Genomic DNA, 121,896 nt, shown 5'->3' with positions numbered 1-121,896 from the left:
TTTTTTTTTTTTTTTTGCGGTACACGGGCCTCTCACTGTTGTGGCCTCTCCCATTGCGGAGCACAGGCTCCGGACGCGCAGGCTCCGCGGCCATGGCTCACGGGCCCAGCCACTCCACGGCATGTGGGATCTTCCCGGACCGGGGCATGAACCCATGTCCCCTGCATCAGCAGGTGGACTCTCAACCACTGCGCCACCAGGGAAGCCCAGGTCTGCATCTTTATTCCCGTCTTACCCCTAGGTTCTTCTGACCTTTTTTTTTTTTTTTTTTTTTTTTACATTCCATATGTATGTGTTAGCATATGGTATTTGTTTTACTGTTTTACTCTTTCTGACTTACTTCACTCTGTATGACAGACTCTAGGTCCATCCACCGCACTACAAATAACTCAATTTCGTTTCTTTTTATGGCTGAGTAATATTCCATTGTATATATGTGCCACATCTTCTTTATCCATTCATCCGATGATGGACACTTAGGTTGTTTCCATCTCCTGGCTATTGTAAATACAGCTGCAATGAACATTTTGGTACATGACTCTTTTTGAATTATGGTTTTCTCAGGGTATATGCCCAGTAGTGGGATTTCTGGGTCATATGGTAGTTCTATTTGTAGTTTTTCAAGGAACCTCCATACTGTTCTCCATAGTGTCTGTATCAATTCACATTCCCACCAGCAGTGCAAGAGGGTTCCCTTTTCTCCACACCCTCTCCAGCATTTATCATTTGTAGATTTTTTGATAATGGCCATTCTCACCAGTGTGAGGTGATACCTCATTGTAGTTTTGATTTGCATTTCTCTAATGATTAATGATGTTGAGCATTCTTTCATGTGTTTTTTGGCAATCTGTATATCTTCTTTGGAGAAATGTCTATTTAGATCTTCTGCCCATTTTTGGATTGGGTTGTTTGTTTTTTTATTATTGAGCTGCATGAGCTGCTTGTAAATTTTGGAGATTAATCCTTTGTCAGTTGCTTCGTTTGCAAATATTTTCTCCCATTCTGAGGGTTGCCTTTTCGTCTTGTTTATGGTTTCCTTTGCTGTGCAAAAGCTTTTAAGTTTCATTAGGTCCCATTTGTTTATTTTTATTTCCATTTCTCTCAGAGGTGGGGCAAAAAGGATCTTGCTGTGATTTATGTCATAGAGTGTTCTGCCTATGTTTTCCTCTAAGAGTTTGATAGTGTCTGGCCTTACATTTAGGTCTTTAATCCATTTTGAGCTTATTTTTGTGTATGGTGTTAGGGAGTGTTCTAATTTCATTTTTTTACATGTAGCTGTCCAGTTTTCCCAGCACCACTTATTGAAGAGGCTGTCCTTTCTCCACTGTACATTCCTGCCTCCTTTATCAAAGATAAGGTGACCATATGTGGGTGACCTTATCTCTGGGCTTTCTATCCTGTTCCATTGATCTATATTTCTGTTTTTGTGCCAGTACCATACTGTCTTGATTACTGTAGCTTTATAGTATATAGTCTGAAGTCAGGGAGCCTGATTCCTCCAGCTCCGTTTTTCTTTCTCAAGATTGCTTTGGCTGTTCATGGTCATTTGTGTTTCCATATAAATTGTGACATTTTTTGTTCTAGTCCTGTGAAAAAGGCCAGTGGTAGTTTGAAAAAATATGGAACGCTTCATGAATTTGCGTGTCATCCTTGTGCAGGGGCCATGCTAATCTTCTCTGTATTATTCCAATTTTAGTATATGTGCTGCCAAAGTGAACACCAGCTTACTTTTTTTTTTTTACAACTTTATTTATTTATTTATGGCTATGTTGGGTCTTCATTTCTGTGCGAGGGCTTTCTCTAGTTGTGGCAAGCAGGGGCCACTCTTCATTGCAGTGCATGGGCCTCTCACTATCACGGCCTCTCTTGTTGCGGAGCACAGGCTCCAGATGCACAGGCTCAGTAATTGGCTCACAGGCCCAGTTGCTCCGCGGCATGTGGGATCTTCCCAGACCAGGGCTCGAACCCGTGTCCCCTGCATTGGCAGGCAGATTCTCAACCACTGCACCACCAGCCCTCTAGCTTACTTTTTAAATTCAACTTTATAGACTTGAGATTTAACCACATAGTTCAAGTTCATTCATTTTCATTGATGTTTAGTATCATGGTTTTATATTTTCCATCTCTGTCAAGCTGTGCTATAGTCTATGTCTATATTCAGTTTCACTAACTTTCCAATTGACTGCATCTACTCTGCTGTCCAACCCATCCACTGAGGATTCAAGTTCAGTGTCTATATTTATGTGTAAAATTCTATTTAGTTCATTTTCATGTCTTTTTATAGAATATCATTTTTACTCAAGATTTTGATTTCTTCCTTTTATGCCTTTGTTGATGTTCAAACTTATCTTACATTCTCTTTTCTTATTAGCTCTATATCTTGGATCTTGCTTTTTGTCTCATCTGCTTAATCTCAATCAAAAAAATTTTTGTTTGTTTTGTTTTGTTGTTTTAATTTTGTGTGCTTATCTATAGTGGTGTTTGCTTTTTCCGGGGATCCTCTGCTACCTGAATTGTGAACTCTGGTGTTTTTTTTTGTGTCTAGCCAGGGAACAGTTTTATGTAATCAATGAAATTCTAACAAAATTCAGTGCTATATTTGCTGTGAGATTTGCTTAGATAAAAATATTGGCAAGGGCTTCCCTGGTGGCGCAGTGGTTGAGAGTCCGCCTGCAAATGCAGGGGACACGGGTTCGTGCCCCGGTCCAGGAAGATCCCACATGCCGCGGAGCGGCTAGGCCCATGAGCCATGGCCGCTGAGCCTGTGCATCCGGAGCCTGTGCTCCGCAATGGGAGAGGCCACAACAGTGAGAGGACTGCATACCGCTAAAAAAAAAAAAATTGGCAAATCCAGTTTTGGGTGTGGGTGTGGGGAAATGGGTGTTCTTGTGCTCTGTTGTGACCATAAATTGATGATGAACTTTCTGGGTGGCAGTTTGCTAGCAGTGTATGTAATAAAATTTTAAATATGCTACCCCTTAGACTCAGAAATTCCACATCTACTAGAAATTTACTCTCAGGTAATAATAAAATTGTATTCAGAAATATACTTATGAGAGTATTTCTTGTAGCTTTATATACAGTTTATATTAGTGATAAATTAGAAATGACCTAAATATCCATCAATAGGTGGATAGATAATCAATATCCATCAATAGGTGATTAGGTAAATTATTATAACTGCTGTGGAATACTGTACAGTCACTTAGAACAACATTGGGAATCACTGTTAATATGAAAAACACATGCCTATACCTTGTTGACTGACAAGTAAGTTATGGGTGAGCATACAGAGTATGATACCTGTTTTGGGCCAGACTCTAACAGAAGCAGAGCCTGAGATGGGGATTCTTGTGCAAGTGATTAATTGAGTGTGCTTAGGAGATACAGGACCAGGGGAAAAGCTAGGCAAAGATGTGGTCTTAGCTGGGAACTAATTTCATATTGATCCCATGGGAATTATGGAGCTTGAATACATCTACTACAGTATTTTCTATAAAATTGAATTTATGGTCATGTAATATGCATATGAGCTTATATGCATGGAAAGATTTCTACAAAGGTATTTACCAAAATATTGTTTTCTCCTGTTTTCTGTGGGATTTCCAATAATATTTACATTGCTTGGTATACTTTAAAAAGAATTATTCCATAGGTCTTTTATTTGTATCTAACTTATCAAATTTTTTTCAGTTTGTCTAACCACGTTTTTATAATGGTGCTGATATATATTTTTTATTTTTTTATTTTTTAAAATTTATTCATTTTTTATACAGCAGGTTCTTATTAGTTATCTATTTTATACATATTAGTGTGTATATGTCAATCCCAATCTCCCAATTCATCTAACCATCATTAACCCCCACCCCTGCTTTCCCCCTTTCATGTCCATATGTTTGTTTTGTACATGTGTCTCTGATTCTGCCTTGCAAACCAGTTCATCTGTACCATTTTTCTAGATTCCACATATATGCGTTAATGTACAATATTTGTTTTTCTCTTTCTGACTTACATCACTCTGTATGACAGTCTCTAGGTCCATCCACATCTCTACAGATGACCAGATTTTGTTCCTTTTTATGGCTGAGTAATATTCCATTGTGTATATGTACCACATCTTCTTTATCCATTCATCTGTTGATGGGCATTTAGGTTGCTTCCATGACCTGGCTATTGTAAATAGTGCTGCAATGAACATTGGGATGCATGTGTCTTTTTGAATTATGGTTTCCTCTGGGTATATGCCCAGCAGTGGGATTGCTAGGTCATATAGTAATTCTATTTTTAGTTTTTTAAGGAGCCTCCATACTGTTCTCCACAGTGGCTGTATCAATTTACATTCCCTGTTGTACTTTTTTATAGAATTTGAATTTTCTGTGTTTACATATTCTTTTATAAGGATGTTTGTAAACTTTTGCTTTTTATTGATTTTAAACTTACATACAGTAAAATTTACTCTTTTTTGGTTGTATAGGTCTATGAGCCTGGACAATTGCATAGTTATGTAATCACCACTACTGCAATCAAGATTCAGAACAGTTCTATCATCTCAATAAAACTCTCTGCTGCCCATTTGTAGTTAAATCCTCCCTTAACCCTTGACCTTGGAAATCACTGATATGGGAAACAATGTTATGGAATTAATGTGGGAAAGCTTCAGATACAATATAAATGACATCACTAGTGAAGCCACATAGGGGGAGAAATTGAAAACCATTAAGTTGTGGCTATTCCAAGTGTAAAGTGAAGGCTCTCCAGTATCCTAGTGTTATTTGGTCAACCTTCTCCTTTTTCTATTTTTTCTCCCCCTCAATATTCCTAAAGGACCACTAACTGGTAGCCAGGGCTCCCCTGCAGCTGAGACCCTGAGCCTCCAACAACAGGAATAGATGCCCTCAACCCCATCCATGGAAGCCAGGTACCACAGCCTCTCCATGGAAGATCTGTCCAGCCAGAAGCCCCCGGAAAAGACCTTCTGTCTGTATCCGGAGCAATAAATTGGGCTGAAGAATTCTGCCTAGAGTCTAAGTCCCCTTTGTATTTTTCCTACTAGTTGAATTTGAACTGAATTACAGAGCTTACAGTCCAGCCTCATCAGGGCCTGATAATTATCTGTCTAGGAAAAGTGTAACTGGAAGTGTTTGCAGAGCCCCAAGAGATGTTAAGGCCCTCAGTGACTGAGTTGAAGTAATGAGAACAGAGATAAAAGCCAGGGTCATACTGCAAAGGTGGCCAGAAAGCCGCCTAGGTTGCTGTGAGATCTCAGATATGTCTCCTTTTTCTAGGATTCCGTTTCCTCGTTGAAATAATGGAGTGATTTTTTTTTTCTTAAACAGGGCCAACTTTTGTGGGGTTTTTTGTTTTTTTTTAAATTTATTTTGCCGTGCTGGGTCTTAGTTGCAGTATGCAGGATCTAGTTCCCGGGCCCCCTGCTTTGGGAGTACGGAGTCTTAACTGCTGGACCACCAGGGAGGTCCTTGGAGTGATCTTTAGTTTATTTTTAAAATAAATTTATTTATTTATTTGTTTTTGATTGTGTTGGGTCTTCGTTGCTCTGTACAGGCTTTCTCTAGTTGCGGCGAGCAGAGGCTACTCTTGGTTGTGGTGCGCGGGCTTCTCATTGTGGTGGCTTCTCTTGTTGCCGAGCATGGGCTCTAGGCGCGCGAGCGTCAGTAGTTGTGGTTCATGGGCTCTAGAGCTCAAGCTCATTAGTTGTGGCGCAGGGGTTTAGTTGCTCTGTGGCATGCCGGATCTTCCCGGACTAGGGCTCGAACTGGTGTCCCCTGCGTTGGCAGGCGGATTCTTAACCACTGCGCGCCACCAGGGAAGTCACTGGAGTGATCTTTAAATGAAGAAGGCATATCGCTGAACATTTTGTTGTCAGCCAAGAGCACTGCGACAGAATAAACATTGTCGATTTTGAAGTAGTCTGGATGCTAATTATGTGTGATGGAAAATTAAGACTATCTAAAGATTAATTTCTAGAGCGGTACCATCCAGAAGGCTGAATAAATGTATAGGTGATTCATATAAATGAGCTTGTGTGTATCTACAGTTACAGCTGTTTCCCGTTACAAAGAGTTATAAACAGTACTGCCTTGATCCAGCTGTTCTTTATCGTGACTGGGCCTTTTTAATAGCCTCCTAACTGCTTTCCTGCCCAGCTTAAATCCATTCTTCATACTGCAGTTGCAACTTGATTGACCTACAGCGAAATCTGACCCGATCCAATGCGCACAGACAGCTTGACTGCAGTCAAATAAGAGAATCCCCAAATGCTAGCGCTCATCGAGGCTGGCCTTTGGCTTCCTCCGCCCCATAGAAAATGCTGAAAGGCAGTGCCACCGTAGGCCACCGGGAAAAAAAAGCAGCCTGCTCTTCGTAGGGGTTGGTCCGGGTGAACGGGAGAAAACTCCCCAGAGAAGCGCGGGCGTACTAGAGGAGCGGAAGCGCAGGCTCCGCAAAGCGCGCCAGCTGGTGAAGTACTTCCGGAGCGCCGCCGCCCACCGTCGGAGGTGAGTGCAGGGTGAACAGGCGTTCCTGCTTCGCATTCCGGGCGGGCAGCGCCACAGCTTCCCCCAGGCCACGGGGAGGCGGACCCGGGAGGGGGTCGGGCGGTGGCGCAGGGCCGCCTCGAGCGAGGAGGTCTGCGGGCAGTCCAGCCCTGCCCGGACTCCCTCAGCCCCCCGCCGCGGCCGCTTTGGGAGTGGAGCGGGGATGTGGACTGCCTTGGAAGGGGTGGCCGCGGTAACCGACACGCTACGGTTTAGAAAGTGACCTTATCGAGCGCCTACTGAGTGCAGTGTAGTTCCAGGTTCCGGGGACGCAACTGTGATTGAGACGGACGCGGGGACTTTTCAGCCTCACGGGAAAGTCGGTATTAATCAAGTCTGATCATAACCTCTGCTCCTGCTCGTAGTAACCCCATTGTTTGGGGGCAGAAGACGATGTTCTTAACGTTCACGGGCCCTGTGTGACCTGGCATCTTGCTTTTGTTTACGTGTATTTTTTTGCTGTATTGTTTCACGCAGGAGAGAGCATTACTTAGTGGTTATGAATACAGATCTGTGGCCTAAGATAATTAATTAAACTTTCTAAGGCTCATTTCTTTGTTTTGGTCAAATGAGGACAACAGTGTTACACATCTCCTAGTACGTAGTAAAGTGCCCGAGTTCTGAGGCTGGCACATTGCAGGCCCTCAGTAAATGCCAGCTGTCGTTATTCGCAGCTAATACAGGTTTGCAGGTTTAAAGGAAAGGTATTGGCTGAGTTGGGCTCACTCTTGTTTCTCTTTGCTGCTTCTCTCAGCCCCTGCCCTTCATTGAGAGGGAGCCCAGGTGATGGCTGTCATGCCCCTGAGAGCCTGGCACAAGGTGAGCTTTGGATCCCTCAGATGTTCCTTCAAGAGATCTGATTTGAAGGAAATGGGATGAGAGGGGTGATTCTGACAGTCTTAGAGCCAAAGCAGTAGGAAGACCCCTGTTCACACATCCCTCATCCAACCCCCCTCCTCCCCCGGTGAGACTGGATGATAGTGAGAGGCTAAGCAGCAGAGACCCCAGGACCCAGGAAGTGATGGCTGGAGATAGCTGGAGAGAATGTCCTGGGAAGCAGAAGTACAGCCTCCTGCATTCTGAGGATTTCTGCTCAGCCAGAGGATCTCCAAGTTCATTAGTTTCCCCCACAGAGGGATATGTGAGAATGAGGGACTCAGGCTAGTAGTGTGGGTCACAAGGGTCTTGGGAAGTGGGGGCAGGGGGACAGCAGGAGGAAGGCAAGAAAAGGGGGGCCTGTGCTGAAACCGCACAACTCAGATGGGACTTGAATCCAGCCAAAACCGAGACTGGGACTTGAACTCCCTGTTTTTTAATTGAGATCACACACCTGGTCTCAGGATTTAATGACACTCAGGTTCTTTATGTCTCCTCGAAGACAGAATTCAGTGAGAGACAAAGTGATAGGTAAGAAGTGGATTTATTTGGAGAGATACACATTCTATTAATGCAAGTTCCTGTGCCCAACGCACAGTGAGGCCAAACAAACTGAAACGTTGGAGTTTGGAGCAGAGGAAGGCCATGCAAGGAGACGATGCGGCTCATGCCCTAAAAGCCCCAAACTCCCCAAAGGGTTTCAGCAAAGCACGTTTAAAAGCCGGGTGAAGGGACTTCCCAGGTGGCGCAGTGGTTGAGAGTCTGCCTGCCAATGCAGGGGACATGGGTTCGTGCCCCGGTCCGGGAAGATCCCACATGCCGCGGAATGGCTGGGCCTGTGAGCCATGGCCGCTGAGCCTGCGCCTCCGGAGCCTGTGCTCTGCAATGGGAGAGGCCACTACAGTGAGAGGCCCGCGTACCGCCAAAAAAAAAAAAAAAAAAACAGAACAAAACCGGGTGAGGGAGGGGTTGCAAGGTGTGTGGTCAGCTTGTGCACAGTCCTCTGATTGGCTGATGGTGTAGCAGGGTGGGGTCACAGGGCTAACTTTATCAGTCCTTAGGCTCCAGGAGGCCTGGGGTGGTGGAGTGGTTACATCTGCAAAACAACTCAGGAAATGTGCATCAAATGCTACTCTCTAGGTACTTAGGAGCTAAAGCAGAGGATACGAGGGAAGGCCTGTCCCAGGAAGGCCCCATGGGGTCCTGCTGGGTTACAATTCCATAGACAGAAAGTGGTCCATCTCAAAGGGCGAGAGTGGCCCTAGGAGAAACACACTCCACAGAGACAGAGTGTGGGCCATCTCAGAAAGTGAGAGGCCCTAGGTTTCCCTGGTAGCACAGTGGTTAAGAATCTGCCTGCCAGTGCAGGGGACACAGGTTCGAGCCCTGGTCCGGGAAGATCCCACATGCCGCGGAGCGGCTAAGCCCATGTGCCACAACTACTGAGCCTGCGCTCCAGAGCCCGCGAACCACAACCACTGAGCCCACGCTCCTAGAGCCCATGCTCCACAACAAGAGAAGCCACCGCAATGAGAAGCCTGCACAAAACAAAGAGTAGCCCCTGCTCACCCCAACTAGAAGAAGCCCGCACGCAGCAATGAAGACCCAACGCAGCCAAAAATAAATAAATAAAATAAAAAGAATCCGCCTGCCAATGCAGGGGACACGGGTTCGATCCCTGGCCTGGGAAGAGCCCACATGCTGCGGAGCAACTAAGCCCCTGTGCCACAACTACCGAGCCTGCGCTCTAGAGCCCGTGAGCCACAGCTACTGAAACCCGTGCACCTAGAGCCTGTGCTCCACAACAAGAGAAGCCACCACAATGAGAAGCCCGTGCACTGCAAGGAAGAGTAGCCCCTGCTCGCCACAACTAGAGGAAGCCCGTGCACAGCAATGAAGACCCAACACAGCCAAAAATAAAAACAAATTAATTAATTAATTAATTAAAAAAAAAAAGAAAGTGTCTCTAATCTTCTGACATTTGTTGCCTGTGGAGCTTAGGGTCAGGATCTTGGGCTTAAGTTTGCTGTTGTGTGGTGATCCATTTAAGTGTTTTAACCCACAGAGTTGAGGTCAGGTTGTCATTTTCTATAGATCATTCTATGTGCTGGACAGAAGGTGGACTTGGAGGATGAGTCTGGAGTTAGGGACTGTTGCAGTGGTCCACAGGACAGTTGCTGAGGAACTGAAAAATGATATGGTAAGTAATGATGGAGAGTAGGAGTCAGATCCAAGAAATATTTAGGAGATAAAACTGGCAGGATTTGATTACTGATTGCGCGTCAGAACTGAGCAGTGAGTAGGGAAATGGTTAAGAGGGAGGGATTCTCGGGTTTCTAGCCTAGGAGACCAGGCTGAAAGTTACAGGCTGAAAGGCTACTAACTCACTGAGACAAGGGATCAAAATCAGAACCAACATCATGTTTGAGCATTTCGTTTCTCACCATTTGTCTCTCACGTACTGAGCAGTTGGTATGAATTTGGAGGAGCGAAGAAGCCAGTTTAGGAAGGGAGATGAGTTCCAAACTGGATTGTGGCTCATATGAATGAGGAACATAACTGGGGTGAAGGTTGTATCAGCTTAAAAGAAAAAAAAGCACAACGTAAGAGCTGTGAGTTGAGCTTATTCAGGGTTTTACTAAGGTCTGTAGCGCAGGAGACAGCCTCTCGGCTCTGAGGAACTGTTCTGAAGAGATAAGGGAGGAGCCAGGATGTATATGAATTTTTTGCCATGGGGGAGAAAAACCAAAAACATGTCAAACATCAAAAGATTACTCCTAAACACAAAGAACAGACATCTTGAGTTAATGATTTTAGTGCTTTGCATGGGAAGATTCAAGAATTTGGGGTCATTGAAAAATTTCCTTAGATGTGTATCTTAACTAACTAAGGGTTGTATCCAGAGCACAGAAGATTCCTGTTTTTCTCCATCCTGAATTCCTCTCAGACGCTTTGTGGGTGGACGACTGCAGTGGCTAATGGCTTGATCCTTGTAAAACTGGAATGGCAGGCAACAATATTTTTTTTCTTTAGTCATCAGGGCATCTGAGTTAGCCATGTGTGATGCCAGAACCTCATGAGACCTTGGAGTGAGGAGATGGGAGGATCATCACCACACAGGGAAGGCACCAAAGAGACCAGGGGATCAGATCATGGCACTGTATGGGAAGGGAGAGTTGGGCTGCTGGCAGGTTTGTTTGGCAGAGGACAGATTATGTGAGAGGCATAGAGACGGTCCAAGGAGCTACCTAGCAGCCATTAGAATCAGGAAGCACCTTCTCCAAGGAAGACCATCCGGAGTTGAGTAGGCTGTTCAGAGGGAAATCTGCTGGAGGGGCTCAAGCAGAGGCTTCACAGCCCCCTTTTGTTGGAGGTGGGAGAGTGGGTGGCACAACAGAGTTTTAAGCATCAGGTGTGCTGGAGACAGAGGCCCACTTGGACAAACCATGGCTGTTCTCGATAGGTGGGCGTGAGGATTGGGGTAGAGCTTGCAGGTGTGGAAACAAAGCGGGGCTCAGGGAGCAGGATGGGCTGGCCAGGCCCTTGATCAGTGGGGTCAGTAGATCCTGACGTGTCACCAGTGAGAAGGGCAGTCAGAGGGCGATCATCTGCTTGTGGAGAGTCTGAAACTGGGAGGGTACATGCAAAAAGGAAGTGGGTTTGCTTCAGGAAGGTGAATTCACGAAAGACTTCCTCTGTTCCCATTTTCCTGTAATGTGACATGGCCACTTGTAATAGTAAATCTTGTGTGCAAGTAGAAGCTGCTCTGGTAGTGAAGGGAGTTTCAGATTTTATGGTTATAGGTGTAGCCATTCGTTAGCACTCGTGTCCATGCTCTATCACCCTTTCTTCATTTCCCACCTGTTGTCACAGTTCCCTCCCTCAGGCCCTCATACTGTCCCCTGTGCCCCACCCTCTGGCTCTAGGGCAGCAGGAACCTCTTGTCTCAGAGGGTGGTGACCTTCGAGGCCATGGCTGTGTACTTCACCCAGACAGAGTGAGACAGTCCCTACTGCACAGAGGGCCCTGTCCAGGGAAGTGATGCTGACAAGTTACAGGACCTTGGTGTCCCTGGGTAAGGCCACTTTGCCTTTAGGAGTCAGACTCAGGACAGGGGTAGGGTTGGATCAAGGCATGAATCTCATAACTTGTGTATTTCCAGGGACAAAACCTCCTAATCCCTCAGCCCCAGAGGATGTCAGGCTGGGAAGGAGGAAGAAGGAAGAAGCCTGAGGCTAGTTTGGGTCTAAGGAAAGTGCAGCTATTATGGTGGGGAAACACTCCCCATCATAAGAGGCTCCATGCAGGTCACAGTGGAAAAGAAGTATTTACTGTTGAAGTTCTCAACTTCCTTCAGCTCATCCAGTGGTCTAAGGAAGCCTTCCACCATTGCTTCTCTGTGCTTGTGTGTGTCACAGAGGATCTTGTTACAATACTCAAAGTGGCCTTTTAGGAGGAGGTCACAAGTGTTCAGTTTCTTTTTGATCAGAATCTCCTTGGGCTTCCTCACCCTCCACCCCACCTGTGTGGGCCTTATCCTTACTGGGCTGCTTTGGAGTTTCCTTCTCTTGACAGCAGACACAAGGCTACGAGGTGCCTTAAGAACACTCAAGTGAGACCCCCCCCCAACAGCCCTGTTTTCTCCCCACTTTTCAGGATACCCAGTTTGGAAACTTGCTCTGATCTCACTTTTAGAAGGAGGGTATTTGCCTTGGGGCCTGCAGAGGGGACCAAAAACATCTGTAAAGGTAAGTGAAGCAGGTTTCAGACCAGCGGCCTGAATCCTTTGTCAGATACATGGTTTGCAAATTTTTGAGCACTTGCCATGTGCCAAAATGGCACTTCTTTAAGAAGCTCTGGAGGATAATAGTTAGAGACAGATGTAAAGAGCTAAAAAAGAGAGGATGTGTTAAGTGCTGTTGCTGGTGTATAGGCAGTGGGCTGTGGACAGCAGAAGGAAGGGTTAGAGTAATTCCCATTTAGAAGATCAAGTAACCTTCCTTTAGTGGCAGGACATTTCTTCTGAGTTCAACGGATAAGAATGGGTTGCACATGGGAAAAAAAAAAGGAAGGTAGTCTGGCTGGAGGAAGGGAATAGAAGATCCACTGCAATTTCTGGCATAATATCTGACAGAGACTAGTATCTGAAATATATAAACAACTTTCAAGACTCAATAGTAAGGGCTTCCCTGGTGGCGCAGTGGTTGAGAATCTGCCTGCCAATGCAGGAGACACGGGTTCGAGCTCTGGTCTGGGAAGATCCCACATGCCGCGGAGCAACTAAACCCGTGCGCCACAACTACTGAGCCTGCGCGTCTGGAGCCTGTGCTCCTCAACAAGAGAGGCTGCGATAGTGAGAGGCCCGTGCACCGCGATGAAGAGTGGCCCCCGCTCGCTGCAACTAGAGAAAGCCCTCGCACAGAAACGAAGACCCAACACAGCCAAAAATAAATTAATTCATTAATTAAAAAAAAAAAAGACTCAATAGTAAAAACAATTCAGTTAAAAAATGCACAAAAGGTATGAACAGACATTACACCAAAGAGGATATACAGATAGCAAATACGTATGTGAAAAGATGTTCGACATCAGGGGAATGCAATTTAAAACCACAGTGAGCTGTCATACACACCTGTCACATATATCACATATATAATTGTGAAGAGCTTCATGGTTTAAAGTACTGGAAAATCTATTTAAGAATGGATATATTGGACTTCCCTGGTGGCACAGTGGTTAAGAATCTGCCTGCCAATGCAGGGGACACGGGTTCGAGCCCTGGTCTGGGAAAATCCCACATGCCGCGGAGCAACTAAGTCCGTGCATACAACTACTGAGCCTGTGCTCTAGACCCCATGAGCCACAACTCCTGAGCCCGTGTGCCACAACTACTGAAGCCCACGTGCCCAGAGAAGCCACTGCAATGAGAAACCCATGTACCGCAACAAAGAGTAGCCCCTGCTCGCCACAACTAGAGAAAGCCCACGCACAGCAACGAAGACCCAACGCAGCCAAAAATTAAATAAATAAATACATTTATTTTTTGAAGAAAGGATATATTTTTAAAATAGACCTTTATTGGAGTATAATTGCTTCACAATACTGTGTTAGTTTCTGTTGTAAGAATGGATATTTTTGATAAACCCTGAGGCCGTGAGCCACGTGGCCAAGCAGTTCTCCTGGGTTCCCTTACCCAGCTGCTTTCTGCCCGGGCGCCCCCTTCCCGATAAAGTCTTTTGCTTTCTCAGCAAAAAAAAAGAAAGAATGGATATTTCTGGGTCTCTCCTTCAAGCATTCATTCTTCTGACTTTCTTAGTAAGCATTCAAAAGCATAGGGCTTAGGACTAAAAACCTAATAAGATTTTCTTTTCTCCACTTCTATGCTGTTATCATGGTAGTCACTAGCTACATGTGCTTATTAAATTAAACTCTTAAGCACTTGAAGTGGGGCTGATTCAGATTGAGAGATGCTGTAAGTACCAGAGTTTGAAGACCTAGTATAAAAAAATGTAATTGAGGGGACTTACCTTGCAGTTCAGTGGTTAAGACTCTGCGCTTCCACTGCAGGGGGCGTGGGTTCCATCCCTGGTCAGGGAACTAAGATCCTACATGCCACGCGGCACGGCCAAAAAAAAAAAAAAAAAAGGTAAAAAGTAAAAAAATGTAAATGACCTCATTAATAATCTTTATGTTGATTTCATGTTGAAATAAAATTTTGGATATATTGGGTTAAATAAAATATGTTATTTAAATATATTAAATATATTATGTAAAATTTATTATTAAAATTAATTTTGCCATTTTCTTTTTACTTTTTTAATGTGGCCACCAGAAAATTTAAATTACATATGTAACTTGCATTTATGGCTCACATTATATTTCTTTGGACATCCCTCTTCTACTGCAGAGCATATCCTTAAGCCCCCTTACTTAGCCATCCGTGCATAAATGTTGTTGGTGCATGTGGAAAGTCTAGAACACAGAGCTTATGGCTGACCTGAAGAGTTCTGTCCTAGGGAACTTACTGCATGGGAACAGAAAATGAGAGAGCAGTCGTGTTGTATGAAAGGAGAGAAGGTTAGCAGTCCCCTTGCCAAGGATGGAAGAGGCCCTCGGGCCTGACAACACGTATTCAGAAAATGAGAGAGCAGTCAAATGGGAGCGTGGAGCAGGAGCAGTGGCCCCACCGCGGTGCCTTTGCCATTGTGACAAAGTTCCGTAATGGGCTCTGTTTTAGAAATACTAACTCAAAATAGTATGTAATTTGATTGGACTGAGGAGAAAATGAAGGCATAAACCCCTGTTCCATTGTCATTATATTGCAATTAATAACTTTGGAGGCCTATACAAGTTTGGGGACAGGGTGATGTAGGGATGAAAAGGATTGTGAGAAATGTCCTGGTACCACTGACAGAGCTTAGTAAAAGTGTCAGTGAGTTGGGTAACGTAGGGGAGTCCTGATATAAAAACAGTTTTTATGGTAGATGACACTAGACTTAATGCCATGAAGTTTGAGTTTCTTTGGGACACCCACCTCCCTGGGTATAGCAGGCTGTTGAGAATGCAGCTCTGTAATCTTGAGGAGAGGTCAGGTCTGGAATTGTACAGTTATTTTTGAGCCAGAATAATTTTATTATTGCAGTGCATGAGTTGTATGCCTATTTATACAGAGTAACAAACAATTATTCAATCATTTATTTATCATACTTATTTAGTGTCTACTATGTGCCAGGTATTGTTCAGGACACCCAAGATAGCAGGAAAGAAAACAAAGTCTGTGCTCTCATGGAGCTTATGTTCTAGTGGTTTAAGATCAAGGTCAGCTAATTTGTAAAGAAAAGGAAAAATAAACCAGGTGTTCAGCACATAGTTTTATTTTGCAAAAGATATAATATTTTAGAATACAAATTAACAAAAGTGTACAAATTGATAAAGATCAACACTTGAATGTAAAATTTATTTTTTTAACAACTCAAAAATTTAGAAATATTGGTTAAATTTTGTGCTTCCCTGGTGGTGGTGGTGCAGTGGTAAAGAATCCACCCTACAATGCAGGGGACACGGGTTCGATCCCTGGTCAGGGAACTAAGATCCCACATGCCGCGGGGTAACTGAGCCCACTCGCCACAACTACTGAGCTCGCACGCCTCAGCTAGAGAGCCTGCGTGCCAGAAACTACAGAGCCCACACTCTGTGGAGCCTGCACGCCACAACTAAAGAGAAAACCCGCACACTGCAATGAAGAACCCGTGCGCCACTAGGAAAGATCCTGCATGCCTCAATGAGGTCCTGCGGGCCGCAACTAAGACCTGACACAGCCAAAAATGAATGTAATGAGTGCGGCAAAGCTTTTGCTGTTAAGTCAACGTTAAGTCAGCATCAGAGAATCCACAGTGGAGAAAAACCATGAGTGTAGCAAGTGTGGGAAAACCTTTAGGACTTCCTCCCAGCTACATCATCTTGGGTATGCCCACCCTAGAAAGAAGCCTGTCCTGGACCTTGGTTCTTTTGGCCTCCCAGCATTTTTTACCCCATTTTCATGGTAATTACTGCCCTACTTTTTGGGGAAATACCACTCTGCCCCAACACAACAGTTCATGTGGTTTGGGTGGGGCTCTATTCCCTACTGCAAAGGTGGAACATGTAGCCTAGTCTGGCCCATCTGTACTGTTCCTTCCACCCACCACAATGGTGGGTTCAGGTGACCCAAGTTCATCCAATCAGAATGGACCCTTTGACTGTGCAAAACCTACCACGAAGTGACATTCTTTTCTACTGGACATGGATGTTAGCCTTGACCCATGTGAAGGCTGAGAAGAAAGCCAGCCCTGCAAACAGAGATGCAGAGAACTAAACTTACCTCTGAATTTTTCAGTGATGTAAATCAAAAAATTAAATTCTTTGCTTAAATAGTTTTGAGTTGGGATTTCTTTGACTTGTAACAGCATCCTTACTGATATTGAGTCATTTCAATGTCTCATATGTTTCAAAACCTTCAGATTTAACATAAACTTGATTTAGCTTCACTGATTCCACACTATGAAGAAACCTTTCATGTGAGTGATGTATTGGAAAAGATGTAGCTATGATTCTGATGGTTCATACAGAGGCAGCCACTCAAGTGTTGTGAATGTGGGAAAGCCTTTAACCCTCGATTAAGCCAGGTCAACATTCAGGCATCCTAAATGGTTGGAAGTTACAGCAATTTAAGCACTTTAATGAAAATTTCAAGTTATTATAAAACAAAATATCGAATATTCTGTAGGGTAGATGAATGTATTAATTAGAAAAAAATTTTTTTAAGTATTTATTTCCTACTCAGTTTCTAATAGAAGTGGATGCTGAATTTTATCTTATTTTAGATTGTTAAAGATGATATTTCTTTTTTGACCTATTTATATAGTTAATTATATTAATGTTTTTCCTAATATTGAGTCATACTTATGTTCTCATAATCTTAGTGGGGTATAGTGTTGTTAAGTTTCTTTAACTGTTGCTGGATTATATTAATATGTTTAGGATATTAGCATCTATATTCATAAATGTGATTGGCCTGTAATTTTTTTCACTCTTCGTCAAGATTTGGGACCTGAATTATACCACATTGCTAAAAATAGTTAGGAGACTATTCTTTCTCTGTGCTTTGGAACAGTTTCAAAAGCCTAGCAATTATCTGTTCTTTGGAAATTTGAAAAACGTTCACCTATAAAGCTGCCTGGACCCATTGCTTTTGTTGGGGGTAGTGTAAGGCAGAGTAGAACTTTCACTCCTTTAGTAATTCCTTCCCTGGCATTGTCCATTACATTGTCTATTTCTTCTTGAATCAATGTTGGTAACTTATAATTTCCTACTGACATTTATAAATCATTAGCTTAGCATTGTACCCAAGTTACTTTTCTTACTTTAAAAAATATTTTCAAATATGCCCCTTGTCATTCCCGTTTGTTTGTCTATAAAACCTATAGGAAGATTTTTATTACTCATATTTGAGTAATAGCATGTTTGCCCTGCCCTTTTATCTAGTTAGGGGGCTTTTACACCCAAGGAAATGGCTTCGGTTCTCAGTCTGAAGCAAGATTTTACAAACGCAGCACTTTTGACATTTAGGACCTGATAATTTTTTGCTGGACACTGTCCTGTGAGTTGTAGGATGTTTAGCCTACCCACTGGCCTCTACCCACTAGATACTATTTGTGATGTTCTCCCCTACCCTCATTCATAACTATCAAAATTGTTTCCACTGGTCTAAAGAGATGCCGAGGATATGTTTTTGTAAAAATAAGGAGGAAGTTCTCTTCTTTGGATGCCTGTCAACCTGTGCCTTACTTCCCATGCCACCTTGTACTGACATCTACTGTCATGGCAGTTTTTCAATTCCAGATTTAACCTGTTGACTGAAATCTGGCCCTGAGAAAATGACTTCACCACGTCCTCTTTACATGACAGCCATCTACCCCTGCCCGGGGAGGGGAATCATTTTTAGTAGTGGACTTATAATTCTGCCGAAACCAAAGTGATTCAGGTAAAGAAATGGTTGAAGTCACTTGAGTTGAGGTTTGTTAGTTCCTGTTGTTGCTTCCCCAACAGAATACTAGTCTTTAATTTGCCATAGCTGTTCTTTAATAAATGCTAATAACCAGTAACATTTTGTGGCACTTATCTCTGCAAGGTGCTCCACAATGCATTAACTTACTAACTCCCAACAGCCTTTGAAGTACTGTTATCTTGTTTCAATTAGGAAAGTGAGGAACAGAGAGGTTAGGTAGGTTGCCCAAAGATACAGCTAGTAACTGGAAGAGCAGAGATTCAAACCCAGGCAGTCTGGCTTCAGAGCCCGTGCTCTAACTGTCACAGAGTGATGCCCTAAAGGCTGGAAGCAAGATCTGTAACAAATGTAATTCAGTGACAGAAAAGACACATTGGAGGTGACTTTGGTATGCTCTTTGTGAGTGGAAGACACTGGGGATCAGGTCAAGGCAAAGGGAGGCTGTATATTGGCTTTGGACAAAAGAGGGCGGTGAATGGGTTGAGATAAAACAGCGAGGCATATCTAGTACAGAGTGGCTCATTGTGTGTTTGACAGTCTCAAACTGCTGTTGTCAGGGAGGTAGCATGTGCAGAAGTTGAAAATACAGCTCTAGGAGGCAGAGGACCTCGTTCCTAGATTCCCCAGTAAGGCTTAGTGGCTGCATGGCACTGGCATTTTTGTTGCTACAACTATTTGAAAGTAGTACCTTCATAGTAAGTGCCTGAGCCAGAAAGCTGGACCCCCAAGGTGTCTCTTATCTCTAAGGTAACGGAGTAGCTCCATCTTCCTGAACTTGAGTATCTAGCAGATTATCCATGATATGTGACCTAGGTACCACTGCTGGAGTCCCCCTCGAACTGACTTACCGTCTTTGGATCAGGCTTGGTTAGGTTCAAGTGCACATAATTGAAAGTCCAAAATAATAGAGCTTAAAATAAGACTGGAGTTGATTTTTCCTTTTTTTAAAAAGAGATCTGGGCACTTCCCTGGTGTTGCAGTGGTTGGGAATCTGCCTGCCAATGCAGGGGACACGGATTCGAGCCCTGGTCTGGGAAGATCCCACATGCCGCGGAGCAACTAAGCCTGTGCACCACAACTACTGAGCCCACGTGCCGCAACTACTGAAGCCCACGCACCTAGAGCCTGTGCTCCGCAACAAGAGAAGCCACCACAATAAGAAGCCCGGGCACCGCAATGAAGAGTAGCCCCCGCTCGCCTCAACTAGAGAAAGCCGGCACGCAGCAACGAAGTCCCAAGGCAGCCATAAATAAATAAATAAACAAACAAACAAATAAGTAAATACATACATATATACATACATACATACATACATAAAAATAAAAGAGATCTGGAGATAGGCAGCTGCACACTGGCAGCGGGAATCCTGCCTCCTTCCAGTTCACTGCACTGCCATCCATCAGATGGGGCAATATCCTCATAGTCTAAAGCAACAGCTAGAGCTCCAGCCATTCCAGGATGCAGGATGGAGGAAAAGAAGAAGAGCATGTCACCTTCCTTTCAAGGAAATATCCTGTAAGTGCTGAGAACACTTCCACTTCCACTTCACTGTGCAGAACTTAGTCCTGGGAGAGCCACAGACTTACAAGGATGGCAAGAAATGTCCTTGGATGAGAGACAAGGTGCCAACCCCTGATGAACTTTTCTGTTACTAAATAAGAGGAACAAATAGATGTTTGTACAGGCAACTAGCAGCCTCTGACACTGCCAACATGTCTTAACTTTATATGTCCAAAGTAGTTTGCACGTACTGCCGTAACAAATACCACAGACTGTGAGGCTTAAACAACGGAAATTTATTTTCTCACAATTCTGGAGGCTGGAAGTTCAAAATCAAGGTGTTAGCAGGTTTGATTTCTCCTGAGGCCTTTCTCCTTGGCTTGCAGAAGGGCAGGAGGGGCAGTCATAGGAGACAACACAGGACATGAAGAGGTAATCAGTGCCACTGGGCATTATGGCAGGGTTGGTGGCAAGTGGGTACAAACGTACAGGGAGGCCACGCGAGATGCCTCTGAAGACACCACGTCCATCTGCCGGGGATGCTGGACTGTAGCTTGAGCAGCCCCATGTTGAGGTATCCATTACATGGTTCAGGCATCAGATGTGTGGGCAGACAGGATTAACACATCTGTAGAAATCATACTGCCCGTACTTTCTCATCAAAGATGTAGATTTGTTGCAATTAGATTTTTCGTCCACCTGGAATTTATTTTAGTGATGGTGTGAAGTAAGAATCTTATTTTTCTATTGGGATATCCAAATGTTCCAGCATAATTTATTGAAAAATCCCTCCTTTCTCCACTGCTTTTTTTCAGCTCTGTTAAATGATTGACATGCAATTTAATCAGCTGATTGATTTCTACAAAGGTCTTGCTGGGATTTTGATTGGCTTGCTTTGAATATATAGAGCAATTTGGGGGATAACTGAGATCTTAATAATATTGAGTTTTTCAATCAGTGAACACAGTATCTCAATTTATTAGGTATACATGCATCTCTTTTGTGATTATTTTATAGTTTCAGCATGCATATCTTGTACATATCTTGTTAGGCATTAAGTATTTCATGTTTTTTATGCTGTTGTAAATGGTACTATTTTTAAAAATTTATTAAGGTTGCAGGAAATTTTATTGCTGGAAAGTTTGGTTTCCAACAATTGATCTTTTTTGCACCTTAATACTTTAACTCTGTGACCGTGAAGCCACACAACTCAGTTTGGGACTTGACCCACTGTCTTTTAATAAAAATCACATACCTGGTCTCAGGACCTACTGAAGTTTAGGTTCTTTATGTCTCTGCGCAGAAGGAATTCAGCGAGAGGCGAAGTAGATTTATTGAGAGAAATACACACTCCACAGAGAGAGTATGGGCCATCTCCGCAGGCGAGAGGCCCTGAAATATGGGGTGGTTAGTTTTTATGGGCTGGGTAATTTCATAGGCTAATGACTGGGAGGATTATTTCAACTATCTTGGAGAAGGGGGTGGGGATTTCCAGGAGTTGGGCCACTGCCCACTTTTTGGCCTTTTAGGGTTAGCCTTGGAACTGTCATGGCACCTGCGGGTGTGTCATTAGCATATGGCAGTGTGTTATAATGAGCGTATAATGAGACTCAAGGTTTACGGGAAGTTGAATCTTCTGCTATCTTGGACCTAGTTGGAGTTTTTTTTTTTCTTCCTTCCCACTCTGTGAGGCATGCGGAATCTTAGCTCCCCCACCAGGGGCCGAACCCGTGCCCCCTACAATGGGGGCATAGAGTCTCAACCACTGGCCAGTCAGGGAAGTCCGGACCTAGTTGGTTCTAATCAGTTTATGTCGTATCCTCAACGGCTGTCATTCCTTTGAAGGTTGTGCCCTGCCCCCTTCCCTCCTGTTTCAACCTTGCTAAACTCACTTGTTAGTTCTAGAAGTTCTGTAGATTCTTTGGGATTTTTTCATGTCCTCTGCAAATAGTAACAGTTTTATTTCTTTATTTCCAATCTCTATGCCTTTTATTTCTTTTTCTGGCCTTCTTGCACTTGCTAGGACTCCCAGGAGGATGTTGAATAGTAGTGGGAAGAGCAGACATGCCTTGTTGCCAACTTTACAGGGAAGGCGTTCTCTCACCATTAAGTATCTTTTCAGCAGCAAGGAGATAATCACATCAAATATAGTCAGTATAGGTACTGCAACAAAACATTAGGTTAACTTTACTTTTTTTGTCAGCCAAGGCAAAAATCACCGTGCATGATACTTAAGTTCCACTATAACTTCATCAATTGCAATGTGATATGAAAACATCTATGATTTCTATTGCTGACAAAGTCGCAAGGCACTGCTGATACTACTGTGTTTTTTGCCAACATATAATTGAAGGAAATGCTAAGTTTCAGCTAGAGGTTAGCTTAAGGATAAGTTTTTTCTATTCTAGGTCCGTGGTTAAAAACGTGCGCCAGGGGAGGAAAGCCAGAGTCCACAGAGAGGTGCGTTCTGGCTTCCTAGAGAGGAAGCTCGTGAAGCTTGGGCGTCGCAGCCGACGTAGTGACGCACTTCCGGTTACGCCGTACATTGCGCCTTTCCTGAGGTGAGTGTCGGGGCTACGCTCTTCACTCCCCTGGAGGAGGCTATCCCCTTAGTCCCTGATGCCGAGGTGGAGGGAGTCGGGCGGCGCCACCGGATCCGGGGAGCGAGGGCGTCCGCCGGGCAGTCCAGCCCGCCCTGGCGCCTTTTCCCCAGCCCGCTGCGGCCGCCTTAGGAAATGGAGGCTGGGTATGGAAAGGAGACGCCCTTTGACCCGCCACAGCCGCAGCTTCCCCTGCTCCCTGGGTCAACAACTACTTACTGAGCAGCTAAATGCCAGCTGCTCTTGTAGGTTCCCAGGATGTAGCTGCGAATGAGACGGCCGTGGGCCCCTCCCCCCAGGGAACTTTCAGTTTAATGGAAAGCCCCCTGTTAATCCAGTGCGATCGTTTCACTCCACCTGCGCCGAACCTTGTAGTTGCCGTCTGTTGCTTTTAGGATGAAGACGAAGTCCTTGACGTGCAGAGGCCATGCGGGACTTGGCCTCTTGCAACTTCTTCACCTTGGTGTTCAGCACACTTCCCTTGGCTCTGCTACAGTCTTCTTGGACTTTCATTTCGGGAACATGTTTTTGCACATGCTGTTACTTTTCGGAAAGATTCTTCTTTCAACCTAGTTAATTCCTATTCTTAAGCCTCCCCATCTAGGTTAAATTCTCCCTGGCACTAATCACGATTGTGGTCTTAAAGCTAACTATGAGAATCTTTGATTTCTTTAGTCTAAGCTTCGTGATGGAAGAGATCAAACCTTTCTCTCTCCACTGTTATCTCCTGTGTCTCATGCTTGGCCTGGAATGAAATAGATATGTGATAAATGTTTGTGGGGTGAAGAAAACATACATCAGTGTATTATCTCAAACTGGGAGAGGTGGTATACAAGAAAGGGAATACAGTGCTAGTGGAGTGTGTAACCCAGGGCCCCCGACCTGATCTGTGGAGACAGGTGGTGATCTGAAGGGTGAGCAGGCAGTTACCTAGATGAAGAGAGGTCAGGCTGCTGGAGAGTATTGCACACAGAGACCGTCAGTTCCAAAGGTTCTAAGGTTGGAGAAGAGTGGTTCATGCAGAGGAACAGTAGGTACAAAGATCCTGAATTAGCATAGTAGAGAAACTGAAAGAAGACCAGTATGGCTAAACTAATAGAAAGCAGGAGGGTGGCACAAGATGAGGCTAGCAGGAAATCGCAGCGTGCAATGAGTTTCGGAAGATGCTGGCTTTTTGGTAGAATATGACTGGTTAACAAGAATACAAAGTGTCTGTAGGGGATGATATAATTAAAGTAATAACCCAGACCTTTTGGCATGTTGTGTGGCCTCTTCAGGGTCCTTTGCTAATTTGTTTCTGGTTATCACTGTGTGTAGAGTGGGCTGATGATCATAAAAGATGCCTGCCCCAAGGTCCAAGAAAAGGAAACCTTACTCTAAGATTCTTTGATTTTGGGGGGGCTACTTTTACCTATTTTTCCATATTAACCTTAGAATCACTTTATCAAGTTCTAAAAAAGAAATATCCTGTTGGGATTACTATTGGAAGCACTTGGATGTAGTTATTAAAAGCTTGGCCTCTGGAATCTGACTTATCTGGTTTGGGATTCAAGTTCATCCATCCACTGGGTGACTGACCTTGGTAGAGAAAATTATTGTCTTAGACTTGTTTTCTTATTTGGAAAAAAGAAAAGGTTCAAAGGATTATTGTGGAGATTGAATGAGAGAATATGTATTTTTCCTCCAAAAACATATTTCTGTTTTTTTTTTTACCTTTTATGTTTCTCAGTAAACTTTTATTTTTAAAAATGAAGGTCTGGATTTCCTCTTGTTAGGGTTTGCTTTGAGTTTTCTGGTGTCTTTTGCTTGTTTTGCTCTTTGTGTATTCATGTTCCCCTGTACTCATGTCTTAGGACAGGCAGCATTGCATGATGTTGATAAGTACAGCCTATGGTGCTGAGGGCAAGTTACTTACCTTTCAAATTCTCAGTTTCCTCAGAATTCAAACTTCATGGCATACTGTGGATTAAAAGAGGAAATATTCATACACCGCTTACCAAGTGGCATTTAGTAAATGATTGCTACTGTTACCGGCAAGTTTGTTGTTTTAAAGGAGAGCCTTTGTGTGGGTTGGGCTCACTCTTGTTTCTCTTTGCTTCTTCCCTCAGCCCCTGCCCTTCATTGAGAGGAAGCCCAGGTGATGGCTGTCATGCCCCTGAGAGCCTGGCACCAGGTGAGCTGTGATTCCCTCAGGTCAGCCTTGGAGAGATCTGATTTGAAGGAAATGGGGGATGAGAGAGATGATTCTGGCAAAAGTCTTAGAGCCAAAGCAGTAGGAAGACCCTTGTTGATTCTCTTCAGTAGGACTGGATGCCAGGGAAAGCTGATGATGAGGGATTGAACAGCCAGAAGCCCAGCAAGTGATGGCTGGAGAGAGTGTCCTGGGCAGCAGAAGCCTAGGCTCCTGCGCTCTGAGGATCTCTGTTGAGCTAGATGGTTCCCAGGTTCAGTGGTTCCTCCTACAGAGGGACCTGTGAGAATGAAGGACTCAGGCTGGTGCTGTAGGTATTGATTACACAGTGAGAGTCATCGAGATTAGCGAGGTCACAAGGTTCTTGGGAAGTAGGGGCAGAGCGATGGCAGGAAGAAGACAAGAACAAGTGGGCTTGTCCCATTTATTAAAGAAGTTGAGGGCTTCCCTGGTGGCGCAGTGGTTGAGAGTCCACCTGCCAATGCAGGGGACACGGGTTCCTGCCCCGGGCCGGGAAGATCCCACCTGCTGCGGAGTGGCTTGGCCCGTGAGCCGTGGCCGCTGAAAAAAAAAAAAGAAGAAGTTGGCTTCAGAATCAGGGAAAATATATTTTCCTTGAGGTCAGTGCTGTTGGCTAATCAAGGCAGGGGGCTATAATAGGAAAAATCTGCACTAGGACAGAACACCTGAAGTGAGGGATCCCATAAAGCCTCAGTGGCTTTGTGGCCTTCAGCCAGTCACTTAACCTCTTTGCACCTTAACGTCATCTGTGAGGTGAACGTTAAGTACCTTACATTTGTGGGACAGGGAAATTGATTTCTTGAGTTGATTTTACTTTTTGAGACTGATGAGTTGCTGGGCGTTCCTTAATCATTTCCTTCTTCCTGGGACTTATTTATCCAGTAACTTATCAGCTATGAACTGTATCCTAAGCCCCAGTCCTGGATTTCTGGTATCTGGCAGGTCCTCTGCCTACTATCTCACCAAGACATTATCTTTCTTGTTGCTCCCGTCCTCTTCTGATCTTCTGTAAGTTGTTAGTGAGTTACTGGTATCACCGTGTCGCAATCCTGACCACTCAGTTTCTAGGTTGCTGAGTAATTGTTGACTCCCTTCCCCCTTGATACCACTTTCAGAGAGTTACCAGTCTCATTGCTTCTGCCTACTATCTCTTCCACTTGTCCCATCTTTTATATTGCCCTCATTCAGGGTTTGTCATTCCTTTTCTGGGATTTTGTTTGCAGAGTTTCCCAGCTAGTTTCTCTGTGTACAGTCTTGTGCTTTCCCATCACCAACTGTTACCTGATAGAGCTTGGTTTCCTGAGCTCGGATTTTACCCTGTAGTCCAGGGTTCTCAGACTTTGGTGTGCATCAGAATCACCTGGAGGGCTTATGGAAGCACAAATTGCTTTCGGATGGGGCCTGTGAATTTGCCTTTGCAACAAGTTCCTAGGTGATCCTGCTGCTGCTCTGGGGAACCACACTGGGAGAACCACTGTGGTAGTTAGTGGTGACTCATTCAAGGAAGTCCTTCAGTTGACTGAGTCAGTTTGTCATTTTAAGTTGTTGATTGTATGGCTGGCTGAGGATGGATTCAGAACAGGACAGGCCTGGAATTGGAGTTAAGTATCCCCAGCCCGTACTACTGTACTGATTGTACCATAGTGAAGAGGAGTCAGATTCCAGAAACATATAGACAATAAAATTGGCAGGATTTGATTACTGACTATTTATCGGAAATGAGTAGTGACTAGGGCACGTTAGTCTAGTATGAATTTCAATTTTCTAACTTAGGAGACTGGGATGGAATTCGCACTGTTAAATGAGAAACAACACTGTCGCTCCCTGTGCCAGTTAGTTATGTGAATTGAAAATAGAGTCAGTTTGGCAGGGGGCAGGAAAGGGGGATGCGTTTGGTGTTAGATGGGTCAGGTGTGTTAGGTCCCCCAGGGAGTCTGAGGCAGTGCTGGGGAGATCTGCAGCATCGTTGAGGTGTTGGAAGGTGGCAGGACATTCACTGCGCATTCAGGTAACCCGGTTTGATACCAAAGTCTGGGGAATGAATAAGAGTTTTATAAACCAGATCCTGAGCTCTCTGGGAAGGTAGAGTTGGGACCATCAGGGAAGGGAAGGGGTGACTGTTAAAAAAGCATGAGCCTTAGTTGGCAGAAACAATTACAGATTGTCTTTGAGGTATAAAGAAAAGCAGTTAAAAGAACTACCCAGCAGCAATTTGATTCCAGAAGCATCTTCTCCCAGGAAAACGCATCAGGAAGCAGAATAGACTGCCCCCGGCAGCACTGAGCTCTCTCTACTGGACATGCTTGAGCACAGGCTGTACAACCCCTTCTTCAAGCAACAGATGAGGGTTGGATGAGACCAGTCATCAAGGCAAAATGTGACTCTGTTCCTGTCATGTGGACTTGAGGTTTAGGGTAGAATGAGCGTGTGTGGGGAACAGATGGATTGACTGGGCACTTGGGGCAGTGAAGGGGGAACAGGTCAGTCCCGAGATGCCACCTCTGAGTGGTGTCTGGAGAGACTGAAGCTAATTGTTTCCTTGTAGTTGCAACAATAAAAGACAGTTTTATAAAATCAAAGAGATTTTGCTCTAGGAATATTAATTAATGGGAGACTTTCCAGGGTTTTCAAAATGTGTCGTGTTTTATGACACTAAATTTTGTGTTCAAATGGAAACTCTTCTGGTAGTGAGAGAAGTTCCAGATTTTTGGTTGTAGCAATAGTCATTTAACACTCAGTTCTTTCACATTTTCTCATTACTCATCCTTAATAAGACCCTTCCCTCATACTGTCCCCGGTACCCCACACTCTGGCCCTGAGCCAGAGAACTGGCTCTGGGGCAGCAGGAACCTCTTGTTTTAGGAGGTGGTGACCTTTGAGGACGTGGCTGTATACTTCACCAAGACAGAATGGGCTGGACTTTCTCCTGCACAGAGGGCCCTGTACAGAAGTGTGATGCTGGAGATTTATGGGAACTTGACGTCTCTGGGTAAGGCCACTTTTCTCCTGGGACTCAGATCTATGCTTTCCCATTTCCTTCCTTTTTTCCTCCTTATCAGCCGGAGGTGTGGTGTGGAAAAGGAGGAGTCATCTCTTATATCCTTCACTGATGGTTCTGGGACAGACCAAATGACCCACTTGAGAGCTTGCTGGGTAGGGACAAGTCTTGGGTCAGTTTGGTCTCAATATAGGGAATTGCTGTCGCCTGGTAAGAGTATGATCTGTCCTCCCAGGGGCTCTGCACAGTAAGGAATAAGTAGCATCCGTTGCCAGATAAGTTCTCAGCTTGTTGCTGTCTCCCTGTAGTCTAGGGAAAGGTATGACCCCTTCCCTGTGTTTGCATATGTCCTGCAGAATCACTAACTTACGTACTCTTACGTGTTGTTTTAGGAAGAGGTCACAAATGCTGTTTCCACTTGAGCAAAAATCTTGGCTTTCCCCAGTCCTGAGCCCTATTCTGTGGATCTATTTTATTCTCACTGAGACTCCTGAGCTTTTCCTTCTTTTGACACAGCAGACACAAGACTGAAAGGTGCCATTTTCTACCCCTTTTCAGGATACCCAGTTTCCAAACGTGCATTGGTCTCACTTCTGGAGAGAGGGAATTTGCCTTGGGGCCTGGAGACACGGGATGGTCCCCCTGCACGGGGGACCAAAGACATCTGTAAAAGTAAGTGAGGCAGGTTTAGGAACAGCAGCTACAGAGCTTTACAGAGCAGTATATTTTAAAATGAACCATGCTGGGAAGGATTTAAATAAAACAGATGATTTCTCAAAATAGGTAAACTATGAAACCATTTCCACCAATCTTAATTCTTCCTAACATATTTCCATTAACACATCTCATAATTCTCGAATCTATTGCTCCTTTCTTCTTTTTTAGTTAAAAAAATGTTTTTTATTGAAGTGTAATTGACATAACAAATTAGTTTCAGGTATACAAATAATGATTTGATAGTTGTATACGTTGCGTTAATGATCACCACAAGAAGTCTAGTTAACGACTGTCCCCTTACATAATTACAGATTTTTTTTTCTTCCAGTGAGAACTTTTGATTTACTCTCAGCAACCTTCCAATATGCAGTACAGTATTGTTAACTCTAGTCACCATGCTGTACATTACACTCCCACGACTCATTTTATAACTGGAAGTTTGTACCTTCACCTGTGTCTCTCACTCCCTACCCCTGCCTCTAGCAACCACCAACCTGTTTTCTGTAACTGTGAGCTTGGTTTATTTGTTTTTGTGTGTGTGGTTTCTTTTTTTTAGATCTTAGATATAAGTGAGATTATACTGTATTTGTTTTTCTTTGTCTGACTTATTTCACTTAGCGTAATGCTCTCGAGGTCCATCGATGTTGTCACAAATCGCAAGATTTCCTTCTTTTTTTATGGCTGAATTAACATTCTTCTGTGTGTGTGTGTATGTATGTATCAATCACATTTTCTTTATCCATTCAGCCATCAGTGGACACTTAGCTTGCTTCAGTATCTTGGCTATTATAAATAATGCTGCAATGAACATAGAGGTGCATATATATCTTTTCTAGTTAGTGTTTTCATATTCTTTGGTTAAATACCAAGTGTTTTCATTCTCTTTGGAATTCCTGGATCACATGGTAGTTCTCTTTTTAATTTTTTTTTTTTTTTGAAAGCTTCTTTCTTTCTTTCTTTCTTTCTTTTTGGCTGTGTTGGGTCTTCGTTTCTGTGCTAGGGCTTTCTCCAGTTGCGGCCAGCGGGGGCCACTCTTCATCGTGGTGCACGGGCCCCTCACTGCCGCGGCCTCTCTTGTTGCAGAGCACAAGCTCCAGATGCGCAGGCTCAGTAGCTGTGGCTCACGGGCCTCGTTGCTCCGCGGCATGTGGGATCCTCCCAGACCAGGGCTCGAACCCTTGTCCCCTGCATTGGCAGGCAGATTCTCAACCACTGCGCCACCAGGGAAGCCCCTCTTTTTAATTTTTTGAGGAACCTCCATACTGTTTTCCATGGTGGGTGTACCAATTTACATGCCCATCAACATTGCACAGGGGTTCCCTTTTCTCCACATCCTTGCCAGCACCTTATTTCTTGTCTTTTTGATAATAGCCATTCTAATCAGTGTGAGGTGATATCTCATTGTGGTTTTGATTTGCATTTCCCTGATGATTAGTGATGTTGAGCATCTTTTCACATGCCTGTTGGCTGGCTGTCTTCTTTGGAAAAATGTCTGTTCAGATCTTCTTATTTTTGGTTTTTTTGGGGGGTTTTATTTTTGCGGTACGCGGGCCTCTCACTGTTGTGGCCTCTCCCGTTGTGGAGCACAGGCTCCGGACGCACAGGCTCAGCGGCCATGGCTCACGGGCCTAGCCGCTCTGCGGCATGTGGGATGTTCCTGGACCGGGGCACGAACCCGTGTCCCCTGCATCGGCAGGTGGACGCTCAACCACTGCGCCACCAGGGAAGCCTCTTCTTATTTTTTAATTGAATTGTTTGGGGGTTTTTTGCTGTTGAGTTTTATGACTTCTTTATATATTTTGGGTATTAACCCCTTATCAGATATATGGTTTGCAAATATTTTCTCCTGTTCATAGGTTGCCTTTTCAGTTTGTTGGTTTCCTTTGCTGTGCAGAAGCTTTTTAGTTAAATGTAGTCCCACTTGTTTATTTTTGCTTTTGTTGCTTTTGCTTTTTCTGTCAGGTTCAAAAAATCATCTCCTAGACCCATGTCAGGAGGTTACTGCCTATGTTTTCTTCTAGGAGTTTTATGGTTTCAGGTCTTACTTATGTTCAAGTTTTTAATCCATTTTGAGTTAATTTTTGTGTCCATTGCTCCTTTCTGAGTTTCATCATTGCCTGTCTCAGAGGCCCTCCTTCCTTGGATGGGATAGATTTATTCAGGAGCAGTTTTTGAGCACTTGCCATGTGCCAAGCTTTGTTTTAGAAGCTCTGGAGGATACAAGTTATGGAGACAGATGTTTAGAGCTGCAAAATGTGTGTCAAGTGCTGTTGTTGATATATAGGCAGTGGGCTGTGAAGCATAGCAGGAGGAGAGGTTAGAGTAATTTCAGTTTAGAAGCTCAGGTGATGCTCCTTCAGTGGCAGGGCCATTTGTTCTGAGTTCAACAGATAAGAATGGGTTGCAGATGGGAAAAAAAGGAAGGTAGTCTGGTGGAAGGGAATAGAAGATCCACTGCAATTTCTGGCATAATATCTGACAGAGACTAGTATCTGAAATATATAAACAACTTTCCATCTCAACTGTTCTCTGCTTTTGAATATTTGGCACTTTCATTTTATTAGTCTTGTCTCAATAGCAGGCTGATGCTGGGAGTTTTAGTAATCTCTAAAATCTCTATCCAGTACTCCCCCCTTATCTGTGGGGCATACATTCTAAGACCCCCAGTGGGTGCCTGAAACTGTGGATAATACTGAACCCTGTGTAGTTGTCCCTGGGTATCTGTCGGGGATTGGCTCCAGGACCCCTGTGGATACCCAAATCTGCAGATGCTCAAGTCTCATACATAAAATGGCATAATACAGTAGGCCTCCTGTAACTGCGGGTTCTTCATTCGTGGATACAGAGGACCAACTGTGTATATGCCATGTCTTTTTTCCATACATACCTATGATAAAGTTTAATTTATAAATTAGGCACAGCAAGAGAATATCTAAGTTGCCAGCATCAGTCCTCTTGCACTTTGGGGCCATTATGAAGTAAAATAGGGGTTACTTGAACACAAGCACTGCAATACCGCAATGGTCAAATCTGATAACTGAATCAGCTACTGAGTAATAGGCAGGTAGCATATACAGAGGGATGATTTACATCTGATCAGAGTGGGATGGCTCAAGTTTTCCTCATGCTACTTAGAACAGTGCACAATTTAAAACTCAAGAATCGTTATTTCTGGAATTTTCCATTTAATATTTTCAGACCGTGGTTGACAAGGAAACAGAAACTACAGAAAGGGAAACTGCAGATAAGGGGGGATGACAATAATTTTCAGTGTTCTTTTGTTTTCTAGTATAATCCTCAGGTGGCATTTTTGTTTTCTGTTTGTTGTCAGATGCCGGGATCAACACTGACAGTGAGTTAACACCAACATGGGGAGTTTCTGAAGAAAGAGATATGATGATGTTACATGGGCCACAGAAGAATGTTCTTAAGAGAAACAGCTTCCTAGAAACATGTGAACTGGAGAAGCACCAGGAAATCCCTACAGTGAAAAATATTAGAGGAAAGGTTCCAAGAATCCACTATGATAGGAAACCCTTCAGATGTGAGGAATGTGGAAAATGCTTCAGCTATTTTTCTTACTATGTTAGACACCAGAGAATCCACACTGGGGAGAAACCCTTTGAGTGTAATGAGTGTGGAAAAGCCTTTAATGGCAATTCTTCATTAATTCGACATCAGAGAATCCACACTGGAGAGAAACCCTATCAGTGTGAAGAGTGTGGGAGAGCCTTTAATGATAATGCAAATCTGATCAGGCATCAGAGAATCCACAGTGGGGACAGACCCTATCTCTGCAAGGAGTGTGGAAATGGTTTCACCAGTAGTTCTGAGTTTGTCATACACCAGAGAATTCACACTGGGGAGAAACCCTATGAGTGTAATGAGTGTGGAAAAGCTTTTGTTGGTAATTCACCACTGCTGCGACATCAGAAAATCCACACTGGAGAGAAACCTTATGAGTGTAATGAGTGTGGCAAAAGCTTCGGACGGACTTCTCATCTTAGTCAGCATCAGCGTATCCACACAGGGGAAAAGCCTTATTCTTGTAAAATATGTGGGCAAGCCTTCAATTTTCATACAAAACTAACTCGGCACCAGCGAGTCCACAGTGAGGTGAAACCCTTTGACTGTGTAGATTGTGGAAAAGCCTTTAGTGCTCAGGATCAATTAAAAAGGCATCTAAGAATCCACATTCAGGAGACTTCCTATGTGTGTGATGAGTGTGGAATAGTCTTTACTAGCAAAAGAAATCTGCTTCAGCATCAAAGAGTCCATACTAGAGAGAAATCCTGTGAATATGTCAAGTATGAAAAAACCTTTAGGACTTCTTCCCAGCTAGATCATATCCACCCTGGAGAGAAGCCAGTGCTGGATGTTGGATGTTTTGGCCTCCCAGAATTTTTTACCCCCTTTTACTGGTAATAGTACACTAAATTTCCTTTTGGATTCTGTCTTCCACTCAGGGGTAGAATTTGTGACACAGCCCCAGCTCAGCTGCAGATTCCTTCCCTCAAGCTATAGCTATTGGTTCAGATGTCAGGAGATAACCCAAGATAGTCCAGTTAGAATCCCAGACTTGGCAAGAGTTAATAACCTTGTAAATGGTGAGTGTGGCCCTGGCACAACAACCAGATGGCAGACTGTGGCCTGGCAATCCTTTCGCCTTCCAGTTGTTAACAAACTTTTGACACTCCTACTCATTAAGATCTTAATCACTCATGCTCGTTAAGCAGCTGGGCCTCCTAATGGACAGTTTCACGGTGGCTGAATGGTATTGGAGAGCCACGTGCACCCATGTGGACTTTGGAAAGCCTGCCAATTATGAATTCCGTGGTATTGAATAATCCTCGAACCTCCCAGTACTTCACTGAACAAGAATTTTCTACCACCCTTAGCATTTGGTGTCTGCTCTTTGTCGTGGAGAGAGGAGACTGGAAAAATGAGCAACGTTTGTTCTTTGGCAGTGGTTGATTAATGTGGCTGGGGGGCAGGCATGAATCCCCAGGAACAAGAGTGAGGTCTGTGTGCCTTCCTAGGGCACATGAGCTATTCTGGGCCAGTCTCTGAGATGCAAGGACCTTGCATCTTAGATGGCTGGCTGCAGCCCCTGACCCTAAGTGAATCCCTTTCTACCTTGTGCTCCAGATTCTGTGCTGTGCAGTGGGTGGTCAGTGACAGGGAATCTGCTGCTTTCACTGAGCCAGCATCTGTCCTCATGTCCAAGTGCAGCACCTCAGCTTTCCTTTGGGAGCTACATCTTACCTGCTTCCAGTCCAAATAGTTTCAGAGGGCTGACCCCACATTCCACCCACCTGGCCGATCCCCCCCGCTGACCCCACATTCCACCCACCTGGCCGATCCCACCTTCCATTCTCTGATTGCTGTGATCAGTGCAAGGATGAGAATGTTATCCAAGCCAGGCCAAAGGCATTCCAAGCCATGAGTTTTCAGGGAAGCCTACTGAAGGAGAAACCATTCCCAGTATGGACTTTGAGCTTGTGTCATCTTGGAGTTGCTGGATGCAATGAGAGAAACTGTGCCTGTGAATGGGACCACAAGGCACTCAGTAGGCTGATGGTCAGAGAGGGACCAGGTCACACTACAAGCATGTGAGCCCTTGGACCTCACACCTCTGAACCCAGTTTTCAACTTGTCTCGTAAGGATTAATTTCTGTCATTTAAAATATTTATTTTACTTGAGTAAGCGTGTCTAGTCCCTTGTAATCAAATAAGTCCTGACACATCAGGATCATTTTTTAAATTTTATTTATTTACTTTTGGCTGCATTGGGTCTTCATTGTTACATGTGGGCTTTCTTTAGTTGCGGTGAGTGAGGGCTGCTTTTCATTGCGGTGCATGAACTTACTGCAGTGGCTTCTCGTTGCGGAGCACAGGCTCTAGGCGTGTGGGCTTCAGTAGTTGTGGCACTCGGGCTTCAGTAGTTGTGGCTTGCAGGCTCTAGAGCGCAGGCTCAGTAGTTGTGGCACATGGGCTTAGTTGCTCCACAGCATGTGGGATCTTCCCGGACCAGGGCTCAAACCCATGTCTCCTGCATTGGCAGGCAGATTCATAACCACTGCGCCACCAGGGAAGCCCACATCAGGATCATTGATTCCTGAGACTCCCTCTGGCATGGTGTCCTCATTGGGCGGGGCATGTCTGGGGAAGATAAAGACACTGGGTGGAGTCAGATTTAAGGGGAGCTGCCAGACAACTCTGTCCCTGTTTTCTCTGTGTCCCAGGAGAGGGAAATCCCAGAACACAGAGAGGAGAACTAGCAAAGAGAAAGGGTCACAGGATGGTTAATTGGTCTGCTTGTATTTTCCATATTACATGGGGTGTTTTGCACCTGTTGAAATCATCCAGAACATCTGCCAGAAACTCCTGACAGTCTATATACTTACTGGACTCCTACACTAAAATAATCCATGAAAATCTATCAACGTATTTTACCTCTAACAACTGGCGATTCTCTAAGGACAAATATCTTCAGACTTCCAACAGAGTCAGTTGCATTTATTGCCAGGCAACTTTTATCAACCTCATTGCTTTTTTGTTTTTAAAAGCCCCTCTTTCTCTTCCCCAGAAATTCTTTTGTTAAAGCAGGAAGGTAGATAGATGTGAGCAGAGAAAGGGGGGCATGGGCCAGATGGCAGGAAACCATGCGTCTTGTAAAAGGTGGGGGTGGGGTCCTTGGAACCTCCAAACTGGCAGGAAACCATACATTTTGGGATAAGTGTCCTGGAGGCAAAGAAAGGTAGGAAAAGGCGGGAATCTGGTGTCCGAATGTAACCTTTTGCTCATTATGCTCTTATTACAATAAAATTAGCCTTGCAGATAAGAAGTACCCATCATGCACAGAAGCCGTGACACTTCTGATCAAGGCTAAATAAGGACAAAAATTCCTCCTCCTCCCGGGAAGGTGGAGCTGGGGTGAAAATCAGGGAATATGACCCCCAAATCCCTCCCTCCCCAATGAACATTACACCCCACGTAACCGGCTTGCTGAAAAAACTCAGGGCAGCTACTCACCTGAGCCTGCCCGCTCTCCCCAAGAGCGTACTGTAGCTTAAATAAATCCTCACTTTACTTTCTTGACCTCCCTGTCTCATCTCTGAATTCTGCCTGGGATGAGGCAAGAGCCTTTCACTTTCAGGGTTACCTGAATCTGTGTCTCCCAAACAGCAATTCTTAAGACCCCAAATAAATTCTTTTCCTGTTTGTTGTCTCCTGCATTATGTTATTTTTTTTTTGGTTGACACACTTAGCAATATATATGTAGAGTCATCTCTGTCTTTGCTTGGGCTTGTGGTTCGTTTCTTTCTATTGCTAAATTGTATTCCATTGCATATATAGGAGAGGAAAAATAATTTTTCCTCTACCCTTCTTTGTTCTTGGTTCAGATCCCACCCTGTAACGACCTCATAAAAATCAACTTCTAATGGGTTTATATTGTTCCATGTTGGCAGTTTTAAAAAAATTAATCAGCCAAAAATAATTCTTATATCAAACAGGCATATTTGGGGGTCCATATGCTCTTACCCTTGACATGTAGGTGCCCCAATAATCTTATGCATTCATCTACAGAAGAACATCCTAATATCTTTAAGCTTTTAGCCATTATGAATAGAACTTGTGTATAATTTTATGGTAGTTTTTGTTGGAACATAGTTTTTCAAAGCAGTTGTCTAAATACTAGAGGTCTGATTTTTCTATCCCATGCTAAGACTTTTTTAGTTTTGGAAAAAACTGCCAAACTGTCTTCCAGAGTGATTGTACCTGTACACCAGCAGAGAAGGAAAGTTCCTGTCGTTCTTCCCCCAGTTGATATTGTCATTTTTTGGAGTGAGCAGTCCAAATAGGTGTGCAGTGCTAGCTCATTGTTGTTTTCATTTGTATTTCCCTAATGGTATATGATGAGTATATTCTTGTATGCCTGTTTACACTCTGTATATCTTCTTTGGCCAGGAGTCTGTTCTGATCTTTGCCCATTTTTAATGAGGCTTTTTGTTCTAGGGTTCTTGGGAAAATTTGATTATAAATCCTTTATTAGCTATGTGCTTGGCAAATATTTTTCTCTCAATTTGTGGTTTTTCTAATTTTATAAAATCCACATTATTAACTTTTGTTGATAGGCTTTTGGTGGTGTGTGTTAAGTCATCTCCACACCCAAGGTCCTGTAGATTTTTTTTCCATTTTCTTCTAGAACTTTTATAGTTTTGTAATTTAAGTTTGTGGACAATTTTGGGTGAGTTTGGGTATAAGTTGTAAAGTTTGTGTCAATATTCATTTCATTCCATGTGTTTTCTAATTAATTACCTGGAGAGTAGTGTCCAGTTTTCCCAATACCATTTTTTCAGGGGACTGTCCTTTCCCTGTTGTATGTTCTTGGCCCTATTGTCATGAATTAACTAACCACACACATGTGGGTTTATTGCTGGGCTCTCTATTCTGTTCCTTTATTCCGTGTGTCTGTGTTTGTGACAGTTCCACACTGTTTTGGTTACCTTAGTTCTGTGATACAGTTTGAAGTCAGAGGGGGAGATGCCTCCAACTGTTTTCTTTTTTCTCAGAATCCCTTTGGCCATTCAGGGTCCTTTGTGGTTCCATACAAGTATTATTATTTCTAGTTTTATGAAAAACACCATTGGAAATTTAATCAAGATTGCATTGAATCTGTAGATGGCTTTGGGTAGAATGGACATTTTAGTAATAGTAATTCTTCCAATCCATGAGCACAGAATATTTTTCTATTTATTTGTGTCTTCTTCCATTTTTAAAATCAGTGCTTTATAGTTTTCTGAGTACAGGTCTCTCATGTCCTTGGTTAATTTATTCCTAGGTATTTTGTTCTTTCTGATGAAGTTATAAATGGGATTTTCTTAATGTCTCTTTCTAGTGGTTCATTATTTTTTTTTTTAAAGGTTAGACTTTATTTCATTACCTAGATACTATTTTTATTCCCTGGGAATTGTTAATGGGCTTTGCCAGTGACAGTTACATCTTTAGGGTACTTTACAGTTTACTCTTACATTTATTTTTTTTATTTTTTATTCTTTTTTGCGGTACGCAGGCCTCTCACTGTTGTGGCCTCTCCCGTTGCGGAGCACAGGCTCCGGACCCGCAGGCTCAGCGGCCATGGCTCACGGGCCCAGCCTCTCCGCGGCATGTGGGATCCTCCCGGACCGGGGCACGAGCCCGCGTCCCCTGCATCGGCAGGCGGACCCTCAACCACTGCGCCACCAGGGAGGCCCCTAGTGGTTCATTATTAGTGCATAGATACTTAACTGATTTTTGTATATTGATTTTATAGTCTGCAACTTCACTAAATTTTATTCCAACAGGGTTTTTTTTTGTGTGGAGTGATGTGGAAAGTTGTAATTCTAAAATCCCACTGTTGTCTACTGTATCCCAGGTCATCCATAACACCCAAGACATGGTGGCTCCTAGTGTAATCTTCTTACGGTGTCTCTTAATATCATGTGGACTCCTACAAGGCCAATCAACATCACAACTTTTGTTGAACTGAATCTGGGTAAGTCTTGGCATTTATAATGAAGTTCGATGTGTTCTGTTTTTCTGGCATGGTATTGACATGGTTGTTTTGAAAAGTACTTTACTTTCTAGTAATTTCACACATACAGAAAATTTTCCACAAAGGTAAAAAGTATTCACATTTGCCACTTCACACAAAATACTCCAGTGTGTTTTACCCAAAACAGGGATACTCTCCCTGAAAACCAGCACATAACCTCCAAATCAAGATATTATATGGTACCCACATTATAATTTAATCCACAAGCCCACTTTAACTTTCACCAGCTGTCCAAATGTTTGAAAGTATCTTTTTCCATTCTGATCCAGTTTTCTTTTTTTTGGAATGATTACTTAGATTTTCCCTTATTTTTATAAACTTAATGGGTTTAAGGCACACAAGACAAGTATGTGATCAGGGTGGCCTTTTCTGTATGGATTTTTTCAGTACGGATTTTTTCAGTACGGATGTTTTCAGTGTTCATCCATGTTATAACACTTATCAGTACTTAATTCATTTTTCCCCACTGTTATTAAAAATACATGACATGACATTTACCATTTAAATATTTTAAGTGTACAGTTCTGTGGCATTAGCTACCTTCATACTGTTGTACAAATATCCTCACCATCCATGTCCAGAACTTTAAAATTTTTCTCAAGTGAAACTCTGTATCCATTCACTCACAGCCCTCCACCCCTGGAAACCACATTCTTTTTGTCTCTGAATTTGACTTCTCTGGACTGACTTATTTCACTCAGCATGGTGACTTCAAGGTTCATCCATGTTGTGGCATGAATGAGAATTACTTTAGCTTTAAAGGCTGAATCATGTCCTATTGTATTTATTCGTTCATACCATATTTCGTTTACTCATTCATCTGTTCATGGGTACTTGGGTTTCTGCCACCTTTTGGCTACTATGAATAATGCTGCTATGAATATGGTTGTACAAATATCTGTTTCAGTTTCTGCTTTCAAATATTTTGAGTATATATACTGAAGTAGAATTGACAGATCATATATTAATTGTCTGTTTAAGTTTTTGAGGATCTACCATATTGTTTTCCACAGTGGCACCACCATTTTACTTTATTCCTTTATATGGTATAGGTTAGTGTATGGATTTACCCATTTTATTTATCCATTCACCCTTTGAAGGACATTTTGCTTGTTTCTACCTTTTGGCTATTGTGAACTGCACTGCTATGAATATTTGTGTACAAGTTTTTGTTTGCACACCTGTTTTTATTTTTTAATTTATTTTTTATTGAAGTATAGTTGATTTACAATGTGTTAATTTCTGCTATACAGCAGTGATTCAGTTATACATATATATTTTTAAAAAAATATTCTTTTCCATTATTGTTTATCATAGGATACTGAATAGTTCTCTGTGCTATACAGTAGAACCTTGTTTATCCATTCGATATATAATAGCTTACATCTGCTCACCCCAACCTCCCACTCCATCCTTCCCCCACCCCCCTCCCCCTTGGCAACCACAAGTCTGTTCCTCATGTCTTGTGAGTCTGTTTCATAGATAGGTTCATTTGGGTCATATTTTAGATTCCACATATAAGTGATATCATATGGTATTTGTCTTTCTGACTTACCTCACTTAGTATGATAATCTCTAGTTGCATCTGTGTTGCCGTAAATGGCATTATTTCATTCTTTTTTATGGCCGAGTAGTGTTCCATTGTGTATGTGTATCCCATCTTCTTTATCCATTCATCTGTCGATGGACATTAAGGTTGTTTCCATGTCTTGGCTGTTGTGAATAGTGCTGCTGTGAACATAGGGGTGCATGTATCTTTTTGGATTAGAGTTTTGTCTGGATATATGCCCAGGAATGGGCTTGCTGGATCATATGCTAGTTCTATTTTTAGTTTTCTAAGCAACCTCCATACTGTTCTCCATAGTGGCGCACCAACTTACATTCCCACCAACAGTGTAGGAAGGTTCCCTTTTCTCCACATCCTCTCCAACATTTTGAATACCTGTTTTCAAGTTTTTGGGGTCTATAGGAGTGGAGTTGTTGTACCATATGATAATTGTATTTTTATCTTTTATTGGAAATGCCAAACTATTGTACACATAAGCTGCACCATTTTCCATTTCCACAAGCAATGTTGGGTTTCAATTTCTCTACAGTGTTAACATTTGTTAATTTCTGTTTTTTGATTATAATCATTTTAGTACGTGTGAAGGAGTACTGAATTATGGTATTACTTTGCATTTCCATCACAACAACTGATGTTTTACACCTTTTCACGTGCTTGTTGATTATTTGCTTTTCTTGTCTGGAGACAGGTCTATTCAAGTCATTTTCCATTTTAAAATTTGTGTTGTCTTTTTATTGATGTTTTGTAAACATTCTTGATATATTCTGAAGAACAGATTCTTGTCTGATACAATACAATGTGCAAATATTTTCTTCCTTTCTGCTGGCTGTGTTTTCACTTTTTGAATATCATCTTTTGATGCACAAAAGTTTTTTAAATTGAGGAAATATAATCTATCCATTATTGCATGGTTTTGTAACCTTCTGCCTTTGCTTATCTGTAACTTCCGATTCCAAATGTAAGATGCCAGCCTACCACCTCTGTCCTACATTGAATTCACTGCTTGCTGCCTTTAGATTACAGATATAGTAGTTTTACTATTGTTAGCTATTACCACCATGGGAAAGAACTTACAGAGTCCAGTATTTATGTATGGCACATTTTGCCTTTGCTCTACAGGGTCCATTTATTTCCATAGTTACTTAAGTCAGTACCTTTTAGCCTACCAACAGTGAGGTTTTTTCGTACATTTCTAAATCAGTTAGATTCTTTGTCACATCTGTATTTCATCCTGTGACACTCCCATATCCTAAATAAATTGGATTATGACTTACTTGTTGGGTTGTAAAAACCCATGGATTTAGATTAATGCATAGTGGCAAGTATCCATCACCAAAGTACCATATAGAACATTTCAACCCCCACACCATAACTTGTTTACCGTCTTTTTTTTAAAAATAAATTTATTTATTTTATTTTTGGGTCTTCGTTGCTGTGCGCAGGCTTTCTTTAGTTGCAGTGAGCAGGGGCTACTCTTCATTGCAGTGCACGGGTTTCTCATTGCAGTGGCTTCTCTTGTTGCAGAGCACAGACTCTAGGCGCACAGGCTTCAGTAGTTGTGGCTCGCGGGCTCTAGAGCGCAGGCTCAGTAGTTGTGGCACACAGGCTTAGTTGCTCTGTGGCATGTGGGATTTTCCTGGACCAGGGCTCGAACCCGTGACCTCTGCATTGGCAGGCAGATTCTTAACCACTGCACCACCAGTGGGAAGCCCTACCATCTTTGTTTTGCCTATTCCCAAATGTCATATAAGTGGGGTCATACAGTGTGTACCTCCTCAGACTGGATTCTTTCACTTAGCAATACTGTATACGTGTAAGATTAATCCATGTTTTTTGCAAGGGTTGATGGTTTATTCCTTTCTATGTCTGAATAGTATTCCGTTGCATGTGTATGAGAGGAAAAATAATTTTCCCTCTACCCTCCTAGGTTCTTGGTTGAGAAGTGCCCCCCATAACAAAAGATTACCATCAGAAAAACAAAGAGAAGTTTAATAACATTTGTACTTCCTATATGCATGGGCGATGCCCAGGAAAAGTTAGTCCCTGAAATGGCCTAAGTCATCACCTTAAATACCATCTTCACCTAAAAACAAAAGAAGGGCTTCCCTGGTGGCGCAGTGGTTAAGAATCCGCCTGCCAATGCAGGGGACACGGGTTTGAGCCCTGGTCCGGTTAAATCCCACATGCTGCAGAACAGCTAAGCCCGTGAACCACAACTACTGAAGTCCGTGAGCCTAGAGCCCGTGCTCTGCAACAAGAGAAGCCACCACAATGAGAAGCCCGTGCACCACGACGAAGAGTAGCCCCTGCTGGCTGCAACTAGAGAAAGCCCACGCACAGCAATGAAGACCCAATGCAGCCAAAAATAAATAAATTAAAATAAATTAAAATTTAAAAATAATAAAAATTAAAAAAGAAAACAAGGATATGGTTGATACGCAGATTTAAGTCCCGGCCTTCTCCACTGATAAGTGTTTCATGAGATTTAGTCATCTGTCTATTCCTGGTACAGAGAGGGAGACAACTTTTTAACTGGAGATTTCCCTTATAAATGTAAATTTCCTTCACAAAAGTGTAATCTTTTTTTTTGCGGTACGCAAAAAAGTGGCCTTTTTTTGAGGCCACTGCTGTGGCCTCTCCAATTGCGAGGCACAGGCTCCGGACGCGCAGGCTCAGTGGCCATGGCTCACGGGCCCAGCTGCTCTGCGGCATGTGGGATCTTCCCATACCGGGGCACGAACCCGTGTCCCGTGCAGCGGCAGGCGGACTCTCAACCACTGCGCCACCAGGGAAGCCCCAAAAGTGTAATCTTGACTTGGTTTTCAGAAATCATCTTTTTTAAAAACAATCAATCAAGCCAAAATAATCCTTACACCAAACAGGCATATTTTGGGGTAGCATATTGTTCCCCCAACATGGATGTACCCCAGTTTTCTTATGTGTTCATCTGTTGAAGGGCACACTGATTTAAGTTTTTAGCCGTTCTGAATAGAGATGCTATGCTTAACTGCATCCTCGTTTTTGTGTGGACCTAGTTCTGCAGAGCAGTTGTCTAAATACTGGAGGCAGGATGTTGGCTCTTTAGGTGAGATTTGCTTAACTTTGGAAAAATCTTCCAAAAATGCCTTGCAGAGTAGCTGTATATTCATCTTACTGGCAGTGAAGTATTGCTCCCATTGTTCCTCACACTCCATCAATTGGTAGTGTCTTTTTTTTTTTTTTTGGAGTTCAGCAGTTTTAATAGTTGTGCAGTGCTATCTCATTGCCTTAATTTGTAAGTCCCTAATGATATATGATGTTGAGTATATTTTTGTATGCTTACTATCTACTTTGGCCAGGTCTCCATTCAGATTTTACCCATTTCTAATGGGGTTGTTTGTTCTATAGTTCTTGATATAATTTGAGTACAAATCCTTTATCAGATAAGTGTTTTGCAAATCTTTTTCTTTCCATTTGTGGCTTGTCATGGGATTTGGGGCTCCATTTGAGTTTGAATTTTCAAATTTAGTGGATTCATGAGACCTGCCAGCTGAGAGCAGGGCCTCCAGTGGAAGGTAAGTGGCTGAGGCTTGCACTTCCCAAATGGCCACCAGGTGGAGCCAAGTCCGCCTCTCTGACTTTCAAGGCTAGTGCGTGTTCAGCTGGAGGACTTGATTCCATGCAGCTGACCAGGGCTTTGGCTTCCGGACGATGACTGGCTGAGTCAACACAGACAGAAGTTTGGTCTCCTCCGGACATACTAGTCCGTGCAGACAGGAGCCAGTGTCTTCAGGACCTGCTGGGAGGCACCGCCGCAGGAGTAAAAGGTAAAGAAAAAGTGGGGAGAAGCTTCCTGTATGTGGCTGACTGCTGAAAGGGGGTCTGTTTTCAGAGAAGCCAGCAGACAATGGGCTTGATGTGGAAAACTGTGGATTTCAGGTCATTTTGGGTGTAGTGTAGACAGTTTCCAGTGTCTTTCTTTGGTGTGTGGTATCTAGTTTTTTTGGCATCAGTTTATTGAGGGGACTTTACCCCAGTGTATGTCCTTGGCAGCTTTGTCATAAATTAAGTGACCACATACATGTGGGTGTGTTTCTGGGTTCTCTGTTCTGTTCCTCTGGTACGTGTGCCTGTTTTTATGCCAATTCCACAGTTTTGGTTCCTGTAGCTTCACAGTGTAGTTAGAAGTCAGGGAGCGAGTTGACTCCAGCTGTGCTCTCTTCCTTAGGATTGCTTTGGCTATTTGGGGTCCTTTTTGGTTCCACACAGGATAGATAGGATTGTTTGTTCTGTTTCTGTGAAAAATGCCACTTTAATTATGTTAGAGATTGAATTGAATGTGTACGCTGCTTTGGAGGGATGAACGTTTTAAGAATATTCTTCCAGTGCCTGATCACAGAATATTTTTATCTGTGTCTCCTTCGGTTTCTTTATTAGTGTCTTACAGTTTTCATTGTGCAAGTCTTTCACATCATTGGTTAAATCTATACCTAGGTATTTTGTTCTTTTTGATGCAGCTGTAAATGGGGTTGTTTTCTTAATTTTTCTTTCTGATACTTACTAGTGTATAGAAACTCAACTGATTTTTGTGTATTGGTTTTGTATCATGCAACTTTACTAAATTCATGTATTACTTGTAACTTTTGGCAGTTTTTTTTTTTTTTTTTTTTCAGAATGGATTTTAAGTTTATTTTTCTTGGCTTTCATTATCCCAAAAACATTTTCCATTTTTCTGGAGTCTTTATTATCTCTTGGGTTTTCTTTTGCAATTTTCTGAATACAACTTCTTGTTTACACACTAAACAGTCTGAAACTTGTGCAATAGAACTAACCACTCAGTCCCGGGAAGCACCCTCTTCAGTATGTTATCTGGTGTCAGAACCTCGCTTGGCGTGGGAACAGCCTCAGCTGATGGAGACCAGTGGCTGCACCTTCAGTATTCACTCAGCTGGGAAGATGAACGAATCCAAGGGGCTTCGTCTCACTCTTCACTTGGGGGAATGGACCATGTGGGTGGGGAGAGGACCAATTTATATCAAGCCATTTATCTAAAGAGTCATCCATGGGAACCTGCACTAACCAAGGCCCCATTTGTGACTGGCTCCAGTAAGGCCTGAGCACATGGGGGGCCTGGGGCCCAGAAAAGGTGCCTGGTATCTCACACCAGGTACCTTAATTCCTTTTTTTTTTTTTTTTTTTTTCCTCTGGTGATTCTTTTTTTTTTTTTTTTTTTTTAATTTTATTTTCTTTTTTTGCTTTATAACAAATTTAATCAGTTATACATATACATATGTTTCCATATCCCCTCCCTTTTGCGTCTCCCTCCCACCCTCCCTATCCCACCCCTCCAGGCGGTCACAAAGTACCGAGCTGATCTCCCTGTGCTATGCGGCTGCTTCCCACTAGCTATCTACCTCACGTTTGGTAGTGTATATATGTCCATGCCGCTCTTTCACTTTGTCACAGCTTACCCTTCCCCCTCCCCATATCCTCAAGTCCATTCTCTAGTAGGTCTGTGTCTTTATTCCAGTCTTACCCCTATGTTCTTCATGACATTTTTTTTTCTTAAATTCCATATATATGTGTTAGCATACAGTATTTGTCTTTCTCTTTCTGACTTACTTCACTCTGTATGACAGACTCTAGGTCTATCCACCTCATTACAAATAGCTCAATTTCATTTCTTTTTATGGCTGAGTAATATTCCATTGTATATATGTGCCACATCTTCTTTATCCATTCATCCGATGATGGACACTTAGGTTGTTTCCATCTCCGGGCTATTGTAAATAGGGCTGCTATGAACATTTTGGTACATGTCTCTTTTTGAATTATGGTTTTCTCAGGGTATATGCCCAGTAGTGGGATTGCTGGGTCATATGGTAGTTCTATTTGTAGTTTTTTAAGGAACCTCCATACCGTTCTCCATAGCGGCTGTACCAATTCACATTCCCACCAGCAGTGCAAGAGTGTTCCCTTTTTTCCACACCCTCTCCAGCATTTATTGTTTCTAGATTTTTTGATGATGGCCATTCTGACTGGTGTGAGATGATATCTCATTGTAGTTTTGATTTGCATTTCTCTAATGAGTAAAGATGTTGAGCATCCTTTCATGTGTTTGTTGGCAGTCTGTATATCTTCTGTGGAGAAATGTCTATTTAGGTCTTCTGCCCATTTTTGGATTGGGTTGTTTGTTTTTTTGTTATTGAGCTGCATGAGCTGCTTATAAATTTTGGAGATTAATCCTTTGTCAGTTGCTTCATTTGCAAATACTTTCTCCCATTCTGAGGGTTGTCTTTTGGTCTTGTTTATGGTTTCCTTTGCTGTGCAAAAGCTTTGAAGTTTCATTAGGTCCCATGTGTTTATTTTTGTCTTTATTTCCATTTCTCTAGGAGGTGGGTCAAAAAGGATCTTGCTGTGATTTATGTCATAGAGTGTTCTGCCTATGTTTTCCTCTAAGAGTTTGATAGTGTCTGGCCTTACATTTAGGTCTTTAATCCATTTTGAGCTTATTTTTGTGTATGGTGTTAGGGAGTGATCTAATCTCTTGGCAGTTTGATGTGGAAAATTGTAATTCAAAAATCCCTTTGTTTCTACCACATCCCAGGTCATCCACAACCCCCAAGACACAGTGACTGCTAATAATATAATCTTCCCACAGCACCTCTTAATAATACATGATTCCTACAAGAGCAATTAGCTTAACCATTTTGGGTGAAATGTATCTGGGTAGGGCTTCGCCTCATCATGAAGTTTGATGTCTTATCTGTTCTTCTGGCATGGTGTTGACATGTTTTGAAAAGTTATTTACTTTCTACTAACTTCCAACATACAGAAAACTTGCAGTGGCAGTACAATGTACTCTTTATCTGTAAGTTCAGATTCCCCAGTCATCACTGTTTTACCACATATGCCAATTTCAATGACTGCTTCCATTGTGTTCCACCCCAAAAAGGGACACTGTCCCAGGGAACACCCCTATAACCCCCATATGAGAAATCATTACGGTTTTCACCTTCTAATCCAATCCACTGGCTCCACTTTCACTTCCATCACCTGCCCCAAAGCATGAAAATGTCTTTTTCCATTCTGACCCAGTTTTCTTTTTCTGGAAGCAATCTTGAGACTTCCCCTTGTTTTCACAGCCTTGATGGATTTAAATCACACAAGATGAGTATGATCTGGGTGGCCTTTTCTGCATAGCTTCTTTCTCTTAGGATGTTTTCAATGTTCATACATGTTGTAACTTGTATCAGTACTTCATTCACATTTTCCATTGTGATTAAATATTGAACATAACATTTACCACTTAAACCATTTAAAATATATAGTTCTATGACATTCACATTTATATTATTGTACAAATATCCTCACCATCCATCTCCTGTACTTGTTTTTTTCCAAGTGAAACTGCATCCATTAACTAACTCCCTTCAATCCTTGTCAACCACATTCTACTTTCTGTCTCTGAATTTCACTTCTCTGGATACCTCATAGAAGTGGGATCATATAATATTCGTCCTTTTGTGACTGGGTAATTTCACTTAGCATAATGACTTTAAGGCTTATACATGTTGTAGCATGTGTCTGAATTTCCTTAGTTTTTAAGGCTGAATAATGTACCTTTGTGTATATTATCACATTTTGCTTATCAATTCATCTATCAGTGGACACTTGGGTTGCTTGCACCTTTTGGCCAGTGTAATGCTGCTGTGAATATGGGTGTACAAATATCTGTTTAACTCCCTCCTTTCAAACCTTTTGGGTATATACCCTGAAGTGGAAGTGATGAATCATACTTTGTTTTTGACGAACTGCCATACTGTTTTTCCACAGCAGATGGCACCATTTTGCTATATTTCTGTGTATGGCAGAATAATATGGAACTTTATAGATCTACCCTCTTTTGCTTATCCATTCATCCACTGATGGATATGTGAATTGTTTCTACCATTGGGCCAATGTAAGCAATGCTGCTATGAATATTCATGTACAAGTTTTTGTTTGAATTCCTGTTTTCAGTTCTTTGTGGCATATATCTAGGCACTGAGTTCTTGAACCAGACTCTAATTGTATTTTACCTTTTGGGAGGAAATGCCAAACTAATCATTTCCACAAGCAATGTGTAAGGGTTCCAATTTCTCTACACTGTTGCCAGCATTTTTGTTTGTTCTTGATTATAACCATTTATTATATGTGAATGGATGTCACTTTGTGGTTTTAATTTGCATGTCCATCATAACATTAAAGAAATATACCTAAGAGGGTTTTCTTAGATGCTCAAACCTCAGGATACTGCTTAGTAGACATAGCTCTTGTATAACCAGAAACTATTCACATTCTCTTTAAACAAATTTTAAAAACCATTAAGCACAAAAACGATCCACCAAAATTCATTACAATATCACAACCACTCAATTAACCCAGTTAACCCAAGCCCGCCATAAATCTGTGAAGGTTTTGAAGACCCACAAAACTACCAAAATATTACTTAAAACAAATACAGTGTGTGTCATCATTATTCTTAAATGCAATGTAATCATGGCCAATGACTTGAAAAATCATCATTGTATTCCAGCTATAGGAACACTAATGACCAACATTTTAAAATCCCACCCATTATTCAGAATTGTTAATAATGCATATAATGATCTACCAGCCCCATCAAACAGCTCATCATGATGAAAATTTCATCCTTGCTTTATATGTAATTTTACAAATCTTGACAGGGTTATTTTTTTTATTTTTATTTTTTGGCTGCCTTGGGTCTTCATTGCTGTGCGTGGGCTTTCTCTAGTTGTGGTGAGCAGGGGCTACTCTTTGTTGTGGTGCTCAGGCTTCTCTTGTTGCAGAGCACAGGCTCTAGGGCGCACGGGCTCAGTAGTTGTGGCTCGCAGGCTCTAGAGCGCAGGCTCAGTAGTTGTGGCGCACAGACTTAGTTGCTCCCCATGTGGGATCTTCCCAGACCAGGGCTTGAACCCGTGTCCCCTGCATTGGCAGGCGGATTCTTAACCACTGCGCCACCAGGGAAGCCCAACAGGGTTATTCTTAACAATACATTATAAACATCAGGTACAGTAACTGCCTTCTCATCTCTAACTCATATCACCGAAACATAAACTATGGATGAATTATCTGATATGTATATGCAAACAGACCTTTCCTATTCTTATTCTTTGCTTATTTATCCATGTAGGGCGAGGCCTGTATTATGGATCTTACACCTTCCTAGAAATATGAAACAATGGAATCATCCTACTATTCAAGGTAATAGTCCAGCATCCTTTTGAAGAACATCAGTCATTACAAGTCTCCCTTCAGTAATTCCTTACATTGGCATTAACCTAGTCAAATGACTCTTAGAAGGATTCTCAGTTGATAAAGCCACTCTTCCCCTATTCTTCACGTTCCACTTTATCCTCCTGTTCATTATTGCAGCTTTAGCAGTTCTTCACCTATTATTCCTTCATGAAACAGGCTCTAGTAATCCAACAGGGATCTCATCCTATATGGAAAAAATCCCACTTTATCCATACTACAAAATTAAGGATATCTTGGGTGCCTTGTTCCTATTTGTAATCTTACTAATACTAGTACTAGTCTCACCTGACCTTCTAGGTAGAGACAGTTATACTCCACCTAACCTCCTCAGCACTCTCCCTCACATCAAACGAGAATGATACTTCTTATTTTGATACACAATTCTATGATCTATTCACAACAAATAGGAAGTGTACTAGTATTAACCATCTCATTCCTAATTTGATTGATTGTCCCAGTACTTCATACAGTGAAACAATGAAGTATGACATTATGACCTCTTAGCCAGCGTTTATTCTGAGTACTTGTAGGGGACCTATTAACAGTAACATGAATTGGAAGATTACCTCCTAAAATGAAGAGTCTTTGTAGTATATTTATTACTTTGTTCTTCTAAACCAGAAAAGGAAAACAACATTTTTCCCTAAGACTCGAGGAAGAAGCTCCAGCCCCACCATAAACACCCAAAGCTGAAATTCCACTTCAACGATTCCCTGAACGACTTGCTTATGGGACATTAACACTGTCTTTAAGTACTGTGTAAGTATTTAAAAATGACATCTTGAAAACTAACAAACATTACTATGTACTTTGTGCATTTTGTGCCCTTCCACATATGTAAGTATATACACCTTCTTATGCATAATACATGATATGTAATCATAAATTAATTATCCCATGTATATAAGCAAGTACATCAGCCTATTGATATTACATACACATTAAACAGTTCAACTCACATTAGATTCCAGGGGTAATTGAAGTGATTGATATTATACAGGACATATGTTTATTAATCACACATATCACATAAAGTCAAATCATTTCCAGTCATCATGCTTATCACAACCGATAACCAGAGCTTATTCATCAAGCCACAATCAACCCATCCACAAACATGCCTCTCTCCTCGTTCTAGGCCAATGAACCATGAGGATTTCTATAAATGAACTATATCTGGCATCTGGTTCTTACTACTACAGGACCATCTCACCTAAAATTGCCTACTCTTTCCTCTTCAATAATATACCTCGATGGACTAATGACTAATCAGCCATGTTCACACATAACTGGTTTTATGCTTTTGGTATTTTTAAATTGGGGGGCATGCTGTGACTCAGCTTTGGCCATCAGAGGTCTTAACACAGCTGAGAAACTTGTAGCTGAGCTTGCATTGAGTATTATTTTCCAACATCGTCTACCATAATATGTTATTGCGTCAATGGTCACAGGATATAGAGCAATTACACACATACCACACAGGCACACTCATATCTGGTAAACAGCTTGCTTAATCAAACCCATACCCCACTAATTCTCATACTTTATATACCATTATCACCCTGCCAAACCCCCAAAACAAGTCAAAGCATATAAGATTCAACCAACTCACCTAACAAACATACTGCCCTCACTTCACTGGTGGGGGGATGGGGGGGATTTGATTATATTGCGAGTACACCCCTCCTACCATCTCATTGTGGTGTATTCTTTATGCCTTTAGATGTAGAAGATATTTTTCGGTAGGTTCCAGTCTTGTTTTTAATCAGTGGTTGTTCCAGCAGTCAGTTTTGATATTGGTGTGTTCATGAGAAGGAGGTAAGCTCAAGGTCCTTCCACTCTGCCGTCTTGAAAGCCTCCAACATAGCTTTTTTTTTTTTTTTTTTTTTTTTTTTTTTGCGGTACGCAGGCCTCTCACTGTTGTGGCCTCCCCCAGGCTCCGGACGCGCAGGCTCAGCGGCCACGGCTTATGGGCCCAGCCGCTCTGTGGCATGTGGGATCATCCCAGACCAGGGCACGAACCCATGTCCCCTGCATCGGCAGGCGGACTCTCAACCACTGCGCCACCAGGGAAGCCCCAACATAGCTTTTAATGGATTAACAATTTTGGTTGGGGTAACCTTGGAGAATAAAACATCGGAGTGATTAAAATTTAGACCAGCTAGTCAGAATGCTTTATCACTATTGATCCAAAATACTGATAAGTGGAATAAGTTACCCTAGGGGTAGCAGCACAATTGTCGAGTTCATACTGATGATAAGGTTTATGACCTTGATGCTGGATCAGTACATCCCAATAGTATAACTGCTATTAACGGTCTGTTCAGTGATTAGTAAAGTCCTGTTTGATCTGAGTTCAGACTGGAGTAATCCCAGTCGGTTTCTATTCTATATTTCTTGCAGTATGAAAGAACAAGAGAAATAAGGCCTACTTTACAAAATGTCTTCAAACTAATTGATGATATAATCTCAATTCAATTAATTTATACATACCCCACTATAGAACAGGGTTTGTTAGGGTGGTAGGGCCCGGTAATTGTGTAAAACTGAAACCTTTATCCGCAGAGGTTCACGTCCTTTTCCTACGGAAATATTTATAATCTGCATTCTTTCACTAATTCTACTTTTACTAGCTGTAGCATTCCTCACATTAATGGAACGGAAATTCCTAGGCTATATACAAATCCAGAAAGGGCCACACATCGTCAGCCCTCATGGATTATTATAACCCATTGCTGATACAGTCAGATTATTTATTAAAGAAACACTATGACCATCAATCTCATCAATTTCTGTATTTATTATCGCACCAAGTCTAGTCTCAAGCCTGGCTCTCACAAGATGAATTCCTCTCCCCCTACCCTTTCCACTAGTTAATATAAACCTAGGTGTACTATTTATACTAGCTATATCAAGCCTAGCCATTTTTTACATCCTCTGATCTGGATGCACTTTGGATTCAAAATACACAGTCATCGGAGGTCTCCATGCAGTAGCACAGACAATCTCATATGATGTAACAGTAGCAATTATTCTCTTATCAGTTCTAGTGATAAATGATCATTTACACTTTCAGCAGTCATTATTACACAAGAATACCTATGACTAATTTTCCCATCCTGACCCCTAGCCAGAATGTGATTTATCTCTACTCTAGCAGAAACCAACAGAGTCCCATTTGATTTAACCTATATTCGGCTTCAATGTCGAAAATGTAGCAGGCCTATTCACCCTGTTCTTCCTAGCAGAATATGTCAACATCATTATAATAAATATTTTCACAACAATCCTATTTTTAGGAGCATTTAACAACCCCTACATGCTAGAATTCTATACAGCCAATGTCATCATTAAGACACTTCTCCTAACAATCTCCTTTCTATGAATTCAAGTATCCTGCGCACAATTTTGATAAGATCAGCTTATATATCTCTTATGAAAAAATTTTTACCACTAACATTAGCTCTATGTGTATGAGACGTTTCACTACCTGTCATCACATCAGGAATCCCACCACAAACATAAGAAATATGCCTGACAAAGAGTTATTTTGATAGAGTTAATAATAGAGGTTTAAACCCTCTTATTTCTAGAATCATAGAAATTGAACCTACCCTTAAGAATTTTAAAGTCTTCATGGTAAAGTCAGCTAACTAGCTATTGGGCCCATACCCCAAAAATATTGGTTTATATCCTTCCAGTACTAATAAACCCTCGTGTGTTTACTATCATTCTACTAACCATTATCTCAGGAATTTTAATTGAAATAACAAGCTCACACAGGTCACTATTACCCCCATTCTAATTAAAAGAAAGATTTAACCCCTAAGTGTGAATACTAGCACAAACACCAGCAGACAGCCTACGGCCCCAGTTATCCAAGGGACGTGGGGACATCTGTCGTGCCGCAGTGCAGCCTCTTTGGCTGCCTGACCAGTAGTGGCTGATAAACTTCCGATCATCTCTTTGTTTACATACCCTCCCGCATTAGGAACCAAGATTCCCAAAAGATGTGCCACTGGTATCTTGGTATTTTGCTAACACAGATCGCTTGACTCTTTAATGAAGAGAGAAAGGAGATTCATTTATTTCCTGATGTATAGACAATGGGATAACATAATATTCTAATGAATATATACCTTCTATTTGTCAGCTATTAAGACATTTTTCAATTAAGTAAGGGACAGAGGGAGGGGGTCCTGGGGTAAGTACTGCTCAGTCTCTAGGGACTGAAGATAGTATCAGACAAGGAATGGCCATATTCATACGTTGAAGAATTTAAACCTGAAAGATTAGGTCAGAGAGAGGTTGGTCTGGGTGAGTGGTAACATTAGCAACATCTGAAAAGTCAGTGGCAGGTATTATGAGGGGCCTATCCCAGTAGCTATGCTTTGTGACAACTTTACTAAAGAATTTTCTTTCCATCCTCAATATTGGGGCAAAAGTATAGCTAGAAGTAAAAGAGTAACTTTCAGTTTTGATAGGGAGACAAACATTTGAATAACAGTTCAATTGAACTAGTAGGATGGGTCTTACAGGCTTGGTCTGGATTCTTGGGTCAGCTGTCCACCACTGTTGTCATCGTCTTCTCGTCCTGGCTTGATGGTTGTTTTAAGGTGAGTTTGAGGTCAGCAGTCCCCTCTACAGACCAGTCTGATGCAGAGGCCCTTTTTAAGTGAGAAATAAAAATTGAAGAGTTAATTCCCTTCAGTTTTACTGTGCATGAGCCAGTTAAGAGTACCTGATAAGGATCCTTCCTTTTAGGTTTAAGATAGTCCTCTAAATGATATCTTTTCCAGTGTGCCCAATCTCCTAGGTGCAGGTCATGGAGCATCTGATCTTCACCTAAAGATAGAACACTGTGACCGGCTTCAGAAGCAAGCTTGGAATATCCTTTTAATAACTCAATTAAACTTTACAATAATATGACATAACAAAGTGGCATCTCGGATGTAGGCAGTAAGCACAACACCTCAGTACATATAAAACCTCAATATCCACGAAGGTATATCATTGAAACTTAATTTTTCTATATAAATTATCTTCATTTTGACCAAACATAGTCAAATTAAGACTAATTTGTTTGCAGAATAAATCTGGTTTCTATACACTTACCCTGATTATTTATGTAAGTGTAATTGATCATATAGGCCCTTTTAAATTTGGCTTTATTGCAACTTTTCATAAGAGATCTCAAATTGAACTTTTTTTTTTTTTTTTTTTTTTCCTGTACGTGGACCTCTCACTGTTGTGGCCTCTCCCGTTGCGGAGCACAGGCTCCGGATGCGCAGGCTCAGCTGCCATGGCTCACGGGCCCAGCCGCTCTGCGGCATGTGGGATCTTCCTGGACCGGGGCACGAACCCGTGTCCCCTGCATCATCGGCAGGCAGACTCTCAACCACTGCGCCACCAGGGAAGCCCTCAAATTGAACTTTTATAAGGCCTCTCAAAGCCAGGAAAGCCATGCCATTAGATTCTACCTGCAATACCTACAGATTTAGGTGGATTCCTCTCTAACTATGTTCCAAAATATCTTGAGGTTCTTATTTCTGCCAGGAAGTGGACTTCCTTTTTCACCTGGAAAGGCTGTGAGGAACCTAAGAGATTCTACATTCAGGAGGAATCGGGTAGAGAGAAAAGATAAATGCTTCAGTTCTGCTTACAAAGGAATAATTTACCAAATTGCTGTAAGTCATACTTTGCTTAAGGGGAAAGGTTTCCTTATATCTGGAAAACAAAGATGAAAAGCCAGTAATACTTCAGACAAAAAATCATAAAAATTATAATCATATTTACAAGCTCATTCAATCCCATATAATTAATTTTTGCTCTGCTTGAGTCCAGTTTTCCCATTAGTTTTGGTGACCTTGCCTGATGATTGAGGATATTAAAGTTTTTGAGGTTTTTGTTAAGGCTTATATGATTTGTCACGTGAAGTGGGTGCCCTGCTCACTGGAGATTGTGGAAAGTATACCCCAAGTGGAAAACACATTTCCAGCAGTTTCTTTGTCATTGTGAGGGCACCAGCCTTGCAGCCAGGGAAGGCCTTAACCCATCAAATAGAAATGGGGTTTGCCAGGAAGCCAGGAAAAGCCAAGCAGCCGTCTTGGTTTCCCATATCCCAGACTGTTGAATTCACAGCTATTGTTTACCCATCTTAATTTCTCTGATTTAGGAGCAGACTGTTGCCGTGTTATACGGACAGCAGGATGGCAAACGTCTGACAATGAGGTGTTAATTTTCTGTGGACACCGAATGGACTTCACCTACAAGTGCCGTCAGCCCTGTTGTTGCCTTTGCATGAAAGAACAGAGCAACTACCTAATACTTGGGGGCTCAGTCCCTTTAGTGTGAGCCTCGACTTTGATGACAAACATTCTATGTCAGGACATATAAGATTTTCAGGAATTTCATAGAAGTTCTGGAACATTTACACTATATACTTACAGACATGAAGAAGGCTTCATGTTGACAGTGCTTCCCATGTAATGTAATAGACCAAATAAGCATAATTAGTTGAATATCTCTCTCTTTGAGACACTTCAGGACAGTATCACTTCATTTTCCATTAACTAAATCCATTTTCTTTCTTCAATCCTCCTTTTACTGAAAACACACATCTTTTTTTCCCTTGAATACTCAAATGTTTACCTTATTATTTCTACTAACTTTAATTACATATATAATATTTAACCCTTGAAAACCTTAATCCCTAACAAAAACCAAGAAACAGTACATTGTGAACTGTTATACCAGCGTTTCCTGATTGGCAAGCTTATCAACATATTTCAACAACCTTTAGAAACATACATTTTCTCATAGCATGATTTCTTTTCTCAATGTGGTACAAGACGTGTGTCCAATAAACCCAAACATCTTTAGTTTTTCTCTGATAAGACAAAGTAGGTAAATTTAGACATGCTGAGCAATTAATGTTTTAGTATTTTTATCTTAATTGGAAATGATCTGGATAGTTAGTGAATTCCCATCATTTAATTTAATTTAGCACAACTCCAAAGTTTCAGGTTACCCAAAATCTGGAGAAATTCTTTTTAGGTATACATACCATAAAGCATAATCATTTTTTTAAAAACGTAATCATTTTTAAAGAGTTCACCTAAAAGCTTTTATCCCATTTATCTCAATTTTATTACTTACGAAAACACCACCATACTAAGTTAATTTTCCTGTTGACAAATTTTTAACAGAGGTAGCATGAGCTTATTGACTTTTAGGAAACCTAGGTACCAAATAAAAGTATTATACTTCATACTGATGACCCTAAAGGCATGTTTGTATTAATCAAACCAACAACTTAAACTTATTTTCATGTACTGAAGATTAATCCTAGATCGCATGCTCCTCTAAAAATTTGGGTTACTTTTTGTTACAATTAGAAATATCTGATTTGTAAATGCGTATTTTTAAGTCAATTAAATAGAGCTCTTTTATGAATTTTTTTTTTTTTTTTTTTTTTTTTGCGGTACGCGGGCCTCTCCCTGTTGTGGCCTCTCCCGTTGCGGAGCGCCGGCTCCAGACGCGCAGGCTCAGCGGCCATGGCTCACGGGCCTAGCCGCTCCGCGGCATGTGGGATCTCCCCAGACTGGGGCACAAACCCGTGTCCCCTGCATCGGCAGGCGGACTCTCAACCACTGCGCCACCAGGGAAGCCCTATGAATTCATTTTGATGATATCATCTGGAAGTAGAAACATACTTGTAAGGTACATACAGACATAAACACATCCAGATAGACACAGATATCTAATAGTTTTCCTGCCTGAGGTTTAAAAAGCCTTTTTATTCCCTTCAGTTTTACATTCTACTAACTGAGCCAAGGTTGTAGTCTCAAACAATGTGGGCTGCGTTTGCATTTCAAGGACATGATAAGAGTCATAATTACAAGTTTTCTCCTAGGAGTACAGGGTCAGAATTTTGAAAAGATGTTGTATCAAGCCACCTTTCTTTAATTGTGCACACAAAAAGCAGTTTTGAATGTCAAAAAAGTTCCATCCTGGCCATTTTTGGATTAGGTAAGTACTTGTAAGTATTAGCTCCATACCAATTGTCGAAGCCAGCTAGAGTGTCAGTGGGTGGATGCTTGCCCGGGAGCTGGTAGGTTTTACAAGTGCAGTTTCCCACTTTCTTCTAGTTTCATTCTATTATAAAGTACACATCTAAAATTAAATTTAAATGTCCAATTTTAAGCCATTTTTTAAAAAAGTCAGCCAACACAGTTCACTCCAAAATTTCTTCCAGGCCTTCCTGCTTAGAAATTCCCTCAGGTCCTCTGTCTAGGAATCCCCCCTAGGTCCTCTCCCTGGAAACTTACCCCTAGGACCTCTTCACCTAGGAAATATACCAGTATCCCCTTAAGACTCCAAGTCTTAAGATAACAGCTCAAATAAAAGTCAAACTGTCGGGGCTTCCCTGGTGGCGCAGTGGTTGGGAGTCCGCCTGCTGATGCAAGGGACACGGGTTCGTGCCCCGGTCCGGGAGGATCCCACATGCCGCGGAGCGGCTGGGCCCGTGGGCCATGGCCGCTGGGTCTGCGCGTTCGGAGCCTGTGCTCCGCAGCGGGAGAGGCCACGGCAGTGAGAGGCCTGCATACCACACACACGCACAAACAAGTCAACTGTCACGTAGCACAAGGAGATCCAGATATGAGGAAGAACTCACCAGAGCACCTGAAGGGTGCTTTGAAGCCAGAGGGGCTCAAAGGGCCCAGGCTTGGTCTCCCGAGCACCGGTCCAAAGTATATCCAGGTGACCTCAGGCGGGTTTTTCTGATATCCTGCCGACTATGCCAAGTAATTTCAGTGAAAATAATCAATAAACAACCTAGAATAGGAATAGAAAGAGTTTTGTTTTATAAAAGAGCCAAACTGAGGACTATAACCCAGAAGACAACCTCTCAGATAACTCTGAGGAACTGCTTCAGAGAAGCATGGTTTTCAGTACAGTTTTATATCTTGTCAGAACAAAGAACATTAAAGTCAGGGATACATTCCTTTAAGGTTTCAAAAATAAATAAAAAAGAAAAAGAAAACTACACACGTACACAACAAGTCAGTATGGCCTTGACACCTGGGAAGGAGTCTTATCGTTGAAGGGTCTTACCAGAATTGGCATCCCAGGAAGGGAAGCATTTAATCTTTATTTTTAACATGGACATTCTTCACTTGTGGTCAGTGTGCCCTTTTCTTTAGCAGTTAAAGCAGGTGAACAATGTATGTCTGATAGCCCACAAACTGGCTATTTTTAAGTAAGCATAAAATTTGAGTTAAATCATGTATAAGCCAGAATGACTTCCCCGTACCTCAATATGTGAAAATTGCTTTTATCAGTGCAGAATAACACTATCTTCTTACTATTTATGCCCAGCTCATGTACCGCCACACTGTCATTATCACACACATTAAACAAAACACCTTTCAACACAATCCTTATCATTACCATCATATTATCACTGGGAGGTCTCCCACCCCATCAGGGTTTTTACCCAAATGAGTAATTATCCAAGAGAAGACAAAGAACAATCACATCATTCTGCCAACACTAACAGCCATCAGCACTACTCAACAGGTATTTCTACTTTCGGGTAACATACCCCATGTTACTAACTACATTCCCTTCAATAAATAACGTAAAATGACAATTCAAACATACAAAACAACCTTCCTATCAGTACTGATCCTCAATACCCACACTATTACCACCCTTAATACCCATTCTGTCAGCGCTGGACTAGGGATTTAGGTCAGTATAGACCAAGAGCTTTCAAAACCCTAAGCAAGGACAATTTACTTCCTGAAAATAAGGATTGCAAGACTCTATCTGCATCAATTGAATGCAAATCAAACACTTCAAGCTAAATCCTTACTAGATTGCTGAGCTTCCACCCCACAAAATTTTAGTTAACAGGTAAATTCTCTAGTCAACTGGCTTGAATCTACTTCTCCCATCAAGAAAAAAAGAGGTGGAAGAAGATCCAGCAGAACTGAAGCTGCTGCTTTTTTTTTAAATTAAAATAAAATTTTTTATACATCTTTATTGGAGTATAATTGCTTTACAATGGTGTTCGTTTCTGCTGTATAACAAAGTGAATCAGCTATACGTATACATATATCCCCCTATCTCCTCCCTCTTGAGCCTCCCTCCCACCCCTCTAGGTGGTCACAAGGCACCCAGCTGATCTCCCTGTGCTATGTGGCTGCTTCCCACTAGCTCTCTATTTCATATTTGGTAGTGTATATATGTCCATGCCACTCTCTCACTACATGCCAGCCTCCCCTTCCCCACCCAACCCGTGTCCTCAAGTCCGTTCTCAACGTCTGCATCTTTGAATCTGCAGTTCAACTTGTTGACTCACCCCAGGGCTTGACAAAAAGAGGGCATAACCTCTGTCTTTAGATTTACAGTCTGACACTTGCTCAGCCTTTTTTACCTATGTTCACAAACCGCTGATTATTTTAAACAAATCACAAAGATATCAGGACTTTATTATTTGGTGCTTGAACTGAAATCGTAGGCACCACTTTAAGTCCATTAATCCGTGCTGATCTAGGCCAACAGAGTGCTGCTTGGAGCTGACCAAATCCATAATGTAGTCGGAACATGCATTTGTCATAATTTTCTTTATAGGTATACCTATTATGATTGGAAGGTTCAGAAACTGGCTTCTCTCCGTAATAACTGGGGCACTGAATTTAGCATTTCCCCGAATAAATAATATAAACTTTTGACTACTTCCCCCATCAGTCTTATTCCTACTCATATCATCAACAGTAGAAGCTGGTTCTGGTACCGGTGGAACCATATATTCAGGCCTAGCCGGCAGTCTGGCCCATGCAGGAGCCTCTGTCCACCTCACCATTTTCTCCTTACATTTAGTAGATGTTTCCTCAATTCCTGGTGCTGTTACTTTTATTACTGCCATCTTTAATATAAACCACCAGCCATTATCCCAATATTAAACACCATTATTTGATCTGCCCTAGTTATAGCCATATTACTATATCACTCTCAGTTCTAGCAGCCGGAATTACCATACTGTTAACAGATTAAAATCTAAACACTGCTTGCTTTTACCCTACAGGAGGAGACCGAATCCTACACCAACAGCTATTTTGATTCTGTGGTCACCCTGAAGTCTATATTCTTATCCTACCAGAATAATCTCACATATCATGACATACTATTTGGGACAAAAAGAGCCTTTCAGATATATGGGAATAGTATGAGCCATGTCCACTGGCTTTTTAGGATTTATCTTGTGGGCCCATCATATGTTTACCGTAAGAACAGATGTTAACCCACGAGCATACTTTACATCAGCTACCGTAACTATTGCTATTCCTTTAGCAGTAAAAGTGGCTGATTAACAACTCTTCATAGAGATTTTGGTATAGTATAGCATAATGAGACTTATGCTTTATTTTTCTTTTTACAGTAGGTGGTTTAACAGGAATCATCTTAGCCAATTCATCCCAGGACACTGTCTTCCACAATACAGACTATGCAGTAGCACATTCCAGTATGTAATGTCAATGGGAGCAGTCTTCACTAATATAGGAGGCTTTGTACACTGATTTCCAATAACCTCAGGTTATACACTTAACATGAGCAAAAATTCACAATTTTATTTGTAGTAGAAAATATGATTTTTTTTTCCCCTGCAGCACTTTCTTGGCTTTTCAGGGATGCCACGACTTTACTCCAGCTACCCTCATGCACACACAACAAGAAATATTTCACTCATTCATCTCATTAACAGCAGGAATGCTAATAATCTTCAAATTTTGAGATGTATTTGCATCTAAATGAGAAGTTTCAGAGGAGGAACTAACTACTACTAACCCAGAATGGTTACATGGATGCCCTCTACCATATTCTATACTTGAAGATCATACCTATGTAAACTTAAAATAAGAAAGGAAGGAACTGAATCCTCAGCCAGTTTCAAGCCAACACCATAACTATTATGTCTTTCTTAGTCAGTGAGATAATAGCAAAAAGTTATGTAACTTTGTCAAAGTTGAATCATAGACAAAAATACTGTATAACACGATGACCAATCCATTTCAGCTAGACTTTCTAGATGCAACATCACCTATTATGGAAAAACTTTCACATTTTCATGATCATACATTAAAATAAGTTCTTTTAAAATACGTTCTCTAGCGCTCTGTATTATCTCACTAATACTGACAACTAAACTTACTCATGTACACACAACAGATGCACAAGTAGAGACAATGTGGACCGTGTGCCGGCCATCATTCGAATCTTAACTGCCCGGCCCTCAGTATGAATCTTTTACGATCCATGAAGTCAGTAACCCTTCCCTAAACGTAAAAACTGGGGGTCATCAATGACACTGAAGCTGTGAATACACAGATTATGAAGATTTAAATGTTTACTCCTCTATAATCCCCACATCAGATCTAAAACCAGGAGAATGATGACTAATTCAACAACGAAGTAGCATAGTCATTGAATATTAGTTTCATCTGAAAATGTTTTATACTCATGAGCTCTTTCTTCTTTAGGCATAAAAACAGATGGTATTCCAGGACACCTAAATTAAAGAACCATAGTATCGACAGGACCACACCTGTACTGTAGACACTAATCAGGAGAAATAATTTTCCTTCATTCAAAGACAGGACAGAGGGAGATGGCGTGAGCCACGGGGTGAATCCAGAGCCCACAGAGGATGTGCTCTCTGAGCTCCAGGACAGGAAGGGGGTCTCTGGGGTCCCGGGCCACCCACCACTCCCTCCTGAGCGGGGTCTTGGGAATATTCTGTCAGTGATGTGGCAGCCTGAGCATTTGTCACGGCCCTCACGCTGTGGTCCGCCCCCCAAGCTCCAGGGATCCCATTCCACACTCTGTGGGTCCGCCCTGCAGGGTCCTTCCTGCTGCAGGAGCAGAGACCACCCAGCTAGCAGCCCTCTCCCCAACCAGCAGGAAGAGCAGGTGGAAGGCGGGGCACCAGAGGAATCTCACTCACTCAGACATCAGTGTCCCAGGGCTGCCAGCGTGGACAGCAATGATGCAGATGAGGAACAGCCCAAGAAACGGGAGCAGAGAGCCCCAGAGGCGGCTGGTCTGGTCCTGGCTCATCTGTGCCCTGCACACTGTCCCTCACACAGCCTCTTCCTCATATGCCCTCTCCCTAAATATACGGTATTCAGATGCAAACAAGCAGAGCTTCAGACTGAAAGCTCTTCCAAAGTGACCCATGGGCAAACACTGCAGGATTCCACTCAAATAGGGGCCCAAGAGTGGACAACTCATGGACCTAAGTGGTCGTTGGTAGCAGGGCTTCGGGAGGGGATGGAAGTGAGACTTTCATGGTCATGGAATTTTCTAGAGATGGTGATAATGGCTCCACAACAAGGTGAACGTACCTGATGCCTCAGAAACATGCACTTAAAATGATGATGATGGCAAATGGTATGTGATGTGTGTTTTATTTCATTTAAAAATTTAAAATGTCTGGTTAACTGAGACTCCAATCTGACCCCTTTGTTACAAATGTGCAAGGTCAAAGCACTGTCCCCCACCTCGGGCACATGGCATGTGGAGGACCATTCTTAGGGGGTGCCAGTCTGTGTTACCTGAGCTCTGTCCACAGGAACCCAGACAGCAGCAACCCCACAGATGCGACATATGATCTGCTATGATGTTAACATGATACCACCAAGGGTTGTCACTCAGCAGGAGGACCACCCTGCTCAAAGGTGCCTGTCCTCATATGAACATGACAAGGTTAAGAGAAGAAAAGGGATCACAGGTTAATCAGGGCAACACCCTCAATTCAGATGTTGGAAATCTCAGAGGGGATAAGACACACTGCAGGCAAAGAGCAGATATGGGGTCTGCACTTGAGCCTGACCCACACGGATGGGGTGAGCCCCACACAATCCCCAGACACTGCAACTAGGGTCACACATCCCCCTGGTCAGGATACCATGGCTGTGCTGCGTGAGCTCCCAACATGGGAACAAGCTGGGTCCCTGGGACCAGACAAAGGAGTGTAGGGTCTGTCTCCTCTCCTAACACTTGCCCCAGAGAAGTCAGTCCCCTCCTGTTTTCACTTCGGTACGCGGGCCTCTCACTGTTGTGGCCTCTCCCGTTGCGGAGCACAGGCTTTGGACGCGCAGGCTCAGCGGCCATGGCTCACGGGCCTAGCCGCTCTGTGGCATGTGGGATCCTCCCGGACCGGGGCACAAACCTGCGTCCCCTGCATCAGCAGGCAGACTCAACCACTGCGCCACCAGGGAAGCCCTTCACTTTTGTTTTTAACTTTTTTGTGCTGAAGTTGAACACACTACCTTGGTTCTGGCAGGCTCGATCCTCTCCTGATTTGCTGGGGTGTTGAGAAAACTCACAGGACAGCAGGGCTGAAAGAGGAGGGGCAGGTCCGGACTCTGCTGAGCAGAGATGGTTGACCAGAAGGAGATTACAGAGGCACATCTCACCTGCTGCCGACTGGCCTTACACCTAGATCCACGTGCCCGGCAATCAATTCACCAGGTACACCTGCCTCCCTCCTCGCTCTGCGTGTGCTGGTGAACTGGAATAATCATGAGGTAGCCCACCTGAGGAGTCTCCACCAGCCGCAGGGAAGGTGATCCTTGCAGGGGTAAGGACTAAGGCCCCTACCATGGCTCCTTTGGGAGGGCCACGTAACCACACTCAGAGCAGAGCGCTGTCACCCAGACAAGCCCACCTCAGCTCCAGACCCCAGATGTCTGAGAACTGACATTCGGACAGAGGCATGGAGCTTCTCAGTACTGAGGCCAGGCCAGGTCTCCACGTCCCCTGAAGCTCCCAGGACAGAGGCCAGGCCAGGTCCCCATGTCCTAGCGCACACAGAACACGGTCAGGTCTAAATATTCTCATCGTAGACAGCACACGGTCACGTCTAAACATACTCAGTGTACACAGGACATGGAGCTGTCTAACCCTACCGTGTAGACAGAACTTGATCAGGTTTAAACTAGCTTAGGGCTGCTCTCCCACGAGGCACAGGTCACACATGTGGGGTCTCTCATCTCTGGACAGGGGTTCACCCTCGTGCGGGAACCAGGATGTACATTCTGGGAGAAGAAATCAACATTGGGCTCGCACACTTTACCCATGTCAGGGAACTAAACAAAATCTTTCTGACATTAAACATTTCAACGTGCAAAACAAAAACGTTAACAATTTCTCTGGTCATGTGACGGTCAGGATCCCGGGCTAACCCTGAAACTTCTTGCAGTGCAGCCCAGTCCAAGAAGTGGCCTGATTCCAGCATCCCAGGCCCCCAACAGGAGGCGGCCTCACTGGAAGCCCAGGAAGGACAGTGCATCCTGCGGGCCAAATCGGGGGAGCACGCTCAGGGCAGCTGAGAGCACGGCACACAGGTCCTGCTTCCTGGCAGCACGTGCCGGGGGGTGAGGGCCCCTACCGCACCCAGCCAGGCTGCTTCGTGCACCAGGGCTGATTTGAGGGGCGAACACAGGGAGAGGCTAGAGCACAGAAGCCATCTGAGCACAGAACTAATCCACTTTCTGTCTCTATGGGTTTGCCTGTTCTGGATGTCTCATGTAAGTGGAATTAATAAATTGTCCTTTTGTGTCTGGCTTCTTTCTCTGAGCATCGTGTTTTCAAGGTTCATCCATGTTGCAGCCGACGTCAGAGCTTCACTCCTTTTCATGGCTGAGTTAACACTCCCTGCCCCCACCCCCTTACTGTTAACTCTATAATTTATTGTGACTCCCTGCCCACACTGTATAGGGCTGATGAGAAATTCACCTCCTGTCATTCTTGGGCCATAACCTGCATTTTTTTTTTTTTTTTTTTTTTTTTTTTTTGCTGTACGTGGGCCTCTCACTGTTGTGGCCTCTTCCATTGCGGAGCACAGGCTCCAGACGCGCAGGCTCAGCGGCCATGGCTCACGGGCCTAGCCGCTCCACGGCATGTGGGATCTCCCCAGACTGGGGCACAAACCCGTGTCCCCTGCATCGGCAGGCGGACTCTCAACCACTGCGCCACCAGGGAAGCCCAAAGCTGCATTGTTAACCGACACCCAGGGGTCCTGTGCAGGAGCTGAAAGCCCAGCCCCACACGGTGCACAGTCATCCTGTGTGACCGGAGCCCAGGAGGAAGGGTGAGACAGGCCTGCAGGTTCAGAGGACCAGCCCTGCAGTGTCACGTGAAACCACCTTGCTGGTCAGTGTCCTGTGAGAGCTGTCCTCAGGGCACCTTGTGGGGAACACAGAATGGTCGAGGGCCACAGCACTGCCTTCAGTTCAGGCCCACCCATTGCAACTGTCTACTTGCCAAGTGCTGAGGCCGCAGGGGAGGGTCCTTCCTGCCTCTTCCAGCTCCTGGGGGCTCCAGGCATCCCTAGACCTGTGGCTGCATCCCTCCCATCTCTGCCTTCATCTTCACGTGGCTCCTCCCCTGTGTCTGTTATCTCCCCTCATCTTATAAGGACGCAGTCACACAGGATGAGGGCCACCCTAATGCCCTTGTCTTAACTACTTACAGCCCCAGGCCCTACTTCCAAATAAGGTCATGTCCTGAGGCCCTGGGGTCAGGATGTGGCTGTCTCTTTCCATGGGTGGCGGTGGGGTGGGCAGACACAACCCCCCTTCACTCTAAGGTAACAGATCCCATATGACACGTGTCCTTGTAGGAAGAGGAGATCAGGACACAGAGACACCAGGCGCGTGCCCAGGACCACCCGAGGTGACCAAGACTCTCCTGAACCATATCTCACCCAGACCCTGTCCTTGGCCCCATCCTTGGCCCCATCCTTGCGGGGCCTGCACAGCCTGGTCTCAGCAAGAATCCTGCTCAGTCAGTGCACAAAGGAGGGCACCAGAACACACCACTCCAGAATGTGCCTCTTTGGCATGTCGATTACATTGAGCTAAAGGCCACCAAGAACCAGCAGATGCAGGGAAAGCTCTAGAACACGCCAAAGAGGGAGACAGCAGGAGAAACCAACCCTGCCAACACCTTGAACACGGAGCTTCAGCCTCCAGAGCCTGGGAGACAATAAATGTCTGTTGTTTAACCACCTGGTCTGTGGTGTTTGTTAGGGCAGCCCCAGGAAACACGGACACCATCCGCTGTGGAGGGCAGAGAAGAGCTGGGTTTGCACCTGAGCTCCACCACCAACGAGCCACCCTTGGACCAGTTACCCCACCATCCGGGCCTCGGTTTCTCACCTGTAAAATGGGATTGGTTATAGTGCCCCATCTCACAGGGTCACAGGGTGGATTCTGTGAGCTAACGCATGTGAGGCACTCAGAACTGAGGCGCACAATAACCATGCAGCACGTTGGCCATCACCCTGACATTCTGGGCCCTCTCTTCTGGTAGGGAAGTCTTCCCTCTAGTCTAGAGGAGGCCCATCCACCAGTACCACATCCAGCTGTTATAAACTCTTTGTATACAGCTGAGGGGGGTTAGAATTTGCCACCCCTAATATGTCACTTTGGCATAAGGGTTATTTGGAGTTGAGGTGACTGAGAAGCTGCAAAAAGAAAACCTCTGCCCTCCTCCATCTGCCTGGTCCCTTTGTGAGGATGTCCCCCTCCCTCTCCTGTTCCAGGAAGGGAAGAAACAATCTTATCATCTGAGATGGTACTGACTTCAGTCTGCGTAACAAACCTCACTAAGTCAGCTCTGTCCTCTCTTATTTTCCCCCACTTACTCACCTTCCCACAACTTCCTGTCCCTAGAAACTGAAACCTGTTTTCCTTTGTCTTGTCACTTCTCCAGAAACTTACCACCCTGTGTTAACATGGCACATAAGTCCTTAAGTCTAACTGTCTCTTTGCATCTCTACTTCTTTTCTGTGCAGGGCTCTGTACACAGACATAATAAACCTTTTGCTCCTGTTAATCTGTTGTCAGTTTAATTTGCAGGTCCCTGGGACAGAACCTAAGAGAGTAGAGCAAAAATTTTTCATCCCCTATACCACGTCAAATACACCAACAGCCAACCCCCACTTTGTTCTTGTTCTGCTTCAGCGGCAACAGACACCAAACCTCTCCCCACCTGAGATACTCAACTAGCACCCCTGTCTCCATCTTCTCTCGCAGACTGCCCCGTAGCTCCTTCAGTCACACCCTGTCTCATAAATGTCCCCCGAGGCGAGAACCCGGGACCCCAGGCCACCTGGGGGGGCTGACATTCCAGCACCAAGTGTCCAGGTGGCTGGAGCTGGACTCTGCCATGCAGCACACCCGGGGGTGATTCCATCCCAGTGTTCTCCAGCTACTATGGCTCGCACATCGCCCATGCAGGTTTCTGAAATGCTGGAGGATCAGGGCCAGGGCTCAGACCCCAAAACCCCACACTCAGGGCTCTGTAGTGTGGGATGGCTGCATCATAGGGACCCCAGTTAGGAGTGTGGTCACCTTCCATGTAGGGAGACACACCTCTGAGGTCCTTAGGAGAACAGGGGTGGGTCTGCGCCCCTCCCAACCACGCACCCCAGTGGGCCCCCTACACAGCCAGCTGGAGTACTGACTGGAATCCAAGCCCTCCTGGATCCTATCCAAGTTGGGCCAGGTCGCAATGATCCCAGACCGAGGGGCTCAGGTGACTCCTGGGACTTCCTCATTTTGCCTTTAAGGGAAAACCACTGAGTTTCAAATGAAAGCAACCAGGACTCACCAACCCAAATGTGCATGTTTGGCGTAAGGATTATTCTGAACAGAAGGCCACTGAGAACCAGCAGACTCAGGAAACGCTCTGAGAACAGGGCACAAGCATTCCTTCCATAAAGGAAATTCACACGTATAAAGGAAATGCCCACTTGTAGGGACCTCTTCCTCTCCCACACCTGAAAGAGGAGGCTGCATAACAACTCTCACCAGTAAGAAAGGCACCGACTTGAATCTGCATCACAAGCCCCACTGACACTCTTGTTCACCGGGCTTTCCGGACCGACGTCCCAGGGCTTATTCCCCCCACCCCCAGCCCCTTCCCTAAGTCCAGCCCATGACGGTATTTCAGCCCCCAACTGTCACTGCCTCCTTGACGAATACTGCTTTATAAACTCCCACACATTCCATCTTTTTTTCCCCTCTTGTTAGGCTGCCTGTTCTCAGTTTAACATCTGGGGTCCAGGCACTGAACCTGGAAGGGGAGAGGGCGCTGGAGCGGGCTGCCATCCATCGTGAAAGCCATCTTGGGATCTTCAGAAATGGCGTGAGCCATTGTTAACCGCAGCTAGCGTTAGCAGTTAACTTACAGCCTTACACTGAATAAACTATATTCAGAATAAAGGCAGCGAATTCTCAAAACTCACTAGCATTACTGTAGACCTCACTGGTTATCGTACTGCATTTACCACCATCTCTGCTCACTCTTACCCTCTCCCATACATAGTGTGTGTGGTGGAAGCTCTCTCTGGGGTTCTTCCCGGCTCCGTGTTCACGAACATCACATCGGAAACTCGAAACTGGCCACCGTGGGAATATCTACACCACAGGAACGGCAGGTGCCGCCATCCAGCCTTGGGTGATTGTTTTGTTGATGGTCCAGACTTAGAAAGTGATGGGAGAAGTGTGACTCATGCAGACCGGATGTGCAGGTGTGTGTCTGTGGTGTTGCATTGTAAAGACCGAGAGAACACTCTTCTGCATCCGAAACCCAGGACGCGATTCAGCAGAGGCTGCTGACGTCATGGAGGAAGGAGTGCGGTTCTACACACGTGGAGTTCGTAGTCTTACTCCTTCAAAACTAGAAAATTCCAAGCAACACCAGAACTGCCCTCGTGTGTCGACTAGGGGGCCACGGGTGGTGGGGGAACAGGAGCCAGGCAAAAATCCACAAAAGCATCCCGTGAAGCCCTGGTCTCTCTGGAATTTACACCAAAGTCCTGTCCACTAGTATTTTTTGTTAATTGTTTGCTACAGCCTGGGTATCAATTTAGCTAATAAACGTATGTGCCCATATATGCACCTTTTGGGGGAGCCCTTGAGAATCAGGATTGTGTGTTATCTGTTACCACGTGATACCAGCACAGCTTCATCTTTGTTATCCGTGTACCACTGTCCTTCACGTCATCTTATATCATAAACTGTGCAGGCATGCTGGCTCTTCTTTCCCTAGAGAGCAGGGTCCTGACCATTGGCCAGTACGTCCTTGCCCATGACCCTGTCACCACCCCCTGGCAGAACTCAGACCCTGAACCATCGGCTGGACTCACACTCAAAACCTAGGTGGTCCAGGGGTATGGATTTTCCAGATTTTCACCTCAACTCCACAACTTGCCAAACTGGATAAACACGGCCACTTTGCACATTCAGATGTCAGCAAGGGCAGTGGGCAGAGCTCCTACGAGACGGAAGAGGAGGAAAACATTGTGTCCGACCAGCAGGTCCATGATTATGGCCGTAGTGAAGCCGGACACCCTCACTTGAGAACCAGACAAGGATGCTGTTGCTTCAGGACATCTGCGTCCGGGCACTGTCACCACAGGAGAAAGGGTCACCCCGGTAGACCTCAGCCTCACTCATGCCTGAGTGAAGACAAGAATGAAGGAGGGAAGGAACTGGTGGGAACCCAGCAGGGCGTCCACAGGGACCCCAGCCCCGCCCCAAGGGAAATTCCAGAGTCACTCCCCACAGGGAGCTCACCCCACACCTGCATTGCAGGCCCTCACACACGCTCCTTGACCCCAAACATGAATATGTTGAGTAAATGAACAAATGTCACTGCCAGATACAGTCACAAGAGCCCCTACCTTTTAAGATTACCCCTGTACCATAGAAGCACATAGACATTCCTATTTATAGGAGCCAGTGTTGCTCCAGGAAAATCCATCAAAAACGTGGACTTGAAAACGGAACGATCACCCCTTCCCTGTACCTACCTCGTACCTCCCCTGGGCCCGCCCACCAGCTCTGCATCCTCAGGTACACACACCTGATGATGTGCCTGTGACTAACATTAGTGGCAGCTGTTCCAGAAGTAGGGCTGCTGGTGGTAATGGATCCACTACAGTACTCGTACACTGCTTTGTACTTTTCATCCTCAACCGAGTGAAATAATTCCTGGGGCCTCATCTACATTGAGACACAACAAAAAACATCCACCCAGGGGCTTCTCTGGGGGCGCGGGGGTTGAGAGTCCGCCTGCCGATGCAGGGGACACGGGTTCGTGCCCTGGTCTAGGAAGATCCCACATGCCGCGGAGCAGCTGGGCCCGTGAGCCATGGCCGCTGAGCCTGCGCGTCCGGAGCCTGTGCTCCGCAACGGGAGAGGCCACAACAGTGAGAGGCCCGCGTACCGCAAAAAAAAAAAAAAAAAAAAAAAAAAAAAAAAAATCTGATCCCTCAAGTTGGAATGTAACGTCTGACATAAATGATGTATTTTAATCCCCATAAACTATGCACTAAACATTATGTAAAATTTTGAATTTGTCTTATAATTGGGGTATTCATATATCCCAATTCATATGTCACGTGCCCGGGTTTGCCGCAGGAGCCCAGTTTGGTCAGGTGCCAGGCATTACCTCACCTGTGATTTACGGCACTTCGCCGAGGCTTCTTTTACGTCAATTACCCAACCTTTATGGCCGGTGACCCTGCTTTACGGCACAGCCCCCAGGCTTTGTTTACATCAATTTCCCGGGTTTTGCGTCATCCGCCCCTGGTTTCCATCACCTGGCGCTGCTTTACGGCACCTGACCGTGCTTTACGGCACAATCACAGACTGTTTATATCAATTTCCCAGGCTTTATGTCACTGTCACCTAACCCTGATTTATGCCACGCCTGCCCCTCAATCCTACAAAAGCTGGAGGAGTTCAAAAACGGGAACTTCCTGTTGATTCCAGGGCCTAACATAGCTTTTGGCATAGAGGCTATCAGTGATTGCTCAACAGAGGGATAAGTGAGAACCTTCTGCTGAGGGGAGGGGTGTGGGGATGTAGGGCCCTATGGGGCCTTTCTGAGACAGACCTTCCCCCGTATCCTCTGCTTTAGCTTCTCTCTGAAGTCCTTAGATGATAGTATTTGATGCACATTTCCTGAGTTGTTTTGCAGATCTGAACCCCCCCGGCCCCGCCCACCACCACCAGGTGGAAGAACTACTTGAAGACCATGAGCACAAGGCAATGTGCTCCCAGGCCTCCGGGAGCCTAAGGCTTGATAATGTTAACCCCTGTGACACCACCCTGCTACCTCACCATCAGCCAGAGGACTGTGCACAAGCTGATCACATACCATTTGATCCACCCCTCCCTCACCTGGCTTTTAAAAATGCTTTGCTGAAACTCTTCGGGGACCTCGGGGTTTTGGGGGGCATGAGCCACGTCTCCTTGCACAGCCCTGCAATACACCCTTCTCTGCTCCAAACTCCGTTTCGGTTTGTTTGGCCTCACTGTGCATCAGGCACACGAACTTGTGCTAACAGGAACAGGAGAAAGAGGCTCAGACGGAAAGGGGAGAAGGAAGTTTGCGGAGAACTCTCAAGAGAAAGGGCGCGGGGATGAGCACAGCCTGCGCACCAAAATACCACGGTTTTTACATGCTCCGTATTCACGACCACCAGCACCATTTTCCAGATGCCAAGAGCCACGCAGGCCTGCAGCTTGAAAACTGCAAGCCCAAGAGTCAAGCCAGGTATTTCTGGGTCTAGAGTTCTGCCTCTAGAGAAACAAAGGGCAGTCAGACCGCAGAGAGTCTGTTAGGCTGTCCGGCCAGTGGGCCACCTGGCCAGGCTAGAAGTGCCGAATCAGGTGCTGAAGGCAGACCTATGTGCCCTCTACGAGGCGAGGCAATTAGGGCCAGAGAGTCAGAGGAGCGCGGTAATGAACCCCTCCTCTCTGCACGTCCTTGGGGTTCCGCCAACCCCATAGATCCGCAGAAAACTCTAATTTGAAAATATACATGTACCCCAAAGTTCACAGCAGCACTAGTTACAACAGCCAAGTCATGCAAGCAACCTGAATGTCCATCAACAGAGGAACGGATAAAGATGTGGTGCATATCTACAATGGAATATTACTCGGCCATAAAAAAGAATGAAATAATGCCATTTGCGGCAACATGGATGGACCTAGAGATTATCATACTAAGTGAAGTAAGTTATAAAGAGAAAAACAAATACCATACGATATCACTTATATGTGGAATTTAAAATATGGCACAAGGAACTTACTTACAAAAAAGAAACAGACTCACAGAGAACAAACTTACAGTCGCCAAAGGGGAAAGGGAGGGGAAGGATAAATTAGGAGTTGGGGAGTAGCAGATACAAACTACTAAATATAAAATAAACAAGTCCTAATGTAGGGGGAAAAAATCAGGAGAAAGAGCACCCCCCCCAGCGTGTGTGTGCACACGCTCACACACACTACTCTCACACACACACTTAAACCAGCCCAGAGAAAGAGCCCAGGCACTGACTTTGATGTCACAATGATCAGGATCTAAAAAGCAATTACATTCCCAGGCATTGTGCTAATACAACTATTGAAATCGCTAGTCGAAAACACTTAATTGAATAACTAAGACAGACTGATCTAAAAGCTGATTTAAAATTAACCTGGCAGGTGCATACCATCTAAATAATTACTCTCTCCTATGACCTAGTCTCTCATTAAAATCAAATTTCATGAGGAGAAATTATACATTTTGTACCATGATTGGGAAGAAGAAGCCACATTCACTCACCTGCCGATGAAAGTGGAGGGTTATCAGCGGAGCTAAAGAGGAAATGAGTGTCCCGCCTTCCCAGGTGCAGTGAGATCCGTCTCTGCAACAAACCACCCTCCCTCCCATTTTTCCCTCAGGAAATGATGGAAACCTATTAAAATTGCATCAACTGAGAACCCCAAACCAATAGGTGCCTGAGTGGGAAGGAGAGGCCGTGGGGCGGGGGGGGGGGTCTCGCAGGAGCACCTCAAACTCAGAGGAAACTCAATAGGCCGGCATCTAACGCATTTCTCCACAGGTAAGAAAACCCAGGCCAAGGGGGAAAGGGGCTTGTTGGGAGACCAAACACCAAGTCGGCGGCAGGGGTGGAAGCAGCAGTTATTTTCAGCGGAAAGCTCCCCGCACCCCAAACACCTCTCCTTTCAACTCACAGTGTCCTGCCACACGCCGGATCGGAGGAGCTCCCGGCGCAGCGCGTCGCTCCGCAGAGAAGCTGCAGGGTTGGACCAGGCTCTTTAAGCCACGCCCAGGGGTGGTCCCAGGCTGCTGAGCCGTTTTCTCTCTTTCGCAAATGTAGCCAGCTGCCTGCCATTGGCCAATCTGGGCCCGCGTGAAGAGGCCCACGTGTGGGAGGAGGGTCATGACTGCCCCGCCGTCCGATGGGCCTGAGGATCCAGGCGGGAAGCTCTCAGCCAGTTTCTGAGCATCGGGCGCTGTATCCTGGTTTTTTGAAAACCTCTGCAGTGACCTTGATAATATTTTATAAATGGATCTCCCACTCCGCATATTTATGAGATAAAGAATTTCCCCCCTTAAAATTCAAGAGGGACATGCTCTTAGAACGAACAGGAAGACACAGGCTGCTCCCAAATGATCTACTACTTGGAGGATTTTAAAATTCTAGCGAGAAAATATAACGCAGCAGGACGCTATGGGGCTTTCCCGGGACAGGCCTCTCGCCGTATCCTCTGCTTTAGCTCCTCTCTGAAGTCCTTAGATAATAGTATTTGATGCACATTTCCTGAGTTGTTTTACAGATGTGAAACCCGCCCCACCCCCACCCCAACAGGTGGAAGGACTACTTGATGACCATGAGCACGTAGCCTCAGGCCTCCTGGAGCCTAAGGACTGATATTTAGCCCTGTGACTCCGCCCTGCTACACCATCAGCCAATTAGAGAACCGTGCACAAGCTGACCACGCACCCTGCAACCCGACCCCACCCCACCCCACCCCACCCCACCCCTGGCCTTTAAAAATGCTTTGCCAAACCCTCCCCAGAGCTCGAGGCTTTGGGGGACATGAGCCGCCTGTCTCCTTGCACGGCCTTGCAATAAACCTTTGTCTGCTCCAAACTCCAATGTTTCAGTTTGTGTGTCGGGCACAATAACTTGCGTTAACAAAACACTCATTCTCTTCACCCTCTTGGGCATCAGCACCAGGTGGGAAATGGCTGCACTCCTTATTTAACCCTCCGATTTCTCCAGAACCTTTCCTTCAAGGAGATATCTCTGGGCTCTGCAGGGACTGTGAGTGGTGATAGGTAACTCTGAGACTGAAAATCTGGAGGAAAAGAGACAAGGTCTGGAAGCATCTGGAGAGTTGGGGCAAAGGCGGTTTCTCCGTGGAGAGGAGTAAATAAACACAAGTATAAAGGCCCAGGCGAGGGGTTGGCACGAAAGGTGGCCTGACGGCACATGGATCAAGGGCCCCGACTCAGGAGGCCCTGACACATCATTATCAACCAAAATCCATACTTTACATTAGAGTCTGCTCTGGGTGTTGTACGTTCTATGGGTTTGGACAAATGTATAACGACATGTATCCACCATGACAGTATCACAGCCAGCATTTTCACTGCCCTAATAAACCTCTGTAATATTATACTTTTAACTATAGAGATCATACACATTGTACAATTATATGCTTTTTTCAGTTGACTATCTTGGTCTCTACAGATCAATAAATTTTATCTCACCTAATACATGAAACATGATATAAAATTTCCAAAATTCCAATTATGTTTTTTATAGCTGGTTGTCCAAATTAGTATCTAATCCAGAACCACACAAGTGCTTGTGTTTCAATAGTTTTTTATTTGTGTTTTGAACAGCTCTATTTTAGTCTAATAAGTACTTATCTCTGTTTCATTGAGGTTTAGTTCTGAGGTTTTATCTTGTTCTTTTGTTTGGAACATATTCTTTTGTTTCTTCGTTTTGCTTGACTCTCTGTTGGTTTCTATGCATTAGATAAAGCAGCCAGACTTAAAGCAGTGGCCTCCTGCAGGAGATGAGCCTGACCGTTCAATCCTGCCTCACTCTTGTTGTCTCTCAAACCTCAGTGATTGTCCAAGCAGCCTATTTTATTTTTAATGGCTCCTAGTAGATGAGGGTGTGCTAAGACCAGTCGGTGTTCCAAAGCAGGGGAATCTCAGTCAGCACCTAGATTCAGGCTGATTGGAAGCCAGACCCTCAGGCAGAAGATTTTAAAACTTGCAAATATAAACAGTGCTGTGGGGCTGAAAGCATAGGCCAGAGCCAGGTGATATAGAGGTGTCCCCTGGAGGCAGCCTCAGTTTTATAGACCCATATTTTTATTTCCCTGGTAACAAGCTAGTCATGATTTATTTTTATTTGGTAGTGTCTTATTTTTTTCAGTTAAGTTCTCTGAAATTATTATTATTTATTTTATTTTATTTTATTTTATTTTTTTGCGGTACGCGGGCCTCTCACTGTTGTGGCCTCTCCCGTTGCGGAGCACAGGCTCCGGACGTGCAGGCTCAGAGGCCATGGCTCACGGGCCCAGCCGCTCAGCGGCATGTGGCATCTTCCCAGGCGGGGGTACAAACCCATGTCCCCTGCATCGGCAGGCGGACTCTCAACCACTGCGCCACCAGGGAAGCCCTCTGAAATTATTTTTAATGCTATGAGTAAGCAAGCTCCAAGTACCATAACTAAGTGAGGTTTGATGTTTGCTTCAATATAAAACTGACACATGACTGCAGACTATTAGGAGATTCTCAAAGTCAATCCAGGGATTTGAGATCAAGTGGTTAGCAAGTTAAACCCTAAAGTTCACTATGGTCAATTTTCAGGATGCTGAGCCATTTTAAGTAATACAGACGAGATTTATGCAAAACCAGAGCACCAAACCGCAGTCTGAAAATATTAAACGGAAAATTCCAGAAATAAACAATTCATAAATTTCAAATTGTGAGCCTCTCTGAGCAGCGTGATGAAATCTCACGCCCTCCTGCTCTGTCCCACCCGTTATTCACCTAGCAGCCGTCGTAGTTATCAAATCGCCTGTCACTGTGTTACTGAACCACACTTGGGTCCACTTGCCCACCGACAGTAAAACCAATCTACTTGACACCGGGTTATGGTGAAGGAAGGTGTAGTGTTTATTGTAAGGCATCAGACAAGGAGTCCAGGACAGCTAATGTTCAAAAACACCTGAACTCCTCAGTGGGTTTCAGGGAGGCATTTTAAAAGGCAAGTTAAAAAAAAAAAAAAAAAAAAAAGGCAAGTTGAGGAAGGGGAGTCCCAGGGTAGGTGATCAGCTCAGATGCAATTCTCTGATTGGTTGATGTGAGATAAGAGGCCGGTGTCACAGGGGTTAACATTATCAATACTGGGGGCTACGTGCTCATCACGGTCATCAAGTAGTTAACTTCTTCCATTTAGTGGTGGTTTTAGCATCTGTAAAACAACTCGGGAAATGTGCATCAGATACTGTTACCTAGGTACTTCACAGAGGACCCAAAGCAGAGGACTCGGGAGGAGGGGTCTTTCCCGGGTAGGCCCTGTAGGTCCTCCTTGGTTACTACAGCATCACAGTGCTTGTGTTCAAGGAAGCCTTATTTTACTTAATAATGGCCCCAAAGTGCAAGAGTAGAGATGCTGGCAGTTTGGATATGTCAAAGAGAAGCTATAAAGTTCTTCCTTTAAGTGAAAAGGTGAAAGCTCTTGACTTAGTAAAGGAAAAAAAAAATCCTATGCTGAGGTTGCTAAGATCTAGTAAGAACAAATGTTCTGTCTATGAAATTGTGAAGAAAGAAAAAGAAATTTGTGCTAGTTTTGCTGAACCTCAAGCTGCAAAAGATACGGCCACAGTGTGTAAGTGCTTAGTTAAAAGATGGAAAAGGCATTAAAATTGTATAATAAAATATTTAGAGAGAGAGGGCACTTTCACATAACTTTTATTACAGTATATTGTTATAATTGTTCTATTTTACTATCAGTTGTTAATCTCTTACTGTGACTAATTTATAAGCTAAACTTTATCATAGGTATGTATGTATAGGAAAAACTTTATACATAGTGTCCAGTACTATCCCTGATTTCAGGCATCCACTGGGGGGGTCTTAAAACATATCCTCCACAGATAAGGGGGATATACTTATATGCTTAGGTATTTAATATTTTTTCATGCTCTTATAATGGAATTCATTTTAAAATTCATTTGTAAATTCTTTTGTTGTAAGTACATGGAAATACAATTCTTGTTTATTGATCTATCCAGGGACCTACCTAGTTAAAATAATTTACTAATTCTATTGGCTCGTATGTAGATTCTTTTGACTATTTTTTTCATCTATATATTCTGGTAAACCACAAATAATAATAGTTTTATTAAAAAAAAACACACAAAAAAACAACCAGGGCATGTGACATAAAGCTGGGGCACCTGATGTAAAGCCAGGGGACCAGACATAAAACCGGGCATGTGACTATATTTCTCCACATAGTAAGTTGAATGATCTGCTAATTCAATTCACAATATCAATAAATAAAGGAAGATTTTATAATATTGAAACATCCTTGAACTCTTGGAATGAACCCCAACCAGGCTCTTATTTCTTTCCCACAATTTTCAAGAGGAGACACAGCAGAACCATCTTTACTCTGCCATCTTAAAACTGGAAACACCAAAAGAGATTTTTTTAATGTGAGAAGGCCGTCAGTTTCCCCTAGCAGGCAGGGAGGAAGGGCTCTGGGGAAGCCCTGGGATTTCGAGGACAGAGGGTCCAGGAGAATAAGCCTTAGATCTGAGTGTGAATAAAAGTGGCTACAGGCCCAGCATAGAGATGGACTTGCAGAACACTGAACTATTGTGTGATTCTTTTCACCACTCCTTATTTCTAGGGGTATTAGCTAGGATTTGGGCTGCTAGGGCTGATATAGCAGCTCCATGACTCTTCCTTCTGGCTGCTCTGTCATCTTCAGGGGCCACATCCTCATTCATAGTCCAAGATGCTCACACCCCTGCCAGCATTCCCTGGCTGAGGGGCAAGGGAGAGCATGCCTCTACTCTTTAAGACCAAAGCATTGCTTTTTCTTAGAGCCCATTTGCCAGAAGTTACTCACATGTCCACACTTTGCTATAAAGGGGGCTGGGAAGTGTGTTATTTTTTCTGGACTGTCTTTGCCTTGCTAGAGATTCTGTTACATATAAGAAGGGAAGAACAGAGGTTGGCAGACAAGGAGTGGTCTCTGCCTCTGCAGGCCTTCTGTGGAGCCTTAGAAACTTGGCATGCACCTGTCCTAGCACTCTTAGTAGAAGATTCATGATTATTTAGGAGGACTTATTTTTTTGTGTGTAAAATTAGGCAACTGGTTTATGATCCAACACTTGGGGCCATCATTTCTGTGACACTGTGATCTAATTCCTTATTTCTTTAGACGAGTCCTCATTCCTAACTAAAGGTCTGCTTTGTGAGTCTAGGAAGAAGTGGAAACAGCAATTCTTGCCAAGAGCAACGTAATCCCAAGCTATCACTGTGCCCAGTCATGAGACCACTTTCCTATCTGAAGGAGATGAGCCATGTAAAGTGCTCACTTTGGGCAACAGTGATGATCAGAGTCAGGGCAAAGCAGAGAAGAGTTCCTGGTCAGTGTCATGATCCCAGGCATAAGACATATCCTACCTCTAGTGGCACAGAAATAAAGAAAGCTTCTACCCAGGAGTTGGGGCTGAAGCCTTTGGATCACGTCAGCAACCAATGTTTATTGCACACCTCCTTTGTGCCAGGCCTTGTGCTCTAGCTGAGAACGATAGTGTTGAACAAGATAGATATAGTTCCTGCTCCCTGGAGGGATCAGAGAAAATAGAGATTTAAATAAACTGTCACCATTGAATAATTACACATGTGCCACGTACTGAAAAGTACAGGGTGATGTTGCCATGTGACTGGGCACCTGCCTTATTCTGGGTGGTCAGGGAAGACTAGCTTCCCACGGTAAATGGGATATGAGCTGAGACTTCAAGTAACAGTCAAGACAGAGGGTGAGAATGGGAAGGGCATTCTAGGTTTAGAGAACAGCATGTTCAGCAAGTGGGGCTGAAGTTGAGAGGAGGATGGGAGTGCTGAGAGGCTGGAAGACAGTGAGGGCTGGCCACCTTCCAGGGCAGCAGCACTGAGGGATCAGAGCTGAAAGAAGAAAGGCCAGCTCTGTCACGGTTGGGAGGGAACTTAAGGGTGGTTAATCCAGTGGCTTTTGGAGCTGTCCCCCTCCCCCAGGCCTCATTTTGGAATTTTACGGGGCCATTTTTGTCACAAGATTTGGGGGTGTTGGATGGGAGCCAGGAGTACCACAAATCCTGCAATGCACAAGTCAGACCTGTCTATTGAAAAAGTTTTCACAGACTTTCATATGTCTTGCTGAACATTCACATAGGTAAAAACTGTTTATAAATTACCTGAATCTAGAGCTTTTAAAAAAAAAAGTCAAGAGGAACACAGTGTATTTTTGCACAGTTTTAACATAACTGAGTCTCCAGAAATATAACTACTGTATAATCAAGAGAAGATTCTGTGATCACCATTTTTTTTTTTTTTCTATTGCTGCCCGTCTTGCAGGATCTTAGCTCCTGGACCAGGGATCAAACCCGTGCCGTGCCCCCCGCAGCTTGGATGCGCTGAGTTCTAACCACTGGACTGCCAGGGAAGTCCCTGTGCTCACCATTTTGGATAACAACTTGTGATTTTTGAAATACCAATATGAGATACAGCACTGTGGCATTCAGGCACGTTCTATGCGTAGAGGCAAATTATCTGACCACCTATTAGGTCTCCTATACCAGTCACGACCAAACATTTACATTCTGAAATATATATTTTAAATTATAATTTTCCTTTTATTTCTCCTTTATTACATAAATGTTAGCACATAACATTACTTTTTATAATGCAGGTTGTTTATACTGCCTATGATTCTCTAAAACATTACCTATGAGTTTCATGACAGGAGAGTCTGCTGGTCATTAGGAAATATTTGTTCCAGAAAGGGGGCCTTGGGTTTGACAGCATGCGATCCAGGCGTCCAGTCCGGAAACTCCCAAATCTGGTTGTACGGCAGCTTTACTAAGATACAAATCCCCGGCGCCACCCCTGGTTTGGGCCCAGCGCTCGCCGCATTCTTGTCTTCCCTAGCTCACCGCGAGGAGCACCTGTTTTCTCGTTGAGACGGGAAGCGGGGAGAAGGGTGCCAGGCTTCGGAGTACCAGGGGTTCGGCTGCTGGGGGCGGGGCCAGACCGCCGCCGAGAAGGAGCGAAGCTGCTCCTAGAGAGGCTCGGCCGGGGCCTGGTGACGCACTTCCGGCCGCGCCGCCGAGCAGCTCGCTGCGGAGGTGAGTATGGGCTGCGGGAGGCGGGGGCGGTGCCTGGCTCCGAGGCTCTGGGTGCGGTTGGGACGCTCCTTCCCCCAGCGTTGACGGTGGGTTTCCTGTGGGGGAGGCCTCTTCCCCCCCTCCTCGACTCCCGCTTTGGACTTGGTGGCCGATGACGTTCCGTCTCGTGGAAGGCGAAGCCCGGGTTACTGCCACAGCCACGAAGCCCCGAGCATTTAGCACTTTGGGGAAGATGCTACTCGCCTTTTGGGAACTTGTGTTGGAGCAGCCAGGGGGTGGAATATTTGCAGGGGTGAAGCGGCCTGACGTGATATCATGAGTCTTTTGACATGCTGAGGTCGTGCAGGGGCTTTTACCTGCATGTTTTATGCATTTCAAGTATGGACTGTATGCGCCCCGCCCTCCTAACACAAGGTGTGAATCGAGGCCAGTGGGGGAGCAGAAAAAGCAGAGCCCCTCAGGCTACAGAAGAAGCCCGGCTTTTGAGGGCACTGTCTTCAGGAGCCGTGTCAGTTCCAAAAGGTAACCCGGCCCAACTTCTCTTGGGCGGTGGGATAACAGTGACCTGAGAATGATTTCTACAATGTAGAATATACTGATTTGCTTAGTCCTAGAATACACAAAAAGTTCCAGAATGACTCATTCATACCCTCATGAAAGCAAGTTTACAAAAAAATATACTATAAAACAGTAATGAAAACATGAAATGTGGCTAGTAGTGTATTCAGAGGAAATTTTGTGGCATTATAGGTTTTAATTGCCAAATAGGAAAGAATGAAAATAGATTTTAAAAATCATGCAACCTCAAGAAGTCTTTGGCTGCAGGTCTTTTTAGCCTTACAGAATTTAGTTAAAATACTGTTTTGCAGAGTTACTTAGTTCTTTTCTTTCCCACCACTTCACTGTGGTTATGCTGTGGTATAGTTAGGCTTATTTACCGTTGTTTGTATTTTTTGGATGTCGTCACCCCCCCCATCCCATTCTGGTTGGTTGATTTTTATACATATGTATAGATAGATAGATACAGGTAAAGATATGTGAAACATTACTGTGGTTATGGGAGTCAGAACAAAAAGGCACAGGGAAGTATCATTTCCTCCTCATCCCTTCTGCTCTGTTTCCTTCTATCCTGTTTCCGTTCCCAGGTTCCTTTCACCTACTTCCCATCCACACCTGAGGCCCCCCTATTCTCCTTAGTTTCTTGTTTTTCCTTCTGTTTCTTTTTGCACAAATCACCAGATACACATGTATTTTCTTATACTCCCTTTTTTCTTACACAGAAGATAGCACACTACCTTTTACACACTGAAAATCATTTCATATCATAGGGATAAGTATGTATATTTTAAATGTTATGCATCTAGCATGGCATTTATGGAGCATAGTAGTAATGTGAGCACCCATTAAACACACCACACCATTAAGAAGAGCACTGCCGGGCTTCCCTGGTGGCGCGGTGGTTGAGAGTCCGCCTGCCGATGCACGGACGCGGGTTCGTTCCCCGGTCCGGGAGGATCCCACGTGCCGCGGAGCAGCTGGGCCCGTGAGCCATGGCCGCTGAGCCTGCATGGCCGGAGCCTGCGCGTCCGGAGCCTGTGCTCCGCAACGGGAGAGGCCACAACAGTGAGAGGCCCGCGTACCGCAAAAAAAAAAAAAAAAAAGAAAGAAAAGAAAAGCACTGCCCATACGGCTCCATCTGTCTGTCTGCTCCTCCCCAACCCAGTTCCCACGTTCTCACCCCTAGAGGTAACAGCTCTCTTGAATTTTGTGTTAATCATATTTTTGATTTTTGATAAGATCATATTTGTGTTAATCATATTTTTAAAAATTTTATCATATATACATGTGTGTAAATAATGTGATTAATTTTGGTTTTGAGCTTTATGAAGATGGCATCATGGTGTCTGTAGTCTTCTGGGGCTTGCATAACTCAATATTAATGTTCCTAAATTCATCCATATTTTGTGTGTAGCTGTGAGTCATCCATTTTTGCTACTGGGTAATGTTCCATTGTAAAAATGGTATGACAGCTTATTTGTGTATTCTCAGTGGACATGTGAGTTTCCAATTTTTTGCTATTAAAATACTGCTGATAATAATTTTGTATGTATATCACCTACATATGAGAGTTTCCCTAGGGTATAAGTTTTAAAATTTAGGCATGAATATTGAATTTATCCAACACCTTTGACATCCACTGAGATGGAGAGTATGTTTTTCTTTGATTTATTAATGTGGAAAAGTACAGTCTGTGCTAATATTGAACGTTACTTGCATTCATAGGATGATCCCTCTTAGTCATGATATGTCACATTAAGGAACTACCGGAGTCTAGTCCTCAATATTTAGGATTTTTGCATCAGTATTCGTAAATGAGACTAGTTTATGGTTTTTGTATCCATATTTTGCTGGCATCATAAAAAGGGCTGGGAAACTTATTTTGCTGTTCTCTGCTACAGTTTAAATAGTATTAGAGAATTATTCATTTCTTAAAGATTTGAAAGGCTTTTCCCATGATACATAAGGGCTCAGTGTTTTGTGAGAGTTCACTCTTTACTAGCTCTCTAAACAATTCGGTAAAAGTAATCATGGGTTATGGAGAAAAATCTATATAATAAAATTGGTAGAGTTGATTTATTAGATTCAGATAGATTATATGTTCTTCCATCACAGGATAAGTTTTCTTTTTTTCTTTTTTTTTAATTTTTATTATTATTATTTTTTTTCGGCACGCGGGCCTCTCACTTTTGTGGCCTCTCCCGTTGCGGAGCACAGGCTCCGGACGCACAGGCCCAGCGGCCATGGCTCACGGGCCCAGCCGCTCCGCGGCACGTGGGATCCTCCCAGATCGGGGCACGAACCCACGTCCCCTGCTTCGGCAGGCGGACTCTCAACCACTGTGCCACCAGGGAAGCCCAGTTTTCTTTTTTTAAATTTATTTTATTGGAGTATAGTTGATTTACAATGTTGTGTTAATTTCTACTGTACACAAAAGTAATTCATTTATGTATATGCATATATATATATACACATTCTTTTTCATTATGGTTTATCACAGAATATTGAATATAGGTCCCTGTGCTATAAAGTAGGACCTTGTTGTTTATCCATTCTACATATAATAGTTTGCATCTCCTGGTCCCAAACTCCCAGTCCATCCCTCCCCCACCGCCCTCCCCCTTGGCAACCACAAATCTGTTTTCTATGTCTGTGTTTCTCTTTCACAGATAAGTTCATTTGTATCATATTTTAGATTCCACATATAAGTGATATAATATGGTATTTGTCTTTCTCTTTCTGACTTACGTCACTTAGTATGATACTCTCTAGGTCCATCCATGTTGGAATAAGTTTTCTTTTTAAGCATCCATGGAATATTTTTAAAATGGACACTGCAGCCACAAAAAAAAAAAAAAAACCTTTAAAAATCTGTAAAGCAGAAGTAAATAGATCAGGTTACTTAAACACCATGCAGTAAAGCCAGAGAATAAATTAACAACAACAAATTATCCTAAACAGTTCTTTGTCCAGAGACAAAACACAGTTGCTGACGAGTTATAAAATAGTAATTAAAACATGAAATATGGGGCTTCCCTGGTGGCACAGTGGTTGAGAGTCCACCTGCCGATGCAGGGGACACGGGTTCGTGCCCTGGTCCGGGAGGATCCCACATGCCATGGAGCGGCTGGGCCCGTGAGCCATGGCCGCTGAGCCTGCGCGTCCGGAGCCTGTGCTCCGCAATGGGAGAGGCCACAACAGTGAGAAGCCCGCATACGACAAAAAAACACACAAAAAAACAAAAAAAAAAACAAAAAAAACATGAAATATGAAAAGCCTCTGGAATGTAGGGAATAATGTATTCAGAGGAACATTTATAGGTTTAGATTGCTACACAGCAAGAATGAAAATGAATGAATCATGTAGCCTCAAGAAGGTAGAAAAAAGCTTTTTGTAGTCTAGCTTCCCCCGAAAGCAGAACATAGGACAGAGATTTGTGTGTGGGCAGTTTATTTGGGAATGTAGTCCCAGGGGCAGAGTGAAAGACAAGGAGAGTGCAACGGAGAAGGAGGGACAGCCAATACAAGGATGTGCTGTCAGGCTGGCCCCTCCACAGGCGACTGGTGCTCTGACTTGCTGGATCTTTTTTTTTTTTTTTTCGCGGTACATGGGCCTCTCACTGTTGTGGCCTCTCCCGTTGCGGAGCACAGGCTCCGGACGCGCAGGCTCAGCAGCCATGGCTCACGGGCCCAGCCGCTCCCCGGCATGTGAGATCTTCCCGGACCGGGGCACGAACCCGTGTCCCCTGCATCAGCAGGCGGCCTCTCAACCACTGCGCCACCAGGGAAGCCCGACTTGCCGGATCTTTGAGGAGCCTTGGAATCTCATGGCTGCCCACATGGGGGACTAAAGGGGGAAACGTTTATCCAGTGACCTCTGTCTCCTGTTGGTCATTGGTAGCATCACAGGCATTAACTCCCCTGTCCTTCAGGACCCAGCAGGTGTCCGCAGATGTCCCACACAGGACAGAGAAGCCCCAGGGCAGGATCCAGGCATGTGTGGTGTAGACCCTTGAGGAGGCATTTGTAGGTTGTACTTGTGCAGAGCTGGTCAAAGCCTCTGGAACTGGACTAAGAGTGGACAAGAGGATTTGGTGAAGTACATAAGGTGTCTCTTACAGAGCTAAAGAAACAAATTTTAAAAAGCAGAGCTTAATTTAAAACAAGTAGCGGGGTCTTCCCTGGTGGCACAGTGGTTGGGAATCCGCCTGCCAATGCAGGGGACACAGGTTCGAGCCCTGGTCTGGGAAGATCCCACATGCCGCGGAGCAACTAAGCCCATGCGCCACAACTACTGAGTCTGCACTCTAGAGCCCATGCTCCGCAACAAGAGAAGCCATCACAATGAGAAGCCCGCACGCTGCAACAAAGAGTAGCCCCCACTCTCCACAGCCAGTGCGCAGCAACAAAGACCCAATGCAGCCAAAAAAAAAAAAAAACAGGCACCAAGAAAACAAGCAGAGGGACTTCCCTGCTGGTGCAGTGGTTAAGAATCCACCTGCCAATGCAGGGGACACAGGTTCGAGCCCTGGTCTGGGAAGATCCCACATGCCGTGGAGCAACTAAGCATGTGCGCCACAACTACTGAGCCTGTGTGCCACAACTACTGAAACCTGTGTGCCTGGGGCCCGTGCTCCACAAGAGAAGCCACCACAAGGAGAAGCCCACGCACCGCAACGAAGAGTAGCCCCCGCTCACCACAACTAGAGAAAACTTGAGCACAACAACGAAGACCCAACGCAGCCAAAAATAAATAAATAAGTTAATTAATTTAAAAAAACCAAACAGGTAGAAAAGGGAGTGGTGTTCTAAATAGAAAAGCTAGTTTTTTGAAAATAAAACAACCTTAAACTAGATAAACCATGGTTCAGCCTAATGATATTAGTCTGCTTGGGCTGCCATAACAAAATATCATACACTGTCTGGCTTAAACAACAGAAATTTATTTCTCACAGTTCTGGAGGCTGGAAGTCCAAGATCAAGGTACCAGACGATCTGGTTCTTGGTGAGGCTGCAGGTGGCTGCCTTCACTGTGTCCTCACAGCAGAGACAGTTCTGGAGACTCTTCCTCTTCTTATTAGGGTACCCGCCCTATCAGATTATTACCTTGTTTAACCTTATTACCTCCTCATGGGTCCTGTCTCCAAATACAGCCACATTGGAAATTAGGGCTCCAGCATACGAATTTTGGGGGGACACATTCAGTCCATAACATTAACTAAGGCTAAAAGGTCTAGAGAGCATATATATTCAAAGAAGAAGTAAGAAAAGCAAGGTATACCTCAAGGTATGGAGGAAATGAAAAAAATCATGAGCCACTGTTTCCCATAATTCTACACTCAAGTTTAAATTCTGGAAGATATAGACAATATTTTAGGAAAATATAAAATTTCAAGACTGACTTTGGGAGCATTAAAAATCAGAAAATAACCGGTCCATGTGGTCTTGAATACAATGAACAAGGAGTGCTGGGTTATGGGACCAGGGATGGGATGCTATAGTGACCCCCTCTCTCAGGCAGCTGAGGCCTTGGCTTCTTTGCCATCAGAAGGCTGGAAGGTATGAGGAGCCATCCCGGTACCTCACTTGTGACCTAGCTTCCTCAGGGTAAGCCTGGGCCGGGCAGGAGCCTAACCTCCCAAGATCTCTACAGAGGTATCAGGACTCTTGAGGGCAGTCAGCTGTGTGAGGGGACGGGCATATGGGAGGGAGCAGCTGTCCCTTTCTCCAGGAGGTGCCGCCCTGGGGCCTGACTCTGAGGCCTATGTGCTGGGGCTGCAGCCCATCCAGCCTGGCTTCTCTTGCAGTATAATAGAGAGGGATGCTCGTTTAGAGCACCGTGTTGCTACACAAGTCTTTGTTTTATTATTCTTTAGACTCTACCTGCATTTTATGCACACTCGTGTGTGTGTATGATATGTGTCCAGAATTGTAAAAATCCTAGGGTCCCTGGCAGTGAGCGTCAATGTCATGGCCAGGAAGAGCCCTGGGCGCAGAGCCAGTGAACAGATCACTCCTTTCTTCCCATGGCAGCTCCTGCTCTCACTTCTGTCTGGATGCTGGCTGCCTGCGTCTCAGATCTTCTGTGAGGGGCTGTATTGTTTGTGGTGGGGCTGGCTTGTCTCACACCTGTCCCCCTGTTTTCCCTCAGCTCCAGTCCTTCTCTGAGAGGGAGACCAGGTGATGGCAGCCATGCTCCTGACAGCCTGGCCCCAGGTGAGCTGTGGGTCCTTCAGCTCTTCCTCTGAGCAGTTTCACATTGAAGAAAACTGAGAAGGGAATCTGGTGAGCCTTGCTATGAAAGCTGGAGGGGCCCTCCATGCTTCTGCCTGCCGGACTGGAGCTTTTGGGAAGAGCAGTGATATGGAGGGATAGGGGCCAGAGACCAGGACAGGGAAGACAGAAGTGTCTGGAAGGCAGAAAATATAGTCTTCTGCACACCAGTTTGCTTTGCTCCTCCAGCAGAGGGCTTTGGTGAATGAGAGACATGGAAGCTGCCCATGAATGGAAGAAGATAGGAGAGGACTAGGATTCCAGGGAGGGGGGTGTAGGTAAAGAGGAATAGCAGGACCAGATCCACATAAAGAATGGCTGTGCCTCTAATTCCAGGGGAAGGGGACATAAGGAGAGTGGGATCAAGGGAGGGAAAAAAGACAGGAAGTCCTGTGTCTCATTGTGTCCTGGAGAGGCTTTCAGGGCTTGGGGTGCAGTGGCCAAGCTTTAGGTCTCTGATAAGAGCTCTGGATCCTCTCCCCAGAATAACATGCAAATGAAAATTTCCATACGATTTCAGGGATTTCATGGACCCCCTGATGCTCATCCACGGACCTCTATGGGCTACAGTTTGGGAATAATCATAGTCACAGTAACTCCAGTTACACCATTTGAGGCTTACTATGCTGCAGGCACCATACTAAGCACTTTACATGGATCACTCAGTCCTGACAGCCGCCCTGGGAGTTAGGCGCTGTGTTGTGTTCACTCTACCACAAAAGAAACAAAGGCAAAGGGGAGTGAAGTGACTTGTCATTGCGTGACTTAACTGTTTAGCCCTATGACACGTGTGGAGCCAGTGAAGTTAACATGGTCAGATTTCTGATGGCTGTGTGGGGAATAATTTTGAGGGGAGATTTAAAAGCAAGGTGACCACTTCAGAAAGAGTCCTATTGGTCTAGGTAACATAGGCTTCATTAAGGCAAGTATTTGCTAAAGAGGGAGATCCAATTCAAGTAATGCTTAACATAAAAATCTCTAGGAGGAAGAGTCAAAAGATTGGGGTGGGGTAAGGGCGAGGGAGGAGTGAGGAACGAATCCCCAGGTTTCTTTCCTGCACGGATGGTGGTGGGTGACACCAGCTGAGGTTTGAATTAAGGAGGAGGCACCAGTCGTGGGCTAGAAGGGGATGGTGGGCGACAGCGAAGGCATTTAATTTTGTACAGAGAATTTCTTGTCTTATCCAAGTCACACGATCAATGACTCACAGAAGTGCCCGCAAGTTGGACTAGAATTGTTGCGAGTGGAGCCCCGTAGAATCAAGCAAGACAGGTCCTGGCAGAGAGCAGTTGAGAGGCAAATCGCTGCCAGTGTGTCCCCAAGGTTGTTACAGAAGGCCGAGGTGGGTAGAGCGAGAGCAGGCAGAAGTGGTAGCTGCCCAGAGGGGAGGAGGTGGGCCTGGGAGCGGCTCAGCCGTCAGCCCAGCCGGTGGAGCCTGTGCCGAGTGCCGAGTGATGCCAGGGAGCAGCTGAAAAGATGACTGACCTCCCTTCTTTCCCAAACCTCCTTGGAGAGGCAATGAAGTCTTGGGTGAAGTTGGACAGGATGAGGCTTGACTGGGAGAGGGTAACAGAAAATGGGTTTTCGGCGAGAGCCATTTGGAAGCAGGATGGGCTGCCTGCTCTCACCCCTTCCTCCACCTCCACGGTGCCCAGCCGATCTGGGCAGCACCGAGCTTCCTCTGCTGAAGGCGCTGGAGCAGAGGCTATGCAGCCTTTTGTAGGGGGTCCATGATAGAAATCAGGTGGGGCTGGGTGAGATGGAAGCCATGGCTGTTCTTTGGGCGCGGCTTGAGGTTTGAGGGTGAGGGCGAGGGCGAGGAAGTGGGAAAGCCTGTGGGTGGGTCCAGAGCTGCTTTCGCCAGGGAAGGCATGGCCTGACTGAAAGAAAGCAGTTGTGTTAGGGAACTTGGTCATGGGAGGTTTTTTTCTTTCATCTCAACTTATGTCATCCTTTGTAAGTGTGAAATATGGCATGAGGTTTCTCTGCTGTGAGCGAAGTCACATATTCCATGCTTTACCTTCCAAGTGTTTTTCTCAAATCTTTCCCCCTGTTATTAATTTTGTGCTCTTCACAAGCCCCTCCTCAAGCCCTCATACTGCCCTCTGCCCCTCACCTAGGGCATGAGCCATGGAATTGGCCCCTAGGGCAGCAGGAACCTGTTGTTTCAGAAGTCGGTGACCTTTGAGGACGTGGCTGTGTACTTCACCCAGACGGAGTGGGATGGCCTGTCCCCTGCACAGAGGGCTCTGTACAGGGATGTGATGCTGGAGAATTATGGGAATGTGGCCTCCCTGGGTAAGGCCTTTCTCCCCCGGGGACTCAGACTCTGCTGATTAGGGTTTCCTGGCTTCCTTTCCCCTTACTGGTTGCAGGTGGGGCCTCTGGTAATCCTTTACTGAGTGGGAACCCCAGAGGCTGATTCCTAATCTCCTAGACCCGGGGTTTCTGGGAAGGGTGAACTTCAAGCCCATTTTGGGCCAATATAGGACTTCACTGGGACTGTTGTGCACTTTTTTTTTCTTTTTTTTTTTTTGCGGTACGCGGGCCTCTCACTGTTGTGGCCTCTCCCGTTGTGGAGCACAGGCTCCGGACGCGCAGGCTCAGCGGCCATGACTCACGGGCCCAGCCGCTCTGTGGCATGTGGGATCTTCCCAGACCGGGGCACGAACCCGCGTCCCCTGCATCGGCAGGCGGACTCAACCACTGCGCCACCAGGGAAGCCCTGTTGTGCACTCTTGATCCACCCAATAGAGGCTGTGTTTTGGACACAGCGTGGAAAAAAAGTAACTTCCTGTTCTACAGCATTAACTTCAGGTTCCCCCTCACCCTACCTGGATATCTTGAGTGTTTCCAAGGATCTCGGTGTACTTGTAATATTTTAGGCCCTGGTCAAAAAAATGGTACCTATCCCTTTAGGCAGAATCTCCCTGTTTGCCCTGCATGAGGTCTCACAGTCTGGGCCCTCCCCAATTCCTCCCGCATCTTCTCAAGCCTCTTCCTCCCACCACTCCCCACCCCACCCCCAGCCACTTTCCCATAGTTCTTAGGCACGGGACCCTCTGGGGCTTTTTCCTTCCCTCCCCATTGCTGACACAATCTGAGAAGACGTTTAGGAAATCAGCTGTGGGAGATTATTCACCTATCTTTCCTATTTCCTTTCCCCAAAACAGGATTTCCCCTTCTCAAACCTACTGTGATCTCACAGCTGGAGGGAGGAGGTGAGCTGGAAGGCCAATCTCCACTGGCCTCTGGAACAGGCACAGGCCCCCAGGGCCTCTGGACTGGTAAGGAGGCACACATTGCCCATTATGCTGGAAAGTTAAACCGTTTAGGAAGAAAGTCAGCTTTAGCAGCATATAAGCGTGTCACATTTATTGGCTAACCGTACAGAGTAACATTTAAATTTTTTAAAAATTAATTAATTAATTAATTAATTTTTGGCTACGTTGAGCCCTCGTTGCTGCGCGCAGGCTTTCTTTGTTTTAGTCGCAGAGAGTGGAGGCCACTCTTGTCTTCGGTGCTCAGGCGTCTCACTAAGGTGGCTTCATTTGTTGCGGAGCACAGGCTCTAGGCACATGGGCTTCAGTAATTTTGGCACATGGGTTCAGTAGTTGTGGCTCGCGGGCTCCAGAGCTCAAGCTCAGTAGTTGTGGCGCACGGGCCTAGTTGCTCCTCAGCATGTGGGATCCTCCTGGACCAGGGCTCAAACCTGTATCACCTACATTGGCAGGTGGATTCTTAACCACTGCGCCACCAGGGAAGCCCCATTTAAATAATTTTTGATGATTTCTAGAGATAGGAACAGTTGAGACCTTTCTATTTTCATAGTTTGCTATTTCTTTCTAATTGCAAGAAGAGATCTTTTTTCAAATGCTTTATTGTAATTATTTTCAATCCTAATTTTGGAATTCTACCTTTCTCAGACAAAATGAATGGATTCAGTACTTTTTTGGGGTCCTTGCTACTTTCTAAGCACTGTCCACTTAATGTGAAGGGTACAGAATTAAAAATCTTTTTACTTAGACTTTGGAGTAGACTTTCTGAGTTCCAATCCCAACTGTGCTACTTCCTAGTTGTGTGACTTTGAGCAGGTCAGTTATCTGCATTCTCTAAGAGTTAGTGTTCTCACCCTTGAAAATGGAATAATAATTATAAAATGAGGTAATGGTGCTATGTTTGATGATAAAATGAGATAACATGTACCAAGTGCCTAGCTTATAGTGTGTGCTCAGTTAAATTCTGTTTTTATTATTATTATTTTGGGGGTGAGAAAGCTATATATAATAAGCTGTAGGAAATAAGGTGGGAAGAAGTAATGCTATCAATTTGGTGCTTCTCAAAATATGAACAAATGCATCACCTGGGCGTCTTGCAGATGTGCAGATTGTCATTCAGTTAGTTTGGGGCAGGGCCAAGATTTTGCATTTCTGTTAAGTTCCCAGGTAATGCCAGTGCTTCTGGTTCCCAGACCACTCTTGAAATAGTGAGGTTCTCATTGGCTCACGCAGAGTAGTTGCCAGGTGATTTCCCATCTCCCAGGAGGCCCAGCTTTACTTCCTGCCTTTGGGGTCCGTAAGATACTCTTGCATCCTTTTGATGAATCCTCTTTTTTTAAAAGATGGTTTCAGTGGCTTTTTGTTCCTCGTAATCATTCAACCAGATGTTCACTGACCAAGGAAGACATGTTTTGGAAATGGAGAGCTTAAAGTGTTTGACATATAGAGGGGGATGAAAGTGATATTGTGGAGATTCTTAGTCAAAGAAGTCTGGATTTCATTCTATAGGCAACAGACAGTCCTGAAGTCTTTGAACAACCCATCATGACGTCAGGTGAGGATAGAAACATTCATCTAGTCAGTGTATGTAGGTTAACTGGGATCAGGAATCAAATGGGTTCTAGGCAGGCAGAAGGGGAAATCACAGGGCACAAGACCCATGTCAGCAGAGTTGATTTTTTAAAAAAATTTTCCAGGTAATCTGAATTTTTTTCTTTGTAAGTTTCTGATACTACAGATGAATATTATTTCTATAATCAGGAAAAGACCAATATTATTTTGAAAATGGTTGCTAGGGAAATCCAGGTCATTTGGGTCTGAGGGCAATTATAATGAAATACTGGGGTAGGGGGCATATTACATGTGGTTGAGGAGAGATGAGAGATGAAAAAACAAAGGAAGCATTTTGGGGCCAATTTTGAGAAATTGAGAATAATGTAGAGATCATTGGTTCTACTAGGACTATGGGATTATAGAAAGACTATAAGATGACAGAAAGAATTTTAGGGAGTGAGCAATTTTAGGACTGAGGGACAAGGTAGAAGGCAAGGCAAGGAGAACGCAGCAGTGGGTGGAGTAGGAGGGGTGGGAAGGGATGGGATCAAAGGGATCAAATGGGCCTGAACAGAGCCTTTCTGAAGTAGAGAAAGAAGAAGTTAAAGGAGACGTTTTGGAAAGCCTAGAGTTTAAGTGCTAAGAAAAGAAACAAGATTTGTTCCCATTTGCTTCCTAGTGCTAAGACCTGCCATCCCTTGTTGCCACATGTTGTTGGATTCTGTGCCTTCTCCTTCTTAAGCAGTTTCCATTTTTATTAATAGAAACTGAAGAGTGTAGTAAAGTATGGTGTGATGGAAAGAATGCTGATCTGGTAGATAAGACCTAGAATTTGTTCCACTGCTGTCACTGTTAACCTTCTTGTTACTGGTTCTTGGTTTAGAGACCGGTGCTCTTTTAAAATCATTACTTTAAAATTTGTAATGTTGGTACATGCTCAAAACAGTATAAAAAGTGCATAAGGTGGGAGCAGTGGGGAAGTCTCCCAAACTTCCTGTGCCAGTTTGCTCAGTTTCTTTTGTATTCTTGCAGTAGTTTTCTAGGCATATTCAAATATATGTGTTTATGTCAGCCCTTTTTACTCTCCTTTACACAAATGGAAGATACTCTACATATCATTTCTCAACTTGTTTTTCCACGTAACAGTGTATCTTTGACATATTTTCATGTCAGTACATATAGATTTATTTCATTTTATAACAGCTGCATGTTATTCCACCTTATGGATGAACCTTAGATTCTTTGACCTAGTCTGGTGATTTTAAAGAGCCACCCCCCTTGATTACCCTGATCCTTTTTTTTTCTAACATGGTTCTTACATGATATTTTATGTTTTCTGTTTTTTATAGTAAATATTGATATCCAGACTGACAATAATTTGACAGAGGAAATGTATGAAGAAAAACATAATACATCATTTGAACTTCAAAGGAACTCTTCCCAGGAAACAGACTTTTCAGAAACTTATATTCTAGAGAAACAGCAGGAAGTCCACTCGGTAGGAAGTATGGAGAAAGAAAACAGGAGTGTCATTGATGGGACAGTGAAAGGCAATATAAGCCCCATGGAGGAGTGTTTCTTTAGGCAAAGTCCAAACTTGAATCAGTGTCATACCATCTCCACTGGAGAGCAGGCCCCTGAGTGTACAGGATTGGAGAAAGCCTTCAGCTTTGACACAAAACTTATTCAACATGAAATAATTAATTCCGGGGAAAGACCTTTCAAATGTGAAGAATTAGTGGAAAGCTTTAGGTGTAACTCTCAACTTAATCAGGATCAAGATAGCTACACTGGGGAGAAGCCCCATCAGCGTAAGGAGTGTGGCAAAGCCTTTAGCGTTAACGCAAAATTAATTTGGCATCAAAGACGTCACAGTGGGGAGAAGCCCTTCCAATGTGTAGAGTGTGGAAAAAGCTTCAGTTACAGTTCCCATTATATCACGCATCAGACTATCCACAGTGGGGAGAAGCCCCATCAGTGTAAGGTGTGTGGGAAAGCCTTCAGCGTTAACGGGAGTCTGAGTAGGCATCAGAGAATCCATACAGGAGAGAGGCCCTATCAGTGCAAGGAGTGTGGGAATGGCTTTAGCTGCAGTTCTGCATATATCACACATCAGAGAGTCCACACTGGAGAGAAACCTTATGCGTGTAATGACTGTGGGAAGGCTTTCAATGTTAATGCAAAATTAATTCAACATCAGAGGATCCACACTGGAGAGAAACCTTATGAATGTAATGAGTGTGGGAAAAGCTTCAGGTGCAGCTCCCAGCTTAGGCAGCATCAGAGCATCCACACTGGAGAGAGACCCTATCAGTGTAAGGAGTGTGGAAAAGCCTTTAGTAATAATGCAAAACTCATTCAGCATCAAAGAATTCACACAGGGCAGAAACCCTATGAGTGTACTGAATGTGGAAAAGCCTTTGGCGTCAAAGGGAAGTTAATCCAGCACCAGAGAATCCACACGGGTGAGAAACCCTATGAGTGTAAAGAATGTGGGAAAGCCTTCAGGTGTAACTCCCAGCTTCGGCAGCATCTGAGAATCCACACCGGGGAGAAGCCCTATGAGTGTAATGAGTGTGGAAAGGCCTTCAACGTTAATGCAAAACTAATGCAGCACCAGAGGATTCACACTGGGGAGAAGCCCTTTGAATGTAATGAGTGTGGGAAATGCTTTACTTCTAAAAGAAACCTACTTGATCATCACCGAATCCACACTGGAGAAAAGCCTTATCAGTGTAAGGAATGTGGGAAAGCCTTCAGCATCAATGCCAAACTAACTAGGCATCAGAGAATACACACTGGGGAGAAACCATTCAAATGTATGGAATGTGAGAAAGCATTTAGCTGTAGTTCTGACTATATTGTACATCAGAGAATCCATACTGGAGAGAAACCCTTTCAATGTAAGGAGTGTGGAAAAGCCTTCCATGTTAATGCCCATTTAATTCGGCATCAGAGAAGCCACACTGGGGAGAAACCCTTCAGATGTGTGGAGTGTGGCAAAGGCTTCAGCTATAGTTCTGACTGTATTATACATCAGACTGTCCATACTTGGAAGAAACCCTATGTGTGTAATGTGTGTGGGAAAGCCTTCAGGTTTAGCTTCCAACTTAGTCAGCATCAGAGTGTCCATAGTGAAGGAAAATCCTAATGAGAAGGATGTAGAAAACTGTCAAGGTTAATGCTGAACTAGATCAAGTATCCTCAGATTCACCCTGGTGGAAAACCTTGAGAGAGAAATGGATATGGCAGAGTCTTCACAAGGAAACAAATCTTTTCCATTTTATTCAATTTTAGATCAAGAATGACAACCAGTTTTAAAATAACATCCAAAAATAAATAGTTTGTTTTATACCAACAACCAATAGAAAATATAATGAAAGAAAATATCCCATTCGCAACAGCATCCAGAAAAGTTGATTTTCTAGATATAAACTTACTAGGACCTATGTGGAGAAATTATAAATCTCTGCTGAGGGGCACAAAAGGAAAGTTAAATAAATGGGTGGAGAGAGAATGATACCTTGTTCTTAGATAGAAAAACTCATAAAGATACTACCTACCTAAATTAATTTATTGCCCTTTTACTTTTGACAACAAGCATGCATCACTTTTGTAAAGAGGAAAAACAATAAAGAGTTCCTTAAGGAAAAAATATGAGTAAATCTTTTTATTTTCATGGAGAAAACCTTTCTAAGCATCAGATGAAAGCCAGAAACCAACCACGAGGGGAAATATTGATAAATTGACTTCAAAATGAAATATTTTTGTTTTAAATAACCCCAAATAAGTTTAAAAGATAAAGCACAAAAAGTGGAAATACCTTTGTAAAATTTGTGATATAAAAGTGTATCATACAAAGAGGTCTTAAATTATGAGAAAAATAAATGACAATAGCAAGCAGCTTTTAAAAAGATATAAAAATGACTAATAAAGGAAGATGTTCAGTCTCAGTAGTACGCTAAGGAGTAAAAAATTAAAACATGCATACAGTTACACATAGGAAGCCCTCCAACCTCTCTCCCACTGACAAGACAAACACACAGACCCTCTTACAGACACACAGTGTATCCCCACAGTGCCCCTTTCCCCATACCTGCTGCTGTGCTCTCTGTAGCTCAGGAGGCGCGTGTTGGCTGGGAATGCTGTCTTGCGTACCTCCAAGGAGCCACTCCTGTCAGAAAGCTACTGACATGGTATAGGACCTCAGCAGAGTGTCCAGGGCCATTGTGTAAGTGACATTCCCCCACCCCACCTGCATATGGGTGGAGGCAGATCCTGGAGCCCCCAGAACACACAGGAGGGAGCGGAGTCCTTCCCCCTGACCATCTGGCCCTGCTCCTGTGAGCAGCTCCAGACCACACAAAGAGACCCAGAAGTGCCCTGGGCCATGGGGTCCAAGTCCTTCATTTACTTATAGAGAAACTGAAGACCAGAGACGGATGGCACTGCCCCTGGTCACACAGCAAATCAGTGGCTGAGGTGGTCCATTACCCAGGCCAGAGGAGAGGTCAGAAGGCCATGGCTTACCCCAACCTTCCTAGATCATGAATCGCCTCCAGATGGTCTCCAGATGTGACGGGGAAGATGGGGACTGGAAGTCCTGCCATCCTGGCTCCCAGTGGGGTTTGGCAGTTTGCTGTGGCAGGACCAAGGCAGGGACTCTAGGAGGGCTGAGAAGCACTGAGGACAGGACCAGATGTTCCAGATCTGCCACCAATGTACTGTGTGACCTTGGCCTCTGGGTCTCAGGCTCTTTCTCAGTGCAGGGTGGGGGCTAGTCCCAGGGCTCAACACCCTTCTCACCCAGTCGGTCCCTGAGGGTCTTCTCCCTCTCTGTAGCTTTGTTACTGTCCACAGCAGGTCCTTCTGTTCAGATCCCAAGGATACGAGGGTGAAGAAGGCAGATACCTGCAAATTCTCATGAAGTCACGTGGTCCCGTGGCCCAGGAGTCCTGACACCTCGTAGTCTTGATGTTCTCTACTCCAGCCAAGAGCTGCCTGGATTCAGTGGAGGCCTTATGAGGACAAAGAGGAGCCATGGCTCTGGATACCCTTTTCCCCTCACAAAGGCACCTCTTTTCTGAAAGGGAGCCATGAGCCTGGAAGGGTCAGATTAAAGCAAGTTTCTCCCTCAGTCCAGGTCAGCATGTTCCGTCCCTTCAGCACAGGGCACCCTCCCACCCTGGCCTGTCATCCTGGAAGGGGCCTCAGAGAACATCTGGTCCCGCCCTGGTCAGGTCAGGAGGGGAAACAGGCTCAGTGGAAAACGCGGCTGCTGTGGGGCCCCAGCAGGTCCGGGAAGCCTGGTGAGAGAGGTCCAAACAGGGCTGGGAGGGTCCGTGGGTGGGTGGAGACAGGGCTTGGGTGTCATATGGGGGGACGAGAGACTCAGCACAGCTCTCCCTGGGCTGGCAGCCCTCTCCTGGTGATGGGGCTGGGAGTTCTGAGGAGAGGCGCCTGGAGGCTCTTCTGTCCTCCGCCTCCTAGGTCTCCATTCTCCCCAGACCACAGCCCCACCCTGTCTGCTATCCTTTCTCCTGACAAGGAACTGAGGACACCCCTTCCCTTACACAGTCCATTCAATTCAGTTGAACATTCGCACGGGCCCTTCCACGGGCCGGGGTTTGCCAAGTCTCAGGGAACCTGAGATGGGGGCACCTTGGCCACGTCTCCCCTCGGCGAGCTCCCCACAGCCCCTTCCGCCTGCTCTCGGGCCCCATTCGCACAACAGACCACGTGGTCTCAGCAAATCCAACACCTCACGGGGCTCCTGAGGCTTCCGCCCGGCCTGAGCCCCCTTTGCGGGGCCCTGCGTTTTGCGCCTGCTCCTGGGCTGCCCGCGGCCTGACCGTCCCTCCGGCTCTGTCTTTCCCTCCCACCACTCGCCAGCCTGTGCACGCGCAGGCCAGAGCCTGGGAGGTTCCAGTGCTCCTGAAGCGTGGCCCCCACCTCCTCCCGGCCACTGAAATCCCACCCACGCTCAGCCCAAGCCAGCCTCCAGGAAGCCCTCCCGGCAGCGCGGCCGCACGCGCCTCTCCCGGCTGGTTTCCTCAGCCCGCCACGGTAAGGGATCGTCCTGCCACAGGTTTGGCGCGTCTGCCAGCGGTGCGTGGCCCGGGCGCCCAGGGCCCACGTGCTCTAGAAGGGGACCCGAGGCTCTGGGTTCCACCCCCCCACCCCCGCCCTGGGCCACAGGGGCGCAGCACGGGGAGACGGGTGGCGGCCTCCGCCTGCCGCCTCCCTCCCCGCCGGCCTTGGGCGACGCCTTCTCGCCCTGGTACCCCGTTTTGGCCTCGAAGTGAGACGGAGCGGGGAGGCCGGGCCTGCGCGTCCAGGGTCTTGAGGCCTGCGCTGTGGGCGTGAGAAGCCATTAGGAGGCACTGGCCGCCATCCTGGGCCCCCTGCTGCCCCTGACGGCCGGTCCGCTCACTGCAGGGCGGGAAGAAAACGACCGCGAGGCTGCCCGGGTTCCCCTCGGCGCGGGCCGGCTCTCCCTGCTCTGATCCCGCGGAGTCTCGCGCGCAGAGTCTCGCGCGCAGAGTCTCGCGAGCGGAGTCCTGGGGCAGCCGGTTTGAGCTCTCCGCGGAAAATCTCCTGTGGATCCGCGGGGTGGCGGGGGTGGGTGGTGGTGGACACGGTCTTAGAGGCCCTGGAGGACTGCAGGGATCCCTGACCGTGTGGAGCCGGGCTGCGGCCGGGACCCCATGCCCTGAACGCCAGTCAGAAGAACGCACACAACGCATTGCAAACTTTTCTTGAAGCACAGCCTACTCCCCTCCCCCATCACCCATGAAATCTTGCCTAGAGGTCTGTATTGTAAATGCACATATGTACAGCTGCTGTAGGACTGCGAGGAGGGGGCAGTTGCCAGAGGGCCCCTGGGAGTGAAGGCCAGGGGCTTTGCTTAAACGTCCCTTGGGAGGTAAAAGGTCGATCCAGGATGGAAAGTGTAACGCAGGATTCAGAATGCAAGCGTTCGATAGCCAGGCCGCGGGCACGAGGTGGGTAGGAAGAACTGTGCAAGATGGGGGAGGTGGGACCCGCCACCCTGCTTTCCTGGGAAGGGCTCCTGGGAAGGAGTGGTGAGTTGGAGGCTCCTCATGACAGGGAGGGAGGAAGAGAGAGGAAGCGCAGGGACCAGGGGAACAATGAGGAGTGTCCCTTATACCCGGAGAACTCTCCCCCTCCCCCTTCAAATTGAGCTCAGCCAAACGCCACCTCCCCTTCGCTGGCCTCTCTGGTCTCCTCGGTTGGCATTGGGTCCCCTGCTCTGGGTCCTCCGCCAGCTTTCTGCTCTCACTTCCTTCTAGTCTTTACCACTCTCTGCCTTCTCTACTTGGAGCTGCTGGTTTACCAGCTCGCCCTGTGGACCGCAAGGTCATTGGGGGTAGCTCATTGGGCCAGGCCGGAACTTGCTTGGGAATAATTTCTGAGCGGATGATGTCAGTGAATTAGTAAGGGAAGAAGTGTTTTTTGCCTGTGTTTATATGGTTTATACATTTTCATCCACAACAGGCGCCCAGGTCATTTCTCCGGGGGCTCTAGTGAAGAAAGAGAAATTCTGGGGTGGGAGAGCAGTATCCTGAGCACAACCATCGAGAGCACTGCACTGGGCTGTGAGCACAAACGTCTCACGGTCAAGTTAGAATTGGGTTGCTCTCCGATTGCCCACCAGAGGGCGCTCAAGCCCCGGCCCATTTGACTATAGCTGGCCAGGGTCTTCGCAGGGATACCTGCATATGATTGGTTCTTCTCCTGAGAAAGCAAAGGTAAGAAAACCACCAGGTAAACTGTCTGGGGTTTGGTGGATAAAGAGGAAGAAGGAAAAAATGCTGCTGGGACTTGCAAGGCCTCTAACTCATTGACACAGTGTCTGTTTTTGTTTGTTTTTTAATTGTGGTAAAATACACATAATGTAAAATTTACCATTTTAACTGTTTTAAAGTGTACAACCCAGTGGCAGTACGTACATTCACAATGTTGTGCACCCATCACAACTATCTAGGTTCAGAACTTTTTTATCACCCTAAGAGGAACCCCATGCCCATTAAGCAGTTACTCCCCATACCCCCTGCCTTCCACCCTCTAGAAACAACTAATCTGCTTTCTCTCTCTATGGATTTGCCTATTCTGGGTATTTCATGTAAATGGCCTCAGACGATATGGAGCAGTTGTGTCTGGCTTTTTTCATAGTGTAATGTTTTCAAGGTTCATCCATGTTGTAGCATATATCTGTCCTCCATTTGTTTTTATTGGTGACTAACATTCCATTGTATAGATATACCACTTCTTGTTTATCCATCCATCCGTTGATGGACACTTGGGTTGTTTGCACCTACTGGCTATTGTAAATAATGCTGCTGTGAAATTGGTGTACAAAAATCTGAGCCTCTATTTTCAGTTCTTTTAGGTATATACCTAGGAGTGGAATTGCTGGGTCATATTGTAATTCTATGTTTAACTTTTTGAGGAGCTGCCAAACTGTTTTCCACAGTGGCTGCACCATTTTACATTCCTGTCAGCCACATGTGAAGGTTCCAATTTCTCCACATCCTCACCAACTTTATTATTTTTTGTAGTTTCGTTGTTGTTATATCCATCCTAGTGGGTGTGAAGTGGTACCTCATTGCGGTTTTGGTTTATATTTTCCTAATGATTACTGATGTTGAGCATCTTCTCTTTTAACTGGTTTCTCAGACTTGCCCCCTCCTCCAATCTTTACACTGAAGAGTAGACTGAGTCCTTATAAAACACAAGTCTGATCATGTCTCCCCCAGTTCAGAACCCCTCAGTGTCCTCCCACCCACTCTCCCTAGATACAGCACACATCCCTGCCCTCCCTGCCCCTAAAACACACCCTCTGTGCTCCAGCATTTAGAAAATTCTTCCAGTGCTAAAAGACACTTCTGCAAACCCTTGCACCTGCTGTTCTCTCCGCCTAGAACATCCTCCTATGCTCTCCTCTGCCCCTCCCCCACTAAGGCCTCCCATCCATCATGTCTCAGACCTCACTGGCTCCCCATAACCTTTCACATCAGGGTTCTGTGCCCCTTCTCTGTGCTCCCCCATCACACCCTGCCTCCGTCATCATGTCACTTTCCCCTCTGATTTGTAATTGCCAGTTCAACTGTCAGTTTCAAAGGCTGAAACCCACAAGGGTCAAGGTCAGGTCTGTAGGCTCAGCCTTGAATCCTCAAGAGCCCAGCACAGCCTGGGTCTCAGTAAAACACAGTGCAGACTGGTCACTTGGAGGGAAAGGTGATGGGCTCGTGGGTGGATGCGTAGATGTGTTTGATTGCCGACCTGGCCCCAGTCTGCTTCCTCTGCCTGGAAGTTCCTCCACCCTGGTTCAGACATTTTGGTCCCACCAGTTGGCCACGTGCATCTGACTCTCATCCACGCACAGCCTGGGCTCAAGCCAGCGCCTTCATCCACAGACATGGTTGAGGGGCAGTAAGTCCATATTATCTTTCCACATCTGGGTTTTAAATTCCTTTCCATCTTAAATTCCCTCTTCTGTGCCCTGGACCTCAGCCATCCCCAGCACCTCAGGAATCTTCCTTTGTCACTTCTGTCCCTCCGTTCCCAGCCTCTGCAGTATCTCCCACCCACTTATCTCTACCCTCTGCCCTATTTCCTTCCCTACAAAACCCTTTGCTTCAGAGATTCCAACCTTAGCTTTGGAATTGGAATCACAGCGGGAGGTCTGAAAAATCCCCATGCCCAGGCTGCATCCCTACTAATTAAATGGGAAAGGGGGGCACACAGATACCCGCGCATAGGTACTTTTAAAGCACCCAGGTTACTTTAACTTGCGTCTTGAGTTTCAGAACCACTGTTCTCCTTGACCCTGTAACCCCTCAGGATGCCCCATTTTTTCTTTTGTCCGAATGTCTCAGTGAGTTCTCTGCACCCCGACTTCCATTCTTATCAGCAGCTAATTCAACTCTTAGCAATCTAGCATCTGGCCTAAGAGTGCCCAGAAAGCACCCCTCCAGGCTGCTGCAGCCAAGTGGCCCCCTGTTCCTGTCATCCTCCTCTGTCTCCCTGCAGCCTGGTGGAGGGCTGTGTGGGGTTGTGAGAACCTGGCCTCAAACCCTAACTCCAGCGCTTCCTTGCTGTGTGATCTTGAGCAAGTTACTTAAACTTTCTGAGCCTTAGTTTCCTTCAGTGTAAACCTCCCTCCTGGGTCAGCTCTGAGAGTGGGCTGTGATAATGCAGAAAATGCATGTCCAGTGCCTAACAATGCTCTGGATTATGATCCAGACCCTAGGCCCCTTCCACAAACCCTCTTCTCCATGGGCTGCCTCGCTGACCACTAGGTTCCCCCCACTGACCTCTCTCACCACTCCCTTTCTTTCCTCTTCCTCAGTCCCCTAAGAATTGCCTACCCTGAATGAGCATTGACTTTAAGCCTGGCAGCATCAAAGCCCTGTTAACCTCCAGGTCTGCCCACAGCTTTAGGAGGAATGTAATCTCCTCATCTCCATTTTACAGATGAGAAAACTGAGGCACAGGCTGGCAAGCTGTCAAAGCTCATGCTGCTTGGAAGTGACAGGCCTGAGTTTCAAATCATGACAGGCCGGGCTCCTCGCCCCTGCACCCATTGCCTCCCATTGAGAGAGGCCCAGGCCTCGGTCCTGGACCCTCTGTGTTCCCTGCAACCCTTTCTAGATAGTGCCAAGTTCCTAAATTTCATAGATCTAGATGTGAAAGGTAAAATAGAGAAGCTGCTAGAAGAAAACAAAAGAGCACATCATCATGACATTGGGGAGAGCAAATATTTCCTAAATAGGATTCTAAAATAACGAACCTTAAAAGAAAAGATAAACTGGATTGAATTAAAATCGAGAACTTTTTTTGCTAAAAACAAAAAAAAAAAATCGAGAACTTCTGCTCATCTAAAGACACCATTAAAAGAGTTAGAAAGCCAGCCACAGAGTGGTAGAGACATACACAGTCTGCACAGCTGACAAAAGGTTCGTATCCAGCATAGAGAAAGAGCTTCTATGATTCAATCCACTTTCCCACAGACTTCCTTGTAAACATCATATAGGCCTGGATTTGGATCCTGGCTTTTCCACCTGTTTAGTGAGATCTTGGACAGGTCTCTCTGAGTTTCTGACACCCTAAATTAATTCTCATATTTCTAAATTGGGGATCAAATCCATGCCGGTATCCCACATTGTTGTGTTCCTATGGGAATCAAAAAAGAGATAATTTTCCAAAAGTGGATCATGTATCAGATGGGGGGTTATTTGTATATATATCAAGACCACCCCCAACCCCTATCCCTCCTCTCAGATTGAAGCTCTCCAAGGACTTGGGCCAGGTGTTAGGCTGATCTCTGGCACTGTGCACAGGCCCTGGCACATTGCTCAGAGTATATGGGAGCACATATTTAATACATGAATGGGCAGGGAACAGCATTTCTGGATGAGGGAACAGCGTGCGGGTGGAAATGTACAGTCAAGTACATTGGGGGTCAGGTTAGGGTATAATCACAGGAAAAGTGAGAACACACTGGGCCTGGATGGGGATGGATCTTAAATACAGGCATTGTCTGGAAGGCCCTAGGCAGCTGTTAGAGTTTTGGGGACAAGGGCTGTGTACAGGAAGGGGGAGAGAGAAAGGGACAGACAGAGAGCTTTAGAGATTGGAGGTCAGGGGTGGTAAAAGATTTCTTTCTAAGCAGCAGGCATTTCAGAACTTCTGCTTCAAAAGAAGGAAGCCGATAGGGCTTCCCTGGTGGCGCCGTGGTTGAGAGTCCGCCTGCTGATGCAGGGGACACGGGTTCGCGCCCCGGTCCGGGAAGATCCCACATGCCCCGGAGCGGCTGGGCCCGTGAGCCATGGCCGCTGAGCCTGCGCGTCCGGAGCCTGTGCTCCGCAACAGGGGAGGCCACAATAGTGAGAGGCCCGCGTACCGCAAAAAAAAAAAAAAAGAAGGAAGCCGATGAGTGTGAAAAAAACAGAAAAAGAGTGCATTCAGTGGGAGGGGTGGCCAGTGGCCGGAGTTGAATGAGGGGAGCAGAACAGGAGAGGACCTGGCCTCACCCCTTCCCCTCCTGCCAGAAAGGGACCACCAGACAGTGCTTCTCCAGTGGGGTCCCCAGACCAGCAGCCCCGTATCACACTCACCGGGGAGGTTGCTAGAGATACCAAGTCTCAGACCCCACCCCAGACCCACAGAAAAAGAATGTCCTGGGGGTGGGCCCAGCGCTCTGCCCTAACAAGCCCTCCAGGGAGTTCCGAGTGCTCCAGTGTAAGAATCATGATGAGGCCACCGCAGAGAAGAAAGTCTTCCCTGATCTTCCCTTTCAGAGACACTGGTGAGAGATGAGAGATGACTGAGCCAGCCTCCCCAAGCAAAGGGGATTCACCTGGAGATGAGAATTTGAAACTGCTCTTGGGTGCAGCTCAACCCGGCTCTCCATCTTTGCACAAAAACACTGGCCCTTGTGGGGCTCCCAGAATCCAACCCAAAGACTCATCCCCTGAAAAATGTCTCACTCCACCTGGCCTCCTGCTGTGAATTTACTTGGTGAATCCCAGGACTCGAGCATTATCAGAACTGGCAGCCCAGCAGGTGGCTCTGCGGTGGGTGCTGGCTGAGGCCACGCCCGGTAATTGATGAGCCATTCAGGGCCCTGCACCTGACCCAGGTTCTGACCCAGGGCTTGATTATCAATTAGTGTAAAATAGCAGCACTGCAGGGGAAGGGGCAGTGCCTGGGTGTGGGAGGGGCGGGCCGGGGCTGGAGGAGGGTCTTCCCAGCGCACTAGCTGGGTGCAGTTCTAACCTCCCATCTCCAGGGTCTGACCTGCCTTCAGAGGTGAGTTGCATGCTCCGGGGGACTGAGGAGTGCTCATCCTGCTGGCAGGGTGGACCCCAGCCCTAGCATTTTGTGTTGAAGCTTGAGAAAGAAGAGTTGCCTGTATTCAGCTTTGAGGGTAGAGTGGAGAGGGGAATCGGTCATACTGACTCTTCCTTGTACACTTTCTAGAAAGCCTTGTCTTATTCTTAGGATGAAATTCTCCTTATCCATGGAATCCTGGTTAAATGGCCTCCCTGCCTTTAAGGTTTACCCACATGTGAGCCTGGGCTGCTGCCCAACTCTTTTGCCCATCCTCTTCACCCTGGGCTGGGAATGTGTGTCCTCCGCGCTTTCACCCTCCCCAGGGCCGAGGTGGCCCTGGGGTCCCAGTTAAAGGAGACTGCTGCGTGTCTGGGCGAATTTGCTAAATTATTTAAACAAGTAACTAAGAATCATGAGGACCCCAAATTGTCAGTTGGGGGAAGATGACGAAGAAAGGACTTGGTTGAAGAAAAAGGCTCATGGCCCAACAATTTTAATTTAGGTTTAAATAGCCACAGATATGCAAAAACTATCCCAAGTTCTGCAGTGACAAATCTTCCTCCCATTCCTCTTTCCTACTTGCCCATTTCTATTCACAAGGGCAGTGCCCTTCCTAATTTCTTATGTGCATACAAACATATGCAAAGATAGGTTCTAATTTCCATCTTTTTACAGCAAATCTGTGCATTATGTGCATTGAATCCACCCCTCCCCCATTAACTGACCTTGGGATTTTCCATGTCCAGACGTAAGTGTCCTTGTTATTTTTAACAGTTGTGTCATATTCCACTTCATGCATATACTGTGACTTATCTCACCAGTCCCTTATGGACTTTGGGTTTGTCATCTACTATCATAAGCAATGCTGTGATGCTTCAGTTTAGACATGGATTTTATTTGAGGGCACCTTTAGGATAAATTCCTGAAAGTGGAAGTGCTGGGTCAGAGGGTAACTGCATTGTCACTGTGGTGGATATTGCCTTCCTTCCTCTGATGGGGAAGTAGAAAGCAGACTGCTGAGAACCAGACAGGGCAGAATTTGAACCTCTTCTCCGTGCTTTCTAGCTATTTGCTCACCTGCTCAGAACTTCAGTGTCTAAAACCTGTAAAATGTGGCCCCACACAGTTGTGTGGATGAAATGGGACCAACTATGTAAAGTATTTGGTTCAGGGCCAAAGACACAGTGATACCTCCAAGTGTCAAGAGGAGTGGAGTCTGGCCATATAGCTGCCCTCACGTCTTCCCAAGGGCAGGCAGCCTGGGTGCCCCCGGGTGTCTGAGAGCCAAGGATTGAGCCTGGTCTTCAAGGCATTGGTTCCAGTTGGAGGATCCCCTCCCCAGCCTTACACATCGTCTTCTCCCTGAAGCTTCTAATACGTCCTGAGGGTGGAACACTGGGTCTCCTCAGGGCCTTCTGGGGATGGCTATTGGGCAGCCTGAAGGAAGGCATTTGGTCTGCCTTAAATCCTCAAAGCTGTGGTCCCTGGCACAGCCTCCAAATAAATGCACTATCTGCCACGTATTGAGTGTTTGCCACTGGCCTGATGTAATTATGAGTATTCTACATGCATGATTCCATTTAGTTCTCAGAATTATCCCCTAGAATGGGAAAGATTAAATCACCACCAGCCAGCCTCTTCATCATTCTGCAGCCTCGCCCCATCCAAAGGGACTGTCTTGTTTGCAGGACCACTGAGTTCTTCCACGCTTTCCCCTCTGGGGGGCTGCGTGGGGCAGGGTGGCGAGAGACACTGTGATGTGTGTGCAGTTTCCTGTTGCCCTCCTGTTTCTTTTTCTTTTTTCTTTTTAATAGCCATTCTAGGGGCTTCCCTGGTGGCACAATGATTAAGAATCCGCCTGCCAAGGCAGGGGACACAGGCTCAAGCTCTGGTCTGGGAAGATCCCACGTGCCATGGAGCAACTAAGCCCGCATGCCACAACTACTGAAGCCCACGTGCCTAGAGCTGTGCTCTGCAACAAGAGAAGCCACCGCAGTGAGAAGCCCGTGCATCGCAACGAAGAGTAGCCCCCGCTCGCCACAACTAGAGGAAGCCCACACGCAGCAACGAAGACCCAACGCAGCCAGAAATAAATAAATAAATTTATTTTTTAAAAAGTTAGCCATTCTTCTTTTTTAAAAAAATATTTATTTATTTGGTCGCATGGGGTCTTAGTTGCGGCAGGCAGTCTCCTTAGTTGCAGCACGTGGTCTCCTTAGTTGTGGTATGTGAACTCTTAGTTGTGGCATGCATGTGGGATCTAGTTCCCTGACCAGGGATCGAACCTGGGCCCCCTGCATTGGGAGCTTGGAGTCTTAGCCACTGCACCACCAGGGAAGTCCCACCTCTTGTTTATTTTACCCGGGGTGGGGGTTGGGGGTGAGCCCTCATTTGAAAAGTATACGGTCAGATTAAAGGGTGAATTTGATTTTAGAGGATGGGAAATGCAGTCTGTGTGTCTAGAAGGAAAAACATAACTTACCTGGTACTAACAACTCAAAACGTGCGTGTGAACTTTTACCCTCAGCACCATTGCTGCCAACATGTAGTATCAAAAGTTAGTTGGCGACCAATCTTTTGAATCCTCTCCCCCAGAGGAGTGTTCTCTGAGCCTTCTCAATAGACCTGGAACATTGTGTCTGCGTGTCAGCATCTGTTCTTTCTCTTGCTACAGGGGATCGGGACAAATTGGGAACCCAGGATCTGGGTGACGGGCTCATTCCTCTAAGCACTCGAACCTGGTAGCTCAGGCACTTCATCAATCGAAGACCATGAGTGAAGAGAAGGAAGAGCCCTCATTCAGTATACTCACAATTTATGATGAACCAGAGAAGAGGGGGAATGTGCCCGAGAGCCTCGGCATTTCCTCCCAGCATGAGCACCATGCACGGTCCCAGCTGGGCAAAGCGTGTGGTCCCACCCAGCAGCTCCCAGGCTCCCCGAGGCAGCATGACCTGGCTTATCAGGAGATGAGCTGTGTGAGTCCACAGCAGTGGGCCCCCCAGGCCCTGGACGGATCTGAACTGCAGGCCACTCAGCTCTCCGAGGCAGAATCAGAAGAAGCAGAGCCGAGCCTCAGGTAGGTCTCACCTGAACAAGACTGGTGGGGGTGCGAACTGTCTCGGGGAGAGGGATCCTGACACAGAGCTCTCCATCCGTCTCATGCGCTGTCTCCTCCCTCTTTCCTCTGTTTGTCACAGCTCCCCACCAGGATCCGAGTTCGGTAAGTCCCAGCTGGGATGGCGCAGGCAGGCCGGGTGTAGCCCATGGCTGGGCATTGGATGGGAGACCTGGAACAAGCCCCCGGGTGGAGAGAGCGGTCTTCTCCCTGGATCCCATGATGCTGTTGCTGCCAGACCTCCTCTCTCTGAGTGGTTGGCTGCTGGTGTCTCCCTGCAGGTCAGCCTTGTCCTTCACCTCGTCCCAGTGAAGAAGTCTTGTCATGCCTCAGAGCAATTGTAAGTGTCTTTTTTTTTTTTTTTAAACATGGCATCTTTCCCTTCCTGTTACCCCTGGAACAAGAAGCTAGTAGGAAGAAGGTGAGGGCATGCGGTGTGTCCACATCCTCACTCTCCCATAGGTGGTGGGTGCACTGGGCTTCCTGCTTCTTTGGACCCAAGCTGCCCTCCTCCCATCACCAGTGTGTAGGGCCTCAGCTGACAGGGTCACTTTTAGAGCTACATCCTAGGAGACTCTGAGCCAGGCTCTGCTCTCGTTGCTTGTACTCAGAAGTGTCTCAAAATGTGGCCTGTTTATCAGGGAGGCTATCCTGGGCTAGTGCAGAAGGATGTCAGTGGTCTGGGGACCCCAGCTGAGGACACAGTCCTGCCTGGGGGTCAGAGAGGAGCTGTTGGATGCAGGGTCAGGAATCGAGTCAGAGGACAAGGAAGGCTGTCCCCCATGGATGAGGGCAGGTCAAGGCTGTGACCCTTTCATGGGCACCCCAGCCTCCCATTCCAGATGAAATGGTGGTCAGGCAGGTGACCCCATGTGAGCCCTGGAAGGTTGGCAAACTCCACCACGGAAAGAAAGTCTACTCCCTGGCCATCAGCAGCTCTACTCATCACGTGTACACGTGCGGCCATGGCTACATCAGGGTGTGGGATGAGAGTGCCCTCCATGCTTGGGACCACGCCCCCCAGGCCCAGCTGAACTTACAGGTGAGGGGTCATCAGAAGGCTCAGGGAGCCTAGATGTGACCTGTGTCCTAATACTTGGAGCCCGTGCTTCCAGGAGATGATTTGAGAATGTCACCCATTCCTACAGGACCGTCAGAACTGTGTCCTCACCTGCAAGCTGTCCCCCGATGAGCGAAGCCTGATCACAGGGGGTCTGTCCCAGACCCTGACTCTCTGGGACCTGGCGCCCACCCCCCGCGTCAGGGCACAGCTGGCCTCCACAGGCCCCATGTGCTATTCCCTGGCTGTCTCCTCCAATGCCCAGATCTGCTTGGCTTGTTTCAAAGGATTTGTTGAGATTTGGGATTTGCAGAACCAAATCTTGATCAGGTATGACCCGGGGGAGGGCTGGATGGTGAGGCCTTGGGGAAGCCTGGGCCCCTTTTCCGACCTCACTGTCTCCTCTGCAGTAGGACTAGGTGAGTCGGTGTGGAGGACGCATCTGGGCTACATATCTAGGGGCTTCCTGGGCCCGAAACTTCTGAGGGTCCAACCAGTGCACGAACCTCTGAATTGTTTTCCCACCAGGAAGCACGAAGTCCCCATATACGGGTCCCGCTGTGTGGACCTCACGGGCAATAAGTTCTGGACGGGAGGTGAAGACACCAGACTGTATTCCTGGGACCTGAGGAACTACCAGAGGCTGCAGCAACACGATTTACAACATGAGGTGCCCGGAGGGCTGCGGCTGTGCTGAGTGCGGTCCCCCTGGGGGCTGGGAGTTGCGGGTGCCCGCAGGAGCCGCGTCTGAGTTTGAAGAGGTGGGCACGAATGATGCGCGCTGACCCCAAACCTCCTTCCCAACAGATCCTCAGCATTACCCACGACCCCAGTGAGGAGTGGTTGTTAGTGGGCCTGAGGATGAGTGACATCCTAATCCTGCACACACACCGAAGGCAGAAGTTTAAGGCTGTCCTGCAGAAATACGTCTACCACCACAATCTCAAGTTTTCCTCCTGTGGTGAGTGAGCAGGCAGGGGACACCTCTGGGTGCCCTCACCTGTAGAGTCTGGGCCCAGCCTTATTTCAGACTCTTAATTCCCCCCTCTCCAGCCCCAGCACTGGCCGGGCCAAGGTCCAGGGCCACCTTCCCACTGCCCTTGCCTCTGCTTCCTCCCGTCACCAGTGTTTCTCCCCTGCCAGCCTGGCTACCTTTCCTCCCTTCTTTTTCTGCTCACCCCCTCTCCTTTTCTGGCTCTGTCTGTAATGGTAGCTTCCTATATGGAACCACAGCCCAAAGACCTTGGCAGACAGAAGATGCTCGAAGCCCCATGTGGCTGTCCAGTTGTTCAGTGCCCCTCACCACAATCCCGGGAGTGGCAGGAGGGAGCGGGCAGATGAGGGAATGGCTTGGGTCATGTCTCTGAGTTGTATAGATGGGGAAACTGAGGCAGAGACGCAGTGATCCTTTCCCTGGTCTAGTCAGGAGCAGAGGGGACTAGAAGGCAGGCTTGGTCTCTGGCCCCTCCATCTGTCTTTCCTTCGCCAGGGAGCTACTTTGTGTCCACACTGGATGAGTCGATCCGCTGCTTAGCTGCACCTTCTCTACAAAGATTGTTTCAGGTACTGGATGGAGGCCTGCGCAAACCCAGGCAGCTGGAGCTTACAGCCCCAGATCCCAGTTGGTCAGGCCCCAGAAATAGTGCTGCAAAGTACCTCTGAGATGGCAAACAGGGCCATTGAGTACACGGAGGGAACAAGGACTCAAGGTCCTGGCAACTCCTGGGCTCCACCTTGAGCCCTGAGCCTGGCCCGGTCTCCAGACTGAGCCTCAGGTCTACACGGAGCCCTGAAACAGACCTGCGTGAAGTGTGCATCTCCGGCCCCAGTCTGGCCCCTGCATATCATTCCTCTGTGGCCTCTCTTTCCCTCCAGGTAGAGGAGTCTACGGACATCCTATGTTGTGATATGTCTTCCGACAACCAGTACCTGGTCACGGGCTCCAAGAACAGTGCCACTGTTTACCAGCTCTTGTATTGAAGCTTGCAAGCCACGGTCCTGCAGGTGAAGACCAAAGAAGACCAGCGTGCTCGGACGGTGACCTCGGGGTGCCAGGCAACGCTAACACCTCCCACAGCCCCACCTTCTCCTCCCTGACCAGTCATCTGTCCGTTCCTCTCCCACCCAGCACACACCTGGCCTGTCCTCTAGGTTTTTATTATGTAACTTAGGGATTTTTCCTTTGTTATTTTTCTACCACTGATTTCTTTATTTTGTAATTAATTAATAAAATGGAAAAACAAAAACTAAAATGGCTTGGATACCCGGTCAGTTCTTTCAAACAACAAACTCGTCGTGATGGATTGCTTATGCCCCCTTTCAGCAAATTCCAGGTTGGGGAAGGAATTTTATACCAGACTTAGTTCCGTTTATAACTTTTCTGGAATTCATGGACTCTTAAGAAAGCTCAAGAAGCAATGTATGTCCATGTACAAACTTTCAGATTGTATCAGGGTGTTGGTAGACCAACAACACTCAACTCTTTTTTTTTTTTTTTTTTTGCAGTACGCGGGCCCCTCACCGCTGTGGCCCCTCCCGCCGCGGAGCACAGGCTCTGAACGCACAGGCCCAGCGGCCATGGCCCACGGGCCCAGCCACTCCGCGGCACGTGGGATCCTCCCGGACCGGGGCACGAACCCGCGCCCCCTGCATCGGCAGGTGGACCCCCAACCACTGCGCCACCAGGGAAGCCCCCAACACTCAACTCTTGACACAGGTTAAGACTCCAGTCACTGGTCTAACCATATCCCAGGAAGAGCTGTCCTTTTAACTACCTACTTCGTGAAACCTCACTTTATCTGAGGCTTTCAAAGTCCCGATCCCAATTCTGGCATTTTGTGCCAGTCAAAAGCTGCCTGTCTCTGTTTCAGGGCAACTTCCTCATGTTGGTGGGTGTGATATTTTGTCTGGCCCTTGCCAGGCTGAAAAAGCCCCAGCTCCCTGAATCAAGCAATATAGGCCTGCTTTCTAGTCTTTTCCATCCTCCCGCCTCTTTGCTTGGTGTTGGCATGGCTGAGACAGCTAGCTGTCCACTAACGTTTTGTAGCTTAGAGTTCACTGGAAGAGGCACAAAGCCAGGGACAAAATGTACCATCTTTTGCATTGAGATATTATTGGGTCCTAGTTCTTGCTGATGGATCATCAATGAAGAATGTGTCTCCTTTCCGGGCCAGTGCTAAAGGAGTGGGGTGTCCCCTCCAGGCTCTCTGTCCCCTTCGACTAGCTCCAGGTAAGCGATGTGAAGGCCCTAAGGGATTGCAAAACAATGAGATGGAAGCATCCCATGTCCACGAATCACACATGGAGAAAAGCTTCCCCCTTTGGGTTATTTCATGGGAGAGAAACTTGTATTCGAATTGTTATACATGTTGGAGCCTATTTGTTACTATAGCCCTGGAAATAGCAAACTTCTACTTAAAGGGCCAGATAGTAAGTATTTTAGGCTTTGCCCTGTGGTCTTTGTCCCAATTACTCAACTCTGCTGCTGTAGCATGAAAGCTGCTATAGGCAACAGATAAGTGAATGCAACTGTGTGCCAATAAAACTTTATTTATGAAAACAAGCAGTGGCCCAGATTTGGTCTGCTGACTGTAGTTTGCTGACTCCTGTAGCCAGCGTGTCTCTAAATAATATATTTATTTAGCATCCACTGAAAAATATAATACAGATGGTAGAGTCCAACAGTAGGTCTATCCTACTGGGCTATAGTAACAAATAGACTCCCAGTGTCTCTATAACAAGTGCCCATCGATGGATGAATGGATAAACAAAATGTGATATTGTTATATATATAAAATATATATAATGGAATATTATTCAGCCTTTGAAAGGAAGGAAATTCTGACACTTGCTACAACATGGATGAAACTTGAAGACATGCTAAGTGAAATAAGTCAGGCACAAAAGGACAATACCGTATGGTTCCACTCATATGAGGTACTTAAGAGAGGTCATACACAGAGACAGGCGGTAGAATGGTGGTGACAAGGAGCTGAGGGGAGGGGGAAATGGAAGATTAATGGGTACAGAGTTTTGGTTTTGCAAGATGAACAAAGTTCTGGAGATGGATGGTGGTGATGGTTGCACAACAGTGTGGATGTGCTTAATGTCACTGACCTGTATACTTTAAAATGGTTAAGATGATAAATTTTATGTTATGTGTACTTTACACACTTTTTTTAAAATGTAGGGAATTATAAAGATCAAATTCACAATGGTGGTAAACTATGGAGACAAAGGTAGAGAAATTGGATCATAGAAGGATAAAAAGGGAGCTTCAACTCTATCTGCAATGTTTATTTCTTCAAAAAAAAGGTTTGTCAAAAATGAGTGCTTCGAAAGAAACCATCAACAAAGTGAAAAGAAAGCCCACAGAAGGGGAGAAAACATTTGCAAAAATATTTCTGGTAAGGGATTTATATCCAAAAGGTGTAAAGAAGTCTTGCAACTCAACAATAAAAGACAAGTAAACCAATTTTTAAAAGGGCAGAGGATTTGAATAGACATTTCTATAAAGAAGGTATACAAATGGCAATAAGCACAGGAAAGGGTGTTCAACATCATGAGGGAAATACAATAAAAGACAAGTAAACCAATTTTTAAAAGGGCAGAGGATTTGAATAGACATTTCTATAAAGAAGGTATACAAATGGCACTAAGCACAGGAAAGGATGTTCAACATCATGAGGGAAATACAATAAAAGACAAGTAAACCAATTTTTAAAAGGGCAGAGGATTTGAATAGACATTTCTATAAAGAAGGTATACAAATGGCAATAAGCACAGGAAAGGGTGTTCAACATCATGAGGGAAATACAATAAAAGACAAGTAAACCAATTTTTAAAAGGGCAGAGGATTTGAATAGACATTTCTATAAAGAAGGTATACAAATGGCACTAAGCACAGGAAAGGGTGTTCAACATCATGAGGGAAAAGCAAACCCTCAGTGAGATGTGACTTCACATGTGCTAGGATGGCTAGAATAAAAAGGACAGACAATAACAAGTGTTGGTGAGGATATGGAGAAATTGGAACCCCCATACCTTGCTGGTGGGATTGTAAAACACATCGCAGCCACTTTGAAAAACAGCTTGTCTACATCCTTTTTCAAAGTGCTAAACACAGAGTTACCATATGACCCAGCAATTCGATTCCTAGATATATACCCAAGAGAACTGAAAACAAATGTAAGTTGGGAGGGTAATAATTGGAAATGATAAAGTAAGAGAACTGTAAATTTTTTTTTTCTGGAAAGAAGGTAAAACTCCAAATTAATAGTAGTCTTGATAAATCAAGGAGTAGTGTTGCAATTTCAAGATTAATTACTAAAAGAATATGAAACAAGGGTACAGCTTCCAAACTAATAGAGGAAAAATACTGGAATAATAGAGTATAATAATATATAATAATATAAGTTTAATAAATTTTATTATTTATATTTATAATTGACATACTTTTATTAACTCATTGTTAATAGTATATTGTTTAATTTGATATTAATCTAGTATAAATAAAATTATATAATAATAATAACAAAGAAACACAAAACCTGACCAAATACTGAGCCATAAATTTCAGAGTATTTAATTCTTACAGAATATATTCTATGACCATAATGCAATTAAGATAGAAATAAATAATAAAAAGAAAACTAGAAATTTCCCTATTTTGGAAATTAAGAAATATATATATATATATATATATATATATTTTTTTTTTTTTGCTGTACGCGGGCCTCTCACTGTTGGGGCCTCTCCCGTTGCGGAGCACAGGCTCCGGACGCGCAGGCTCAGCGGCCATGGCTCACGGGCCCAGCCGCTCCGTGGCATGTGGGATCTTCCCCGACCGGGGCACGAACCCGTGTCCGCTGCATCGGCAGGCGGACTCTCAACCACTGCGCCACCAGGGAAGCCCATGAAATATATTTCTAAATAATTAGTAGAGGCTAAATCACAAAGTAACTGGAAGCTATTGTAAACTGAATAATCAAAAACTGAAGGATTCAGCTAAAGCTATAGTTAGAGCTTGGCCATTCCCGGCTCATCAATGTCGCCCCACCTTGCTTTCCTGGGCCACGTAGGGGACCGGCACTGACAGCCGATCTTGAAAGCTGGGTCTGGACTGGAGCGAGAATAGTCTCCGGAGACAGCTGAAAAAGAACGCGGAGACACGGCCTTGCTTCGAATAGAGGAAGCTGGGGAAAAGGAGATCGGAAGTGATCTCGGAGACCGAGATTTTTCACGGATGTTGCGAGAGGAATTGAACCACTCAGCAGCGCAGTGTCCATTTCCTCGCAGTCGCGCCGATGCTGCACGTTTTCACATTTACGGGTTTTTATCTTATTATTATGGGAGAGGGGACAATGATCGTCCCTCGTGGCCGTGGCTTGCGGTTGAATGGGCTCTGTGTGGACCTAAGCATTTACTTATGTCCTCTGGCAGCACGTGGAATTCCCTTTACATGCTGGGCCCCGCGGGGCCTCTGTAAACACCATCCCAGAATGCAGATTATTTTCTGTGAATGGCAGCAAAACGCCATGAGTTCTCTGAAGCTCGAACTCAAGACCTTCAGATTATGAGACTGACGCGCTTCCCACTGCACCAAGAAGGCAAATATAGAAAAAGTCTTCCTTATCAATAAAGGGAAAGTGCCTGCAGCCCCTTCCTCTGGCCAAGCCGCCTCCCAAGTGCCAGTGTCTTCCGGCAGAGATCCGGCAGGTCCCCAGACACGTGGGGAAGGAGGATCGCTCTTCGGAGAGAGGCGCCGTCTTGCGGTGGGAGGGTGGCCCGCGCCTGCCGGGAGCGCAGCGGGTCCCGGGGAGGACGTGGGCTCGTGCAGCAGCTCGCGCCGGGGGACGGGGTTGGGAAGGGGCGTGGCCGGTGGGGTTCTGCTGGGTGAACAGCAGGAGGCGGGGCAGAACACGCTAGGGCCAGGCGGGCGCGCAGGCGCCGAGGGAACCCGGAAGGCACGCGCCTGTCTTTGGCGCGAGGCAGGGCGGCGGGGACGCGAAGCGCACGGAGGAGGCGGCGCGAGCGGCTGTCCGAGCCGAGGGCGTCCGCCCAGACGGCCTCCGTCGCTTGAGCGCGCGGTGCGTGAGCTCAGGCTCGTATTGCTGACAAACGGCGGGTGGACGAAGGCTGGAGGGGGCGACACCGGCTGCAGGTGGGCATCGAGGGTGCCCCTGAAGGGTGGGAAGGGCCCTGGGGCGCGGGCAGGCGGGGACAGGAGGAGGAGGAGGAGAGAGGAGAGAGGGGCGCAGAGCAGTTGGGGGCGTGAACTCTCCAGGCCCTGGTCCGGGACTGGGCGTAGAGGTGAGGTAGGAGAAGGGAGAGAAGATTCCAGAAGACTCTTGGATGTGAATTCAGTTGGAAAACGGAGGGAGAAACTATGGTTGCCTTGGACTTGCCATCTTAGTCGTTTATTAAGCCTTGTGGTTCTGTTTGTTTCCTTATTACGTATAGGGCATCGCGTTCTGAAGGGCAGAAGAGTAGCAGCATTCCCTCGGAGCAAGGTTTTAGGTCTTGTCATAAGAATGCGGGGTGGATGGAGGGATGGACGGATGGGCAGGTGAGCAGAACATAGAACCATCTCTAAGAAAGCATTCCTTCCTTACTCCTTCAGGGGAATTTCTGTTGCTGATGCCCGGAAGGGATGACTACAAACGAATCAGTACCCCCTCCCATGTGTCCAACGATTATTATGGGGTAGGATTACTACCTTGGACTGGGCAGCTTATTCTTTTCGTTGAATGCTTGTGGAATTCTTGTTTTCACCGGGGAAACAATGTATTTTCATATCTGGTGGGTCTAGCCCCTTTCCCCCACTTGCCCCTTTCAGGGGTTTGGTGCTCAGTTGGACACAGGTTTCAGGTCATCTCTTGGACAGCTGTTCACACTGATTCCCCCTTCCTGCTCTGATTTCCTAGGGCACTCAGTGATAGTATTGCATCCTGTGGTCAATTGTTCCCTGTATGTCAGTTCTGTCTCCTCCCTTGACTCAGCGCTCTGTGACCCACAGACAGGATCTGAGCCACCCCTGGAAACACCATTTTCAGAAGCATGCTCGGGGAGGTTCTGGACCCCACCCCCAAGCCACTCTCTGCTGACACCTCCTGCCTAGACTCAGTGCTGGAGGGGGCTTGTGCAGTGAGCAAAGAGCACCGCACGGAGTCAGGGCTTGGCATCTCTTCTCTCTCAGCCACTACCCAGCCTTGACCTTGTGTCTTCCCCTCCCGGTCATCCTGGGGTGGTACAAATTCTGCCCCGAGAACTGGAGGAAGAAACTGGCTGCAGGACAGGCAGCTCCCCCAGAGGGACAGGTTCTCAGGGGCTGCGAGAGCTTGTGTAGCCAGAGCTCCCTCCTGCCACCCCCGCCACCTTGAGAAGCTGCAGAGCAAAGGACACGGTTTGTTCCAGGAATCTCTGTAAACACACTTTTCAAGGTGTCCCTGCACCCAGTCTTGAGTGGCTCCTCAGTTCCTTTGGGGAAATATTCGGCCGATAAGGCTACCCCTTAGCCTCTCAGCTGGAGGAGTCAGGCCATGCGCTGACCTGCAGACCCACCCAGGGCCTTCCTGCCTCCCAGCCTCTGCTGCTGCCTTCCTGCCACCTATCCACGCCTCCTGATCTGATGTCGGTCACCCCCAAAGTCCCTCCGGCCTGGGCTCCCCTTGCACAGCTGCCCAGAACTAGCAGAGAATGGTTCCCTCTCCCTCACTTCCTTGCACTTCTACTCTTCCCCTGAGATGATTTCTTTTTCTTTGGGGCAGAGGTTGGTTTGGAATTTTCTGGATCCTCTGCAGCAGGTACACAAGCACTAGTTTTAGCTTATTGATTGATTACCATGGAGATTTCTCTGTAGGCAGGCCTACAAAGGACTGGAAGATCTGAGGGTTCAGGGTTGGGGTTGAGTGACTGCAGGAGATGTGATCAAGACCAGGTAGGGGAGGGGGCTTTGTAAGGAGCCGGACATTGGTGCCTGGGCAGTGAGGGGCTGAGGGGAAGGGCAGGCACCAGGGAACGTGAGGGGAGGCCCTGGCCCTGCTTTCCGTCTTTCCCCGGGAATTTTGTACCATCGTCTTCAGTCCTGAAATCCTTTCCTCTTCACACTTAACTCAGATGTGATGCCCATGAGTCCCTCTCTCCATTCTTTAGTTGGCGTCTGGTCCTCCCCTGCCTCCTTGTCCCATTTCAGCTCTCTGCTCACCACAGGTTGTGTCTGAGGCACCCAACACATCATAACCTCCATGGGGACAGGCAGGGTCATCTCAGATTCTGTCCCCACGCACCCATCCCAGTGCCTCATACATGAAAAGCCATCTCTATCTAGGTGTTTCTTGAGCCAGTGATTTCGAGGATGCAGTGAGAGGAAAAGCTGCTTTGTGTATGCTAGACCCCTGATGTGACTTCATCAACAGAGTCCTGGGGGGTTCTGCAGAGGGGCACTAGTAAAGAAGGAGAAACCCTCAGGGAGGTACAGGGTCAGAAAATCCATCATGCAGAGTGAAGCTGCCCAGGGTCTCAGGACAGGGACGCCTGCAGTTTTCCAGTCTTTCCTCCAGGGGGCAGCCTTGCCTTGCCTCTAAACTCCCGAATGCCTTGCAGGTGGGTGCAAAGACCCATGATCAGCGGACCTGGACTCTGTTCTCAGCTTTGACACTGACTGGCTGTGTGATCTTGAGAAAGTCTCTTCCTTTTCTGGGTTTGTTTCTCCTTTATGAAATGACAGGGTCAATCCCTTCCCGCCCATTCTAGGATCCAGCATCATGTAACTTCACCTTGGGCTATGGCCATGCAGTGTGGAGACTGGGACTTAGTGCTGCGCTTTCTACTTCTCATAATTTCCTTAGAATCCAAGGTCTTGGAAATAAGGGTGCATGGCTGCTGGGGTGAGATGCCTCTGTTCACCCCAGGTCTGCCATGGTTGGTTATCTTAACCTCTCTGTTCCCATAAAATGGTGATCATACCTGAAATTACCTCACTGGGCTGCTGGAAGATTGAAGGGAGATACAATTCTAGAGTTTGCAGAGTACACCTAGCTTGGGAAGGCAGCTGTGGTGACAGGTACTCATCACTGATGGTTTGACCACTCTGAGCTGGAGGACTCCCCTGGTCTTGCTGAGCCTTCCCTATTCACTGCCTGGTGTGGCGGGTTCAGCTGTTCGCAAGGACCCTGTTAGGGTGTAGGAGCACCCCTGGGGCTGCCAGATCCCAGTCCTGTCTATTGTATTCCCCTGGTTCCCAAACCCGGCTGCACATTGGAATAACTGTGAGACTCTTGCTAATCATCCACAGAGAAAGATTTATTTATAGTGTGAAGTTTATCACGTTTAGAAATTAAATTAAATTTCTAAGTCATTCATACTTACAGAGGTGGTAGGAGTTAAACTAAGAAGGTGATCCTGTAGGTGATTCTATAGGTGGAAACAGTTTAGGCAGTGGTCTTTATAATGGTCAAACAGTTTTTTGTTTTTTTTTTGCGGAACGCGGGCCTCTCACTGTTGTGGCCCCTCCCGTTGCGGAGCACAGGCTCTGGACGCGCAGGCTCAGCGGCCATGGCTCACGGGCCCAGCCGCTCCGCGGCATGTGGGATCTACCCGGAACGGGGCACGAACCCGCGTCCCCTGCATCAGCAGGCGGACTCCCAACTACTGTGCCACCAGGGAAGCCCAGTCAAACAGTTTTTTTAAACTCCAAGCCTCAGATTATTGTCTGCATACACCCCCTTGGGCAAAAGGAAGTTCGTACTTGGGGGGAGCACAGATTGTATTTTCTCTAAGTAGGTCTAAGTGGAGCCATAGGTGGAAGGGTGGCGCAGAAGGTCCTCCTAGATAAGACAGCGGTCTTCACGGTGCGGCGGGCATCTTCGTCTCCGTGTGATCATGGAAATCGTGGAAATGACAGGTGACCTGTGACATCGAGCTCTCTAGAAGAGAAGGGTTTCTTGCATCTGTTGGTGAGGCCCCGATGAACCAGCCAGGAGGCAGGCACTGCACTGGAGGGCTCAGGTGACCCCTGGGAATGGTTGTCAGGGCTTCCAGTCCGGGCCGGGCTCCCAGAAAAGGAAGAGTCTTAAGGCCCCACAGGTTGGCTTATTATTGATACTGGGAGCAAGATTTCACCTGTTTTTGGCGGCTGGGCCAGAGGAACTCTGGTAGTTGAGAGTGTCTTCCAGGAAGTTTCTGGTGGACTGCTTACTTCTTGGAGCTGTTTTGGGGGGCACAGTTTGTTGATATTAAAGTTCACATGGAAAATAAACCTGCTAGAATATCCAGGGAAACATTGAAACAAAAGAGCCGGGCAGGGGGTGGAGGTGGTAGGTAGTTACCAGACATTAAAACAAACTGTAAAAGCATCTGTAATTAAGACAGAGTGGCCTTGGCACATGAATAGACAGACCAATGGAATAGAACAGAACATGCAGAAATAGGCCTAAGTACAAATGGAAATTTAGTATATGACAAAGATGGGATCTCCAATCTCAGAGGCAATGATAGACTTTTAAATAAATGGTGCTGGGACAACTGAGTAGTCATTTCAAAAAAGATAAAAATGAATTCACAGCTCACACCATATAGAAGAATAAACTCAAATGGATCATGAATTTAAATGTAAAAAAATGAAACCATGGAAGTACTAGTGGAAAGAAAAAAGTGTTCCTGTTTTTTTTTTTTTTTAATGTATTTATTTATTTATTTTTGGCTGCTTTGGGTCTTTGTTGCTGTGCGCGGGCTTTCTCTAGTTGGGTCAAGCGGGCTTCTCATTGCGGTGGCTTCTTGTGTTGCTGAGCACAGGCTCTAGGCGTGTGGGCTTCAGTAGTTGTGGCACGCAGGCTCAGTAGTTGTGGCTCACGGGCTTAATTGCTCCGCGGCATGTGGGATCTTCCTGGGCCACGGATCGAACCCATATCCCCTGCATTGGCAGGCGGATTCTTAACCACTGCACCACCAGGAAAGCCCAATTTCTTGGTTTTGATCATTGCATGACAGTTACCTAAGGGTTAATGTTTGGGGAAGCTGGGTAAAGGGTATATGGGAACTTTGTTATTTTCAAACTGTTTTATAATTCTGAAAATTACTTTAAAAGGAAAAGTTAAAAGTTGAAAACAAATAAATAAAAATGGAAGCCCTCAGGCCTTCCTTCAGAGAGTCTGATTCAGGAAATTTTAGAAATGGTCTTGAGGATTGTACTTTGCACAGACTTCTTAGGTATTTCCAGTATTCAAATGTAAATTCTCCCGGATCAGGTGACCATTAACATCTTCATTCATTAGCTCAAGAAGTATTTGAATGAATAGTCAACACACATCAGTGGGTGAAAACAGAATAAACGAATGAATCAATAAAAATAGGGCAGGTGTGCATGGCAAGGAGCTGAGGGATATGGGCTGTGGGAGTGGCCAGTTTTGTAAGTTTCTGTGTTGGGAACACATATAACTTCCATGCTGTTAATTAAAAAAAAAAAACATGCTCCCTCTGAATCAGACACTTTCTGCTTTAACTAAATCCCCAAATTCTTTTACTCAAAATATGTTTATTAGTGGTTTTGTGTGCTAATTTTTATGAATGGTGTCATGGGGACAAAAAATAAAAAGACACAGCTCCTGCCGCCAGGGAGTTTATGGTTCATTGCGTTAAGGTATACACTGGGAACTAACTCTAATAGGGGCCAGGGTGTGGTCAAGACTCAAGGGGGCTTGGATTTGACCTGAGCTTGCCGGAGGGCAGGGCGGGGAGCAGTCGGTCTGTTGGGAAGTGGGGGAAGGGAACAACCTAAGAGGCAGTTGGGAGGCGGTTCTGAGCAGAGAGGACCTTGGGAGAATGAGGAGGCTGCTGGAGAGGGATGGTCCAAGGGCAAGTTTCAGATCTTAAATGACCAGATGCAGGATACAGTGCTGTGAGCCGAAACAGGAGAGCTGGGAGGGGACGCTGGTTGGAGGGATAGGTAAGTCCTGTATTGATGGTGCTTGGCTCTGCGAGAGGCACCTGAGGACAGATTCCTGCTCTCCAGGACCCCACACTGGGGATGGAGACCAGCATGGCCACCCTTCTGGATGGAATGAACTTAGGAGGTACAAGGCATGAGCTACCCAGGCTCAGGCTAGAGGGAGGGGCTGGGAACTTGGGGTTGGTTAGGTTTTAGAGGAAGACAGACATCCATGTGGGTCTATATCCCACTGGCCTTTGGAAATGTGGGTCTATTGATCAAAGGAGAAGACCAAGGCCAAAGACAAAACGTTGAGATTGGTCCCTATAACTGTCAGAGGAGGAATTGTGGAGGGAGAATGTGTAGCTTGAGGGTCATGGAGGAGCCATGGCGAGTCCTGGGCCATCTCACTTGGAGGCCATGTGAAAGCGTGGTTAGGAGAGGGGTGCTTGATATGGTAACCCAATTCAAGCCCTTGTTGTGTGCATGTAA

At 45.5% G+C, this 121,896-nt stretch overlaps 3 protein-coding genes and 1 long non-coding RNA gene across 23 annotated transcripts; 3 read left to right on the top strand and 1 right to left on the bottom strand.

Moving 5' to 3' along the window:
* Positions 1–6,530: 6,530 nt before the first annotated feature.
* Positions 6,531–62,602, top strand: ZNF19 (zinc finger protein 19). 14 transcript variants are annotated; one of them, XM_082608253.1, is made up of 11 exons: positions 6,537–6,873; positions 7,309–7,373; positions 21,885–22,037; positions 24,185–24,249; positions 27,151–27,277; positions 27,845–27,958; positions 31,335–32,424; positions 37,422–37,541; positions 48,344–49,227; positions 56,392–56,499; positions 61,017–62,602. In XM_082608253.1, the coding sequence occupies exons 4-8, from the start codon at positions 24,217–24,219 to the stop codon at positions 37,459–37,461; spliced, it is 1,404 nt and encodes a 467-aa protein (XP_082464379.1). In that variant the 5' UTR covers positions 6,537–6,873; positions 7,309–7,373; positions 21,885–22,037; positions 24,185–24,216; the 3' UTR covers positions 37,462–37,541; positions 48,344–49,227; positions 56,392–56,499; positions 61,017–62,602. The 14 variants fall into 14 exon arrangements, with proteins under 14 accessions (XP_082464373.1, XP_082464381.1, XP_082464372.1 ...); XM_082608252.1 differs by lacking the exon at positions 56,392–56,499 and having other exon boundaries at positions 61,017–62,601; XM_082608251.1 differs by lacking the exons at positions 56,392–56,499; positions 61,017–62,602 and having other exon boundaries at positions 48,344–48,414; positions 49,090–52,271.
* LOC309795667 lies at positions 56,048–72,662 on the bottom strand. Its single transcript, XR_014292307.1, has 3 exons — positions 72,579–72,662; positions 57,146–57,306; positions 56,048–56,165 (listed from the first exon to the last, which is right to left on the bottom strand). It is a non-coding gene; the product is annotated as an uncharacterized lncRNA (long non-coding RNA).
* Positions 72,663–79,806: 7,144 nt separating this feature from the next.
* Positions 79,807–95,071, top strand: ZNF23 (zinc finger protein 23). 7 transcript variants are annotated; one of them, XM_082606034.1, is made up of 6 exons: positions 79,807–80,300; positions 80,924–81,524; positions 86,487–86,551; positions 88,780–88,906; positions 89,782–89,895; positions 92,790–95,071. In XM_082606034.1, the coding sequence occupies exons 3-6, from the start codon at positions 86,519–86,521 to the stop codon at positions 94,589–94,591; spliced, it is 2,076 nt and encodes a 691-aa protein (XP_082462160.1). In that variant the 5' UTR covers positions 79,807–80,300; positions 80,924–81,524; positions 86,487–86,518; the 3' UTR covers positions 94,592–95,071. The 7 variants fall into 7 exon arrangements, with proteins under 7 accessions (XP_082462160.1, XP_082462159.1, XP_082462161.1 ...); XM_082606033.1 differs by lacking the exon at positions 80,924–81,524; XM_082606035.1 differs by having other exon boundaries at positions 79,807–81,524; positions 88,729–88,906.
* A 12,001-nt stretch (positions 95,072–107,072) lies between these two features.
* Positions 107,073–110,459, top strand: TLE7 (TLE family member 7; the record flags this gene model as incomplete). Its single annotated transcript, XM_082607113.1, has 9 exons — positions 107,073–107,380; positions 107,502–107,524; positions 107,701–107,759; positions 108,249–108,461; positions 108,568–108,809; positions 109,008–109,149; positions 109,287–109,440; positions 109,969–110,042; positions 110,355–110,459. The coding sequence occupies 9 exons, from the start codon at positions 107,073–107,075 to the stop codon at positions 110,457–110,459; spliced, it is 1,320 nt and encodes a 439-aa protein (XP_082463239.1).
* Between the last annotated feature and the right edge of the window lie 11,437 nt (positions 110,460–121,896).

This window comes from Mesoplodon mirus (genome assembly GCF_964341445.2).
Source record: "Mesoplodon mirus genome assembly, chromosome: 19".
Lineage (NCBI taxonomy): Eukaryota > Metazoa > Chordata > Mammalia > Artiodactyla > Ziphiidae > Mesoplodon > Mesoplodon mirus.
This window is presented reverse-complemented; position numbering and strand designations above follow the sequence as displayed.

Excerpts from the sequence above, each read along its gene's own strand:
- ZNF19 (XM_082608253.1), top strand. The coding sequence starts at position 24,217 with ATGGCTGTCATGCCCCTGAGAGCCTGGCACCAG. Across the intron at positions 24,250-27,150 it reads CCCTGAGAGCCTGGCACCAG|GAGGTGGTGACCTTTGAGGA; the intron begins GTGAGCTGTGAT and ends CTCTTGTTTTAG. Across the intron at positions 27,278-27,844 it reads TGGGAACTTGACGTCTCTGG|GATACCCAGTTTCCAAACGT; the intron begins GTAAGGCCACTT and ends ACCCCTTTTCAG.
- ZNF23 (XM_082606033.1), top strand. The coding sequence starts at position 86,519 with ATGGCAGCCATGCTCCTGACAGCCTGGCCCCAG. Across the intron at positions 88,907-89,781 it reads TGGGAATGTGGCCTCCCTGG|GATTTCCCCTTCTCAAACCT; the intron begins GTAAGGCCTTTC and ends TCCCCAAAACAG. Across the intron at positions 89,896-92,789 it reads CCCCCAGGGCCTCTGGACTG|TAAATATTGATATCCAGACT; the intron begins GTAAGGAGGCAC and ends TGTTTTTTATAG.